Below are 144,179 nucleotides of genomic sequence, written 5' to 3'. Positions count from 1 at the left end.
TCTCTCTGATGGCTTCAGGGGTGACATAGAAAACAACTGAGCTTGAAGGGTCAATCACAACCCTCTGAGTGGCGTCGTAGCAGTCAGCACATAGGTGGATTAGGTCAGGGAACTGGTTGACCTGAGGGAGCTTGAAGATAGGGAGGAAAGAATCCCAAATGCCCAATACATCTGTTCCAGTCTCATGTTTAATCTTCAATTCGTTTAACAAGTGGATGTGGTACTTGCTGTGCATTAGCATTTCTTCTGATATTTGATAATCCAGGTCTGCTAATGGTTGCCATTCCAATTCTCTCTAAGGGGCATTTAATGGAGCAATATTCAAGGCTACAGGGGCTACTGGTGCATCCATGGTTACCTTAGAATTCTGTTTGTATGCACTGGTGTTACTATGCAGAGCAACACAAAGGAGTATTTCTTGGAAAGAGAGGTGATTTACTGAGGAACAGAGGATAAAATGGCAATGGCAGCAATTGAAATACTGCACAAAGCATGGATAGGGCAAATGCTTTGGCCTTAAAAACTCTCTTTACGGTGAATTGGTGCAGCTTGGGTTCTCAGTTCACGAATGCGCGAACTAACTGTATGTTTTGTGAAAACTCGGGTAGACAAGGCTCTGCAGGCGAATTTCGACTTAACAGTTGAAAATGGAGGCTTGCCACAGGGGATTTGCCGGTAAATTATAAGCTTGCCCACTCTTTTAATTTTGTTTTAGACAATTATGGACACAACCGAGTGCAAGGGAGGTAAATTTGATAAATACCTGGTGAATTGCTTGGCAAAGTTTGCAAATGCAGGTGGGAAGGAAGCGCCGGCGGTCTCCTGGTTGATTTCAGCTGGTTGGCTACGGATTTGGACGTAAAATGCATGCAGGGGGAGTAACAGTCCTTTTTGCAAAAGTAACGAAAAACATGAATTTTGGCCAAAATATAGACTTTTGGGTTATTTGGCGCTTTTTTTTGGATGACGTCAGCATGACGTCATTAGGTGGGGTCAAGGTCGGATGACGTCAGCATGACGTTCTCGAGGGACGTGGCGGCTTGAGAGTGGTCCACGGGGATGATGAGGTGGCGGGCAGGTCAGAGCAGTGGCGGACGAGGGCGCTGACGCGGCGGTGATGTAGCAGTGACGTTGGCAAGGCGGGTTCACAGAAACCGGAAACGGTAAGCGGTATAATATCGCACCGCTCTCTATACGGAAGCGGAATTGTCAGAGGGCGCTCCGATACGATTTGGGGGTGACGCGTGGCAGAGGCCTGATGTCAAATTTCGGAAAGTAACTTTCGGACGTCGGGCCCGGTCCGAAATGCATGAGAGCCGTCCGATGAAAAGGGCCAGATCCGACGGTCGACGGATCGTTAATGTGCCAGGTCAATACGGAAGGGGGCGGGAATAAAATAATATTTTTCTTTGGAGGATGCGCCCGGCGGGGACTTTAGGACTTTCGGCGATTTGTATGGTTTTCAATGTATTTTTTAATGCAAATGCGCTTTTGCGCCAAACTTTGGATAAAGCCGAAATGTGGGTTTTTCATGTATTTTTGCAAATGAGCGGGTTAGGGGTGAAAATGGGTTTATTTACAAGGTTCTTTAGCAAATGAAGGGGTTAATGGTTTAGATAACTTCTGAAGGGGGAAAAGGGGTAGGGTTTGGGTTCTTAAACTGACCAGATGTCAATTTAATCCCTGACTGTGAACATATGGCTATAATGCCAGGGGGAAGGGATATTTATAGAATGCTTGGGGTTTATACACCATAGTGTTTATAATAATAGGGAAAGGGCAACATAGGGGATTTAGATAATAAGAAGTTAGGGGTTAATATGAATGGAAGAGGTGAATGAGGATTGATATCACTAAGTTTATATGAAAAGAACTTAGCTTAGGGAGTAGATCAAAATGAAAAGAATTTTACACAAGAAATGTGGCTTTTAAAGAAACAAGAACCACCATAAAACCTTAAATTCTTTCATGAACACAACTGATGAAGGGATGTTAGTAATGAATGTGAAAGGGGAGGAAAGGGAGTTAGTCATGCTCCTTTGCTTTGCTGCAACATGATGGAGAAGAGGAGCTTCTCTATCCACTGATGTTTCCTTTATGTTAGACCAACAAGATTCAGTTGAAATGAGTGACATTTCTGCAACCCCATCTACCTACCCATCTACTTTTCTAGCATTTTTTTGTTTCTTCATGGAGGGTGCACTTAGACTTGCAGACCCTTATTTGCCTTTTCTTTTCTTTTGGCTTTTTCTTTTGACTTTCTATCTAAGGCTACCCTTATTGCTTCCAAGGTCCCAGATTAAGCAGTTGGGAACCTTACTTTCTCTACCTAGCTACTGGTCTGCCAAGATTAAGCAGTTTGGACAGACTTCTTTCTCTATTATACAACAGAAAATTGAAACATGGCATGATCCAGATTAGGCTTTTGGACCATCCATCCAAAATTGAGTCAACATCAAGCTTTTGTACACACCTTGTCTTCTCATGGAAATATGGGATCTTTGAATCACCAAAGCAGAGCATATTTGGAACTTTTATTTTCCAATCATGAAATATGAAACCTATTGGTATAGGTAGCTAACAAGCTATACTACATGCTGTTAGATTTTTAAACCACTTTCTTACCTCTCCACCTAAGCTCTGGGAAAAAGGCCTCAACTTTACATCATTCTCATCTACTATGAAGATCAAAGAAATCATTCATTTTATCTATGTGTTGTTTTGCATTGATAGCACCAGTGCTGTCAAATTGAGGCATTTTGGTTTGATAATATTGGGGCATTTCATGCAACTGGGTAGGTAAAACCAGGGGGCATAACGAGCAACCTTGTTGGGTTGAAAAATGTGTGGTCTTAAGGGAGGTGTAGATATAGGATTTGTGGGAATAGGTTGGGTTACTGTTTGTGATACTATTGGATGAGTAGTAGAAATTATAGAAGAGGTAGGGCCAATTGATGTAGGATGAAAAAATTTGGAAGAGTGAGATGGTGCTGCATTAGTTAGAGCAAAAAGTTCAACAGATTGCTGAATATAGGCTTGGCGTACAACTTGATCAAGTGACGATACAAGATCCTACAATTTTTCAAAGTCTTGGAGGGCTTGTTGATCCAAATCAGGTTCAAAAAATGATCTTACATGTTTATAAGGCTGAAGAATGGATTCATCAATTACTGTTTGATAAAAAAAACTTTCAGATTTGGTCTTGAATAGACTGTGTTCAAATGGTAAGTAAAACTGAATATCTTGTACGGTATCGAGGTTTTCAGGAAGGGAATTTGCCCAATAAAGGGGGCTATTATTTCCATGACTTTTAGCTAAATTTCTTTTCCTTATTAACTTTTGAGGATCATCTAAAATTTCTGGTGGTTCTAGATTAGGATGAGATCTGGTGTGAATTATTTTTGGAGCCGGATTTTAAAAGTGAAGAACAAACTCTAATCCTTTATTTCTAAATTTTTTATCATTATTCTTCTTGAAATAAAGTTTTATAAACTAGGGAAGTTAACCTTATGAAAATGAAATGAAGGATTGTTTTAATTCCCCAGTGGAGTCGCCAGAATCTTAGCACTCTGTAATTTTCCGAGGTTGCAGAAGAAAATAAAAAAGGTAAACACAAACCACTTTGGAAGTTGGAATCTGGCCCTACCATCTTCAGAGAGGGCTCTCTCTATGAGATTTAACTTTGTTGTGTTAGATCTTAGGCTAGTTATGAATGTTCAAAGTTTGGTTTTAAATTGATTGGTTGGTTAAGTGCCTGAACCTTCCATTGGGCTATGGAGTCTACAGTTTAAAATGGGTTTGTTTCAACTTTTAGAAAGGAGTCTAACAGGGAAAGGTAGCTAGAATAATTGGATCCTTTATATTAAAATGAAGTTAAAGAGAACTTTAAGAATTCCTTAACATGATATCAGAAGAAAACATTGAAATTATCTACAACCAGAAGTAGAGTGTATTTTTCAACAAATTTTGTTCATCAATTTTCTGTAAAATAATTCATATTAAGAAAAAATAAGTATGGAAACAAAGAAATAACACATTAACAATGAGAGAAGCACATCACCAAATAGCCTAACACATGAATCCTGTGAAGAATTTCCTTTTTATTATTGATCAACGCATCAAATGAAAAGAGTACAATAGCATTCTGGAATGCAAAAATCCACGCAACAATCAACCCTTGATACTTCTAAAAGAGAAGTATTATAAGATATTTACAAAAAATCCTGTCAAAACTGACTAGGATGTATTTAGGAATTCCTAAACTGAATCTCTCTAACTTATTACAAATATTTAGGAAAACTTGAGTTGTCTGAAGTTTTGGCACTAAATTCATGGGATTGCTAACTGTCTGGCCCTTTGAATCCTGCTGTGTTGTTGACGTTGAGATGTACAACCAAATCCTTTTCTTACTCAAGTAATTCACATAATTTTTCCCAGTGTTGCTCACTAGGGATAATTATCTTCAGTAACTTTATGTAAACCTCGTCCACTTCAGTGTATTTAGCAAAATTCGGTTTAGAGATAAAGATATGCCTAATCTTGTACTGAATGTCCAGGTCACATGCCAATGCTTCTAAGAAATTTTTTTTTTTTTCATGCTGACTCTTCCACCTGTAACTTTGGAACTCTCTTTAGTCTTGGTCATCAATTTCTCACTGTAATTGGACCATGTACTGAGCTTATCATTTATTACTAATAAATTAGGAAGTCCCTTTCTGTAGAGGGCTTTCAGCGTGTTGAAGAATCTATGTACGCCAATGTCCAGAATCTGACACTTTTCTTCAAGTTGCCTCATCAAATTTCTCTTAGTCCACACCTTTTTGACCTCTAGTATAGTGTCTATTCTATCTTCAATCTCCAACTCTTCTAATTCTTTCTTGTTTTTAGAGTTGAGGAACTTGATGAGCTCAGTAGCTTCACTTGGTTTGTCACCCAACTGTTTTTTGAATTCTTCAATGGCTTCATTAGATATTTCAATCAGTTCATTTTGCTCAAATATAATTTGTATAGAAGGCCCAATATCTATCATATCTTCATTTATCCGTTTCCAAATATTTTCTTTGACTTGGGCCAAGGTATTACCCATGGCAGTGTATTTTTCCGTCTACTGCAGTCTCTGGGACAATGTATGGGATTTATGCATCTCTATCATGAGAGAATTCTCATATCTATTGCTCTGCTCCTGTAGGAATTTCACATCTTGTCTTAATTTCTTTATTTCTTCTCCATGTATAGCCATGTTTTCCAGCGATTGAGCCAACTTAATTGGATCATCTATAGTTGAAGAAGGAGGTAGTGCAGAGGAAGATGTTTTTGTTGTAGGGATATCTATTTGAAGTAGGGATGAAGTTGGCACTGCATCAAGAGGAAACACTGCTAGTTGAGAACTATTCTCCTTCTCTTTGATCAACTTGTCCATCTCTTCTTCCATCTCCTTGATCTGTGCACTTTTCTCCACCAATAGCTTCAACATTTCTTCCTTCTATAATTCTGTCTCTCCTAACTCCTTTGCTTGGGGATCTTTAGTCCTAGGCAACTTCAATTATGTCTTGAGGGATGCTATGTCAACATTCTTCTTCTTAATAATTTATTCCATGGAATTTGAATTACTAGGATCAAAACCTGCTTTGATCACCATTTTCTCCAAATATTTAATTCTCTTGTCTTTAGCAAGAGAGGAAACTTTCTCCAGTTTAAGTTGTGATTGGACATTAATCAAAGAAAGTTGTAGTTTTGAAGTAGTGAGGGCAGTTTGTGTGAAGGTTGAGTAGACCATTTCTCCTGTTTGCCTATGCATGTCGATCCGATCCAAAGGATGAACATCCTTTTCCTAAAACTCAAAGGTAGTCTGCTTGAAGTCAGTTTTTGATTTTGGTTGTGGAACCTGTGCCTGTAGGAATTCCATATGCATTCTCCTTTTCTCTGTATCATAGGTTGAAATGAGCCTGTGCTAGATTGAGGAAGACTGCTTCCTGAATTGAGCATAGATGTTTTCATGAATGGATTCATTCCTCTCTTTAATTTCTTTATATGTTTGGAAAATATCCAGTTTCCCATGTTCTGTGAATGTCTCTGGTGTATGAGGTGTTGTAGCTGGAGTCTCTTTAGTAGTCGAGGATGATGGAGAATCAGTGGTATCGTTGTCAAACTTCAAAGTTTGAAGTCCAGAGAGCACAATGGTACCCTGTGTTTCCTCTAGTAGTGGGAAGCCTATCTTAGAGCCTGTTTTAATCTTCTTTGTATAGATCTTGAATTATTTGGCTGAGACTTTTGTGACCGAAGGAGAGGCCCCCTCTCTCCGTCTCTTCTCCATCTTTTCTCTGGGTATAGGAGTATTTGAGAAAATCCTGGAAAGCACCTGCTCTTCGGCCTCTTGTAATGTGTTCTCTAATTAGTTTTGTTGGTTCATGTACTTCTTTATTTCTGGTCTTTGGTTATGCACATAGGCAATTTCCTTCTGTTCCAATCTTAGCTTAGAAATTACCCCAAAGGGGTCATAAGACCATGTAAAGCTAAGAGGGAAATTCATTTGTTTTAGTAGGAGGTCTGCTTCCTCTCCTGCTGCTCTACTGTTACAGATAAAAGGTCTTATCTGTGTCTTAATTCTAAATTGAGACTTCTTCTTAGCTACCACAAAATGGATGTTGTTTGAGTGGATTATTTTCCTGATGTACTCCAAGGAAAATATCCTCATTGGAAGGTACTTGGGTAGATTATATGGTGGAAACTCGGAGCCATAAACTCTGATCTCTGTAAATGATTGGTATAGATACCAATCTCCTACCTTCATCTGTTCACTGAGATGAAATACTTTCTGAATATCCTCACTAATTCTTGGAACCTATTGGCCACTCAACAAACAAGTTGATGGATATACATACTGATTTATAAAGTCTTTAAAATTGTATTCCTGTGATTGTTTTCTGATCATGGAGGTCCAGAAAATAATGGACTGAGGCTCTCCTTGTTGATTGAGCTTTTGCACTACAAAGGGAAACCTTAATATCAGGAAGAAAATGAACATGTACATAATAATGGAAGAATGTCTAAACATTCATTCAGTTAAAAGCTGAAGGAATTATTCATGAATTACATCTGCAAGGAAGTGACCATAGTCAAAGGTGACCGATAATCCTTCTTCTGTAGAAATGGTGGATATAAAGCCTAGAATAGGCTCATCTACCCATTCATCTTAAAAGTAACCAAGTAGGCATGACAAGACATAGATAATATATCTAGTTATTTGAGGGAAAATAGAAGAGAATAAGGGGGATTTTTCTTGGGGAGTTGAGAATATTCTAGCAGGAAGACCTCAAAAATCCTGTGTTATGAAACCAGCTCAAGAAAAGATAGAAAAGAGAGATCAACGCCTTAGAATTCAGCCTCTTCGAGGGGGCAACCTCCTTTACATTATATAAATGAACAATTCTTGGATGATACAAATGACAAAACCTCCTTTCTATATATAGGAGTCTAAGGAGTCACAATATAATCCAGCCGACCTAACAATAATAATATAAAGCCACAAAAATAACAATAGAGGGATTCTATGGGGCACAGAAATAACAATATGGGGGTAATAGGGGCACAACAATATAAATAAGGGGTATAACTACAATAGTAATGGGGTAATCACTAGTATTATAGGGACCCAACATGCCCCTCTCCTTCAAAAAAGTGTTGTCCTCAACGCTTGAGTAGTTCTGGATACTTCTGCATAAAATTCTCATCCTCCCATGTGGAATCTTCAGCGGATAAGTTCTTCCACTTGATAAGATACTCTGAAATTGATCGATTTCGTAGCTGTCGAGTTCTTGTTTCTGTGACTGCTTCCGGTTCCAATATAATTTTTCCTTCCTCGTCAAGTTCTGGCAATATTGTTTGAATTGGGAGCTTGTCGCCTATAACCTTCTTTAAACATGAAACATGGAAAACTGGGTGCAATCGAGAAGCTGCAGGAAGCTCCAATTTGTATGCCATAGTACCAATCTTTTCCAACACCTTGTACGGACCATAATACTTTGGTGATAATTTATTATCCTTCTTAGCTTGCTTTAGGGACATTTGCTTATATGGTTGTAGCCGTAGGAATACCCAATCACCTACATCAAAACTTCTTTCACTGCGATGTTGATCTGCCTGTTGTTTCATTCTATTTTGTGCCAACACGAGGTTATCCTTTAAGAGTTGGAGGACTTGTTGTTGATGTTCGATGTGATGTTCCACTGCCTGAACCTTAGAATTTTCTCTTAAATATGATGTGATGGATGGTGGTTGATACCCATAAAGTGCCATAAATGGGGTCATTTTTGTTGTTGTATGGAAGGAAGTGTTATACCACCATTCAGCCAGAGGCAACCATTTGACCCATTGTGTCTGTTTATCAGATACAAAGCAACGAAGATATCCTTCCAAACATTTGTTTACTATCTCAGTTTGCCCATCAGATTGAGGATGATAAGATGAGCTATGAGCTAACTGAGTACCAAGACAAGAAAATAATTCTGTCCAAAAATTTCCAGTGAAAATGGGATCTCTGTCACTTACAATAATCTTTGGGTTTCCATGTAGCTTTTGAACTGTTTCCATAAATGCAGTAGAAACTGTACTGGCTTTAAATGGATGTGATAATGCACAAAAGTGTGCATACTTGGTAAGTCTGTCAACTACCACCATGATGACACTCTTTCCCTCAGACTTGGGTAAACCTGTGATAAAATCCATTGAAACCTCCTCCCAACGTTGGCTTGGAATGGATAAAGGTTGTAATAGACCCGGTGTCTTAATTGTTTCAACTTTATTTTGTTGGCAAACCAAACATTCCGCCACAAACTTTTGAATATCTGATTTAAGGCCATCCCAAAAAAATTCCTTCTTAACCCTGTGGTAAGTTTTTAAAAATCCTGAGTGCCCTCCTAAGGGAGAAGTGTGCAATTCCATAAGAATCTTTTGTTTTAGCTGGGAATTCTTACAGAGGTATAAGCGATCTTTGTACCATAACGAATCATTTTTCCAGCTAAATGTATCAGAAGTACTGGAATCTTGTTGTAGCTTTCGAATAAGTGCCCACACTTCTTCGTCATTCTTCCATTCCTCCCTTGCTTCGTTTATCCAATCTGGTTGGATAATAGAAATGGCACACAACAATGCTTCCACATCCTCATCCTTTCTTGAGAGTGCATCTGCCACCACATTTTGCTTCCCTTTTTTGTAGATGATTTCAAAGTCATAACCCAACATCTTTGTGACCCACTTTTGTTGCTCTTCAGAGGATAATCTTTGTTCTAAAAAGTATTTAAGGCTATCATGATCCGTTTTTACCTTGAAGTGTCTTCCCATTAGGTAGGGTCGCCATTTCTTAAGTGCATGGAGTATTGCCAACATTTCCTTCTCATAAATAGCTTTGCTTAAAAACTTTCCCTTGATTGGACGACTTTCAAAAGCAATGGGTCTTTCATCTTGCATTAGAACAGCACCAATTCCATTTCCTGAAGCATCACATTCCACAATAAAGGTTTTTGTGAAGTCCGGTGTAGCTAAGACCGGTGCTTGGCACATTGCCTCTTTAAGATGTTCAAAGGCCTTTGTTGCTTCCGGAGTCCATGAAAATGAATCTTTCTTCAATAATGTTGTTAGAGGTGCTGCTATTCTCCCATAATTCTTAACAAACTTGCGATAATACCCTGTCAACCCAAGAAATCCTCGCAGATGCTTTATGGATGTGGGGATTTTCCATTCCTTAATGGCTTTAATTTTGCTAGGGTCTACCTTAACTCCTTCATGAGATACAATATGACCCAAATATTCCACCTCCTGGACTCCAAAGAAACATTTGGATCTTTTTGCATATAATTGTTTCTCCTCCAATAGTTGTAGCACCTTGTCAACATGTTCAACATGATCCTTCCAAGACTTGCTGTAGATTAGTATATCATCAAAAAATACTAACACAAATTTTCTAAGGAATGGTTTGAAAATTGAATTCATCAAACCTTGAAATGTTGAAGGTGCATTGGTAAGGCCAAAAGGCATGACCAAAAATTCATAATGACCCTCATGAGTTCTAAATGCCGTTTTCGGAATGTCTTCAATCTTCATTCTGATTTGATGATATCCCGAACGAAGATCCAACTTGGTGAAGTAAATTGATCCATGCAATTCATCCAGTAATTCATCAATGACAGGAATGGGGAACTTATCTTTAATAGTGAGCTTGTTGAGCTCCCTATAATCTGGACACATGCGCCATGATCCATCCTTCTTGTGCACCAATACTACTGGAGCTGAGAAAGAACTTTGACTCGGTTGAATTATACCAGCCTCTAGCATTTCTGCAACCATACGTTCAATTTCACTTTTTTGGACATATGGATATCTGTACGGCCTGATGTTTGGAGGAACACTTCCTGGAATCAGATGAATAGCATGATCATGATCACGCATAGGTGGGAGACCTTTGGGAGTCTCAAATACCTTGGAATGATTGTCCAGGACTTTTTGGAGATCTGGAGAAATAGATGATTCCAATGTGGAAACATCTAGCGAACATAATTGTGCAATTACACCTCTTTGCTCCTTTTTTAGAAGCTTTGTCATGCCATTAGAGCTGATTATCTTTCCTGGTTTCCCTGCAATACCCCTTAATTCAACTTCCTTTCCTTCCACAGAAAATTTCATGAAAAGTTCTTGAAAATTAAAAGCTATTGTACCCAAGGATTGTAGCCATTGGACTCCTAGTACAACATCAGCACCTCCCATTGGAATGGAAAGCATTGGGCTAGTCAATACATATTCTCCCATGGATAGCTTGATATTATGGCACTTTCCAGAACAATTTATTGTTCCTCCATTTGCAATCATCACTTGACACTCTGGTGCTGGATATAGGAAGCAATTCAATTCTTTTGCTACCTACAATGAATAAAATTGTGGGTGCTTCCTGAATCAATCAACACTATTACCTTTTTCTTCTTGATTTGTCCTTCTATCTTGATGGTTTGAGGAGTGGTAATTCCCGCCAATGCATTACAAGATATGGTCGGATTTATTTGTTCTTCATCTAGGCTTTGTTCCTGGAATATATCCTCTTCTTTTGACCTTTCTTGCTCCTTTTCTTCTTCCTCTTCACAATCTATGTAGAATAATTTCTTCTCAGCACACTTATGACCTTTGTGTATTTGCTATCACAATTGTAACAAAGCCCTTTTGCTCTTTTTTCTTCCAATTGTTGTGGTGTCAACCTTGTAGGTTGTGGAAGACTATGGGCAACAACACTTCCGTCTTTATAGTTGTGAATGGTATGCTTCCTAGTTGCCATAATTTTGCTTTCCATTTTTCTTGCTAACCTGAATGCCTTCTCTAATGAATCAGGTTCCCAAAGGCGCACATCATGTTGGATATTATCCTTTAAAGACCCTATGAACACATCAATCCTATGCTCCTCTGGAATATCTTTTACCCTTATGTTCAATTTTTGGAACTCCTCAATGTGCTCCATTATTGAACCCTTTTGTTTGAGACTTATCAATTGGCTAAAAAAAGTGTTGCTTTTTGTATCCTCATAATGTGCTATCAATTCTTCCGTAAAAATTGCCCAAGTGATAAATTGTTTACGAGAACAAAGCCATTGATACCATACAAACTGATTTGGTTCCAAATATAAAGTTGCCATACGTACCTTTTGTGTGTTTTGCACATTATTGAGATCGAAGAATTGCTCCATCTGTAATATCCATGTGGCGGGATCCTTGCCATCAAACTTCCTCATATCGATTTTTGGAACATGGTGAGTCTTCGATCCAACATTAGAGTCTATGGAATCATGATTAACATTTCTTTTGTTCTCATCATGAGTTTCCTTTAGTACTCTTTCACCCTTAGTGACCATTTCTTGTAGCAACTTATTCATATTTATCTTCAATTCTTCCATCTTATCATCCATGCCATCAATTTTAGCTTCCATGCCATTCACCTTAGCTTCCATGCCCTTTATCTTAGATTCCACGCCATTTATCTTAGCATCTGTTAGCTTTTGTGAGCGTGACATTTGTTGCACTTGTTCTTGTAATTTTGATATATCATGTAGCATTTCTTCCTCTTCTTCATGAGTCATGCTAGAGCTTTCAGGTTCCTTACTAGGTGTTTGCATTTTCTTTCCTCGGGGCATCAGTTACCGATAATAATGCTTTACTATGCCCTTTGAATTCCTTCAAACCAAGCTTATGCAAAAATTAAAAAAAAAACTACACACCTTTTTTTTACTTTGTAGAAGCCTGATATTGAATCTGATGTATCTCTGTAATTTCGAATCATCCAGTTCTGAAATTGTGACCTGTAGTAGCCTTCTATGTCCTCTTTCCAATGCCACTAGTCTGATCCAAATTGGATTCTCCAAGAAAGAGTTATGCACAATCTCCCACAGTGACCTGATTATAGACTAGTTCAGTAGAGCGAACTTGTATGAAGTGCCACGTGTCACTGTTTCAACCTTTGACTCTGAAAAATATATAAAAGAAAAATACAGTCCATCCTCTTTTTGTACCTTCTTACGAAATTTCAATCCGATGCTCAGAAAGAAAGTTATGACGATTTTCCCCAGGTCACCTGTTTTGAATGTAATTCAGGAGTCTGCAAAAAGACCAACTTCCTCAGATCATATCTCCGACAATATCACGCGCAAAGCTCTGAAATTTGGACCCAAGGTTCAGCGCGATTTCTTCTCAAATGGGTTTTTTTTGCGACTTCTGAAACGTCACAGAAAAAAAGTTATAGCGAAAATTCCACGATGACCTGTTTGGAGCAGCGAAACCCTAGAATCCAAAGCTCTGATACCAAATGTTATGAAACCAGCTCAAGAAAAGATAGAAAAGAGAGATCAACGCCTTAGAATTCAGCCTCTTCGAGGGGGAAACCTCCTTTACATTACATAAATGAACAATTCTTGGATGATACAAATGACAAAACCTCCTTTCTATATATAGGAGTCTAAGGAGTCACAATATAATCCAGCCGACCTAACAATAATAATATAAAGCCACAAAAATAACAATAGAGGGATTCTATGGGGCACAGAAATAACAATATGGGGGTAATAGGGGCACAAAAATATAAATAAGGGGTATAACTACAATAGTAATGGGGTAATTACTAGTATTATAGGGACCCAACATGTACATAATAATGGAAGAATGTCTAAACATTCATTCAGTTAAAAGCTGAAGGAATTATTCATGAATTACATCTGCAAGGAAGTGACCATAGTCAAAGGTGACCGATAATCCTTCTTCTGTAGAAATGGTGGATATAAAGCCTAGAATAGGCTCATCTACCCATTCATCTTAAAAGTAACCAAGTAGGCATGACAAGACATAGATAATATATCTAGTTATTTGAGGGAAAATAGAAGAGAATAAGGGGGATTTTTCTTGGGGAGTTGAGAATATTCTAGCAGGAAGACCTCAAAAATCCTGGCTCTCCTGGGAAAGGTGAGCTTCTGATAGATTTCTTTAAGAGCTTCAAGGGAAAAGGGAGTTAGAGAGTCATTGTAGGGGACCTGCAACATTTGGTTTATACTTTCAGAGGTAATGGTGAAAAGGATTTCACCATTGGGGGAGATGATAACCCTCTTACTTGAGAGATAAGAGGCATGACACTTGAGGAAGAATTCAGGGAAATAGTAGGACAGGGGAAGACAAACAGGGGTAGTCTAGACTTCCAGAGGTTAATCTCGTCAGACTGGTTAAGGTAAGTGTCACGAAACTAGCAGTGTAATTTGAAAAGGTCAAATTCAAACTACGTTTCGACGATTTTATAATCTCTGTCATCTAGGGGGACGTGGTCTAAATCCACAAGGGGAGTGAGCATGGGGTTTACCATAGTGGTAGTTTTGGGGGCCATCATGGTAGCAAAATAAAATTACAGAGAATAACATATTGGATTTGCAGAGGGTCACTGTTAATTTCGCGGGAAAAATCTTGGAGGGAATTCCTCTGTGGGCAAGTAGAGAGCTTGGGAGTAGTGTAACATTAGGAAAACGAGAAAAGGATGTCATCACGGGAAAAAGAGAGGATTTATAGATTCATAACTGGAGTGGAACTATTCGAGGGTGTTTACTCAACGATGGGATGGAGGCAATGAGAGGTAACTTGGCAATGGAAAAGTGTAACAGTTGTCGACATGGCCGCAAGGGATAGGCAGAGGGAGGTGCAGGGCCGTTGGCAAGAAGTGATAGGAAGAAGGGGTACATGGTAGTAAGGGAGTGGAGGTGAAGCAGAAGTGGAGGGTGACATGAGTGGGAGTGTGCGTTATGGAGGCAGTGGGGAAAACTAATTTCGGAGGGGGGTCAGAGAAGTTTATGGTATTAGAGGTTGGGAGTCCGAAATCACGAGGGAACACCACGTAGCGGTGGGGAAACCACTTTTTGGACCCCCTCCCCCCCATTACTGTTAAAGAGAAACATAGCAGGGGGGTTCGAAAAGGCTTTAGAGTTGTCAGATAAAAACATAATTGCGATTGGACGTGGGGAGTTTTGCGGTGTTTAGTGCCAGTGGTCCCACATCATATCTTAGGCAGATATTTTTTGACAATAAGGTTCGATTTTGGACAAATGACCATATTTAACCATTTACATAATAAATCAAGTTTTCCTAAACTAATGTAACTTAAACCAATTAGGGTAAATTTAGATGTGCAAACCCTGAGTTATTTTGCTATCTTAAAGGACTAAAAACATCTACTCAAACAACTAAACTAGTTTACTAACTACATTAATCCACATTAAATTGTTGTATTAATTTATTCACCTATTCTACCTATCTAATCTTAGCCAAGATTACAGTGTTTGGCTAAGTTATTCACTCTAATCTAATTGACATAAATTGAAATTTTTAATGTGATTAAAATGTATGTTTCAAACAAAATGGTATTGTGGAATTTTAAACAAGTTGCACACAATTTCATGAATTTATTCTCTACAAAAACATTGTACTATCAGTGGCACTTCAACTGGCATCACTTTCACATTTATTCATTTTTTGTGGGATTCTTTTATCATTTCTTTTTCTTTTTCTATTTTTTCTATTTATCCCCTCTTTTCATTTTTTATTTTTATTTATAAATTTTTTTGGAAATCATTTGCAATATGCAATATTATTTATAATTTGAAATACTGAAAGAAATAATTCAATCATCATTTGATCCTATAAATTATAGGAACCAACACTTTCAAGTAATGCTTAGGCTCAACTTTGTGCTTCGACTGCTCATAACAATGTTTCAACTTTTAGATGGCATTCTCCAATGATCTACACTAATCGAACTCAATCCAGTCTCTGTATGCTATTGGAAGTCCACTGATGAATCTCTATACCTTGAACCTCTCCTCCTTGACATAAGGAAAATATCTCAACATCTCCAAGAACCTAATAGTATACTCATCATCTGTCATGGAACCCATCTGCAACTCATAAAAATCCTTAGCTCTATCATCATAGTACCTTTCTAACAAATACTTCTTCTTGAAGAGCCTCTCAAACTCATTCCAAGTCAAGTCATCCTCCCAAATACCTTTAACATTCTTCACATCCTCCCACCAGATATATTATTTCCCTTTAAGACTGAAAGTGGCTATATTTTCTTTCATGTTCTCTGTATAACCATGCTATCTGAAGAATTTCTTCAACCCAAGCAACCATGCCTCAACATCTTTTAACTTCTTCATCTCTACATTGAATGTAGGCGGCTTGACTTTCTTAAACTCCTTAGGAAAGTACTCACCCTTCCTGTAAGGATGATGATGGTGCTCACTACGGTAATGTCTCCTGGAAGAGGAACCAAAATGATGCCCATACATACCAGTCATCATGTCAAGTGTGTCTAATGATCTGAAACCTCTAACTATGTCCTCTCTATCCAACCTGTGTCTGGACCAAGACTTGCTACCATAGGCTCCATTGGTCTTTTCCTCATGCTTATGACTGATCCTCATCTATCCCTATTTATGCAACTCTGACAAGCTCTGAAGGATAACTACATTAACCTCTATTTTCTTTTCTTGATCCCTTGCAAGACTTTCCTAAGCCTCAACCAACCTGTCATTATCTGCCTTGCAACTTATAATTCCATCCCTCAAGCTCCTCAATGTATCTGCCATACCAGGAGAATGTTCATCTCCTTGTTGCCCAACTGATTTATAAGGAGAGTCACGAGAGCTATAGTCTACCATTTTTCTCGTCATCCTTGATTCTCTTCTTCCTGTAAGTATATCATGTCAAAAATCCAAATAGATACCTAAATACAATCCATAGCTTATTGTTGTTTAGGGGAGGCTTATCTGATCCCCAAGATCATTCCACATTAGAATGTGCATGTATAAACGTAAGAATAAATGGATATGTAACATTATCAACACAAAAACATCATGCAGGACCATACCAACACTATACCTTGATCCCATGCATGATGACAACGACCTTGACAACATCAAAATTTTCCCATAGAGAGTGCAAGTCACTATGATACCACCCTGTAATGACACCTCCCCTCATATCTACCCACTTTCACCATCTTACCTGGGGTATGCATGAGATGAGGGGTTACTATCACAAGACTCGACCTTCTAGTGACCTTAAGGAATTGGAATCGATGAAAACCAACAAAAAAAACTTTTGTACTTGCTACTGAACTCGTAGAAGCCTTCCCAATAATCCCCATGACCAATCCCTGGATCCCAATGATTTTTTAATGCATGAAACCCATGGAGTCTCCCTTGATATGGACAAGGGTGCATCTGGGAGGATCCAGATGCTCCCATAAACAAGCATGGACGCGACTGGGGACTTTCCTTCGCAGTTCTGTGCCTACGACTCCAATATCTTTGCCACTTTTCAAGCCATAATCCAGGTCACTGCCCATAAACCCATGCAGCTTTTGGAATCCATAATTCACATGAAAACAAGACTTGCAATCCAAAAACTGGCTCTAGTACTAGGTTTGACAATCCCCAATCAGGATTAACATTCTGTTAAACACTTAGCACTAATGCAATCTATAGGACATGAATACAAGACAAAACATAAATGATTGATAACGCATATGAGACTTGATAAGAAGGATCTCCACTCTCTTCCCTTAACTGTTTTGACATCAATTAGGTCTTGCATTCATTATCCTTTCAATTACAAGTAAATACATGAAATAACCATGACTATAACCAGTCATATAACCATTCTTATAACCAACATTAAACCATGTAAATAACAATGAGATAATAGCCTTTAAAGCCACATAATAACAAGTACAAAAGTGAGAGAACTTAACTTTTATTAAACACAGGAAAGAACCAACCAAGTTCGGGACTTCCACATACCACCTGGCCATAGACAAGGTTCAACCAAATATTTCGTTTACCCAGGTGCCCCCATACCATATTCCAAGCATGAATGTGGGATCTCATGGATAAACCAATCCAAAAAAAACCAAGGGAGTCTAACGGTTAAACCACCTCCACCCTCATCAAACTCCGATCTCACCAAAAATGACACCGAGATTACAAAACCAAACCGAATTTGGAATACCTTCGGACTCCATCACTATCCTTGAGGAATTTTTCGTCTCTTTGTCTCCCAGGCTTTTACCGCAATCCACATCGGATCACTAGGCCCTAAATCGATACCTCACCATTAGGCTTTACCACATGTCCCACCAAAACTGGTTAAGGGATTCCTAGGCCTTTGGGAATTTTTCTGAGACCACCTCCACCTCAGATTCTAAAACCATCTGGCAATTCAAGAGCCCAAAATCTAGAAATAATCCCATCACACCATGGATATATAGAAAAAGGAAAGGAAAGGCTGAAAATCACTGTCATAACCCGACAAGGCCATGCCACTGATAACTAGAGAACCAATTACCAACATGAAAATCCATGCATGTCAAAAACCACCTAGGAAATAATACATGTAATATGTTACCTGTGTAAGCCTCCTACTGCAGAAGGTATTCATCTTTCATGATCGACATTTTTACATGCCAAATATGTCATACTTTGCATGCTGCAACGTTCCATATTTGCTACAGAGGCCATAGAATTGCCCATGAGAGTGTGCTAGTCTAAGTGCCATTGCTATGTTCCATTTTTGATGAGTTTTTCAGTTAAGGGAGGGCCAAACAGCTTAATCTTGGTCTCCCTAGGTTTCAATTTCCTGTTGTAGAATATAGAGAATAATTATCTGTCCAAACAGCTTAATCTTGGCAGATTTGTAGATAGGTAGTGAAACAAAGGTGCTCAACAGCTTAATCTGAGCCCCTGGATGAAATAAGTGTAGATGTAGATAGGAGGGCAGTCAAAAGAAAAGAAGATAAACAGGGTCTACAATTTTAAGTGCACCCAAACCAAAAAGAAGAAAAAATGTTAGGCAAGTAGGCCGGGTAAGCAGTTTTGGTGGTTGCAGAATCATGGCTTGTGACCCATTTCATCTTTGCAAGTGTCATATCTATTCAGATCACAAGTGCAAGGCAATTTTCCCTTGGAGGACTTCAAGCGAGGCGTGACTAACTCCCCCTTCTTCTTATTCCCCAAATCATTCACTAACCTCCCCAAAGAGGTCAAGATCTGCTTGATCTCTCTTAAGTTTCATCATTTACCATATCATTGCCTAAGTAAAGATCTGCTTTGCTTAAAGATGCTTATATTTATTATACAAGTCATTCTCCCCCTTAATAGCCTAAGATTTACATACTTAGCGCTCTCTCATCACATTTCATATTAACTACTAACTTTATTATGTAACTCCCTATCTATCTCCCCTCCCCCTACTAAAACTATGTTAGTAGCTCCCCTATGTACTTGTCCCTTCCTCTGGTTAAAATATAACCATAAAAACCGCTTGGGAATTACTAAGTTTACTTGAAACATAGTAAGAACCCTCATTTTGCTCAATAAACCATCTTCCTAAGGTGTTTGGACTCCTTCCAAAACACAAAAACCCCCTTCAAATGCTATCAGACTCATTCTGATGCATCAAGAACCCTTCCAAAGCTTTAAATGGCATTTTCCGATCAAATTAACCCTCCTCCAATGAGTTTTCCTCTCCTCACAAGCGATATCATTGTCGGAGGTCGCAGCATTCATTCATCGGTCTGCCCCGTTATATATCTTCCTGATGTCACTTCGCCGATGCGATTTCGCGATCGGTAGTTGCAAGGTTTTTTTACCTATATACATTGCCCCCCTCTCATCTGCCGATGCGATATTGCTATCGCATCCGAAAGCATATCGCATCGCGATCCATTCATTTCCGCAATATTTCCCATTATCGCACAGCCACATACCTTATCGCCTTTCCCGATATCGGCGATCGCTCCCATCGCATCACATATGAAAAATCCATTACCCCTTGTCCCCACCGATTGCCGATCTCCGAGTTAATTCCCGCCGTACTACCACATCACCCTGCCACGTCACTACTGTACTGGGACCCCTCTGATGATGTCATGCTGACGCCATCACTAAAGGAAGGCGCGAAAGGCACAAATCACAGCAAAGAGAGTCCGGAATGAAAAACTGAGGCAGTTTTCGATGCGTGATTAGCGCTAAGCATCACTAAGAAAAAATGACCAAAATAGAAAGCTTCATATCGCTCGGCTACCAAGAGGCCCGAAAATTCACAGTTTTGATAGGATTTCTTCATTTATATTCGTATTCAAATCGGCCAGTGCTGGTAGCATTCCAGACGCCACAGAAATCATTTGTAGCAGCCATTCTTGCCTTGAAAGGGCAGAAAAGGGGCGATTTGACAGTTTCAAACATGTCGAGGGAGAGAAAATGGCCCGATTCAAGTGTCAAAGAGTATCAGAGGAAAGATGAAGCCTTGACTAAATCAAAGAGTATCAGATCGAAGCGGGCGAACATTAAAGGCCCCCAAGCAAAGTCAAAGAAAGCGGTAAAGCCATTTAAGGGCTCTCAGATCACAGTTAATGCACATCAAAGCCACTCAAGAGCAGGGGATCAAAGCCCAAAGCACAGTTATGGCTAAATGAACCACACAGAGCCATAAGGACAGATTTCGACTCATTTTTTGAGGCAGCTGCCCCAGCACAACACTTAGATATCTTCTTGCATTAATTCCACGACAAGATTAGGTTAAAGAACGCATTGCCTTCAGATCTGTTTAAGATCTGTTGTAATGGATATTTTTAGATATTTTCCCTATATAAACCACCCTAATTCATTGATTAAAGGTTTGGTTGGTTGATTTGCTCAACGAGAGACTCACTCTGTATACTTGGTGTTTCATTAATCAAAGACTGCTGAAAAACTTGGAGGATGGACTGCCTGCTGTGTTATTAATGTTTTAAAGAATGGATATGGAATTCTTGTGCTACAACATGACTCAATAAGAGCTTCTTACCTCTGTTTTCCGTTGATATATGCTCATATCATACATATGTTGCCAATCTAAATAGCAGATTAAAAGATTAGCTTAGAAATTGCTTGATTGCACTCTATGCTCAATTTCTGCTGTTTCTTTATGTTTTCCTCTGAATTGGTAATGAATATGAATTCCCTTTGGCTCATATTTCTCCTAATTCACCCATGTTTGACAGTTATCTAGGGATTCTTTACTGCTCCTAGATAGAGTTCATTCATCTTCCCTCTTTTAAGCTGAAAGAGAGATTCTTAATTGCCTCTCTTTCCTTAGCCTTCAATCCATCTCCATTTAGCTTGAAAGTTGTTTCATGTGTAGCTATCTTGCTCCATATTCCTCTTGTGACCAAGAAAATGCACCAGCAGTCCTACTCCATGACTCCATGCCCAATGGTTTGAACTTATCATACTATGCATTACCTCTCTACTTGAAAGCTTCATCCTTCCCACCAAAACTTAAACAAAACCCCTTGAACTCAATAACTAGCCTAAAATCATCATCAACAAAGCTAAATCATTAAGAGAGAGCCCTCTCTGATTGCAGGTGGGCTAGCACCTGCAGTCCAAAGATTGGTTTGTGGTTACCTCGGCCGTATCCCTTTAAGGAGCTTTAGGGACAACCTGAGTGACACCATAATGGTGACTCCACTGGGGAAGTTCTTGAGATAATTTCACAAATCAAGTTGGAAAGCTCCACTGGGGAAGAATCTGACCTTCAAAAGTTTCTTTCTAACCCACTTTTCTTAGAAAAATCCCCAAAAACAAGTTAGAAGCTGGCTCCTAAAAGGAATTCACGTTATACAAGGTCAAATCCAGACCCAAATCCACCAGCTGTTTTTGAAAATCCGAATTTAATCCCAAGAAACCTCAGGAAATTAGAGCGAAAAGAAGATTTTGCTGATTCTAGTCCTGAGATAGTTCGGCCAAGCTGTGTTCCAACCCCTATCAAAGTTTTATTTCGTTCAACCCCTAGTTCCCCTTGTTATTTATTCACCTCTCCAAGCACCTTTTCCACACCTTCATTCACTGTGCATATTACCACTGCTACTCCTGTTATCCCAGGTGTTCCAGTCATTCCATTTATCCCTGCTGCTCCACTTATACTTGTGAATATGGCGAATAGATATGCTCTGTTACAATTGCCTGCTAATCCAGGGGCTATGCCCCAGGATTATCAAACTAAAATCACATATTTTGATGGAACTGGTTCTTGCATAGCCCTTCAGCATACCAATAAGATGCAAGACTATTTTGAGAACTACGAGATAGATGATGATAGCATGAGAATGAAGATTTTTGTCCAAAGTTTGACAGGTGATGTCAGGACTTGGTTTAGAGCACTCACAGCCAATTCCATAGCAGACCCAGAAGCCTTGTACCAGTCATTTATTAACAGATGGGAGAAAAAGAAAGACCCCTTGCATATATTGTCTGAATAATACACCATCAAAAAGGCCCTCAAGAGTTTGTCTTGGACTATTGTGCAAGATTCAATAATGTTTATAATGCAATACCACAGAACTTAAGACCTCCACCTGATCTTGCTTTGTATAAATTCCCTGATGGATTTGATACTGACATGGATTATCAGTTAAGGGAAAGAGCCCCTCACATGCAAAATGTTGCTGTTAGCGTAGAGGAAAATCTAATTGCCAAAAGAAACAGAGCTAGAACTGAGAGAAGAACCACCTTTAAAGAGGAACCCTCAGCCTTAGATCAAAAGCTGGATGCTATTATCAGTGGCATGCACAGGCTGGGAGACAGAGTAGAGAGTGTTGAGAGGAAATCATCATGGGAGGGACAAAAACCTAATGCCATAAGGAACCCAAATTTCTGAAAAACTCAGAACAAAAATGCTGGTAGGTCTAGCCCAGACCATGATGTAAGGCCTCCTTTTCATGAAAATTATACTGAAGCATCTACATCTAGTGAGCAGACAGAAGACACTCACATGAACTTGGTGGATTTGAAGGCTGAGCAACAAATTTTCCTAACCCAAGCAGACCAAGATGAGCATGACTTTAATCAATTTCAAACTAAGTCTGGTGAGTCTTTTGACTTTAAACAAGGTTATGATTCAGCTGTTTATGAGGTCCACAAACAATATAAGCTGAGGAAAAGAACCATAGATGTGCCCGAAAAGGTTAAACCAAATGATACCAAGCAGCCGAAGAAGATCAAAGAAAAGGCTGCCCTCATAGAAACTGCCGATAAAACAATCCCAAATCCAAAAGAAATGACCATAGAGGATATCACAGATGTTCAGCCCTCTAAAAATCAGCCTTTTGTATCTTTTCCTTCAAAGGAAATTGTAAATAACACTCCTAAAAGCCTTCCCAAAACAGAAATACCGCAAGGTATCACGCACCATAACTCTGATAATCAAGAGGAAAACACAAAAATTACACTTGAAAAGGGGAAATCTGCTACTGCCAACACAAAGACTCCATTGGAGAAACCATTTAACTTAGAAGCAAAGATTGGTAAACTGAAGATATCCATCCCCCTCTCAGAACTTGCCAAGCATGATGTTTATAGGCAGCAAATAAAAAGATCGGTACAAATGACACAGGTTAAAGATGATGTAAATATTTTAGATGATACCCCAGAGCTGCTCTTTGGCCCAGAAGTCAATGGAAAAACATCCAATGGAGCAGTTTTGCCATTTTATATCAGTTTTCATATCCATGATAAAATTTTACATAACGCAATATTTGACTCAGGTGCATCACACAATCTTATGCCCAAAGCGGTAATGAAAAGACTAAATCTTGACATAACCAGGCCATACAAAGATTTATTCTCCTTTGACTCAAGTCAAGTCAAGTCTTTAGGCCTAATCAAAGACTTGTGTGTCTCCTTAGTCCAATATTCTAACAAGACAATCCTCATGGATGTGGTGGTTGCTGACATTCCACCAAAGTATGGCATGCTCCTATCAAGATCTTGGGGGGAAAAACTCCAAGGATCCCTCCAATTAGACCTCTCTTACGCCACTATATCTGTCTTTGGGCAACCAAAGAGACTGTATAGAGAAACACTCATGAAATATACGGTGAGTAGCGAGGATAAGCCACAAAACTTCCCCACCTACTCAATCCACACTAATATGGATTCATTTATTTTGTTTAATGATGATAGCTGCCCTTTAACTGATGTCAAGCCTTTGGCTCTAGAACAACAAGCTCACATCAATGAAGAATCAGTTGCACATACCCATGAGACGGTCACAACATTCAATACAACCAGCACACAAGAAGAACCTCGCCAAACACGAGACTCAGGTCCGCCCAATCCTAAAATGACTGAAACTCTTAATCCTAACCACAAGCAAGAAATCACATGGTATTTAGAGTTTGATGGCTCTGTCAACAAGTTAGGAGCAGGGGCTGGAATATGGATCCACAACACACATAACAATCATGCACAAGGTCATGCATATAGACTGAATTTCAAATGCACCAACAACATGGCCGAGTATGAGGCACTCCTCTTAGGCCTTAAGCTGCTCAAAGCTCTAGGAGCTGCAAAAGTGTCCATTCTAGGTGACTCTGATTTAATCATACAACAAATGAGAGGCAACTTTGTCACTAGCGACAATAGAATGAGGGCCTATAGGACTACTGCCACTAATATACTCAATGCATTCTCTGAATCCAATCTTGCCAAGATCTCAAGAGATCATAACATTCATGCACACAGCCTAGCCACTTTTTCTAGTACATGCAAACTTCCCTTTGAGCCAGATCACCATTTCACTGCAGAGATAAAACATAGGCCTGCTGTCCCAAATAACGTTAAAGATTGGCAGGTATTCGAAAATGATGCCCAGATTAACAATTTCCTCACTCTTGAGCATGAGTTCTCAAATATTAACATTGACATGGATGCTATGACGGATGAACAACGGCAAACAAATGAAAATCAGCAGGCTGTAACCGCTGTAACAGCCAAACAAATGATAAACCCAACTGGTTTTGACAATGCAAACATAGAAGAGTTGAAACAAATGCATTTGGAGGAAATAGCCAAAACAAAGGTCGAGATCACTGATCTAAAGGATAACTTCCTCCCTGCTGGCCTCACTCCGTTAGAAGATATTTTTGATGCAAACGATGTGCCCAAAAAACCAATAATGCAACCCTTAAACACCGCCATAGAAGAATACAACATTGGGACAGCAAAGAAGCCCAAAATGATCAAACTATCTCAATCCTTGCCACACGATCAAAAGCCCAAATATGTTGATTTGTTCAAAGAATTCCAAGGTGTATTTGCTTGGAGTTATGAGTACTTGAAGTCCTATGACACCTCAGTGATCTAACACACCATTCCCTTAAAACCAAATCAAAAACCCTTCAAACAGAAACTAAGGAGAATCAATCCTGTGCTTCTCCCTTTGATTGAAAAGGAAGTGAAAAGAATGTTTGAAGCAGGTATCATAGCACCCATCAGATTTTCTGAATGGGTATCCAATCTTGTTCCCACAAGAAAGAAGATAGGTGAGATTAGGCTATGTGTAGATCTAAGAAATTTAAACCAAGTCTCCCTAAAAGACCACTAATTCTTGCCAAAAATGGACCACATCCTACAAAGAGTAGTGGGTTCATCTAGAATCTCTTTTCTAGATGGCTTTTCAGGTTTCAATCAAATACTAGTTCACCCGGATGACCAAGACAAGACAGCCTTTACCACACCGTGGGGAACATTCAAGTATGTTAAAATGCCTTTTGGACTAAAGAATGCTGGTGCAACCTTTCAAAGGGCAATGGACATTGCATTTGCCAAGGAAATCCATGATTTCCTAGTTGTCTACCTTGATGACTTAACCCCCTTCTCCAAATCTGATCAAGAGCACCTTAAACACCTTAGGAAAATATTCATGACATGTAGGAAATATGGTATTTCCTTGAATCCAAAGAAGTCTCTCTTTGGCCTTGAAGAAGGCAAATTACTTGGCCATATCATCTCAAAAGATGGTATTAGAATAGATCCGGAAAGGATCCAAGCCATTTTACAAATCCTATATCCCAGAAACATAAAAGAATTGCAAGCATTCCTTGGAAAGATCAATTTCTTAAGGAGATTCATCCCAAACTTGGCTGAACTGATAAGAATGCTAAACAACGTGCTTAAGAAGGATGCCAAGGTAAAATGGTCTCTTGAAACCAAGCAAGCCTTTGAGAGTATCAAATCTGCCTTAACCCAAGCCCCTGTCCTTACAGTCCTCAATTTGATAAAGATTTTATCATTTTTCTTTTGCATCTGATCACACCATAGTTGCTATCCTTTTACAAAAGGATGATCAAGGAGCTGAAAAGCCAATTGCATTTTCAGTCGAGCCTTAAGAGATGCTCCTTTGAAGTACCAAATCATGGAGAAGAATGCCTATGCCCTTGTTAAAGCAATCAAAGATTTCCGAGTATACATTTTATATTCACATGTGATTGCCTATGTCCCAAATGCTGTTGTAAAAGACATATTAACCCAAGAGGGGTTAGAAGGCAAAAGAGGCAAGTGGATTGCTAACATCCTTGAGTATGACATAGAAATAAAACCAACCAAGCTCATAAAGGGACAAGGTTTAGCCAAATTGATGTCCGAAACAAACGTTCAAGCCTTAGACATTAACCAACTGGACAATGAACAGGAGCTGGTGACTCCACAGATCAGTGAAACCTTTTTGCAATCCCCATGGTATGCTGATATATGTTTTATATTGTTAAACCTGTGTGCTCCTCCAGGGTTGTCCAAAACCAAGAAAATATTTTTAAAAATGAAAGCTTCCAAGTTTTGTGTCTTAGATGGTGCATTATTTTGGATAAATCATGAAGGCATATTTCTTAATTGTTTAACCATGAATGAAACTAACAATGTCATGAAAGAATTCCATGCAAGGGACTATGGAGGACATCTATATTGTAAGTCCACTGCTGATAAAATTTTAAGGGCTGGTTTCTATTGGCCCTCTTTGTTTGCATATGTAAAGAAGTTTGCTACCTCATGCCACAAATGCCAAATCTTTGAGGGCAAAAGAAAGCTGCTGCCTTTACCCCTTAAGCCCATCTCAACCGAAAAGCCTTTTCAACAATGGGGTCTTGACTTCATTGGAGAAATCCATCCCTCTTCCTCAGGCCAACACAAATGGATTCTAATAGCCACCGACTATTTCACCAAGTGGATTGAGGCCATCCCATGTAGGCAAGGTAATGACACCACCATTATCCAATTCCTTGAATGCAACATCCTTTCTAGATTTGGCTGCCCTGAGAAGATCATCACTGACAACGTTGCTGCCTTCAAATCCAAAAGGATGGTCAATTTTTGCCATAAATTTCATATCACCTTAGGCCACTCTACAGCTTATTACCCTTAAGGTAATGGCTTAGCCGAGTCATCCAACAAGAGCCTGATTAATATTATCAAGAAGGTCTTAGAAGAAAACAAGAAGAACTGGCATAAAAATCTCACAAATGCCCTTTGGGCAGATAGACTTTCAACAAAGAGATCCATTGGGATGAGCCCTTATGAGCTAGTATATGGTATGGAGGCTAGATTTCCATCGTCCTTGGGTATTCCTATCATCAAGCTATTACAAGAGATCCAGGCGGAACCAAATGATATTCAACGAAGAATCAATCAGACCATTCATCTTCAGCAAACCAAAGAGCAAGTGTATGACAGAGCTCAAATTGTGCAAGAGAGGCTGAAGAAAGCATTTGACAAAAGGACCAAGGCTGAGGATTTCTGTGTTGGCGACAAAGTTCTAAGGTGGGACTCACGAAGAGAAGACAAGGGAAAGCATGCAAAATTTGACTTTCTATGGAAAGGCCCATTTGTTATCAGTGCTGTGCAAGGCAATAACACGTCTTTTCTCAAAACTATAGATGACAGCATAGTGGAAGACGACCCTTTAAATGGCCGAATGTTGAAACATTATCAAGATCCCTTTTAAGGGATGCAATGCCCCTGTGTATATATTTGTATATTAGTATTTGTATATATGTCAGCGCTTTCCTTTTTATGTTTGTATAAGCAATCCGATTGCTTGGAACGAAGCAGCGCTGTTATATCAAATCAAATTCAGTTAGAAGTGCTACAATCAAGCTTTCCACTTCAGTCAATAGTATCAAAACAGAGGAGCGTTTTTTAGGTTTCGTATCAGCACCCTTGGTCAAAGCAAAAACAAACGAAATACATCAGTTTTGATCCATGTTTTGAGACTATTTCAGAAGGCAGGTCTCAAGCAAAAATGTATGTAATATCAAGCACGCAGAAGAAAGCAGGCGACGCTATATAGTTCACAGTAATTCAGTTGAGGAGAGTGCTGTTCAGATCTCAAGATCCCGGTTTTTAGCAGCCAACGAAGAAGTGTTTCTAGTCCACAACAACAATAGAAGATCAAGGCAGTCTGACCTGCTGTTCTTGGCTTTTCACAAGGAAAAGCCATCCCCAAGTGGAGCCACTGTTAGCCTCCTGCTGCAGCAGGTATTCATCTTTCATGATCGACATTTTTACATGCCAAATATGTCATACTTTGCATGCTGCAACGTTCCATATTTGCTACAGAGGCTAGAGAATTTCCCATGAGAGTGTTCTAGTCTAAGTGTCACTGCTATGTTCCATTTTTGATGAGTTGATCCATTTTTGATGAGTTTTTCAGTTAAGGGAGGGCCAAGCAGCTTAATCTTGGTCTCCCTAGGTTTCAATTTCCTGTTGTAGAATATAGAGAATAATTATCTGTCCAAACAGCTTAATCTTGGTAGATTTGTAGATAGGTAGTGAAACAAAGGTGCTCAACAGCTTAATCTGAGCCCCTGGATGAAATAAGTGTAGATGTAGATAGGAGGGCAGTCAAAAGAAAAGAAGATAAACAGGGTCTACAAGTTTAAGTGCACCCAAACCAAAAAGAAGAAAAAATGTTAGGCAAGTAGGCCAGGTAGGTAGTTTTGGTGGTTGCAAAATCATGGCTTGTGACCCATTTCATCTTTGCAAGTGTCATATCTATTCAGATCACAAGCGCAAGGCAATTTTGCTTGGAGGAATTCAAGCGAGGCGTGACTAACTCCCCCTTCTTCTTATTCCCCAAATCATTCACTAACCTCCCCAAAGAGGTCAAGATCTGCTTGATGTCTCTTAAGTTTCGTCATTTACCATATCATTGCCTAAGTAAAGATCTACTTTGCTTAAAGATGCTTATATTTCTTATACAAGTCATTCTCCCCCTTAATAGCCTAAGATTTACATACTTAGCGCTCTCTCATCACATTTCATATTAACTACTAACTTTATTATGTAACTCCCTATCTATCTCCCCTCCCCCTACTAAAACTATGTTAGTAACTCCCCTATGTACTTGTCCCTTCCTCTAGTTAAAATATAACCATAAAAATTGCTTGGGAATTACTAAGTTTACTTGAAACATAGTAAGAACCCTCATTTTGCTCAAAAAACCATCTTCCTAAGGTGTTTGGACTCCTTCCAAAACACAAAAACCCCCTTCAAATGCTATCAGACTCATTCCGATGCATCAAGAACCCTTCCAAAGCTTTAAAAGGCCTTTTCTGATCACATTAACCCTCCTCCGATGAGTTTTCCTCTCCTCCGACATGATATCGTTGTCGGAGGTTGTAGCATTCATTCATCGTCTCGCCCCCTTATATATCTTCCCGATATCACTTCGCCAATGCGATTTCGCGATCGACAGTCGCAAGGTTATTTTACCTATATACATACGCCCCCCTCTCATCCGCCGATGCGATATTGCTATCGCATCCGAAAGCATATCGCATTGCGATCCATTCATTTCTGCAATATTTCCCATTATCGCACATCGGCATACCTTATCGCCTTTCCCGATATCGGCGATCGCTCCCATCGCATCACATATGAAAAAGCCGTTTCCCCCTGTCCCCGCCGATTGCCGATCTCCGAGTTAATTCCCGCCGTACTGCCACATCACCCTGCCACGTCACTACCGTATTGGGACCCCTCTGATGACGTCATACTGACGCCATCACTAAAGGAAGGCGCGAAAGGCGCAAATTGCAGCAAAGAGAGCCCATAATGAAAATTTGAGGCAGTTTTCGATGCGCGATTAGCGCTTAGCGTTAATCACGCATCGCTAAGAAAAAATGACCAAAATTGAAAGCTTCATAGTGCTCGGCTACCAAGAGGCCCGAAAGTTCATAGTTTTGACAGGATTTCTTCATTTATATTCGTATTCAAATCAGCCAGCACCGGTAGCATTCCAGAAGCCACGGAAATCATTTGCAGTAGCCATTCTTGCCTTGAAAGGGCAGAAAAGGGGCGATTTGACAGTTTCAAACACGTCGAGGGAGAGAAAATGGCCCGATTCAAGTGTCAAAGAGTATCAGAGGAAAGATGAAGCTTTGATTAAATCAAAGAGTATCAGATCGAAGTGGGCGAACATTAAAGGCCCCCAAGCAAAGTCAAAGAAAGCGGTAAAGCCATTTAAGGGCTCTCAGATCACAGTTAATGCACACCAAAGCCACTCAAGAGCAGGGGATCAAAGCCCAAAGCACAGTTATGGCTAAATGAACTGCACAGAGCCATAAGAATAGATTTCGACTCATTTTTTGAGGCGACTGTCCCAGCACAGCACTTAGACAGCTTCTTGCATTAGTTCCACGACAAGATTAGGTTAAAGAACTCATTTCCTTCAGATCTATGTAAGATCTGCTGCAATGGATATTTTTAGATATTTTCCCTATATAAACCATGCTAATTCATTGATTAAAGGGTTGGTTGGTTGATTTGCTCCACGAGAGACTCGCTCTGTATACTTGATGTTTTCATTAATCAAAGACTGCTGAAAAGCTTGGAGGATGGACTACCTGCTGTGTTATTAATGTTTTAAAGAATGAATATGGAATTCTTGTGCTGCAACATGACTCAATAAGTGATTTCTACCTCTGTTTTCCATTGATATATGCTCATATCATACATATGTTGCCAATCTAAATAGCAGATTAAAAGATTAGCTTAGAAATTGCTTGATTGCACTCTATGCTCAATTTCTGCTGTTTCTTTATGTTTTCCTCTGAATTGGTAATGAATATGAATTCCCTTTGGCTCATATTTCTCCTAATTCACCCATGTTTGACAGTTATCTAGGGATTATTTATTGCTCCTAGATAGAGCTCATTCATCTTCCCTTTGTTAAGCTGAAAGAGAGATTCTTAATTGCCTCTCTTTCCTTAGCCTTCAATCCATCTCCATTTAGCTTGAAAGTTGTTTCATGTGTAGCTATCTTGCTCCATATTCCTCTTGTGACCAAGAAAATGCACCAGTAGTCCTACTCCATGACTCCATGCCCAATGGTTTGAACTTATCATAATATGCATTACCTCTCTACTTGAAAGCTTCATCCTTCCCACCAAAACCCCTTGAACTTAATAACTAGCCTAAAACATCATCAACAAAGCTAAATCATTAAGAGAGAGCCCTCTCTGATTGCAGGTGGGCTAGCACCTGCAGTCCAAAGATTGGTTTGTGGTTACCTCGGCCGTATCCCTTTAAGGAGCTTTAGGGACAACCTGAGTGATAACAACCTGCAAGTATTCCCATTTAAGTTTCTTGATCCTAATCTTCCTTTCTTTCTCTTTGCTTTCCTTTCTTTTCCTTGTCCTTCCTTTGCTTGCTTTTCCCTTCGGTTCTCCAAAGCTAGAATGCTCCAAGAGTGAGAGAGAGAGAATAATGAGAGAGCTCCAAAATTGAATTGACCAAAGGTTATAAATTGATCCTCATAAGCCTTTTTATCAATCAAGCCTCTATTTTCTTCATTTTCCATTATTTTTCTTCAATTTCCTCCTCACATGTAACCTGTGACCTTTCACCTTCTTTTTCTCCTATTTTCCTCTATTTTCATAAATAAATGTCCCAAAATACATTTTTTCCGTTTTAACTCCTTAGCAATTGCCTTTTTCAATTTCCCTTAGCCATAAACACATCAAGTGATACCCACTAGGATATATTTTCCCAACATTCAGCTTGGAATAAGTGTCCATTAATCGTTGTCTTATTTTTCCTTTATTAAATTTTATTACATGAACTTTTAACCATGGGCTATTACAACTTCGGCCCCTTGATCATTGAACGAGACTAGATGCTGGCAACTATGGCTGCCCACAAACTCCAGCACGACACCACAGTAAGCAGGGTAATGGATAAATAACGCTTAACCAAAACACTTCACTGCATCAACCAACACATCAACGAACTCAATGGGCTCCACTTCCAGGTGGTTAGAAGGAAAGTCAATGGCTTAGTGGATAGTCTATCTAATGAGGGTACACCTAGCAGTGATAGGTTACGATCCCTTGCATGGAGGGATCTCAGGGAAGGTCCCCACAATTGGGATTGTGAGGCTATAAATGCCAAGGAAAATGAAGTTCACACTCATCATTACTCTGTCACAGGACAAGAGATCTCACAGGCTCAACCGATACATTCTCTTTAAACCGTTATCATGAACTTCGCCCCTCGCATCAATTCCAATTATTAACCCATGAGACTTAAGATCCCTATCATGCCTCTGATCTTCGACCACCACCCGTCCAACTCGAGCACCATTCATATCCCCTGCACTGCTATGGAGGCAATGTACTTGTCTCTCACTAACATTAATGGAATTATTATCACCACCTTCCTCCTCGACATCCTCATCGCTCAGCTCACCTATGAATACCCCTGACCCGACGCTCCTGATCATCACTCTCACCGCATACGAGCCCCCTTAGTTAATTCCTTCCAAGCCTTTTCTCTTCACCTTGCCAACAATACCCCCATCACCTCACCCAAAAGTGTGCCCTCTTAGAAAATCTTTGCTCCCTCCCCCAGAGGACACAGAGGCATGAACAAGGATCGCTGGAATTAGGCCAACATACAGCTGCGAATGTGTGTTGAAGTAGTTGCAAGGCAACCCTCCCTCAACTACAATAGCTCTGTAACCCAAGAGGCCCAAGAGCGCATCCAAGAGGTAGAAAACCAAGCTAGGGAAATTCACCATCAAATCAACAATACGGATATTGATGCTCAATTCTCATGGATTCATGACCCTGGCTTCACCAAGGCTAGGGAAAATCTCTACAATTGAATAATAGAGCTCTCGTGGAAGTTAAAAACTATTATGGTTTTGGTTTTGCGGGAGAATAGTGAGTCCACTAAAACCTTGGAAGCCAAGTTGGACATGCTCAATGATAATTTCACAGTTTACATGGATTCAGTCTACCACAGATGCTTTGTCACCAAATACTCTCCAAATTATGGTTTTCTCAAGAGGAGAATGACAATAATGTAGGCAGGAGGAGACAGAATGTCGACCCTTAAGTGAGATATTGAGGACGCTTCAACCAGTCACCCTACATCCACGAATGCCCCTACTGGTGGTACTCTTGAGAAGCTGATCTTGCTGGAAGAAGACCCCTTGAGCTAATGGTATGATGAATGCTGACTCCTTTTGGTCTCGGCTTTGTTGCCTTTAGGCTAGTCTTTTTTGGTTTTGGCTACAATCTGTCAAAAAACATGTAGTTGATAAAGGTAAGGAGCACTAGGCTTAGACAACCACTGTTGTCAATTTTGTTACAGTCCATGGCCCTACCAAATTTATCACCCATTTTATCAAACGCCTATATGATCATATGATTTCTAAAATCATACAAACCAGGATGAATTATATGTCTTGTAAGGGTGGAAAGCCCAAAAAATCCATTTCTTTTTATGGTTGGGGCTGGAATTTGATCGACCATTCACACTTACAAATGATTGTACTCATCAATTTTGATAATATAATGCAATTCCTACTTACTTACAAAAAACAAAAAAAACCTTGTAAATTATATTGAAAACGAAATATTAAAACACAGTAATCAAGGCTTTACCTGCAATGGTGAATGACCTAGTGTGATACCCTGTGTACGCTCTGCAAGAAGAAAATTAAATTAGACAGTGGAAAGTTAAATGTAAAAACAAGCCAAATTGTGGCAAAATGAACCTGGGAGTTTACCTCAAGGCTCAGCCGACAAACTCATCAAGCATTTGTAGTGATGGACATAAAGGGATATTAAAGATTGCCTCCAGAACCATAACACACTCCTTGGAGGAAGATTTGGTAACCCTGGGAATTACATTTCCAAGAGGTTAAAATATAATAACATTAAGAGAATATGACTCGAAATATATACAAAACTCAAAAAAAATCTAGAAAAATTGAAATAAGAAGTCATGAATCATCATCGAGAAGGCCATGGCCTCTCTCTTGCAGAAAATATGAAGATGTTCGTTGGTGGAATGGTTGACATGCAACCGTGGAAAAAGAGAAAAGTGATATTAAGGTTTAAAGCTTGGGATTATAGATCCATGCTGTCATCGAACAAATGTAAATGGGGTGGTGTCGGCGGGGTTTGGCAGGGTAGTTAACCTAACCCCTTGCCGATCAATCTACATCGTCCATCCTGAGATGAGATGTAGGGCGTAGAAGGTGCCAACCTGTCCAACCCCTACATGGATGGTAGGACCATCGATTGATGGGGCTGGATCATCAACAACTGAATTGAAGGATCCAAAAGCCTAGAAAACATTATAATGTTAACATACCCCTAGTTAAACCTTCATGAGCACTTGTTGCAATAAAATTTATGTAAAAAAATACGTCATCTAGAATGAGAGTTAGTGTATTAAAACATATATGTGCTCCATATGTCACGCCTAAGCAAGTGAGTTGTGAATAAAAATTTATGTAGTGGTTAAGGTGTGCGTCCAAAGGGTCTATAGGTGAATTCATATGCACTATCATGATTGAAATGTATATAAGTATTGTGGAAACAATTAAAATTATAAGAACCAAGTAGTGGAGGTGATTTAGACAATCAAATTCTTAATCAAATGCATGGTACACTTAGCCTATTCTAAGGGGAAAAGATAGGAGATCCTAATCTTATACAATAGCAAAAAGTAAGGGAGAAAGAGACTAAAAATTATTAAATGGAAATAGATGCAACCTTATTACAAGAAAAACATTTATTTGTCTTGGGAATAAATGAGAGAGTTTAGAAATTCAATAATTGAAACTGAAGATTAGGAAAGCAAATTCGTTTAAAAAAAAAACTCTAATCATGCCTATCTTTCAGTTATTAGTTACCACTAGTACAAAATAGCTAATTAGTTACTAAAGAAATGACTAAAATTTGCATATAAACGATAATTTTTCAGTGAGTGACCAATAGTAGCTAATTTACAATATCTTATAATGCGACTAACTTTTAGTCATATTTAGCTTGGTTATTAATTGGTTGTCTAAATTTGATCATTTAGTAATATATTTAGTCATAAATGTTGTCATTAATTGCCACAATTAATGACAAAATACACAACAAAATGTACTACTACATGATCACCTGAGAAAACCAATTAATGACCAAAGAAATATGACTAAAATGTTGGTTGCATTATAATATACTGTAAATTAGCTACTAATAGTCATATATATATATATATATATATATATATTCAAATTTTAGTCATCGTTTGAAACCAATTAATGACCAAATAAATATGACTAAATTTTGGTCATGTTATAAGATACTGTAAATTAGCTACTAATAGTCGTATATATGCAAAATTTAGTCATCATTTGTAATCACAAATTTATCATTTACTGTAGTCATTTATCTTTTTTTAGTAGTTTCATGTTCATCATACAAACGACTAATTTAGTAGTTTATATTCATTTCATTTACTTTCTTTAATAATAATTATAAATGACTAATTTAGTCGTTGTATATTCATTTTATTTGTGTTCATCATTAGTGAATATAAAATACTAATTTAGTAGTTTTAGATTGATTTTATATGTTCATTATTTTTTTTTTCTAAATAAGACTGAGCTATTATATTAAAGCAAGAACAAAAATTACATCAGCAGTATTACAACAGAGCTGAGGCTCCATAAAACCTGTTGTAGGATAGACAGTAGACTCAGGAGTATGCATTTCCAGGATTACAAAAGATCAAAACCAGAGCGACATTCATGAAGCCGACACATGGACTGAAGTACATGGGGACTGAAACAACAGAAACACATGGAGTCTGAAACAACTGTAGATAACCGAAACTGTGACAGAGAATGACAGAGATACATAGTGACAAAGTGCAGACACAAATAAGATAGCATAAGGAGCAGATAGAGAGAAAATTCCTTGCTGAGAAACCTGCAGCGCGAGCTGGGCGTACTATTCATCATCAGTGGTTTGCGGGTCGTCCTCCTTCTTGCAACGGGGAGGCTGGTGGATGGCCTTGCCAGCGTTGCACTGCACAGGTTCGCTCGGGCCTGCTCCAGGATCTGGGGAGAGGCTGTCTTGAATAGGGCGTAGAATGTCAATGGCGGGAAGTTGCATGTCAACTGTGGGTGCTATCCCAGGAATCCGCGGAGGGCTGGCGCGAGGAGCTTCATCTTCACCCCAAGGATTGCTGCAGTGCTCCACCGAAACTGTGACAAAGAAGGTGGAATTGGACAAAGTGCATGGAATGCGGTATCTTACCATTGGGTGCTCAGAGTGCCCGCATTCCATTCGCTCTTGAAAATCCGCCGCTCTTCCTCTGCCCGGAGGCCTTCCCCTGGTTCTTCTGCGCTCAGAAGAAACTTCAATTGAGGAGGAGGGAGAAGGGGCATTCCTCTGAGACGGGGCTCTGCCACTGTAACTACCACGCCGACTGATTCCTCTTTGGCGTTCTCGCTGCATGATGGTAATGTGCGGGTGGCAAGTATGCTCACGCGAATTGTCGCTCTGAACCAGACTCCCAATCCTCAAACGAGACTGCGGGTAGCAGGTATGCAACACCGCCAAGCTCCCAAACTCTTGACCAGACTGCGGGTATGCCCCCAAATTGCCCAAATCTATGGCCTCTAAACCATCACAGTTGCTCTCAGAACCAGAATGGGAGCCGAAACAGTGAGCCTCCGCCACCTCCTTCAAGACCAGAGCAGGAACAAACGAGAAATGCAGGAGAATGTCCGAGAACCTCTGGCTTTGAAGCGCCATGTTCCGGTTCTCAAGGCAAGCAGTAAATGTCGAGGGGATGCTTCTGCTGAGAGCCATGTCCCTTCTCCTTAAATGCTGCATGCTGTAATGATGTGGGCGAGTCCTCCTTGTGTACGTGGCTTGTCCGGGCGGACACATGCCCTGCTGACAAGCCATGAGCCATTTATAACTAACAACCACCCGCATCCGGGGTATATGTTCATTATTAATCAACATAAATTAATTAGTATTATTTTGTGACTAAATTTTAGAAAAAATGTCATACAATGTGCATGTTCATATATGAAAACACAAAATTACATATGTTAATTACAACACTAAATAATATCAAGTACAACTATAAATAAATTCAACCACATAAATTATATTATATGAAATTTCAAGTATTACATTATGAGTTTCTAGCTTAATATTGGTTGGACTAGAATTTACAAATGAAATAGTGTTTAGTCACTTAAAAACATTATCATTGTGTTTCCTAGGCATTGTATATGAATTCACCAACTCTAAAGGCTTGACCATTAGTCTGTATGTGTGTGTCTCATGCAGGATATTGGCTTTAAGGGTATCACTAGACTAGTTCTCTTCTTTCTCTCTTTTTCTATTTGTCGCTCCAGTGTTATTATTATCCTCTTTCTTCAATTCTTGCTTTGATATCGTGTGCAAGAAGGGTCATACTCCTATTATCTTTTATATTTTATAGCTCCAATGACTGCAATCAAACATAATAAAGATCAACAAATCACATATCTCAATCACAATGTCTATCATTACCAACTCTTACAAGGAAAAAACCCATATTAAATAAGTAATAGTTTTGAAGTCAAATACTGAATGTGACTAACCTAATAGCATCCAATTACCGAAAGCTACCAACTCTTACAAGGGAAAAAGCACATATTAAATAAGTAATAGTTTTGAAGTCAAATACCGAATGTGACTACTAGATGGCATCCAATTACCAAATTTTTTGGATAGCTTGGATGAAAGCCACATGAATGGAATTTATTTCCACTAGAGCTTAGTTCATGTACATATTTACCACCTTTTCCCTAATGAAAATACCACACCCTAACATAATTCTCACTTACAATTGCAAAATATTCTCCACTTGTATCTCAGAAAACCGAGTGTACATGCTTTGTATGCCTATGAAATAATAAATATATTAAAGACACTAATAATTTCCAAGACTTTCTTTATCTAAATCTGATAAATGTTCACAGCCACTAAAGATATTTCCAGAAAATATTTAAAAAATTAGAAGATATGGGCATCACATGTGGAAACTGCAGATACCTTAAGTAAACAAATTTAAGCAAAACTAAGAGAATCAACAAACTTTGAATCTTCATCCAATATTACTTAGAATTTTAGTGTGCATAACAAAAGACGAATGTGAATGTCAGATAACACAGAACATACCTATAAATAATGCAAATTGTACCTCCACTTGGGAAGATGAATTTCTCCTCTTCTTTCCTCAATCAATGTTGATTTGGTTTTCCATTATTGATCCATTCATTGACCGATCTATAATTCTAAGTGATGAATGCACCCTCTAGATTCAATATAACTTTACACATATGCACACAATAAGTGTTTTGATACATCACCCCCACGCTAATTAGTTACTATACAAGTGGGAGAGATGGTTTAGTGTCAAACCAAGCTGGTCCTGATGTTAGAGTAATGCATGACTCAATATTGAATGGTTGGAAAAAACAATTTGTATGATTTCAATATTTTTCTTACACTCACCTTCATTGTGTACACTACAAAGTAAATATTTGAGTTTTCAAGTGCTCAACTGAACTAAGCCTGTAGTTTCAAGTGATAATATTCAACACTAAAATATGTGTACATGAAATTTCAAAAAGAAAATAAACACTAAAAGGTAGTAGAGATACACTCCTATAACTACATGTCTTTGAATGGAATGTATGGAATCCAATTCATTTTCATTTCCTTCATTAGTACTACTGTCTCACCTTCTATTTGAACATACTTAATTCCAATTTTATATGAGGGTGGAAATGGGGATGTAACCTATTCAGAGATATGTCATGCTTTCTTTGAATTTTTTTTTCTAATTTTACACCCCCTTCCAATGTATATGACCAAATGTACCCACTTGATTTTCTTATTTCATATTCATTTACATCCTGAAAAATATCAATTTCAAAAACCAAGACAACCCCAATATCTCTAGATCCTAACTGTTGGAAATAATAATGAGAGGGGCGGTGAATCAATATTATCAGATCAAGAATTTTTCTTTTTCATAATCAGATTTATATACGCTGTACTTTAGAGAGGGGAAGTAGCGTGTACACGCAATTGTCTTTAAGGCAACCAATGTTTATGCAGTAAACTTGTGATTCAGTTAATTCATCATATGTTGATCTTTAATTAGTGCATCAGTACTTCATCAATCATTAAACAGTAACCATGTGCAGTATAAACATAATAAACCATTACACATAAGCAACACACATGGACACCAAGATTTAAGGTGGAAACCCAATGTGGGTGAAAACCACCTGCTGCTATCATCTCTATCTTCTTTTAATAATAAGAAAATCTGTTTACAATCTGGTATTGGTGCAGACTCATACGAGTATGCAGGATTCTACCTACAGAAGGTTACAAACTTCTCTTTTTCTCCAGCTTCTACTGGAAGCGAGCTACAACCCTATAGCTCTTGTACTAGCCAATATGTTTACTAGTACGTAGGTTCCAGCCTGGAGAAAAATCCACTCTTCTACCAGGGACCAGGTTTCATGAATTTTTAGACTGGATGCTCCTGGCACATATCAAGACATATGAAGACCTTGACTCATCAATAACCCATCAGAAATTTAGAAACTCAAACTTCATCAACCAACATGCAGTTAATATAAAACAATCAGATCACTGTCATTAGAACACTGTGCTGAACCCAGAAACCTGTATCAACATTCAGAACCAACTAAAACCTCAAAAATTCATGTGTCAGACTATATACGCTACTTCAATGAAGAAAACCTGCGTGTATACGCTACTTCCTTCAGCCCAACCTGCGTATACCTCTAAAGATTCTGAATCATAAAATCTCTGAATCACAAACTGTACCAACTAGCAGTGTACTGAACATCTACTGTCAACTTACAGAACTTTACATAGGTAGGCAACAAAAAACACTTCTTCTCACTTATACAATCAATCAAATATCAACCTCCTTATGCATTTAGATTTACATTCAGATCTAAGAAGACTTCATTGACAGACAACAGTAAAATAGCAGCAGCAATAAATCAGCAATACTGATTTGATAGATCAGTCATCTCTGAACATCAAGCCTTTCTTTTGTATATGCTACTTGAAAGAATAGAACCTGCGTGTATACGCTCTTTTGCCGAGACAAACCTGCGTACAAATCTGCAAATATTGACTCAGAACTTTGCTGCAATTCTAGACTTCAGACAAACCCAGATCATGATAGATAATGAATAAAACAGACGCAAAACATCAGATCTAGCCTCAACTGATATCAGATCATTGAAGAATAAGTCATTTCAGGTCTCATGACCCTGATCGAATATTCAACTCAAGGTGCACATAAATATTTCAGATCTAGTCCCAAACATAACCCTGCAACATAAAATATACTTCAGATAGAAGTATTCCTTAGAATCTTATTCACTTGCACACCTGGCCTTATGATCCTCTCTTCTTTATATAGTTTTTGGCCTTTCTCAATACCATGGACCGAATCCACTTAGGACCAATACCTTGGATCAAATACCACAGATCAAATACCTCAGACTAAATACCTAGGGTCAATATCATGGTCCAAAGATACCTTGGACCAAATAATTCAGACCAAAACCATGGTTTTCAACATGTACGCGCTTTGCCTTCTGTGGGAGTGCGTGTGTACGTTATACGCCTTTTCTGTTCTGAGTACCTGCGTGTATATGCTGCTTGGACTAAGTGAACCTGCATGTATCTCTTAAACTTCTCTTATGTCATCTTCTTCCTTCAACTTCTTTATTCTAATCAATATACCTTAGTTCCATCTTCCTATTCTTCTGTACCATTGCCCTGTAACCTCTAAATATACCTTTTGTATTGTGAGTTTCCTTTTACCAAAACTAAATTGACCTGTGAGTGAGTTGCCATCAAGGAAAACACTTGTATCATAATGCCAACAATCTCCCCCTTTGGACTTGATGGCAACCATGATGGTGTTGATTTCTGCAAGCTGTAGAAACTGTTAGAGATAACAAGCAACACCAAAATTCTCTCCCCCTTTGACATCAAGGGAAAAGGGAAAACTAGGATACTCTTCATATCTAAACAATTGAATATGATCATGCTCCCCCTAGGCACATGCTAAATTCTCTAATTAAACTCCCTCTTTGTGCATGTTCTGATATCATTGTACATGTTGTGATGCACTAACCATCCATGCTCCCCCTGAGCACATGCAGAGTCTGCAAAAATATTTTCCAAAAGAATAACATGACTCTATAACTCAACTATGTGAGTTTGACCTTCCTATCACCAATGACTCATACATACATCAATCTCCCAATCAAGTGGGGATATACCAAATTTGACTCATCCACCCAACCAAGTGGGGATATACCAATTGTTTATACATGACAGAAATACAATAAATATTACATCATCCATCCCATGCAAAGTGGGGATACAAATTACATCATTTTTCCAATAGGACTCATTCAAATGTATGAGAAGTCATATCACACCCTAGAATTTTACATGACTTAAGCAACAAATGGTATAAATATTTGTAGTCATAGCTGGACTCAGCAACCATAATGCCAACAATGCAAAATGTGTGTGAAGGCTAATGCTCCCCCTGAACCATTGCTACTTGTGCATTGTTAACAAGTCATTAATCAAGGCATCTTTTTCAGTCAGATAAAAATTAATGAACAAAGCATATCGTTAGACTGTAATCATCAACATCAGACAGAACACCCATATCAGAGTCTAACCCACTGTTTTTCCTATCAGAAAAAAATATACGCTTCTTTAGCCACAGAAACCCGCGTGTATACGTGACTATACTTCATGAAACCCGTATATAATAACCTTCCTCTGAAAAACTAGATATAACAACAGGATGTTGCAGCAAATACTCCCGGCTTTTGTATGAGATATTCAAATGTTTCTCCGGGTAGTGGTTTAGTGAATATATCAACAACCTGTTCTTTGGAGGGGACATACTCCAATTTGAACTTTTGTTCAAGCACTTGTTCTTGTAGAAAATGGTACTTGATGGGTATGTGATTGGTCTTGGAGTGCATGACTGGATTCTTTGAAATACTGATGGCACTTGTATTATCACATAGAATGGAGATGGGTGGAGTACATGTGATCTGAATGTCTTGCAAATTTTGCATCATCCAAAGTAGTTGTGTGCAGCAAGATAAAGAAGCCACATATTCTGCTTCAGTTGTAGATAAAGCAATTGAACTTTGTTTCTTGCTGAACCAAGACACTAACTTGGAACCCATATAGAATGCACCACCACTAGTTCTTTTTCTATCATCAACACTTCCTACTCAATCTGAATCTGTATATGCATGAAGAGTAAGATCTGCATCTCTAGGATACCATAGTCCAAAGTCCTGAGTTCCTTGAATATATTTGAAAATTATTTTGACTACTTGAAGGTGTGATTCCTTTGGATTTGATTGGAATCTTCCAACTATTCCTATTGCATGCATGATGTCAGGTTAGGTACCTGTTAGATAAAGCAGACTGCCAATCATGGATCTGTAAGTTGGTTGATGTAATATTGCTGATTCATCATTTGAGCTGAGACTGCATCCTGTTACCATTGGAGTACATATAGGTTTAGAATCTTTCATTTTGTACTTTCTCAAGATCTGCTTGAGATATTTGGTTTGTGAGAGAAAACTACCATCTTTAGTTTGCTGAACTTGTAGACCAAGAAAATAGGTAAGTTCACCAATCAAGGACATTTCAAATTCTTTCTGCATTATTGAAGCAAAATTCTAACTTAGGGATTCTTCATTGCTACCAAAAATGATATCATCAACATAAACAATAATAATTATCAATTTATCATTTTCAGTCCTTGTATATAAATTGCTATCTACAAAACCTTTTGTAAAACCTTGTTGGTGTAGATATTTGTCAAGGCGGTAATACCAAGCCATTGGAGCTTGTTTCAGACCATAGAGAGCCTTTTTGAGTCTGCATACAAGTTTTGCATCATTTCCAAGAATGAATCCTTTTGGTTGTTCAATATAAACTTCTTCTTCTAAATATCCATTAAGGAAGGCTGATTTTACATCCATTTGGTATACTTTGAATTTCTGAAAAATGGAAAGAGCAAGAAACATTCTTATGGCTTCAAGTATGGCAACAGGTGCAAAAGTTTCTTCAAAATCTATACCTTCTTGTTGATCATACCCTTTACAAACAAGTCTGGCCTTGTTTCTAATGACTTCTCCATTTTCATTTAGCTTGTCCATGAATATCCATTTAGTTCCTACACTATTTTTATCATGAGGTCTAGGAACTAATTCCCAAGTGTCATTCTTTTCAATTTTCTCATGTTCTTCATCCATGGCCTTGACCCAAAATTCATCTTTGCATGCTTCATTTACATTTTGAGGTTCGGTAGAGGATAACAATGCTAGATAGCTTGAGGTCCCTATAATAGTTCTTCTTGTCTATACACCAGCCTCCCTTTCTCCTAAAATTTGAGTTTTTGTATGATTTTTATAAACATACCTGGACGGAGTCTTTTCTTCTACTATTATATCTTCTTCTGGTGCTTCATTGGTTTCTTCTTCAATATAATTTTGATTTGATGTGGGAAAGTAATCCCCATCTTCCCCATTGTCATAATCTTCAGTTGATTTTATCTGTTTTGGATTTCTGCATGCTTCATCAACTACAACATCAATGCTTTCAACAATTTTCCCAAGTCTTTTATTATAACATTTATATCTTTTACTTCTGGAAGAATAACAAAGAAGAATCCTTTCATCTGCTCTAGGTTCAAACTTACCAAGTTTTTCATCAGTCCTTTTGATAAAACATTTTCTTCCAAAAACTTTAAAGTATTTTACAATAGGAGTCTTACAATACCAAAGTTCATGTGGAGTTTAAGTGCTATTTACCCGAACATTTGCTTTGTTGAGAATAGTCACGGCAGCGAATGCAACTTCACCCCAGAAGGTTGCAGGAGTTCCAGATTCATCTTGCATGGCTCGAGCTACTTATTGAATTGTTCTGTTCATCCTTTCTACTACACCATTTTGTTGAGGTGTTCTTGCATTGGATAATTCCCTTTTTATTCCATGTTGTTCACAAAAGTCAAAGAATTCATCTGATATAAATTCCCCTCCTCGATCAAATCTGAGGCATTTGATTTTTCGATCTGATTCATTTTCAACCAAAGCTTTGAAGGCTTGGAACTTTTCAAATGCTTCATCTTTATGCTTTAGAATACCTATCCAACACATTCTGGAAAAATCATCAATGAACAAAATAAAGTATTCTTCTCCACGAGGTGACTTTTTCCTTGTTGGCCCACATAAATCAGTATGGACAAGTTCAAGAGGCTTACTAGTTGACCCTTCTTTTTCCATGAAGTGAACTCTGGTTTTCTTACTGATTTGACATGGTTTGCATATTGTATTTTATGGGATGCTGATATCTGGAAGATCACGAACAACCTTGAGTCTGCATTCTTTTCTTATTCGAGAAAAGCTTAGATGTCCAAATCTTCTATGCCACAGCCAGTTTTCGTCATTTTTTCATATATAGCATTATTGTTGTCCTCATTTGAGTATGTATAAGCTGTTTGGAGTTCTTGTACCTTTGATCATGGTCTCTCCTGTATCAAGCTCACGAAAAACACATCCATTTGATCAAAACAACACTTCATTTCCTTGATCACACATTTGACTTACACTCAACAGGTTATGCTTTAAACCATATACATACATAACATTTCCAGCTTTAACCCTTTGTTTCAAGAAAACAAAACCTTTACCTTTTATGATAGCTAGAGAGTCATTTCCAAATGAGACATTCTTTTTCTTTTCTAAGGCATTATATGAGTGAAGTTTATCTTTGTCACATGTCATATGTTCGGAGCATCCACAGTCGATGTACCATTGATTTTCTTGTCCTTATGCATACAAGGATATACCACATCTTTCTGTTTGAGATTCTTTCCTTCTCCATATCTTGGGATTTAATGGCGTTTTCTCCTTTTGAGGTGTTTGCCGAAATTTGCTCCTGCATTCAGATTTTTCATGACCAAAGTTGTTACAAATTGAGCATTCTATTTCATTTTCAAGAGGAGAAACGTTATTATAGGAACTTCTCTTGATCCCTGTTACATTCCTTTGATTTCATGCTTCTCTAGTCATGATGGTTTTGTAAGCAACGCATTGAGTAGCTTTGTGCCCAAAATTATGACATGAAAAACATTTCCCATTAAAGAAGTTTCTGCGACTATCGAATCTATTTACCTGTTGATTGTAGTTTCTATTGATATTCATCTTTGGAGAAAATTGAGTATGATTTTCCTGAGGTTGGTTGTGGCTTCTATTGATATTCATCCTTGGAGAAAATTGAGTATGATTTACCTGGTGATCAGCTTTATGCCTTTTCTGATGATTGTCATATTTTTCACTGGTCTTTGTTGCATCAAGATAGCTTTTGGTGGAGGTTCATGACTTCTGTGATTGAGATGCTTCTTCAGTGTATCCAAGATCTGTCCTTATTAGAGGAGAATGCTAAACTTTGATAATTTAATTTAAAGTTTCTGTTCCTTTAGCAAATCTAAGATTGAGAGATTTTGTTTTCTCAAGATCTTTTCTTAGACCCACAATTTCACATTCTAGTTTTTCATTGTGTTTTTCTTTTTCAGCAAGTTGGTATGTCAAGGTATCTATGATCATATTCTTTTCTTCTAAATAGATTTTGAGTTTAGAGATTTCTTCATGAAAGTTTTCCTCTTCTAAAGCATCCCAAAAATCATCATTGTCATAAGCCATGAGAAGTCTATAATCATCACTATTAGATAAACCATCACTATCCTCTTCTAAACTATCCCAAAAATCATTGCTATCATAAGCCATGAGAAGTCTGTAATCTTGACCAGTTTCATCTTCATCACTATTAGATAAACCATCGCTATCTTCATGAGTATAGTAACTCCTTCTATTCACAACTTGTTTCCTATTCCCTTTTGCATATTCCTTTCCTTTTTCATATTTATCTTTATGAGGACATCTGGCAGCATAATGACCAACTCTACCACAAGCAAAGCATTTGAAAGGTAGCTTACCTCTGAACCTTCCAGAACCCCGTTGAAGCTTCTTGACAAAATTTACCTCATCTTCTTCTTCTGAAATGTGTCTTGATTCATTGTGTTCTTCCTTTTATTTTCCTTTTGCTGAAGCTTTAAATGCGGCTTCTCTCATATCTGATGGACCTCCTTTTCTCATCTCAAAAGTAGTTAGGATTCCGTGAAGCTGTGTCATAGTGATATTCTACAGATCCTATTTTTCTTCTATGGCAGACACTTTTGATTCAAATTTAGTAGAAAAGGATCTCAAGTTTTCTCAACTAAGGTAACTTCCTTTATTTTTTCACCCAAATTCTTCATACAATTAACAACCTCATCTATACGTAAGAAGTAACTAGCTATACTATCATCACTATGCATCTTAAGAGTTTCATACTGAATTTTGAGAGTTTGAAGCTTACCACGTTTTACCTGAGAGTCTCCTTCGTAGCTCTGAACGATTTTGTCCCATATCTCTTTGGCTGATTTGAGCTGCATGACTTTGACAAACTCTGATTGTGATAAACTTCCCAATAAAGTATTGACAACTTTGGCATTGATTTCATATTGCTTTTTACCTGCCATGTCTGTAGGAATTGTTGTTGGAAATTTATATCCTCCTTCCATAATTTCCCAGACATCTGTTCCAAGAGATTGTAGATAGGCTGTGGTTCTTATTTTCCAATAAACAAAGTTTCTCCGATCAAAGATTCACGGTCTGATGGATCCCATGCTTTTGTGATTATTCATCTTGATGGATCTTCCTTCAAGCGATCAAGCTTCTTTTGAAGGACCTGCTCTGATACCAATTGTTGGAAATAATACTGAGAGGGGGGGTGAATCAGTATTATCAGATCAAGAATTTTTCTTTTTCATAATCATATTTATATACGCTACTTGAGAGAGGGGAACTAGCGTGTACATGCAACTGTCTTTAAGGCAACTAATTTTTATGCAGTAAACTTATGATTCAGTTAATTCATCATATATTGATCTTTAATCAATGCATGAATACTTCATCAATCATTGAACAATAACCATGTGTAGTATAAACATAATAAACCATTACGTATAAGCAACACACATGAACACCAAGATTTAAGGGGGAGCCCAATGTTGGTGAAAACCACCCGCTGCTATCGTCTCTGTCTTCTTTTAATAATAAGAAAATATGTTTACAATCTTGCATTGGTGTAGACTCATACCAGTACGTAGGCTTCTACCTGCAGAAGGTTACATCCTTCTCTCATTCTCTAGCTTCTACTGGAAGGGAGCTGCAACCCCATAGCTCTTGTACTAGCCAATATGTTTACTAGTATGTAGGTGCTAGCCTAGAGAAAACTCCACTCTTCCACCAGGGACCACGTTTCATGAATTTTAAGATCGGATGCTCCTAGAACATATCAAGACATATGAAAACCTTGACTCATCAATAACCCATTAGAAATTTAGAAACTCAAACTTCATCAACCAACATGCAGTTAATCTGAAACAATCAGATCCTTGTCATTATAACACTTTTCTGAACCCAGAAACCTGTATCAACATTCAGAACCAACTAAAACCTCAAAAATTCATGTGTGAGACTATATACGCTACTTCAATGAAGAAAACCTGCGTGTATATGCTACTTCCTTCAGCCCAACCTACGTATACCTCTAAAGATTCTGAATCATAAAATCTCTGAATCACAAACTGTACCAACTAGCAGTGTACTGAACATCTACTGTCAACTTACAGAACTTTACATAGGTAGGCAACAGAAAACACTTCTTCTCACTTATATAATCAATCAAATATCAACCTCCTTATGCATTCAGATTTACATTCAGATCTAAGAAGACTTCATTGACAGACAACAGTAAAATAGCAGTAGCAATAAATCAGCAATACTGATCTGATAGATCAGTCATCTCTGAACATCAAGCCTTTCTTTTGTATACGCTACTTGAAATAATAGAACCTGCGTGTATATGCTCTTTTGCCGAGACGAACCTGCGTACATATCTGCAAATATTGACTTAGAACTTTGCTGCAATTCCAGACTTCAGACAAACCCAAATCATGATAGATAATGAATAAAATAGACTCAAAACATCAGATCTAGCCTCAACCAATATCAAATCATTCAAGAATAAGTCATTTCAGGTCTCATGATCCTAATCCAATATTGAACTCAAGGTGCACATAAATATTTCAGATCTAGTCCCAAACATAACCCTGCAACATAAAATATACTTCAGATAGAAATATTCCTTAGAATCTTATTCACTTGCACACTTGGTGTTATGGGAAAATTTAGTGTTTCTTCAAACGACTAACCCCGAGACCTAGTAGCTAGTCTAGAACAACAACTAAAGTAATCCAATTGCTTTTCCTATAGCTAACAGATAAAAGAAAGAGGAACAAAAGAACCAACCTATATCTCTTGCTCGATCCCTCTTCCCTTTGACTTCTTTCATTGCTCCCTTCCGTACTTAACTCGCTTGGAAGGTACCTGCACACAAGCTGAGACAAAAAACCATCAAAGCATACATATCGATCTGTTAACTAAACATATTATTGAATCGAAAGTACAATATACATCATATAAACACATGAATGGGAAAAAAACATATAACTCTTTATTGATAAAGGAAAGATTACAACCCTTGAAGCCATGTTTGATTCAGTGTCCCCCTTTCAGTTTCAAACCCTTCTCTCCTCATGAAGCAACAATTTGACATGATAACATTACTCTCTTGCAAGTCTCACTCAAACAACATTTCCTTAACTTAAGAAGTTCCAACCTCCCCAAGCCTTTGAATGCTTGGTCCATTTATAGCTGAATGGAGGAGGTTAAGCCTTTAATGGCCCTCATGAATGCTTTGCCAAAATTGGGAAGTGGTTCCATGGAGGAAGGGATAATGGATTAAGGTTCATTCATCTCCTTCCTCACCCAAAAGAGAGCCCAATCCATCCGAAAACTTCAAGAAGCATCCATTGGATGAGGAATCTAATGGATTCATTTCAAAAATTTTATGAATCTCGCTCAGCGTAGGCAGAACAAAGGCTAGGTGCGATGCATAGCACCCAGACAGTGTAGTTACTGCAATGCATTGCAGCCAGATAGAAGGCCACCTACGCTGATCTCTTTAGGGGAATTTTTTGAATGAATGGTGTCGTGAAACTCTTGAGAGGCAAGCATGATGTAGGTTAACTTCATTAGGGAATGAAAACAACTGAATTAGGGGTTGATGGACCCTAATAATACGGATCTGGAAGTCAGGGTTGATGTGCCCAAATTTTCCTGTAACAGTTTCCCCCTAAAGCATGAAGTTGAAAATAAACATGTTGAGTGAGATGCTTTACCACTTGGAGAGAAGGTTTCGAAGTGGAAGGTGATCTGCATCAGTTATAATACAAATATCATGATACTTTGATTTTTCTCATGAACTAGCTAAGGGAAGGCATACCCATGCTCACCTTATAAACTTTCATTACATGTACAAATATAGTTGTCTAAAGATATAGACCCATGAATGGATGACCATGAATGTAAGGGCATTGTACATTTGATATAGTACTCCTGAAAAATATATCGCAGCTCGGATGGATGAAACTAGATCCGGGGTCTTCAATCTCGTCCAATCATTCACTGCAGTACAAGTCTAACCATGTGAATAGATGATCTAAAGTCGAACATGGAAAGACATCGTTTGATTACCAGCCAATGATGTAAGCCATTAACAGATGTGAGACGAATCACCAATAATGATAATGACCCTCAAGGTACTGTAGTACATTTCGCATGGTGCGAATAAATTATTTGAATTCGAACGCCAAACAAAGTCTTTCAGTCGAAGGCTAGTGATGTCAACCTATCGCCGGAAGTGAGAAACCTGTCATTGATGTATGCAAGCCTCATGGTACTGAAGGTGTGTTTCTAAATCAAATTCTTGGGTGATGTGCTGATGTCGACAAGAAGCGACTCGTCGCTGGAGGGCCTTGATGTATCCCTCATCAACAACATGAAACGAGGTAAATGATTTTTGAGATGAAACATTGACTGGCGACACAAGGTTCAGGAATGGCGAGCATGAAAATGAAGGTTTATTGTATTGCAAAGGATGAAGTTTTGAACTGAATGACTTCTCTTGAACATATCAGCGACATTGAAGTGAATTGGTAGCATTGACCCAAAACAAAATGATCGATGGTATGATAGACCAACGGTGTCATAACCATCAAGCTGAATGACCCAACCCACATAGTCATGGTGATGAAGTGAAAGTTTCATGTTCAAGAGTGACCTACTACCATAAAGTGTTCCTAGTTTTTTCCCATTTTCCCCAGTCATTTCTGACCAGTACCTCTTTATTTTTTATCAATCTTGAGGAGGATAACATATGCTTGTTGTATAATTCCACCCTTCGGGTGAATCCATTGCTATTTGATGCTTTAACGAGTCGAGCGAAGATGAAACTCGGTCTTGTCTAGATGGAAAAGTTTGTCACTATTTAATGTTTTTAATGAGTTTAACGACAAAGATAACTTGGTCCTTTTCACATTTAAAGAGTCTAAAAAGGGACTAAAAGAAAACTCCACAAGTTCTTTTTTGTACATTTGTCTCTCAAGCCCAAAAAAGCATAAAACAATACAAGAGAGAACCTATTGATCATTTTCGATCAACGAGTACCTTTTTCGTAGTTAATCTATCTCAGCCCGAAGAAGGGGTAAAACTATACTGAGTAGATATTGATTCTAATCCATTAACGAGCTAGAAACGACAAGTGCTCGAAAATCTTTTCATGTTTAGAGAGTCTGAAAAGAGCTTAAAGAGGACTCCAAGGGGGTTCCTTTTTCGTTTTTAACAAAGCTCAAAAAAGCGATAAAAGTTTGCTTTGTGGTCAAATATGTTCAATTTACATGTAAGCACATCATAACTACTTGCCAGTTGTTAATCCTGCTCAAGATACCATCAAAATATTAAACAATACATGTTCATGGATTAAATAAATAAAAAACCAATGTTTACTCGATTAATGTGCAAGAAATAAACATAAAAACTAGTTCTTACCATTCATTTTCACCATCTCGTTTTTACCTTCTGAACTCTGGAGAAGTCTTTCCTGAAGTTCACCAGTTGATTGCAGAGGATTGAAGGGATCATTCCTTGTGCTATTTGGACCAGGTAGAAACTAACTCGATTCTCTTTCATTTCATTTATCTCCTATTTTAGTCAAGAACATTTGAGGGTTTTGAGGTCCCTAGTGATAGAGGGAAAAGTTCCCCTAGGGCTTTTTGGGTTGAAACCCTAGCAGATTGAAAGTTATCTATTCAAAGAAACATGCATTCACATATGTTATAGACATTTTTGTGCCTTACAGCATTGAGCATGAAATGTCCATAATCTAAGGGATCCAAAGTCCCTAAACATGTTGTTCCTACCCCTAGAGGAACAAGGCTAACTAACCACAGCAATTCACAGAAGTTCTCCACCTGAAACCACTCAAAAACAAGTCAATTCAGGATCATGTCAACTACTCCACTGAGCATCTGCGCTGAATGTCAACTGCTACACTGGTTACCTGCTTTGAATGTCAACTCCAACACTAGCTACCTGCGCTGAGCGAGTTTGGACAAGTGGTAGGCTCATTCCTCAATGTGTCAATGCTCAGGAAGCTTCCAAAATGACACTTACCTCAGGGAATTCGACTGGTGATGAGTAAGAGGTTCCAAATCTCCAAGTGGACTCAAGAACTGAGAGAGGGAGAGGACACTAGTCAGATCTCAAGCTGACTCATCCTCTCTCCAAACATCTATATATGGATCTCACCTCCATGAGATCTAAAGGTTGGAATTTTGTGAATGTAAAGAATTGCTGTTGGTTTGAGACCGGAAACATTGGGTGCTTAATGCTTTGAAGGGAGCTGAAGAAGGAATTCCATTCTGTTGGGAAGGAGATGCTGGATTGGAGCCCTCTGGGTTGTATCTCTTCCTGAACCTTGTTATCAATCAATAAAGCTACCTTGGTTTTCTCCTATATACTGGTGTATTTGTATGATTGCATTAGTGTATTTGATTTACTTCTAATCCTGAATCATTTATGAATATGTATATTTGCCTTTGTGTTGTGTTCTTCTCTTGTCGCAAGTAGCTGTCCTCTTGTCACAGGTAGCTGTTCTCTTGTGATCTCGTGGGAATCAAGTAGTTGTTCTCTTGAGCAAGCGAGGAGGCAAGTAGCTGTGAACACCCAAAGAGGAGAGGATCTAGATCGAGGGACAAACGGAAGACAACGGTAAGTCCATTGATCTCCCCTCTTTCATATTTCATAAAGGAAAGAACTAGAATAGCTGTATCTGTTTGTTGCTAAGGCACTGTCACTCCTTAGGTGGATAGGATCGTCCTGCATAGGAATTTTTCCCCACAAAAAATTGGCGACTCCGCTGGGGAAGAACTTGTTTATTCATTTCATTTGAGTTTCTATCATTTGTTTGCATCATAGACTCAACAGCATCGAACTGCTTCTGCAAAGTAGACTGTTGCTGCCTTGATCCTTCACTGGATTTTGGCTATGATCTAACAATGGACTCACAAATGATATGATGATCCTTTGTGATAGTCTTTAGTACCCTCTAAAAGCATCCCTTTGTTTATACCTTGCTTGTGTTTCTGATTTGGCCTGAAACAGTTGATTTTTGAGCATTTTATGACCCAGAACCTAGGGGAAACGAGAGTTTCTCCTTCAGCGCAAACACTGTGAAGGCAGTCTGCATTTCAACGCAGGTCCCGTGAAGGCTACCTGCGCTGAATGTCAACTCCATAGTGTTGGACTTGCGTTGAACCAGTTTAGCCTTGTGCAGCTGGGGTTCTCTGTCCTCTGTTGCCCTGTTTTGATCTCTGTTTTTTGCAGCCTTTAACCAGCATAGGTACCAGTCTGATAACTCCTTTTCTTTGCTTAGATTCCGCCTCCTTTTGTACAAAAAGACTGTGAGTGTTTTTATGTGTTTGTGGCGTCATTTACAGTTTTCCTTTGCATGAGTAAAGTAGTCATCCTGTAGCCTTTGATTCAGATCTGATTGATTGTGATCTTAGAAGAGAGTTCATTGGCTGTTTGCAGATTGATTATAGATTTACTTTTGCTTATTGGTTTGAATTTATCTCTTTTAAGTGTCAAAATAAGTCTTTATTTTGAAATTAGCAAAGTGATTGTAATCTCTTCTACCCTTGTTGTTTTCGAAAGAGTGAACTTGTTTGTATTGATTATTTAAAAGCAAATTCAAAGTTGTACAAAAAGCTTTCTTTATAGGCATCTATACTAAGAAAGTGGAAAACAAACACCTGCATTGTGCATTTGCATTTGATAAGTTTGCATGATTGATTTAGGAAAGAGTGCATTAGAGTGTGCTGATTGCTCTTTGAGAAAAGATAGTTTCTTTTCCCTTGGTAGCTAGGATTTTCAAAGTTGAAAAGATTATAAAGCTTGCTTATCATCTTTAGACTACATTTAGGAATTTGTATCATACATCTCGTGGTGAACCTTGAAAGGCAAACTTTAAAAAGATCAACCTAAAATAAACTGAATGAACCTAACAACGCTTTGTAACATAACGCACAACATAGAGGTCTAGGCTAGAGACGTGTTCTGGCGTCGTTAAGCCTAGTGACTGTCGATCTCGTGGAAGGTGGGTGATTCCTCCTGAGGGACGATAGCGCTAGTACAGATTGTGCTCCCACGTACCATCGCGTATATATTGGGAGACCCCTATAGGCATATATCCTTTATCCTTAGGAAGCCATGTCGGCCGCCCTACTGATCGCAATGCAGTGAACACAGCATTCACGAAGATTGACCGCCCGTACCCTAAAAAGTATTCTGCGGTTTTGCGAAAAGTTTGGCACACCCTCTGCCTAGAACTCCTGAGCAGTTTCTTTTGGCCTTTTTCAGACTCTATAATAGAAAAAGTCCATCCGAGCATTTGTCACTTCGGGCTCGTTAAAACATTGAAGGAGACTAGAGTCATCTTTAGCTTTTTCTCGACTCTTTAAAAGTGAAAAAGCAAGTTGTGTCTAAAGCGTCGTTAACAATTTATTTTAAACGGAATAATCACCCTTTAATCCTGCGTTGGTCTTTAGGTTGAAAAGATGGATCACACCAACCAAGGAGTTCCCCTTGGTGGAAATCCTAGTCCCTTCTCCTCTTGGGGAGATGTTGGTGCGCCCCACATGGCCACATTGTCGCTTCCAAGACTGACAATTGGCCTACCAGTCTGGCTCTTTTCAACCAATGTCGTTCAGAACACCACCATTCCTGAACAGTCGAGTCAACAGTTAGATCAAACAAGAGTTGCCTCTCAGCCTTCTACTTCATCTCCCTCTCCTCCTTCCTCTTCGCTTGACGGAACTGGTAAATCAAAAAACTGAGTTCCTAAGGAGAAGAAGGAGAAGAAGAAGAAAGAGAAGAAGAAGAAGGAGCCTAAGGCGACTGGGGGCAAATAAGTGTCATCTGACAAAAATCCACACACAGCACTCGCAAGGCATAAATCGCCATGCGTCATATGCAAGGGAGACCACTTCCATAGAGATTGTCCCTGTATCCCTCGGATACTAAGAGACTGGTCCCCCCGTTTGCACGATTCGGTAGCATCGACCTCTGATAGCCATGTCAATTGCTCACCGTCAAATAGTGGGAGTGAAGCCCCAGGACAGAGCGGGAAAGCTAAATTTCCCTGCAGACTGTGTGAAGGCGATCACGCCATCCACCGTTGTCCCTTCTTAGATGAGGCAAAAAGAGTTCTGGAAGATCGCCCGATTTTACGAGCGCATCTCCCTCCTGGATATCAAAGACTCCTGCCAAGTCCCTCACAAGTTGAGAACCCGGCTGACCCACCCAGGTGGTCAGCCGAAGCACCTGTCATTGAAGATGAACCATCTGAATCCATACCTGACGAAAGTCTAAAGGTTGAAACGACAGTTGACCCGGTTTTTCCTTCAGAGGATCTATCTTCGAATGACACCATCACAGAAGAGAATCAAGACGACACCGTCCAGATTCTCTTCATCAACACTGACTCTGATGATCAAGGGGGCAATGCCACCGTTCCTTTATCACAGGAAGGAAGTTCATCAGAGCGCTATCCGACCGTATACTCGGTCCCACCACCAAGCAACCTGGTTGTGTCCTTTGACTGGAACCAACTAGGCAGACCCCGCTTGCCAGCCAGCATACCATTCAGAATTATTGTCCAAATATACAGGATGGTAATGGCTGGCACAGTTATTGATGAAGGGGCATCTGTGAGTATCCTTTCCTCTATTGCTTGGAAAGCGCTTGGTTCGCCTGCGCTTTTGCCTGAAATGAGAAATCTATCAGGATTTGATAAGGGAACCAGTCGACTTTAGGGATCCTCCCCAATGTGCCAATAACATTGAAAGGGAAGACCGTTCAAATGAACGTGATGGTCATTCAAGGACCCTTGGATTATAACCTACTCCTTGGATGAGACTATATATATTGCATGGGAGCCATCGTCTCCTCACTCTTTAGAGTAATGTGTTTTCCGCATGGAGGAAGAGTGGTCAAGCTCGTAGACCAACTTTCATTTCCCGGATCACGCATCACAAATAGTCATGAACCATCCCTAAATGGTCCATTCACTCAAGAAGTGTCTCAACCCACGGTCCGTCCTCCTGATGAGCGCGAGTAATCCGGGAGGATATGACAAGAACCCAGGGGGCATGCGTCCTGGTCTGCTTCGGCAGGAGAACTTTGGGTATAGGGTAGGTTTCCGCGGGAGAATATGACTAGTCCGTACCCCGTCCGTAGAGGAAGAGGGGTTGTTCTAGAATAAGATTCTTTTGTCAAAGTTATGTGAGGCGGACGGAAACCGTCGCTCACCTTTGTCTATTTCGGTAGACATTGCCGGGGAAGTGTTTTGTTTGAAAGATTAACGAGACAATCTTTGGGTAACCTGAAAGAGGTAAACCTCTCTCGTTAAAACAAAAGTTTTGGCGGAAGAGAAGTAGAGGTAACCTTGAAATTCTGTCTTATGCCTGGGGGCATGCAATCCTTTTGGAGTGTAAGCAAGGGGCGGCTATTTATTTTTTAAATTTTTAGGACCTCTAACCCTTTAAACTCGTAGGATTAGTCGTTTCCAAACTTGCATAAAGAAAGGATGCAGAGCAAAGCGTGGTGAGATGAAGCTCCATAAAAAATAGCGATCTCCAATGAGACACTCTTATCATATGACTGGTATAAACGAGCAGTTTTAGCATAAAGTTCATGCTCGTTAAAAAATAAACGCAAGATCCGAGCAGTTTTAGCAGCATAGTTCATGCTCGTTAAAAAATAAACATAAGCTTGAGCAGTGTTTTGGCGCATTCAAGCTCTTTAAAAAATGAACCCATTACCGGTAAAATAACCATTGTGTACGTAACCTTATCAGCCATAAAAGCCTTGGTCGTGTTTGCACCGTCACCTCCACTTTTCATTTGGCCGATCGTTCACCTCCATATGATTGTTTACCCATTTTGAGGAACAACTACGAAGAGTGATTTCACCTAGCCATCCTTGTGACACTGCCGTGATTGGAAAATTCCAACCCGTACCTAGAATCAGCTGCTATCCCTGTTTATCACTTGTTCCTCAAAAGACGAGTCTTCTTTAAGCTCTTTTCAACTGACTCGTAAAATATGAAAAGATTGCTGAGTTTTGGCCTTCCAGCTCGTTAAAGCGACCGGAAGAGCTATCCCTTCTCTAGATTTTAATCTTTTTGGACCTGAGGGATTATTGCACAAAAAGATCGAGCGCTTGTTTTGTTCGGCTCGTTAAAGCTATCGAAAACTCATCCCTTCTGTATTGTTTTATACTTTTTCGGACTTAAGGGATTAGATGACGAAAAAGGAATTTTGGAGTTGACTTTATGTATCTTTTCAGACTCTCTAAAAATGAAAAGAACCGAGTTATCCTTGTCATTAGACTCGTTAAAATCATTAAATAGCGACAAACTTGTCTTTAGACGAGAACGAGTTTCCCTATCGCTAGGCTCGTTAAAACATAGCGATGGGCTTGCCCGAAGGGCAGGTTATAGAACAAGCATATGTTATCCTCCTCAAGCTTGACAAAAATAAAGAGGTACTGGTCAGCAATGACTGGGGAAAAATTGGGAGAAAACTAAAGAGAACTTTGATGGTAGCAGGTCGCTCTTGAACATGACACTTTTCCTCCGTACCACAATTGGGTTGGGTTGTCTCATTCACCGGTCACATCACCATGGTCTCGCCATACCATCCATATTTGGGGTAATGCTACCAATCCATCGCATCAGTGTCGCCATATGTTCAAGAGAAGTCGTTCAGAAAGAGTCAGTCGGGTCCCATCCACTGCCATACATTATCCTTCATCCATTCATGACCGCCACCCTGAATCATATGTCACAGATCGTTTTCACCTCCATTAAAATCATTAGCTCTGTTCCGTGTCACTGATGTGGGATTCATCAAGGCCCTCCTTTGACGGATCGCTTCTTGTCGACATCAGCTCATTATCCAAGAAGTTGATCTAGGAACAACCCCTTCAGTACTTTGAAGCTTGCATGCCTCAATGGCAAGTTTCTCACTTCCGACGACAGGTATACATCAATGACCTTCGACCAAAAGATTTTGCGTGGTGTTCGATGCCAAGTCCTTTATTCACACCACGTGAATTGTACTGCAGTACCTTGAGGGTCATTATCATTATCGGTGATTCCTCTCATGCTTGTTAACGGTTTACATCATTGACCGGTAATCAAGCGATGTCTTTCCATGTTCGACTTCAGCGCAATTCTCACATGGATCGACTTGTACTTAGAGTGAAGATCGAACGAGTTTGAAGACCCCGGATCTAGTTTCATCCATCCGGGCTGCGATATATATTCAGGAAAAATAAAGACATTTTAGATGTACATCATTGCAGCAGATGATCATCCTACTCAAAGGATGATAATTTCGGCAAAATTATCAGTCTACCATCAGACGATCGTCTGTTCTATGTACAAAAATGAATTTATAAAGCTGAGCATGGGAATGCCCGCCTCAGCTAGATCATGAAAGCAGTATGAATCATAATGTATTGTATTGTATCTTATTACAGGTCTCCTCCGAGCAAATGGATGAACTTCGGACCCTCCTGGTTAAAGCATTTCACCCGATAAACGGCCTCATACTTTAGGGGGCAACTGTTATAGACATTTTCGTGCCTTACAACATTGAGCATGAAATGTCCATAATCTAAGGGATCCAAAGTCCCTAAACATGTTGTTCCTACCCCTAGAGGAACAAGGCTAACTAACCACAGCAATTCACAGAAGTTCTCCACCTGAAACCACTCAAAAACAATTTAATTCAGGATCATGTCAACTGCTCCACTGAGCATCTGCGCTGAATGTCAACTGCTACACTGGCTACCTGCATTGAATGTCAACTCCAACACTAGCTACCTGCGCTGAGCGAGTTTGGACAAGTGGCAGGCTCATTCCTCAATGTGTCAATGCTCAGGAAGCTTCCAAAATGACACTTACCTCAGGGAATTCGACTGGTGATGAGTAAGAGGTTCCAAATCTCCAAGTGGAAGCAAGAACCTCCAAGTGGACTCAAGAACTGAGAGAGGGAGAGGACACTAGTCAGATCTCAAGCTGACTCATCCTCTCTCCAAACATCTATATATGGATCTCACCTCCATGAGATCTAAAGGCTGGAATTTTGTGAATGTAAAGAATTGTTGTTGGTTTGAGACCGGAAACATTGGGTGCTTAATGCTTTGAAGGGAGCTGAAGAAGGAATTCCATTCTGCTAGGAAGGAGATGCTGGATTGGAGCCCTCTGGGTTGTATCTCTTCCTGAACCTTGTTATCAATCAATAAAGCTACCTTGGTTTTCTCCTATATACTGGTGTATTTGTATGATTGCATTAGTGTATTTGATTTACTTCTAATCTTGAATCATTTATGAATATGTATATTTGCCTTTGTGTTGTGTTCTTCTCTTGTCGCAAGTAGCTGTCCTCTTGTCACAGGTAGCTGTTCTCTTGTGATCTCGTGGGAATCAAGTAGCTGTTCTCTTGAGCAAGCGAGGAGGCAAGTAGCTGTGAACACCCAAAGAGGAGAGGATCTAGATCGAGGGACAAACAGAAGACAACAGTAAGTCCATTGATCTCCCCTCTTTCATATTTCATAAAGGAAAGAACCATAATAGCTGTATCTGTTTGTTGCTAAGGCACTGTCACTCCTTAGGTGGATAGGATCGTCCTGCATAGGCATTTTTCCCCACAACAACATAGCCATTATAAGAAAATTCTATGAAAAGGGTACGTACCTTTGGTCCTACGTTTGAGAAGGCCCTTAGGGTCCAAACCCTTCTTGGAGTTCCCTTCTTCTCTTTTGTCCTGCAAAACAAACAATTCAAAGAACACAACAATACATGGACAAAAACTTATAAAGAAACCATCTTTATGTTATAAAGAAGGGTAGTTAGTTATGAAATCCAAACAACAATTTACATATGAATTCTAAACATGAATATCATTAACATAAAGAAGATTCATTTCGGGAACCAAGACATGTGTTTCTTTTATTATAGACAAATAAAGTACATAAAAAGGAATGTTTTCACCTGAGTCACCTTCAGCAGGCTCCAAGCAAAGCTTCCTTCCGGATCCGTTCCAGCCTCAAGCCTCTAACAAACTCCTTCCATGACTCTCTCCATGATGTCATAAATGGTGGATGAACATCAACACACAAGGAAACAAAGGTTTCCTGTACAAAATGGGGGAAGTGCAGAAGGCATAAGGGACTTCAGACCTGGTCAAGGGAAGAATCTCAACATAATAACCTTTCTCTCTCTTGTCTCCTCCTTTAGGCCTTCCCTTTGAGGTATTTTTATACCATCTCCAAAGTAGTTTTTTAGTTAGGAGTTGGTTGGGAACAGTTGGGCCACGGGCACTAACAGGTGATCAGCAGGTAAAACCCGCGATCTTCGCCCAAAAATAAGGAGTCTTATATTTTTTTAAGTGTTTTAATACATACACGCGGGTTGGCTATACACATACCCGCGTATACACGCATTTAACTCAGGGCAATGTCGCGTATAAGGGATAAAACACTGTTTTTTAAATTTTAGGACCAGGTCTGGAAGGAGGGGTTGCCCTAGGCCATGAGTACAACATCACAAACCATAAGAGTGAGATTCGGAGCTATAACAGATGCTCCCTAATATAAGAGGTCATAAGGGGTACATGATGGCCAAAATATATTATGCGAGTACATGGAAAGGAAGTCTGTCAAAAACCGAGGAGGACTTCACCAGAATTCAGCCTGCCAAGCCACCAAAGGAGATCAGAAAGAAACACTGTCTGAGGCGGGCATACCCATGCTCAGAAAAAGTAAAGCATGTCCGCATATCAAGTACAAGCGGATACACTAAGTATACAAGTATAAATGATTGAAAGATACATAATGGATCATCTGATCATAATGAACAAGTACATGTCTGAATATCACATATAAGACTGTCAATGATGCTGAAAGATGCAACGGATCACTGATATCAAAGACTGATCCCAAAAGGTACCAACTGAACATGATGGAGTAGGATGGTACTACACTGCAAAATCAGGTGCCAGCATATAGAATGTCGCCATGACTGACTGCAACATATAAAGTGGGGTGGTATCAACTAGCAGCAACGGGAGCAACTGTCAAGTGAACCAATGAATGCTGATACAACCTGAGGTCTTCACCGACTGCCGTGGTACATTTCTACACCATGGGAATAAATGATCTGAAGTCGACCATGTGAGAAATCGTTTGATTACCAGTCATTGATGTATACCGTTAACAAATGCGAGACTACTCACCGAGAATGATAATGAGCATCAAGGTACCCAGTACAATCTAACAAGTGTGAATAGATGAGCTGGAGTCGAACACCTATAAGAATCTATCGATCAGGAGATAATGATGGTTTCCCACTGTCGATAGCGAAGGATCTGCCACTAATGACTGCAAACCCCAAGGTACTGCCAAATGGACTCTAGATCTTTGCCCGAGAGCAATGAGTCGGAGTTGATAGGGAAAGATTTGCTAGAAGGAAGGAATTAAGGCATCCTTCAGCAATCTAGCGTGAGTGTAACCCGTAGGCCAATAATGTGGAAGGAATTGGATGAAAAAGATGTAGTAACCCAACCGAAGTATGTTTCCGACGTAGACAAGATGTGGCTAGCGCACGATAGAAACCCTCTGAACCAACCAATAATGAAAGCTAACACAGAGGCGAGGTATCCACCAATAGGGTCAAATGGAAACCAAGGTACTGCACGAATCCCAATGTGTGATAATGTAAGCTGATGTCGAACACAAGGGAAACCACTCAGTTAAAGACCCATGATACTGATCGATGCTGAGCACAAGGTGACCTATCAATAATGAGAATAGGGCCAGGGTGCGGCTCTAGGCCTGTCCTAAGAGCAATATGTCGTCGTCCATAAGGACAAGACCCGCCAGCAAGAAGTCAATGGGGACCTTCTCAAACCGGCACGAGTAAAGGACCAATATAACTGATGTGATAATAGACATGACACTGACAACCAGGGATGGCCGACTGAAAAAATGAGTCAAGAGACACTGCAGAAAGGCCGACTCAGGCTAACTTTCCTTGAACAAAAGCACGACTCAATGTGACTATGTGGCAGCATATGATGACTCTGTATAAGTTCGCCATGCAGGAGGCACGAATGAACCCTCCATATGATTGGAAGAGATAACCAATCAGGGGAGAACTAACTCAATAACAAGGTTATGGCGTACCTAAGTCAAACTAAATCCCACCCATGCAGAGGAGACTTTGTTTTGAGTGCTTTGTTCAAGGGCGACACGACTGACTCTAGCTGCCAACAATAAATGGAAATAATGTCCCATTCCTGCTCTTTTTGGAATATTTAATTTTTTTTTTCTTTTTCTGTTAAGCTGGAAAAAGAATAAAAGAATGCTATGGTACAGTGGAAAGAACGAGTGTCGGTGAAACATATGATCTAGTTCCTGGGAAAGGAACGTTCCTATGCTCAATGCAGGGAGGTGAAAACTGGTCAGTGACACTCAAAGGTATGTTCCTTCCACGGGTCAAGGTGTGTCAAGCTGCAGAAGTCAAAGGTATGAAAGGTTGATTTTGCAGACGTCATGGTCAAAAGTTGGCTTAAACACGAGTCCAAGTGAAGCCGGCTCTAGGCCAAAAGGTGCAAGTGGTCAACATGAAAATGCAGTACTACAACTCAACACAAAGGAGCCTCTAGGGTATAAGGCCAGAACAAAGCAGAGAAGCTAAGAAGAATGAGTCTTCAACGCACAAGTCATGGCGGGACTACAGAGGACTCCCGAGCCTAGGGATGAAAAATCAGCATGAGTGCCAAGCGACAACAAGGTACTAACTAGGGCACCCATGATAAGGTAGGCTCTACCACACAAGTCATGATACTTCTAAGCAATGAGAAGGTTCCGCACCATCACTTGGTGGGGTCGATCCTAAGGCCAAAATGGGAAAGGAAACTGATAAGTGCACAATGCAGGCGGAAAAACCTAACCTATATGCCAGTTTCGAGAACCAATACCTATCAAAACGGACCAACAATAAACTTCCAATGGAGAAATATTCCAAGTTCTATAAACATAAATAGGAACACTAGACGAGAAGTTAATGCATCCCACATATAAACTTCATATAAAATCTTTGTGTTATAGAATACAAAACTTGAAAATGCGTACCTCATATATACAATATGGTACAGGGGACCATGCAGCCTTACGGCTTATGCATAATAGTTCTTCTGGACAAACCTTTGCAGGGATAGGACCAAGGACTCCTTTGGTAGTCATAACTCATGGCTTCAAAGAGTTCCTCTTGTGAAGGCAAAGCAAGATCTGAGAAATCATGAGAACTACAAGGATTAAAAGAGGGAATTAAAGGGTCCCATGTCCCTATAGGAAGAATCTCTCGGTCAACTGCCGGGACCAAGTCCCAAGAAGGAGAATAATAGGTCAAAGGATCCTTCTTAGAAGCGATTGAACATTTAGGATTCAATGCCACATAATTGACCCGTGGCGGGGTAGATTCTACTTGAACACTTGGAACAAACCAAGGGGCATTCTGTAGTAAAGTCGAATTAGGGTGGTGATTATCAGATGCAAGCTGATCAATAGTGACAATATTCCTGTTATGAGGAAAGCACATTACTCGAAAGAGTGAAGACACCACAGCATTCATATCATAGACATAATCATGCCCAAGTAGCATATTAAAGTCTAAAGGGCTATCAACCACCATCATATCGATTAAGACAGTCTTCCCACCTAAAGTGATAGGCAATTGAGGAAGAACACCCATAGATTCACTAGGTCTTCTATCATAGGTTAACAACTGACTCTGAGCTGTCAACAACTTTGGGGAACCCAAAGCTTTCCAAGTCAAAGAGGATATAATACTTGCAGAGGATCCTTCATCCACCATACATCGATAGACATTTGTGGAATTAACCCTGACCTTTATTTGGAAAGGTGCAACGGAAGGAAGACGATGCTCAACAAGGCTATCCCAATCAAAGGAAACACTCTTAGAACTTGGAGGGGGAATATTTGAAGAAACCGGAATGCCCCCTATACCAGAAGACTCTCTACTAGAGATCAAACAGACTCTTTTGTTAGGCACTTCACCCCCCAAAAGAGGAGTGTAATCGGCCAATGATTGCACTGGGTCTACCACATTATCAACCAATGGTTGGTGGGATTGATGAGAAACCATATCAGATCTAGGAGTAGAAGTACTTTTAGACTCGGACCATATCCTTTGAACCTCTGGAATACCAGGGCATAAATGAGTAATATGGTCTCCCTTGCATATCTTACAAGGGAACTTAGGTTTATAACTTTTACGTCCAGGTTTCTTATCAACGTCCATTCCACCAACATGACTAGCAGTGGTTTGCAGAGATACCTGAACATGACTTGCAGAGGTTGGTGACTCTTTGCTAATATGACTCGCAATGACTAGACTTGTGCCCCCAGCATGACTTGCAGCGGCTGAAGACTTATCTTCAACATGACTCACAGAGGTTGATGATGAAGGGCTAGTGTGACTCGCAGTGACTAGACGTGTGCCCCCAGCCTGACTAGCAGTGGCTGAAGGCTCATCTCCAACATGACTTGCAGAGGTTGAAGATGAAGTGCTAGGGTGACTCGCAGTGACTAGACTTGTGCCCCCAGCATGACATGCAGTGGTTGAAGGCTCATCTTTAACATGACTAGCAGAGGTTGATGATGAAAGGATAGAATTATTCTTCTTCTTTGACTTCCTTTTTCTCCTCTTTTTAGATATCTTGTTACAAGAAGGAGGCGAAGAAGGAATCCCAGATTTCTCTTTGAAAGAAGATGAACAATTAGCACCCATGTGATGCCCTTGAAATAAAGCATTCAACTGAGAGGCTTCAAGAGCATTTGGGATATTCGGAGTGGACCACAGCTAAACGGGTAGTCCAACATTCAACCCAGGAATATTCAAAGTGGCCATCAAGGGAGTACCAACGTTTCCAAAGAAAGGAAAACCACAAGGATCCCCTTTTGGGAGGGCACCTTGGTTGGTTTCCACAGGAATATTGGCCACATCTAACTGATCCAAAGACCCTTCCCCTACGGGAATATAGAAATAACTTTTCAAGGAATATGGATAAGCAATCAAAACCTTTGCCCTTGAGGAAGCAACTCCACAACTTCTGAGAGAACAACCAAAAGCCTTTCAAGATCGGTAGAGTGTTAAGCCGGTCACTCATAACACAAAGTCCAAACGTGACTAGACAAAAATACCTAAAGCCAACTCTATAAAAGGAATAAAGAGCACACACTATAAAGTCCCTAAAGATAACAGCCAGTCAAACAACTTCCAAGTATTTCCGCTCCAGGTGATGTGGACCGGACACCAAAATACAAGAAACTCTAGTCAGGGGCCTTTCGAAGATAGTCTGGGATAATGACGGCCCAGTCTTATTAGCGAAGGTAACACTGGAAGTTACGCTGACCTCCTAACAACAGCCTGCGCCGGTGCAAGCCCCCAAGCTTCGCAAGGGTGCCCTCCAGTAGTACCGTTGAAAGTGATGCAACGTCGACCTTAGGTGCCACGGGATTCCCCTCCGCAACCACCTGTGTAGATCCCTAGGAGTAGCAACTATGGATACCAACTCGTCACAGAAGCTAGGCGAAACAGTCGTGAGGTAAGTTCAGACAAGTAGGAGAGGGGGTATCTCTCTTCCCTGTCTTCACAGACCCTCGTGCTTAACTCCCAGATCCGGAGCTTTCCTGGTCTTCCTAACGCTATTGGATTTTCTCTCGTTATTCAGACTCCTATGTTTGACGTTTATATGGCCTTGGAGAGTTAACTCTCCACTCGCCTAATCCAAGGCCCTAAAATCCCAATCTTGTTGGTGAAACTGACTAAAACAAAAGTTCTAGTGAATTTTAGTTAGCGCTTGATTTTATTAGGCTGTTCTTTAAGTCACAAGGTAACGGAAGTGAAACTAGTGGTGTTTTTTGACGCAAAAGAAATTAATAAAAACTTAACTACATGCACATGCACTTTTTCGTTTTTTGATGAAGAGAAATTTATATAGGGTTCAGAGGAACTTCTAATAAAACAAAATTTTCTTTTCTTTTCGTTAATTTACGCTTCACACTCACAAAAGCTAACAAAGCTATGTATGCCTAAAAGGATATGCAAATCTATCCTAATGCAACAAATATATGCGGATGCAAGATTTAAAGCTACTCTAAAAACAAAAAATGAAAGTTGCTTGCTTATCAATCTTTATCTTGCCACTTAAAATGTCTAGATGGAATATGAGATGCTACAATTCATTTCGTCTAAACACTAAAAACAAGTTCTAAGACAAACATAAAGCACTTTCACTTCACTAAAAGGAAACCAAATGAAAAGCAAGTTCAAGAAAGCAAAACTAAGATTTTCAAAAGATTTTCTTCAAAGCAACAAACAAAAAAGTCTTTTAAAAAAAAATTCTCTCAACAACACTGAAACTTGTGATTGAAGAATAGGCAATTAAACACTTTTGCGAATCGACACCACACAGCGGATGAAAACTCAACAAAAATAAATGTGTTTGCAATCACTCTTAACAATCAAAAGCAGCAATGAAAGCTTTGGCAATGAAAACCAAAAAGATCAAAAAGACAAATTCCAAGAAAGTGTCAATCAACAACTTTCATGAAACAAAGAAGTGGATGGTCACAAAAAGCGGTTTTTTCAAGCAAACAAAAAAGTCACCAAAAGGCAAGATTAACACAAAAATTGTGATGAATCTTCCTACCCTGATGAAACAGAGCAGCCAAGATTCTTAGCAAGAAATCTTGCGTGCTTTAGCAAAAAACGATGACGCTTGCAATCAACAAAAAAAACAAGACCAATACTCCTTATAATCAGAGAGAATTCAGAACAAGATGCTCGCTGTAAAACAAATGACTGATACTGGAAAATGACTGTTTCAGACTGACTCAAACCACCAGACAAACCTTCAAAGACTAAAAATATTTATAAATATTGAAAATTACAATGTATACGCGAATGTATCTGAGGAAACCTGCATATACGCGGGTTCAGTCAAAGAAACAAGCGTATATATGCCTCTGTATCTAAGAAAAACAGCGTATATGAAAAGCTTCAAGAAAAATAAAAAAACAAACTGAAGAAACTGGCAAAGCTTAAAGTTCAAGAACAGACCAGACAGTAACAACAAGCAGACAAGGCAGCTGATCCCTGATTGGCTTGAAAAACACCCAAACTAGGAACAAAAAGAGTGTTGTCCCCAGTGGAGTCACCAATTCTGATAGAGGGAAAAGTTCCCCTAGGGCTTTTTGGGTTGAAACTCTAGCAGACTGAAAGTTATCTATTCAAAGAAACATGCATTCACACAGCCATTATGCTATTATAAGCAAATTCTATGATAAGGGTACGTACCTTTGGTCCTACGTTTGAGAAGGCCCTTAGGGTCCAAACCCTTCTTGGAGTTCCCTTCTTCTCTTTTGTCCTGCAAAACAAACAATTCAAAGAACACAACAGTACATGGACAAAAACTTATAAAGAAACCATCTTTATGTTACAAAGAAAGGTAGTTAGTTATGAAATCCAAACAACCATTTACATATGAATTCTAAACATGAATATCATTAACATAAAGAAGATTCATTTCGAGAACCAAGACATGTGTTTCTTTTGTTACAGACAAATAAAGTACATAAAAAGGAATGTTTTCACCTGAGTCACCTTCAGCAGGCTCCAAGCAAAGCTTCCTTCCAGATCCGTTCCAGCCTCAAGCCTCTAGCAAACTCCTTCCATGACTCTCTCTCCATGATGTCATAAATGGTGGATGAACATCAACACATAAGGAAACAAAGGTTTCCTGTACAAAATGGGGGAAGTGCAGAAGGCATAAGGGACTTCAGACCTGGTCAAGGGAAGAATCTCAGCATAATAACCTTTCTCTCTCTTCTCTCCTCCTTTAGGCCTTCCCTTTGAGGTCTTTTTATACCATCTCCAAAGTACTTTTTTAGTTAGGAGTTGGTTGGCAATAGTTGGGCCACGGGCACTAACAGGTGATCAGCAGGTAAAACCCGCGATCTCCGCCTGAAAATAAGGAGTCTTATATTTTTTTAAGTGTTTTAATACATACACGCGGGTTGGCTATACACATACCTGCGTATACACATGTTTAACTCAGGGCAATGTCGCGTATAAGGGATAAAACACTGTTTTTTAAATTTTAGGACCAGGTCTGGAAGGAGGGGTTGCCCTAGGCCATGAGTACAACATCACAAACCATAAGAGTGAGATTCAGAGCTATAACACCTAGGGTTTCTTTTTCTAATACAGGAATCTAAAATGGTACTCATATGGAGAGAATGATAGCATGAGGAACAAGATGTCATAGCCTTCAGTAATCAGGGAACAGTCGAGGCCCTAAGAAATTGTGGACTACTCAAGTATTTTAAGCTATCCAACTTGCGGCAGCAGATGGATCTTTTACGGTTTCTTATTGAATCATGGGATCCGACCGATCAAACTTTTCACATTTGGGACAAAGAAATCCCTTTTACCATTGATGATATATACTTTCTAACTGGACTGTCGAGGTGAGGTGCCCCCATTTCACTGACAGGTGTTGCCCATGGAGGTAGACCGGTTAAATATTATGTGCGACAGTTCTGTAGGCAAGGTGCCAAACCTAGCATAGACGGAAATATATTTATCAAGGATGTTAGTGATTTACCCCTAAGGACGATCCCTTTTACCATTGCCAAATTGGCTGGCAGTTCCGCGCTTCATTTGGCCACCAAATCATACATGTAGTATGCCTTAGAATGTTTAGAGCCAAAAGTATTCAACTGGTGCGGGGCTATCTTTGCATCTGTGAAAAAGAAATTGACCAAGGTGAAAAAAGGAAATCTCAAAAATTTCGGCTATGGATCCATCGTGATCTCTTTCAGCTTGGAGATAATACCTCTCTTGCAACCACAACTCATTTCATTGGGTGCATCTAGACCAAGAGACCCACGGATACGGAGGTGGACAGATCTAATGGCTAGACATGGTGCCCATTCTACGATTGTTTTTACCTCTATATTCTTTGAATGGTTCAAATGACAGAATATGAACTTCGTAGAATATCCATATTCAGGAATGGATTTCCGTGGTGATCCAGATTTACCACTACCAACTGGAGCAGTGTGAGGTGCTATTGGTAAACTGTTTGACCAAGTGTTTTTAATTTTTAAAGTTTTTGCAGTTTTTGTGTTTTTGATTAACTCCAAGACTAAACAAAATCAATGTTTTTATGTACACAGATATCGGACCTGTTCGACCTATGGGAGACCCACGAGATGTAGTCGGACCAACATAAAGATCTGTAGGGAGAGCGATTCTCCGAGACTTGGATTTGGCCAAGACTCTGGCTGAATTGCAAAATCACATAGAGGGTTTAACTCTAGGTATTCCAGATATCCGGATCAAGGAGCTACCTATGCAATTGCAACGCCACACCATTAGTGTGTCGGGTTGTTGGATGAGACTCTTACGCATGATAGCACAGGCAGTGACCTGCTATCATGAGCACCACTAGCTTATTAAGATCATTTCTGCATACATTTAGTTTTTGGGTTAGACAATTTTTGTCTTGGACACAAACTGCTTGTAAAAACATTTTACAATTTACTTTCGGGGTTTTATTATGGTTGAGTGATGCAATCCTATTCAATTGATGATGTTAATTGAAAATATTTACTTTACATGTGTTGTAAATGTCTATTTAACACATAATTTTCAAGAGAGTCGGTTAATGTGTTGAGACTTCTGGAAATATGTTGATATTGAATAAACTCGAAATACCTTTCCAAAATACGAACTCTAAGGAACATACGATGAATTGCTGGGTTTCAGATAGTATAAATGCCAGTAACTTGTAGCACAAGGAGCTGTGAGTCCAGCCTAATGATAATTCGGTGAATGCCAAGTGAAATGGCATCAGAGAGAATTTCAATCAACGTGCTATACTCCACGATATTGTTTGTTGATCGACCAATACAAATCCCTCTAAAACTCATTAACTCGCCACTCGGAGCGAAAATGGCCCATGTTGCAGAAGATAGGTTCTGCGTGCTATGACTAGCACCATCGACATAACCAACACATGGTTCTGAAAAGTTCGACACCTACAATAAATGCAAAGTGGATTACTTAACTATGGCCTGTGGTACTGTTGAAGCCCCGAAAATCGGGTCGACAACAAGGGGGATACCCACCCGGTCCGGACCTTGGTTGGCAGCTCCTTATCCGTTTGGTATAGCGGGTCCGACTGGGGATAATGGGACCGGTTTCCCAATCTAAGGGTGTGTGTGTGCAGAGTTGAATTATGTTGATCTAAAAGTTCTGATCTAAGCTACTTTAATCTAATTCTATGTTATTGTAATCTAATGAAAACAGCACATCTAATCTATGCTAACTCAGGGTGTATTTCTTCTATTATGCGATCTAAAGAGATTTCAAACAATAACTGGTAATAAAGATCATTCAGCTATCATAAGAATGGAAATCAATTAAGATGAACCACTTTGCATAAAAAGTTAGGCAAAACAGTTGTGAACAGCATATCGCATAATAAGTTATTCATATATCAAACATAAATAAATGACTCCACCGTACAAAAGTGCCAAATGGTAATTCACACATTCATGCAATAACATATAAACAACTAAAAACTGTATATCACTTCAAGAATATAAACAGAAATGGCCAAGAGATAAAAGTACCATTTATGACTAGTCATGCTCATAAGCTTCAATCAAAAATGATTTATCTCTACTTGTTCTAACATCTACTAAGAGTACAGAAGTGCAACATCAGTAGCAGACATCAAATGCAAACATTAATAAACCTCGATCCATCCATTCATCAAAACCTCCTCTGAGGGTGCAGAAGTGCATGTTCTGAGGACAAGTTTTTGACAAATTTCTGGACCCTTATCCAAACGCATGAGAAGGGTTAAAATACTACTTCCTAATTCTAATAATAGTTAATTTACTAAATTTAGGATGCGGTTTTCAAATGACCGTCCTTTTTCTAATCTAATTTTAAAGAAAAAACAACATTCTAAATAAAATTACTTCTGAATCTGATCCTTAAAGCTGCATGCATTCATCATGGGTTTGAGAAGAGTCGGCTGGCTGACTTCTGCTTTGAGCTGGGCTGAGAGAACAAAATCTATGAGAGCTGGCACTACTTTCTCGGCCGCATTTATGATACATTTCACAGTCATCTGCTGACTATGCGGCTTCACTAAGTATGCCCAGTAACACTCCCAATTTAACCTGTCTAGTGCTTGGACCGCTTTTTCCTTTTCCTGTGCCTTTAGCTTCCATTCTGCTTGTTCTGCCTCCCTGATTTGATCGTCCCACTTGTTGAAGAGCAATGCTGAGCCCACTTCTTGTGTTACCTGTGTATTGCTCACAAGTGTTTTTGGGGCCTGTCCTTCAAGATTGATCAGTTCGTTGAAGGTTTCCCATTCTTTGTCTAATTCTGTTGTGACGGGTGGTGCTTCAATGATGAGAGGGGGAACATCTCTTGACGGGGAGGCGATAACTTGCTGCTGTGGAAATTCCATTGACTGAGCGGTGTCCTTAGCTGATTCTTCGCCTTTATCTTGGTCGTTTACGGATTTCTTAGAATGCTCAGGCATCTCTTGTCCACTCTTAGATTTAGATCTAACAACACTTGAATTCTCACTAAGGCTAATGCTTGGAGTAGGTTCTGTGGCAGGTAGTTGCAGCTTTTCTAGAGGAACAGTGGCTAGTCTTCTTTCCCTGTATACCATGAATTTTTGGAGGTCATCTGGAGACAATCGCGATTGAGCTTCCCGCAAAATTTCTTGGAGTGAGCTTTTATTCTGAAATAAATCATCAAATAAATCCTTCTTTCCAACGAATATCTTTATCTTGACGTTCGTTGTGAAATCTTGGGCAACTTCATTTGGGTCAAATGGCCTTGCCGGGAATTTAAATAATTGTAGACACGTCATATTCTCCACTTCGGTGAACGCGTGACCCACATCAAACAATGAAAAGGCCCCACAAGCTACAAGAAACTGGGGCCATATGGCCTTCTTTTTGTCTTTTAGGTCTTTGGTTAGGCCGCGTTCTGAACAGGTTTGATATGCAATTTCTCGAGCCAGCAGTTTGTCAGGAATATATAAAGGTAGGACATGAGGAGGGACGGTGCTTCCAAATACTCTAATATAGGTGAACCATTCTTCCCCGAACCATCTTGCGATGGGGATGATATCTATCTGTGCCTCAGGTGAGCACCTCGGGGGCTCTTTATCATACATCATTCTAGACATGGGTAAGATGAGCCCATGACAAATTTGGTAGAAATGCGGAATGAATTGAGAATCCCATAATATCTTATGATAAACATGGATGGGTAATGGGTCCTGAGTTGTCCATTTCCAACCCATAGAGGGAAATTTAGACACATAACAAATAGAATCCATAACATATGCGGATAGGTAAAAAGGAGGATAGATCCTTTAAGACATGGATCTCTTAGACCAGTATTTGATAATAGCTATGAACAGGTTATCAGAAAAGATCTTGGCCCAATCTATAATAACGGCATTTGTGGCAGCATCAATCAATGGTAACCATTCAGATGAAAACTTATTGATATCTAGCATCCCAAATAATCTACAAAGCATGGCCGCAGCAAAACAATACGGAGAGGTGAGGGAACTAGTGCTGTACATACCGTTTTTATCCTTTTTGAGCGGTTCATCTTTTCTAGACCAATCTTTAGTGGTCTCTGATAGGTTCGGGTTCTCTGCCACAAATTTTTTAATGAATTGTGCATTATAAGTCGCCTGCGATTCAGGAAGATGATACATGAGCTTTAAGTCATGTGCAGCGAATGACCTGATGAGCCCATGTCCTTAAATCTTGAATTGTCTATCGTTCATTTCTGCATTGTCAAGTATCCACTTGATCATATCCGTATATGGGAGAATTTTAGGCCTTGCTGCTATCCGATGAAGGAATGAGCACGCCAGTTCTTCTAAGGATGCTTCGGAAGAGCCCTGTGAATCTGCGACAGCGGTAACCTTCATTATTCTGGGGTTTTCTTCTTCAAGCAGTCTGTACATTCTTTCCCACGTCGATATTCCCGCGTCTCTGTTACAAGCTGTGTCTGTATATAAAGGTGCCATCTCCTTCACCTCAGAGCCCTGAGCCTTACTTTTCTTTCCCATCTCTTCCTGCGTATGGCTTTGTATCGCCTTTCTTTCTTCGTTCCTACAGCTCACAAATGGAAATGATTGATCAAGAAAGGTGATGGGAGAGTCTTAAATGCAGCAGATATATCAAATATGCCACCTTACGTGAAGTAATTCTTTGCAAAAGCACGCGTCTACATTTAATAGATGACAACTAATTCCTTTATTATCATTAAAAGCGCATGATCTTAAGTCAGATTATGGTAAGTGGATTTTCTTGAATAACGTGCCTGAAAGTTTTGTGATGGTGTGATTTTGCGATTTGGTTCGCAATCGTCGCAGATCGCGACATCACATTATCGCACCATCGCGTTCTCGCATTATCGCACCATCGTGTTATCGCAATATCGCACAATCGCATTATCGCAATATCACACACATCGCAGACCGCAGAAGTTTTATGCTTGCCATATCTTTGTTAGCCCATTCCTACGATATGCGATCCTGCGATCGGGGTTATCGCAGATCGGAAAATCTTGAAGGCTTTCCTATTGGCATTACTTTATTGCGATGCGATATATCGCTTAGTACGAGAATCTTGCACATACCAGGATTATACCCAAATGGAGGAGTTTTTCTGTCTTTTTATGATGCGACTTTTAAAGATTTTTTCTTATCATAAACTTAGGTTTTAAAGTATTCAAAAAGATCTTCCTAAGCTTACGATGGTAACCTTATTTCGAAGAAAGGAAACTCTAGCTTTTCCTAAAGTTTTAACTAAGGGTCCCCATTCATTTAGTATTTTGGACAACACTTAAATGAAAAAAGGGGGGGGTTGTTGCTGGCCACAACAATTGGCGATTCACTTGGGAGAACCAGTTATCTCTATTTTTCTATTGACCTTTTCAAATTTCCAAAACGATTTTTTTTTTTGGAAAATTAAACTTTATTATAAAAAGATAAAGTGCATTATACCCTAAATTGTCAACGACATTTCGTTCCAACTTCTTTCTACTTTAATTATTTGCTTCCTCAGCTGGTCCTTGCATTTACATCAGCCATTACTTGGTCTTGCAAAAATTAAAATAAGGTCTTCCCTGTGTACCAGTTTTTTTTTTTTTTTAATATGCTCATTTGTCGCAGGTAGAGTCTCTACTGCCAACAAGCGTTCATAGCCTCGACAGGGTTACCTATTACCCAGTGATGATCCTTTATCCTGCTTAAGGTGATCTACAACTTTTCAAAGAAAAACCCATATTGACACTTTTTCCTTTTTTATTCTCAAAGAACAATGTCTTGGTTTGGTAGCCAAATTATGACACAGTCATTCACTTGATTTACACTTTTGCTGAACAAGCTGGCTCGTGATGAGACCCCTTGTCTTTTGATTTCAATAATCTTGAGTCATTGCCCTGTTTTGATGGACAGTGTTTGGCAAAGTCAGCAAAGTTTATAATATCTGTGATCATGATAAGCCGGCTCGTGATGAGACCTCTTATTCTTTGAGATATAGTGTTTCTTGGATTGTCTCTCTGAATGCTGCGATTTTCTTTAACAGGGAGGATATCATCGCTTTCCTTAAGAAAGCTCTGGACGACAATAATAGAGTTTTTTGGACATGGCTGATCTACAGGGAATCCTCATTTCGTTATTGATACCTTTCATTGTACTGATATAAAACAATTTCTTCACTAAGATTGCTTTCGTCAAATTTTTTTGGAAGTTGAAACTAGTATCATATCTGGTTTAAAGTTTTTTAACTGTATCTATTAATAATAAAGATTAAGTTTCCAAAAGATTTGCTATTTATACGAGTAGAAGTTCAAAATCTGATAGAGAAATGGTGTCTTTAGTAAATGTCAAATGCTGTTAACCACATGCAAATTTTATTAGGGAGGGGAAAATTTAAAGAAATGAGAGGTAACTTTTCCCTTGGATTATGTACATGATACGGATAAGTTCTTCTCTTATTTTTCCTATCAATATTTAAAAACTAAATTATCCACTTAACAACCTAGCTAAACTACCCCTACTCCTATTCTAACTATAAACAGAAAAATTAACTAGGTAAAATGATATTTCCAGTGGAACCATCTTTTCATTTTTATTCCTACATGTATGTACCTTTTAAACATTAGTGTTAAGAATAAAACTTTTCTTGGACTGTGAACATTGGACGTAGGATTAGAAAGTGTAACTTCAGTTGGAATTCCGCCTGAAATTTCTTTCTTATGAAATCTTTTGTCCAATTGGATACCTATTGGATCCTAAAAATCGGGATGAATTTCTGTTATGGATTGGTGATCATGTAATAGGAAAGATGACAAGCCAGATTGCGAATATGATTTTTTAGTTTTGATGGCCTGTAATCTACTATGCGTAAAAGTTAAGCTTTTAGCAATTTCTTGTAAAAGGAAAGTTTCCACATATAAATCACTAAATAAATTAATGAAGAATAGATGGAAATTTTTGGAAAGAGATTTATCAATTAACGCGAATTGCTGGCAAGTTTCCAAAAATATTTTTTTTTGTTGATGATGTTTTGGATGACACAGAAGTTTCTTCTGAAAGGCTGATATTGATTGATTGTGGAATTGAAAAAGTTCTGTATTTCCTTGACACAATTTAGTTTTCCAAAATGGTAATACATCTTTCGAATGTTCTTTGATAAGGTGCTCAATATACCATAGTAATATATTGAAAGTCTGAAAATTTAAAACACAATCCGATTTTGTACAAAATGAGTGCAAGCGAAAAAGAATGCAATGATTATCTGTACAGCTAATGTTACAACACAACTGGGACTGACATGAAATATCTTCTTCTTCACAAGAACTGGCCAGAATTATGGGATCTGAGTAACTTTGAATTATGTCTTATGAATCAGAAAACAAGTTATGATTGGGAACAGGCATAGGGGTTTGCTCATGATACGAATCATAGATCGAGATATTATTTTGGATAGTAAAATCATGCAAATGATCTGTCACTCTGGAATGAGGATCGACTGATATGATTCTTGGATTGGAATATCTCTCATTATCTGAGCTCTGTTGAGTTACTTGAGATAAATCAATATCACCATCATCATCATAGTAACTATCATAAATGATTTTACTGGTCTCTCTAGATTTTTCTTTTTCATCCAATATTTTCAGAAAAGGAAGGTCAAGTCGTTCTTGTTTATTAATGACCAAAGGATGTTCTATAGCTGCCTCTTTATTTTGAAAACCTAATGGTGATTTATTTGAATAATCCTCGGTACTTTTTGAGATATCATTAATACTGAGGGGGAAAAAATTATCATCACTAAATACATCAGGATAAAGAGAAAAATGCGATTCCGAAACAATGTATTTGAAAATATCATCGTGAAAAAATTCTTGTTCATCACATTCACCGTAGACATCGGGCTTTAGATCATACCTTTGCGTGTTTGTATTTTCCGAAAGAGAATTAATTTGCTGTTCTAACCTGGGCGTTTGACTTGCGATGATATTATCGAACCTTGTCTCCAAGTTGTCTTCTGGTTCCAAGGCAGGCTCTCTTTCAACATCTTCGCTTTTATCTTCTTGCGTTAGAGCAGGCAGGTTTCCTAAGCTTTGGGAATTTTCTTCATCATGAGTGATTCACACATTTAAATTGGAATTTTCATTCCTATTAGAAGAAAATAAAACAAGACTCGAACTAATTTCTGATGGATCAGACATAGGAGGTAGGGAATGTTCAGAATAATCTGAAGATTCTTCATTCATGAGTTCATTTTCAAGATCATATTTCAGACAATCAAGATGAAATCACATATTAAAATCCCTAACAGATTCATCTTCTTTTCGTAGATATTCAATCTCATCATATACCTGATCATAATCATAGCAATCAAATTTACAGATGAAAGCTTTGACAAATTGGACCCAGCTGTGAATTGAGGCAACTGGGAGGGTTCTACACCATTTTCTAGCTTCCGCCGTGAATGTAAGAGTAAAAATTCTGCATAAAACGCCTTCATCAATTCTTTGAACATTCGAACTTGAAACTCTTTGAATAAATTGAAGAGCATGATTAAAAGCATAAGAATTATTCTTACCATTGAATTTTACCTGAGATAAGAGTCTTACCACTTCAGGTGGAGTGTTGGAATAGGCACGAACATGGATGCAACTCCAAATTGGAAGTTTGTGAGCAGCCATCCTAATTCAAATGATTACGATTTCAAACCATTCCAACAGACACTATGTTCAGGCCCTCCTTCTAGCGCCAAATATGCTGAAGCCCCGAAAATCGGGTCAACAACAAGGGGGATACCCACCCGGTCCAGACCTTGGTTGGCAACTCCTTATCCGTTTGGTATAGCGGGTCCGACTGGGGATAATGGGACCAGTTTCCCAATCTAAGGGTGTGTGTGTGCAGAGTTGGATTATGCTGATCTAAAAGTTCTGATCTAAGCTACTTTAATCTAATTCTATGCTATTGTAATCTAATGAAAACATCACATCTAATCTATGCTAACCCGAGGTGTATTTCTTCTATTATGTGATCTAAAGATATTTCAAACAATAACTGGTAATAAAGATCATTCAGCTATCATAAGAATGGAAATAAATTAAGATGAACCACTTTGCATAAAAAGTTAGGCAAAACAGTTGTGAACAACATATCGCATAATAAGTTATTCATATATCAAACATAAATAAATGACTCCACCGTACAAAAGTTCCAAATGGTAATTCACACATTCATGCAATAACACATAAACAACTAAAAACTGTATATCACTTCAAGAATATAAGCAGAAATGGCCAAGAGATAAAAGTACAATTTATGACTAGTCCTACTCATAAGCTTCAAGCAAAAATGATTTATCTCTACTTGTTCTAACATCTACTAAGAGTACAGAAGTGCAACATCAGTAGCAGACATCAAATGCAAACATTAATAAACCTCGATCCATCCATTCATCAAAACCTCCTCTGAGGGTGCAGAAGTGCATGTTCTGAGGACAAGTTTTTGACAAATTTCTGGACCCTTCTCCAAATGCATGAGAAGGGTTAAAATACTACTTCCTAATTCTAATAATAGTTAATTTACAAAATTTAGGATGCGGTTTTCAAATGACCATCCTTTTTCTAATCTAATTTTAAAGAAAAAACAACATTCTAAATAAAATTACTTCTGAATCTGATCCTTAAAGCTGCATGCATTCATCATGGGTTTGAGGAGAGTCGGCTGGCTGACTTCTGCTTTGAGCTAGGCTGAGAAAATAGAATCTATGAGAGCTGGCACTACTTTCTCGGCCGCATTTATGATACATTTCACAGTCATCTGCTGACTATGTGGCTTCACTAAGTATGCCCAGTAACACTCCCAATTTAACCTGTCTAGTGCTTGGACCGCTTTTTCCTTTTCCTGTGCCTTCAGCTTCCATTTTGCTTGTTCTGCCTCCCTAATTTGATCGTCACACTCGTTGAAGAGCAACACCGAGCCCACTTCTTGTGCTACCTATGTATTCCTCACAGGTGTTTTTGGGGCCTGTCCTTCAAGATTGATTAGTTCGTTGAAGGTTTCCCATTCTTTGTCTAATTCTGTTGTGATGGGTGGTGCTTCAACAATGAGAGGGGGAACATCTCTTGACGGGGAGGCGATAACTTGCTGCTGTGGAAATTCCATTGACTGAGCGGTGTCCTTAGCTGATTCTTCGCCTTTATCTTGGTCGTTTATGGATTTCTTAGAATGCTCAGGCATCTCTTGTCCACTCTTAGATTTAGATCCAGCAGCGCTTGAATTCTCACTAAGGCTAATGCTTGGAGTAGGTTCTCTGGCAGGTAGTTGCAGCTTTTCTAGAGGAACAGTGGCTAGTCTTCTTTCCCTGTATACCATGAATTTTTGGAGGTCATCTGGAGACAATCGCGATTGAGCTTCCCGCAAAATTTCTTGGAGTGAGCTTTTATTCTGAAATAAATTGTCAAATAAATCCTTCTTTCCAACGAATATCTTTATCTTGACGTTCGTTGTGAAATCTTGGGCAACTTCATTTGGGTCAAATGGCCTTGTCGGGAATTTAAATAATTGTAGACATGTCATATTCTCCACTTCGGTGAACGCGTGACCCACATCGAACAATTAAAAGTCCCCACAAGCTACAGGAAACTGGGGCCATATGGCCTTCTTTTTGTCTTTTAGGTCTTTGGTTAGGCTGCCTTCTGAACAGGTTTGATATGCAATTTCGCGAGCCAGAAGTTTGTCAGAAATATATAAAGGTAGGACATGAGGAGGGACGGTGCTTCCAAATACTCTAATATAGGTAAACCATTCTTCCCCGAACCATCTTGCGATGGGGATGATATCTATCTGTGCCTCAGGTGAGCACCTCGGGGGCTCTTTATCATACATCATTCTATACATGGGTAAGATGAGCCCATGACAAATTTGGTAGAAATGCGGAATGAACTGAGAATCCCATAATATCTTATGATAAACATGGATGGGTAATGGGTTCTGAGTTGTCCATTTCCAACCCATAGAGGGAAATTTAGACACATAACAAATAGAATCCATAACATATGCGGATAGGTAAAAAGGAGGATAGATCCTTTGAGACATGGATCTCTTAGACTGGTATTTGATAATAGCTGTGAACAGGTTATCAGAAAAGATCTTGGCCCAATCTATAATAACGGCATTTGTGGCAGCATCAATCAATGGTAACCATTCAGACGAAAACTTATTGATATCTGGCATCCCAAATAATCTACAAAGCATGGCCGCAGCAAAACAATACGGAGAGGTGAGGGAACCAGTGCTGTGCATACCGTTTTTATCCTTTTTGAGTGGTTCATCTTTTCTGGACCAATATTTAGTGGTCTCTGATAGGTTCGGGTTCTATGCCACAAATTTTTTAATGAATTGTGCATTGTAAGTCGCCTGCGGTTCAGGAAGATGATACATGAGCTTTAAGTCCTATGCAGCGAATGACCCGATGAGCCCATGTCCTTGAATCTTGAACTGTCTGTCGTTCATTTCTGCATTGTCAAGTATCCACTTGATCATATCCGTATATAGGAGAATTTTAGGCCTTGCTGCTATCCGATGAAGGAATGAGCACGCCAGTTCTTCTAAGGATGCTTCGGAAGAGCCCTGTGAATCTGCGACAGTGGTAACCTTCATTATTCTGGGGTTTTCTTCTTCAAGCAGTCTGTACATGCTTTCCCACGTCGATATTCCCGCTTCTCTATTACAAGCTGTGTCTGTATATAAAGGTGCCATCTCCTTCACCTCAGAGCCCTGAGCCTTACTTTTCTTTCCCATCTCTTCCTGCTTATGGCTTTGTATCGCCTTTCGTTCTTCGTTCCTGCAGCTCACAAATGGAAATGATTGATCAAGAAAGGTGATGGGAGAGTCTTAAATGCAGCAGATATATCAAATATGCCACCTTACATGAAGTAATTCTTTGCAAAAGCACGCATCTACATTTAGTAGATGACAACTAATTCTTTTATTATCATTAAAAGCGCATGATCTTAAGTCAGATTATGGTAAGTGGCTTTTCTTGAATAACGCGCCCGAACGTTTCGTGATGGGGTGATTTTTTGATTTGGTTCGCAATCGTCACAGATCACGACATCGCATTATCGCACCATCACGCTCTCGCATTATCGCACCATCGCGTTATCGCAATATCGCACAATCGCGTTATCGCAATATCGCACACATCGCAGATCGTAGAAGTTTTATGCTTGCCATATTTTTGTTAGCCCATTCCTGCGATATGCGATCTTGCGATCGGGGTTATCGCAGATCGGAAAATCTTGAAGGCTTTCCCATTGGCATTACTTTATTGCGATGCGATATATCGCTTAGTACGAGAATCTTGCACATACCAGGATTATACCCAAATGGAGGAGTTTTTCTGTCTTTTTATGATGCGACTTTTAAAGATTTTTTCTTATCATAAACTTAGGTTTTAAAGTATTCAAAAAGATCTTCCTAAGCTTATGATGGTAACCTTATTTCGAAGAAAGGAAACTCTAGCTTTTCCTAAAGTTTTAACTAAGGGTCCCCATTCATTTAGTATTTTGGACAACACTTAAATGAAAAAAGGGGGGGGGGGGGGGGTTGTTGCTAGCCACAACAGGTACATCAAACATGGCAACCACGTGGTTGAAGTAAAATAACGCAGCCATTTCGCCGTTGTTGTTTAATGTAGGCATCGCCTCAACCCATTTGGTAAAATAGTCAACGATGACTATAATATACCCATGCCCCTCGGTCGAGGTGGGGTTACATGTCATGAAATCTATGCCCCATTTTGCGAATGGTACAACAACAACTACTGGATGCAAAGTTGCAGGTGGTATTCGAGTTTTCCAATCAAATATTTGACATGCATGACAACTTCTGACAACAATTATGCAATCTTTGAATATTGTTGGCCAAAAGTATCCAGCACAGAGAATTCTTTTTGTTGTTGCATATCCGGATAGATGTCCACCACAAGCACCTGAATGACAATCATTCAAAGCTTTCTTGGCCTCCTCATGAGTGAGGCACCTATGTAAAATCATATCAATACCACGGGGATAAAGTGTGTCACCAATGATCAAATAATTTTTGGCTTTGTATTTGATACGTCGCTGTTTAACCAAATTATTGACGAATGTGCTAGATGTAAATCTTTTCGTTCATGGATGGATTTTCTGGCTACAATCAAATCAATATCTGCCCAGAGGATCTGTCAAAAACTGCATTTATTTGTCCCTGGGGCACATTTGCGTATAGAAAGCTACCTTTTGGTTTGAAGAATGCAGGGGCTACATTTTAGAGGGAAATGAATTATGCCTTCCATGACATTAATAACATTGTACAACCATTTCTTGATGATTTACCTACTCATTCACAAAAGAGGACTGATCACCCGCATCATCTTAGAGCAATATACTTATGGTGCTGACACTACAAAATAAGACTCAATCTGCACACGTGTGTGTTTTGTGTTGGCTCTGGTTGATTGCTTGGATTCATAGTCTCAAAATATGGAATTCGACTTGATCCAACTAAGGTTCAAGCAATACTTGACTTGCCTCCACCTTCAAATTTATTAGAGTTACAGAAAATTCATGGGAAATCAAACTTTCTGAAGAGGTTCATTCCAAACTATGCTGAGTTGGCTAAAGGTTTTACACATTTGTTGAAGAAAGAGGTACCCTTCCATTGGTATCAGGTTGCGCAAGCTTCCTTTAGTGCTCTTAAAGATTCCTTGATTAGAGCATCATTAATGTATGCCCCAAACTATCAACAAGACTATTACCTGTATCTCGCTGTTGCAAATACAACCATTAGAATGGTTTTAGTCCAAGAAGTAGATGGAATAGAACATCCTGTGTAGTATTTGAGTTGTAATCTCAATGATATAGAAATAAAATATTCTTATGTGGAAAAGTTAGCTTTGGCAGCCGCTCAAGCTGTGCAGAGGTTTCGTCACTATATTATGTTGCATAAAACTACAATTATCTCTGATTGCAACCCTATGACATACATTTTGTCACGTCAATTGCTGGGGGGAAGTATTCGAAGTGGATAGTTATATTGTATGAATTTGATTTGGAATTCGTTAAATCTAAATCAAAGAAATCTCTCGTATTTTTCGCACTACTTTTCGATCTTCCCTCATCCTCCAACGATTCAACATCAGAAACATCAATCGTGGATGAGTCTCTATTTCTCATTTCGTCAAGTGATTCATGGTATGGATATATACTGATCTATCTCCAAACCCAAGCTTTCTGACCCGATACCTCTCACTCAGGATAATTGTCTTTTGGACATGCTTTATTTACACCCTGGTAATCAACACACACTCGGATTGTCCCTTGCCTTTTCATCAGGGGAACAATATTTGATACCCAATCGATAAGAGGTACAGGGTAAATGAAGCCAACATGCAAAAGTTTTTCAACCTTTGTCTTAATGGTAGAAGCTTTCTTTTGATGTACAGGTTGAACCCGCTATCGTACTAGTTTGACATCAGGGTACACTTTGATTTGATGTTCAACAATACTCGAATCAATGCTTGAAATCTCCTCATAAGACCATGCAAATACATCTCTAAATTCATGAAACAGAGCACGGTAAATATCGAGTTCCAAAGGAGAACAAGATTTTCTGACATGAAAGTTTTCTACAACGTTAGGCTTGGTCGAAATGTCTATAGAAATGGTTTCTTCTATGTTAGACAAATTATGCTTAGAATCTACCGAATATATTCTAACAGAATTCAAAAAGAAATCTTCAATTGAAGGGTGTACTAGTTCATTTGAATAATCCTCCCTGGAATTTGGAGGAAGGGAACGATGATGATAATCCTCCCAAGGTTCTTCCCCTATCATCATTGATTGGATGATTTCCTCATATGTAGAATATATACAACCAAAAGGATCGGAAGACGTACCGTATTCAAGTGAACTATTTACCCATACAATTGGCAAATGTGGATCTGGAAATGCTACACAAGCAATAAAAATTGATTGCTATGCGATTTCAATGGGACTTAGCGGCATAACCTCAACAAAACTCTCATCTTCAACACTATTGGTGATCCTCTTTAAATCGGATGAAGTAGAGGATAACATATTACATGTCTCGACTCTCGCAACTTCCAAAGTTCCAGATGGTGGAGGAAGTGTGAAAGTACCCATTAAGGAGGGATCTTTGAAAATACCTACACCAACAGATAGAAGTGAAAGCGGGGGTCCGTTAACAAATGGAATGCTTCCCATAACTTGAGAACTAGAGGCAAAAAATGAGGTTTGGTCGATAACTGTTATTCCAACTTTATGAGGAAATGAAATCATACGGAAGTACATGGAAACAATAGTAGCCATAGCATAAACCCATGGTCATCCAAGTATTGTAATCAAGGAGTCTGTCAACCACCTTAATCTCAACAGTTACTGTTTTTCCCCCTAGTTCTACTTGCAGGCTATTCAAAATCCCACATGAAGTATAAGTTCTTCCATCAAAAGCCTTCAATGTGGTTGGTGATCTTGACAACGTAGGTGACCCCAGTGTTTTCCAGCAGCTCATTGACATAATACAGGTAGAAGCTCCCTCATCTATGATTGTTCGATGAATATTTTTGTTGAGAGCTTTAACCTGAATTAGAAAAGCTAATTGAGTTGGTAACTGTGGTGTATATCCTGAGTGATTAAAAACCACAAGATTAGAATCCACTGGATCTACTCCACCTATTGCTGACAGTAAAGCCTGCTTCTGGGAGGGGCAATTTTGTAATACCTCAAGCATTGACATAGCAGAAGGAGACTGAGAAAGATCTTCTACTATGTTATAATTTTGAGCAGCTCGAGCTCAAGGGTTAAATGTTGATTTGTGCACAACTCCCTTAGTTGGCTTTATTGTTAACTCTGGTGCAATGGGCAGTGGAATATTTTCTGATGCGGTCAAAGTCAAAGAACCAGTTTGATCAGTGGCTTGATTATTTGACGACGATGGCGGATTACCATAATCTTTTCTACGTGTCTGAACCATAATTTCATCCTTAGGTTTTGCGATGGATAACATCAATACTGGTGTTATACTCCTATTGTTATAGACATTTTTGTGCCTTACAACATTAAACATGAAATGTCCATAATCTAAGGGATCCAAAGTCCCCTAAACATGTTGTTCCTACCCCTAGAGGAACAAGGCTAACAAACCACAGCAATTCACAGAAGTTCTCCACCAAAAACTGCTCAAAAACAAGTCAATTCAGGATCATTTCAGTGGCTACACTAGCTGTTTGTGCTGAATGTCAAAGCCAACACTGGCTACCTGCGCTGAATGTCAAAGGCAACACTGGCTACCTGCGCTGAGCGAGAGTGGACATGTGGCAAGTTCATTTCTCAAGGTGTCAGAACCCAAGAAGCTTCCAAAATGACACTTGCCTCAGGGAATTCGACTGGTGATGAGTAAGAGGTTCCAAATCTCCAAGTGGAAGCAAGAACCTCCAAGTGGAATCAAGAACTGACAGAGGGAGAGGACACTAGTCAGATCTCAAGCTGACTCATCCTCTCTCCAAACATCTATATATGGATCTCTCCTCCATGAGATCTAGAGGTTGGAATTTTATTATTGCAAAGAATTGTTGTTGGTTTGAGATTGGAATCATTGGGTGCTTAATGCTTTGAAGGGGGTGAAGATAGGAATTCCATTTTCTGGGAAGGAGATGCTGGATTGGAGCCCTCTGGGTTGTATCTTTTCCTGAACCTTATTATTCATCAATAAAGCTATCTTGGTTTCTCCTATATACTGATGTATTTTTGATGTATGATTGCATTAGTGTATTTGGTTCATTTCTAATCCTGAACTAGTTATGAATGTGAATATCTGTCTTTGTGTAGTGTTCTTCTCTTGTCGCAAGTAGCTGTTCTCTTGTCGCAAGTAGCTGTTCTCTTGTGATCTTGCAGGAATCTGTTGAAGCTGGGCTAGCGAGAAGGCAAGTAGCTGTTCTCTTGTGATCTCGTATGAACCCGTTGAAGCTGGGCGAGCAAGAAGGCAAGTAGCTGTGAACACCCAAAGAGAAGAGAGACCAGATCGAGGGACAAACGGAAGACACCGGTTAGTCCATCCATCTCTCTTCATTCTTAATTCATAAAGGAAGAATACTAGAATAGCTGTCTCTGTTTGTTGCTAAGGCACTGTCACACCTTAGGTGGATAGGATCGTCCTGCATAGGCATTTTTCCCCACAACAAATTGGCGACTCCACTGGGGAGATCTGTTTAGTCATTTTATTTGTGTTTCTATCATTGTTTGTTTCATAGACTTGACAACAACAATCGAACTGCATCTGCTTTTCCCGGATGCAAAGTAGACAGTTGCTGCTTTGATCCAATCACTGGACTTATCTATGATATGAACTATGGGCTCACAAATGATTTGATGATCCTTTGTGATAGATCTTAGTACTCCCTCAAAGAATCCCTTTGATTACACCTTGCTTGTTGCTTTTATTTGGCCTGAAACAGTGAATTACATAGCAATATGTGACCCAGAACCAGTGAGAAACGAGAGTTTCTCCTTCAGCGCAGACCCAGTGAAGGGATTCTGCATTTCAACGTAGGTCCCGTGAAGGCTACCTGCGCTGAATGTAAAAAACCCTGTGTTGAGGTTGCGCTGAACCAGTTTGTCGTAATGCAACTGGGGTTCTCTGCTCTGTTTTGCCTTGTTTTGATCTCTGATTTTTGCAGCCTGTAACCAGCATAGGTACCAGTCTGATAACTCCTTTTCTCTGCTTAAATTCCGCCTCCTTTTGTACAAAAAGACTGTGAGTGTTTTTATGTGTTTGTGGCGTCATTTACAGTTTTCCTTTGCATGAGTGAAGTAATCATCCTGTAGCCCTTGATTCAGATCTGTTGATTGTGATCTTAGGAGAGAGTTCATTGGCTGTTTACAGTTGGTTATACATTCATTCTTGCTTTTGGTTTGAGTTTGTCTCTTTTAGAGTGTCGAAACAAAAGTTTATTTCAAAAATCCTTAAGTGTTGTAATCTCTTCTACCCTTTCTGATTTCGAAAAAGTAAACTTGTTTGTATTTGTCATTTAAAAGCAAATTCAAAATTGTACAAAAAGCTTTCTTTTGTAGGCATCAATACTAAGAAAGCGGAAAACAAACACCTGCATTGTGCATTTGCATCTTGATAGTTTGCATGTTTGATTTAGGAAAAGTGCATTAGAGTGTGCTGATTGCTCTTTGAGAAAAGATGGTGTCTTTCTTTTCCCTTAGTAGCTAGGACTTTCAAAGTTGAAAAGATAAAAAGCTTGCTTATCATCTTTAGACTGCATTTAGGAATTTGTATCATACATTTCATGGTGAACCTTGAAAGGCAAACTTTAAAAAGATCAACCTAAAATAAATTGAATGAACTTAACAACGCTTTGCAACATAACGCACAACATAGAGGTCTAGGCTAGAGACGTGTTCCGGCGTCGTAAAGCCTGGTGACTGTCGATCTCGTGGATGGTGGGTGATTCCTCCTGAGGGACAATAGCGCCAGTACGGATTGTGCTCCCACGTACCGTCACATATATATTGGGAGACCCCTGTAGGCATAAAACCTTTATCCTTAGGAAGCCGTGTCGGCCGCCCTACTGATCGCAATGCACTGAACACAGCATTCAGGAAGATCGACCGCCCGTACCCTAAAAAGTATTCTGCGGTTTTGCGAAAAGTTTGGCACACCCTTTGCCTAGAACTCCAAAGCAGTTCCTTTTGGCCTTTTTCAGACTCTATAACGGAAAAAGTCCATCTGAGCATTTGTCACTTCGGGCTCGTTAAAACATCGAAGGAGACTAGAGTCATCTTTAGCTTTTTCTCGACTCTTTAAAAGTGAAAAAGCAAGTTGTGTCTAAGCGTCGTTAAAAATTTATTTTAAACGGAACAATCACCCTTTATTCCTGTGTTGATCTTTAGGTTGAAAAAATGGAGCACACCAACCAAGGAATTCCCCTTGGTGGAAATCCTAGTCCCTTCTCCTCTTGGGGAGATGTTGGTGCGCCCCACATGGCCACATTGTCGCTTCCAGGACTGACAATTGGCTTGCCGGTCTGGCTCTTTTCAACCAATGTCGTTCAGAACACCACTATTCCTGAACAGTCGAGTCAACAGTTAGATCAGACCAAAGTTGCCAACCAGCCTTCTACTTCATCTAACTCTTCCTCCCCTCCTTCCTCTTCGCTTGACGGAACTGGTAAAACAAAAAACCAAGTTCCTAAGGAGAAGAAGGAAAAGAAGAAGAAAGAGAAGAAGAAGAAGGAGCCAAAAACGACTGGGGGCAAACAAGTGTCGTCTGAAAAAAATCCACACACAGCACTGACAAGGCCTAAATCGCCATGTGTCATATGCAAGGGAGACCACTTCCACAGAGATTGTCCCTGCATCCCTCGGATATTAAGGGACTGGTCTCCCCGTTTGCACAATTCGGTAGCATCAACCTCTGATAGCCATGTTGACTGCTTACCGTCAACTAGTGAAAGTGAAGCCACAGGACAGAGAGGGAAAGCTAGATTTCCCTGCAAACTGTGTGAAGGCGACCAGGCCATCCACCGTTGTCCCTTCTTAGACGAGGCGAAAAGAGTTTTGGAAGATCGCCCGATTTTACGAGAGCAACTTCCTCCTGGATATCAAAAACTCCTGCCAAGTCCTTCACTAGTTGAGAACCCGGCTGGCCCGCCCAGGTGGTCAGCCGAAGCACCTATCATTGAAGATGAACCATATGGATCCATGCCTGACGAAAGTCAAAAGGTTGAGACGGCAGTTGACCCGGTTTTACCTTCAGAGGCTCTATCTTCGAATGATACCATCACAGAGGAGAATAAAGACGACACTGTCCAAATTCTCTTCATCAACACAGACTCCGACGAACAAGGGGGCAATTTGCCCATTCCTTTGTCATAGGAAGGAACTTCATCAGAGTCATACCCAGCCGTCTACTCGGTCCCACCACCAAGCAACCTAGTTGTCTCGTTCGACTGGAACCAACTAGGTAGACCCCGGTTGCCAGCAAACATGCCATTCAGAATTATCGTTCAAATATACAGAATGGTAATGGCTGGAACTATCATTGATGAGGGGGCATCTGTGAGTATCCTTTCCTCTATTGCTTGGAAAGCACTTGGTTCGCCAGTGCTTTTGCCTGAAATGAGAAATCTATCAGGCTTTGATAAAGGAACCAGTCGACCTTTAGGGATCCTCCCCAATGTGCCCATAACATTGAAAGGGAAGACCGTTCAAATGAATGTGATGGTCGTTCAAGGACCCTTGGATTATAACCTACTCCTTGGACGAGACTATATATATTGCATGGGAGCCATCGTCTCTTCACTCTTTAGAGTAATGTGTTTTCCGCATGAAGGAAGAGTGGTCAAGCTCATGGACCAACTTTCATTTCCCGGATCATGCATCGCAAATAGTCATGTACCATCCCTAAATGGTCTCTTCACGCAAGAAGTGTCTCAACCCATGGTCCGTCCTCCTGATGAGCGCGAGTAATCCTGGAGGATATGACTGGACCCCAGGGGGCATGCGTCCTGGTCTGCTTCGGCAGGAAAACTTTGGGTATAGGGTAAGTTTCCGCGGGAGAATATGACTAGTCCGTACCCCGTCCGTGGTTGGAAGAGGGGTTGTTCTAGAATAAGATTCTTCTGTCAAAGCTATGTGAGAGGGCGGGCATCGTCACTCACCTTTGTTTATCTCGGTAGACACCGCCGAAGAAGTGTTTTGTTGAAAGAATAACAAGACAATCTTTGGGTAGCCTAAAAGAGGTAGGCCTCTCCCGGTAAAACAAATGTTTTATCTGCAAATTGAGGGGTAACCTTGAAATCGTACTTTATGCTTGGGGGCATGCAAACCTTTTGGAGTGCAAGCAAGGGGCGGCTATTTATTTTTTTAAATTTTTAGGTCCTTCCCTTTAAACCTGTAGGTCTAACCCTTTAAACTCGTAGGATTAGTTGTTTCCGAAATTGCGTAACGAAAGGATGCGGGGCATAGCTTTGTAAGATGAAGCTCCATAAAAAATAGAATCTTAATGAGACGTTCTTATCATATGACTGGGTAATCGAGCAGTTTTAGCACACAGTTCATGCTCGTTAAAAAATAAACGCAAGATCCGAGCAGTTTTAGCGCATAGTTCATGCTCGTTAAAAAATAAACATAAGATCGAGCAAATGTTTCCACCTGCGTTTAAGCTCGTTAAAAAATGAACTATCCCAGTAAATAACCACTGTGAATGTAATATCATCAGCCATTAAAGCCTTGGTTGTGTTTGCACCGTCACCTCCACTTTTCATTTGGCCGATCGTTCACCTCCATATGATTGTTTACCCATTTTGAGTAACAGCTGCGAAGAGTGATTACACCTAGCCATCCTTGTGACATTGCCGTGATTGGAAAATTCCAACCTGTACCTGGAATCAGCTGCTAACCCTGTTTATCACTCGTTCCTCAAAAGACGAGTCTTCTTTAAGCTCTTTTCAACTGACTCGTAAAATATGAAAAGATTGCCGAGTCCTTGGCCTTCCAGCTCGTTAAAGGGACAGGAAGTGCTATCCCTCCTCTAGATTTTAATCTTTTTGGACATGAGGGATTATTGCACAAAAAGATCGAGCGCTTGTTTTGTTCGGCTCGTTAAAACTATCGAAAACTCATCCCTTCTGTATTGTTTTATACTTTTTCGGACCTAAGGGATTAGATGACGAAAAAGGACTTTTGGAGTTAACTTTATGTACCTTTTCAGACTCTCTAAAAATGAAAAGGACCGAGTTATCCTTGTCGTTAGACTCGTTAAAATCATTAAATAGCGACAAACTTGTCTTTAGACGAGAACGAGTTTCACTATCGCTAGGCTCGTTAAAACATAGCGATGGGCTTGCCCGAAGGGCAGGTTATAGAACAAGCATATGTTATCTTCCTCAAGCTTGACAAAAATAAAGAGGTACTGGTCAGCAATGACTGGGGAAAATTGGGAGAAACTAAGGAAAACTTTGATGGTAGCAAGTCGCTCTTGAACATGACACTTTTCCTCCGTACCACAATCGGGTTGGGTTGTTTCATTCACCAGTCACATCCATGGTCTCGCCATACCATCCATATTTGGGGTAATGCTACCGATCCATCGCATCAGTGTCACCACAAGTTCAAGAGAAGTCGTTCAGAAAAGTCAACCGTGTCCCATCCACTGCCATACATTATCCTTCATCCTTTCATGACCGCCACCCTGAATCATATGTCACAGATCGTTTTCACCTCCATTAAAATCATTAGCTCCGTTCTGTGTCACTGATGTGGGATTCATTAAGGCCCTCCTTTGACAGATCGCTTCTTGTCGACATCAGCTCATTATCCAGGAAGTTGATCTAGGAACAACCCCTTCAGTACTTTGAAGCTTGCATGCCTCAATGGCAAGTTTCTCACTTCTGGCGACAGGTATACATCAATGACCTTCGACCGAAAGATTTTGCGTGGTGTTCGACGCCAAGTCCTTTATTCACACCACGTGAATTGTACTACAGTACCTTGAGGGTCATTTTAATTATCGGTGACTCCTCTCGCGCTTGTTAACGGTTTACCTCATTGACCGGTAATCAAGCGATGTCTTTCCATGTTCGACTTCAGAACAATTCTCACATGGATCAACTTGTACTTAGAGTGAAGATCGAACGAGTTTGAAGACCCCGAATCTAGTTTCATCCATCCGGGCTGCGATATATATTGAGGAAAGATAAAGACATTGACATGTACATCATTGCAGCAGATAATCATCCTACTCAAAGGATGATAATTTCATCAAAATTATCAGTCTACCATCAGACGATTGTCTGTTCTATGTACATAAAAATGAATTTATAAAGCTGAGCATGGGAATGCCCGCCTCAGCCAGATCATGAAAGCAATATGAAAAATAATGTATTGTATTGTATCTTATTACAGGTCTCCTCCCAGCATTGGATGAACTTCGGATCCCCCTGATAAAGCATTTCACCCGATAAACAGCCTCATACTTTAGGGGGCAACTGTTATAGACATTTTTGTGCCTTACAGCATTAAACATGAAATGTCCATAATCTAAGGGATCCAAAGTCCCCTAAACATGTTGTTCCTACCCCTAGAGGAACAAACCTAACAAACCACAGCAATTCACAGAAGTTCTCCACCAGAAACTGCTCAAAAACAAGTCAATTCAGGATCATTTCAGTGGCTACACTAGCTGTTTGCGCTGAATGTCAAAGCCATCACTGGCTACCTGCGCTGAATGTCAAAGGCAACACTGGCTACCTGCGCTGAGCGAGAGTGGACATGTGGCAAGTTCATTTCTCAAGGTGTCAGAACCCAGGAAGCTTCCAAAATGACACTTGCCTCAGGGAATTCGACTGGTGATGAGTAACAGGTTCCAAATCTCCAAGTGGAAGCAAGAACCTCCAAGTGGAATCAAGAACTGACAGAGGGAGAGGACACTAGTCAGATCTCAAGCTGACTCATCCTCTCTCCAAACATCTATCTATGGATCTCTCCTCCATGAGATCTAGAGGCTGGAATTTTATTATTGCAAAGAATTGCTGTTGGTTTGAGATTGGAATCATTGGGTGCTTAATGCTTTGAAGGGGGTGAAGATAGGAATTCCATTTGCTGGGAAGGAGATGCTGGATTGGAGCCCTCTGGGTTGTATCTCTTCCTGAACCTTGTTATTCATCAATAAAGCTATCTTGGTTTCTCCTATATACTGATGTATTTTTGATGTATGATTGCATTAGTGTATTTGGTTCATTTCTAATCCTGAACTAGTTATGAATGTGAATATCTGTCTTTGTGTAGTGTTCTTCTCTTGTCGCAAGTAGCTGTTCTCTTGTCACAAGTAGCTTTTCTCTTGTGATCTTGCAGGAATCTGTTGAAGCTGGGCTAGCGAGAAGGCAAGTAGCTGTTCTCTTGTGATCTCATATGAACCCGTTGAAGCTGGGCGAGCAAGAAGGCAAGTAGCTGTGAACACCCAAAGAGAAGAGAGACGAGATCGAGGGACAAACGAAAGACACTGGTTAGTCCATCCATCTCTCTTTATTCTTGATTCATAAAGGAAGAATACTAGAATAGCTGTCTCTGTTTGTTGCTAAGGCACTGTCACACCTTAGGTGGATAGGATCGTCCTGCATAGGCATTTTTCCCCACAACACCTATACCAATAGGTGTCATATTTCATGATTTACTTGTTGAGCTCTGTAATATGTTCATTCCTTTCATTTTTGCAAAGGTTTTCCATATTATCAAAAATTCAAAAAATGTAAAAAATGTAAAAAGGGTATACCGTAAAAGAAAAATCAAAGGGTGAAAATAAATAAAATGGTCAAAAAAGTGAAATAAATGAACCCCAAACAGAAATAGACCAGGAAAGTGTGCAAGTCCAAAATGCCACTACTTTTTTATTTTCTGTAATAAGCATTGTGTGTAGCTTGTTAACTTATGCCACAATTGATGAATGGCCAAACAACTTAATCTTGGCTAGCTCATATTTGAATTTCCTGTTTTAGAAATAGAGAATAAAATCTGACCAAACTATGTAATCTTGGTAGATAAGTAGATAGGTAGAGTAAATAAAAAGGAGCTCAACAATTTAATCTGAGCCCTTGGAAGTAATAAGTGCAGACTTAGGTAGGCTCACTATGCAAAGAAAAGAAAAGTTAATAAGGGTTTTCCAGTCTAAGTGCACCCAAATAAAGAAGAAAAAATGCTAGGCCAAAGTAGGCAGGGTAGGTAGATGGTGTTGCAGAATGATACTTGTGATAGATTATGTCTCTAAATGTGTTAATATTTATCTCTATCACAAGTGCAAGGTGGACATTATACCTGATGCAGCTCAAGCAAGACAAGGTTGAATAACTAACTCCCTTCATACTTTTCCCTAATCATTCACTAATTCCCCCAAAAGTATTAAGATCTGTGCTTAATATCACCCATCAAATCATTCATTTCATTTCATGAAGTTTCTCTTAAGTAAATCCCTACTTTACTTAGGAAAACGCACAATCTCACCCATAAACCCTTTTTTCCCTTTCAAAGCCTAAGTTTAAATGTAAATTTAACTTAGCACTTTCGTTTCAAACTCATGTTAATTGCTAACACGTATTATATAAATCCTGAAACATTTTAAACCTTTCCCATATCATATAACTATATAAAAACCCACAGGTTTTATATATTCTCGCCCCGGTTGAAATACAACCATAGCATTTTTTAACAGGAATTAACAGATTTATTATAAATTCGTTAATAACCAAAGTTCCCTGCTGCGTGACAAAGGGATTAATTAACCCCAGGCTAATTAATAACCATAACCCCAAGTATTACATAATCCCGCCATTTTAACATGGAATTAATAAGTTTATTCGAGACTTATTAAGAACCTTTCCCTGCCACAATAACGAGGTTAATTAACCATTTGGGTTAATTAATAACTACCCCTGACCCAATCAAAATAACCTCGAAACTATTAAATCATTTATAAATACGTCGGGCCCACAACAGTTAAACCCCCGCCATGTCCTCTACCCATCCGCCGTCCGATCTCTGCCTCACCATCCGATGGTCAACGGTGATTTCACGACCCACCTTGTGACCGCGCTTTAACTCACGATCGCCAAGCGGTTTTCTGCCTGTACAAAAGCCACGCGTCATCTATTTAATGTGCTCGCCCACCCCCTGTCCAAAACCACTCAGCTCTAAAAGCGGTGCGAGTAAACTGCTTCCTGCTTTCTGCTTACGTCATCCACCCTCCGCTGACACCATTCACCTGATAAACCCCGCCAAACTTCATTTTGTTAAAATAAACGGGAAAAACATGTTTCTCATTGTTATACACTACGCCCCGAGCTTTCATACAGAAAAACGACCGACGCCAACAGTCTAGTTTCAAACCGGCACCCGACTAGAAGAACTACGGAACGAGCTCGCAGCCGGCCATTCAACCCGCCATTATAGAATTTCCTCTTTGACACAGCCACATAAAGATCTACTGCGCGGTTACCTTGGGTAAAAGGAGAATTTTGGGCAATTAACCATAGTAAGGTAAACAAAGATGAACAGAGGTAAACATGGTCAAAGTGTATCAGATCAAGGTTAAAGAGTATCAGTTGAAACAGGGCAGCTAGCACTGAGTGACCGAAGAAAGACAGCGACAAGCCAAATCATAGGGCCTGCCTCCGGCACATTCAACAAAAACAGGACCAACACAACATCAGTTTATCTTTTCTTCTATTTTCGAGACTAGCTGTTTCTATTTTCTTGTAAAACTATTTTTAGTCATCCTAGATATTATCTCACTCTATTAGGAGATATTTGTTATACAATTTTGAGCATAAATACGCCCTCAATTGGAGTATTGAAGAGGGGATTCCTAGACTTTGCTGTAATATTTATTTTTTGGAATAAAGAGCTGTTGGAATCAAATGTTGCATGGCTTACTGGGTGAAGAATTGAAGTAGAGGATTTGTCACAGATTTCTTGAATCAACCACCAGATCAATAAGTCCTCTATATCTTGTGTTTTAAAGTTTTTCTTGTTTATTATATCATCTGTGTTTCACAATCTGAATGATAAAGAAAAGGTTTAATTTCAGAATATGCTTGATTGCACTCTGTTTTCAGTCATTATTATTCTCTGTGTTTTCTTCAGAATTAGGATAAGCAGTGAAATCTTAATTGCTCCTATTTCCTAATTCTTTCATGTTGATTATTTGCTAAAGAATACTTAACTGCTCCTTATCAGTAATCATCCAATTTCCCTCTTTAAATAGGTTGAAGGATTCTTAACTTCCCTCCACCCCATTTGAGCCCATTCCATCTGTTTCAAGTCTTTATTAGTTCCCTGTTTGACTACCTTACTCTGTGAAGCCATCCTCTGTTAAGAAACCAAATCCAGAAAGCTATCTTCCTTGACTCCATTAGCCCAATGGCCTGAACTACTCTATCTTACCTTTCTGCTCTATTGAATCTCACCACCCAAACTCAAACAAAACTCCTAAACTTCATAACTAGCCTAATACCTTTCAAAAAAAAGCTAAATCATAAAGAGAGAGCCCTCTCTGGATACAGATAGACTAGATTTTGTATCTAAAAGATTGGTTTGTGGTTACCTTATCCTCCTTTCCCATTCTTACAACTTCTAGGAAAACCTGAGTGATAACACCAGGGATGTGGAAGCATTTTCAGTTGCAACCATATTGGTATCCGAGTTCCGAAATGGATCCGTCAACATTGCAGACGTAATAGAAGATTTTAACAGTTTAGAAACTTCCGAGCGGTGAGGACAATCCCTTGTAAAATGCTCGTCATTACATATTAGACATGGATAATGAGGTTTATTTCCTAGATTAGAGGAATCAAATGATTTCTCTTGAGGAGGGTTTTCATTTTTCTTTTTATTTTTCCCTTTCTTCTTGCTTCCTGGTTGCTTTGGATTCTTACCTTTGTCAGATGACATGACATTAATCTTGGAAGTAGGAACCTCAGATGCATTTACAGTTTGATTCGTGGCAAGTGATTGACCATATGGTTGACTTGCCATTTGCGTGCTCAAGGAACCAATCACACTTTCTCTGGCATGAGAGTCCCTATTCGATGATGGAGGTGGAATGGATTTATTTAGGCACGGTGCATGTGGAATTTTTTCATAGAGCGTGCCAGATTGTGTATAAATCAAACCCAAGTATTGGGCACGAGCAATCACTTGCTCTTCTGTAAAAACTCCACCTTTAGCCACATCCTCAGTGATAGATGGCAATAAGGACTTAATGAACCACTCAACAAGAAGCTGATCAGGATCATAGGTTTTAACCATTCAACGATGATGACACCACTCATGAATATGATCCGATATGTGAGTAGAAGTCGTTTGTTTAAATTTGGTCAAAAGTTCTGTTCCAGTTTCATATTTGATGGGTAACCGAAAGCGGGTCAAAAAGGTAGTGGCTAAATGGGTGAAATTATTGAAAGAATCTCTCAGCAATTCAACATACCACTTAGCAGCTGAACTGATGAGAGTTATTTGGAAAAGACAGAGTCTTACCGAATCATCATTCAAGGAGTTGGAAGAACACCATAAATGATAAGTCATAACGTGATTTGACGGGTCTTCTCCAGGATTTCCACTAAACTTTGGAATATTGGAAGGCAACTTATGAGGAATTACCGGCCACCAAGGTGCATAAAAAATTGGATCATTGGTAAGCCAGTTTAAATCCGGTAATTCTAGAGTTGCCACAAATGGCAACTGCCGATTCAAATTAGGTTGAGCATATCTGGGATAAGATGGAATTGCCTGTGCCATAGGCCTTTGCATACCCGCATAAGGCGGATATCCTTGATAGGGTGGTGGGACATATCCGGTATATGGATTAAAACTAGGTTGACCTTGCATTTGTCCGTAACTGGGTTGGGCTTGATACATAGGACCCTAATATGCTTGATATTGTCCTTGCCCAGGTTGAGCTTGGAAAGCAGGCCCATACTGAGGTTGGACATTCTGAAAAGGAGGCTGTGGATACTACGGCTACCAAGGTTGTTGGGGTATCGGTTGTGAAGTTTGATATTGTCCCCCAATGCCAGTTTGACCAGGCTGAGAATAAACTAAACCTGTAGCAACTTGAGTCACTCCAGATAATGGCACACTAACCTGAGGTATTTGTACCCCAGAAACAAGCAGTTGTTGTATAACAGCCTGAGAAGTTTGGGTTTGATGACTCAAAACTTGTGGTTGTGAGGTAGCGGAACTAACTTGCACAGGTTGAGATACAACAGGTTGAGCTTGTATCTGTGGTTCCATAGTTACGATAGGTTGGGTCGAAATAATTGGCTCAGTTTGCATAGGTTGTGTTGGATACACAAGCCTTGGTTGTGGTGGCATAGTTGGCTGCCACTGACAGACTCTCATTTCAGACTGACCTGGATACGATGGGACATAACCATAGGGTTATCCTCTTTGATAAGGAGGATGCTGTGAATAGGCATACTGGTGACCATATGGTGGTAGTCCAATGTTAAGAGGATATATAGGTATTTTTTCATCGAATTGCCCAATTTGATACTAATAAGCATGATCAAACTGTTGTCCTTGATAAGAAGAACCAGGTAAAATTCCTGATGATGACATGGGTGATGACCATGGCAAAGAAGAAACCCCTGAGTGGATTCCAGACATAGACTGGTAACTAGCCGGGACGGACAACTGTCCATATAAATGTGACTCAGGTGTGGTAGTAAACATCGAAGAAGTAGTAGCAAAGGATTCTACCACAACTGCATCAGATGAAACAATCTGGGATGTTTGCGGTTGTTCTGCCATGGTTAACTGACCCAAAAGTTGACCTAATGAATCAAGTGGGATCTTAGAGGCAACAACAGAATGAGGAAGAGACTCAGAATAAAGATATAAACCAGGTCCAAAATGATGTGGAGTCCCGAGGGTAGAATCTTCTTCAGCTTCTTCCTCTATAGCAATTAATCCAAGTGGAAGGATTTCACCGTCAGGTCCGAAAATACTTCTGGTGTTAAAGATGGAGTTTCAGGAACTACAGATGATTGAGGTATTTCTGTGACAACTTCGGAATTTTCAAGGTCAAAGCTCAGATGTTCTGATAAAAGAACTTTAGTTTCAAGGGAAGGTTCGTGAACAACTTCAGGTTCAGAAATATCTTCGGTTTCAACTGCTATGGGTTCTAGATCAAATTCGAATTAAATAGGTTCAAGTTCTAAAGTAATTTCTGGTTGATTAACTTCAAATTGTGGATCAACTTCAGGTACCTTTTCACTTGTTTCCATTATATTGGCCTCAGGTAGTTGAGTAACTTCTTCTTGTGTAACAGATGTACCAGAAATAGTTGGAGTAACTTGAGGTTCTGTACTAGCCATGATAGGCGGTTCTGGTAATTCAGATGAAGTAACAAACTCAATTTGACAAGTCTGCCTTGACCGGATTGGTGTCACTTCCGATGGCAAGGGTGGTTTGCTCGTAACTCTCCTCGAACGATGGAGTGGAGGTTGATCTTCCTCCAGAATTGCTGATTGTTCTTATCAACCTAAACTCAACTAAGGAATAGGGATGTTATTCACGGTCAATTAACTTTTATGACACTAGAACATAACTTTGCTTTTTCATTTTTAAAGGTTCGAGAAAAAACAAAATATGACTCTAGTCGCTTTCGATGTTTAATGAGATTGAAAGGACAAGCACTTAGATGAACCTTTTCTTTTAGGAGTCGAATATTAGGTCCTTATAATACTAGTGATTACCCCATTACTATTGTAGTTGTATCCCTTTAATATTGTTGTGCCCTATTACCCCCATATTGTTATTACTGTGCCCCATAGAATCCCTCTATTGTTATTTTTTGTGGCTTTATATTATTATTGATAGGTCGACTGGGTTATATTGTGACTCCTTAGACTCCTATATATAGAAAGGAGGGTTTGTCATTTGAATCATCAAGGAATCATTCATTTGTGTAATGTAAAGGAGGTTGCCCCCTCAAAGCGCCTGAATTCTAAGGCATTGATCTATCTTTTCTATATTTTTGTGAGCTGGTTTCATAACATTTGGTATCAGAGCTTTGGATTCTAGGGTTTCGCTACTCCAAACAGGTCATCGTGGCATTTTAGCTATAAATTTTATTCAGTGACGTTTCAGAAGCTAAAAAAAACCCATTTGAGACAAGATATGATCTGAGGAAGTTGGTCTTTTTGCAGACTCCTGAATTACATTCCAAACAGGTGACCTGGGAAAAATCGTCATAACTTTCTCTTTGGGCATCAGATTGAAAATTCATAAGAAGGTATAAAAAGAAGATGGACTGTAGTTTCTTGTATATATTTTTCAAAGCCAAAGGTCGAAACAGGGACACGTGGCAAGTCGTACAAGTTCGCTCTACTGAACTAGTCTATAATCAGGTCACTGTGGGAGATTTGGCATAACTCTTCTTTGGAGAATCCAATTGGGATCAGACTAGTGGCATTGGAAAGAGGACACAAAGGGCTATTGCAGGTTGTAATTTTAGAACTGGATGATCTGAAATTACAGAGATACATCAGAGGCAATATCGAGCTCCTACAAAGTGAAAAAATGTGTGTAGATTTTTTTAAATTTTTGCTTAAGCTTGGTTTGAAAAAATATTTTGAATGAATTCAAAGGGCATAGTAGAGCATTATTATCAGTGAATGATTCCTCGAGGAAAGAAATTGAAAACACCTAGTAAGCAACCTGAAAGTTCTAGCATGACTCATGAAGAAGAGGAAGAAATGCTACATGATATATCAAAATTACAAGACTAAGTGAAACAAATTTCACTCTCACAAAAGCCAACAAAAGCTAAGATAAATGGCGTGGAATCTAAGATAAAGGGTGTGGAAGCTAAGATTGATGATTTGAAGATAGATTTGAAGGCAGATTTGAAAAATTGTCTACAAGAAATACTTACTAATGGTGAAGGGGTAGTAAAGGAAACTCATGATGCGAACAAAAGAAATGTTGTTAAAGAGAGATTCCATACAGGTTGGCAGAGTGTTATGCTAGTGGAAAATGGTTCACAGGTTTTTCCACTAGCATAACAAAAGAAATGTTAATCATGATTTCATAGACTCTAATGTTGGATCGAAGACCCACCATATTCCAAAAATCGATATGAGGAAGTTTGATGGCAAGGATCCCGCGACATGGATATTACAGATGGAGCAATTTTTCGATCTCAATAATGTGGAAAACACAGAAAAGGTACGTTTTGAAACTTTATATTTGGAACCAAATCAGTTTGTATGGTATCAATGGCTTTTCTCTCGTAAACAAATTATCACTTGGGCAATTTTTACGTAAGAATTGGCAGCACATTATGAGGATACAAAAAGCAACAATTTTTTTAGCCAATTGATAAGTCTCAAACAAAAGGGTTCAATAATGGAGCACATTGAGGAGTTCCAAAAATTGAACATAAGGGTAAAAAATATTCCAAAGGAGCATAGAATTGATGTGTTCATAGGGACTTTAAAGGATAATATCCAACATGATGTTCACCTTTGGGAACCTGATTCATTAGAAAAGGCATTCAGGTTAGCAAGAAAAATGGAAAGCAAAATTATGGCAACCAGGAAGCATACCACTCACAACTATAAAGATGGAAGTTTTGTTGCCCCTAGTCTTCCACAACCTATAAGGTTGACACCACAACAATTGGAAGAAAAAAGAGCAAAAGGGATTTGTTACAGTTGTGATAGCAAATACACTAAAGGTCATAAGTGTGCTGAGAAGAAATTATTCTACATAGATTGTGAAGAGGAAGAGGAAAAGGAGCAAGAAAGGTCAAAAGAAGAGGATATACTCTAGGAACAAAGTCTAGATAAAGAAGAAATGAATCTGACCATATCTTGTAATGCATTGGCTGGAATTACCACTCCTCAAACCATCAAGATAGAAGGACAAATCAAGAAGAAAAAAGTAATAGTGTTGATTGATTCAAGAAGTACCCACAATTTTATTCATTGTAAAGTAGCAAAAGAATTGAATTGCTTCCTATATCCAGCACCAGAGTGTCAAGTGATGGTTACAAATGGAGGAACAATAAATTTCTCTGGAAAGTTCCATAATATCAAGCTATCCATGGGAGAATATGTATTGACTAGCCCAATGCTTTCCATTCCAATGGGAGGTGCTGATGTTGTACTAGGAGTCTAATGGATACAATCCTTGGGTACAATAGCTTTTAATTTTCAAGAACCTTTCATGAAATTTTATGCGGAAGGAAAGGAAGTTGAATTAAGGGGTATTGCAGGGAAACTGGGAAAGATAATCAGCTCTAACGGTATGACAAAGCTTCTAAAAAAGGAACAAAGAGGTGTAATTGCACAATTATGTTCGCTAGATGTTTCCACATCGAAATCATCTATTTCTCCAGATCTCCAAAAAGTCTTGGACAATCATTCCAAGGGATTTGAGACTCCCAAAGGTCTCCCACCTATTCATGATCATGATCATGCTATTCATCTGATTCTAGGAAGTGTTCCTCCAAACATCAGGCCGTACAGATATCCCTATGCCCAAAAGAGTGAAATTGAATGTATGGTTGCAGAAATGCTAGAGGTTGGTATAATTCAACCTAGTCAAAGTTCTTTCTCTACTCCAGTAGTATTGGTGCATAAGAAGGATGGATCATGGCACATGTGTCTGGATTATAGGGAGCTCAACAAGATCACTATTAAAGATAAGTTTCCCATTCCTGTCATTGATGAATTACTGGATGAATTGCATGGATCAATTTACTTCACCAAGTTGGATCTTCATTCAGGATATCATCAAATCAGAATGAAGATTGAAGACATTCCGAAAACAACATTTAGAACTCATGAGGGTCATTATGAATTTTTGGTCATGCCTTTTGGCCTTACCAATGCACCTTCTACATTTCAAGGTTTGATGAATTCCATTTTCAAACCCTTCCTTAGAAAGTTTGTGTTAGTATTTTTTGATGATATACAGCAAGTCGTGGAAGGATCATGTTGAACATATTGACAGGGTACTACAACTATTGGAGGAGAACTAATTATATGCAAAAAAATCCAAATGTTTCTTTGGAGTACAAGAGGTGGAATATCTGGGTCATATTGTATCTCATGAAGGAGTTAAGGTAGACCCTAGCAAAATTAAAGCCATTAAGGAATGGAAAATCCCCACATCCATAAAGCATCTGCGAGGATTTCTCAGGTTGACAGGGTATTATCACAAGTTTGTTAAGAATTATGGGAGAATAGCAGCACCTCTAACAACATTATTGAAGAAAGATGCATTTTCATGGACTCTAGAAGCAACAAAGGCCTTCGAACATCTTAAAGAGGCAATGTGCCAAGCACCAGTCTTAGCTACACCGGACTTCACAAAAACCTTTTTTGTGGAATGTGATGATTCAGGAAATGGAATTGGTGCTGTTTTAAAGCAATATTAAAGACCCATTGCTTTTGAAAGTCGTCCAATCAAGGGAAAGTTTTTACACAAAGATATTTATGAGAAAGAAATGTTGGCAATACTACATGCACTTAAGAAATGGCGACCCTACCTAATGGGAAGACACTTCAAGGTAAAAATGGATCATGATAGCCATAAATACTTTTTAGAACAAAGATTATCATCTAAAGAGCAACAAAAGTGGGTCACAAAGATGTTGGGTTATGACTTTGAAATCATCTACAAAAAAGGGAAGCAAAATGTGGTGGCAGATGCACTCTCAAGAAAGGACGAGGATGTGGAAGCATTTTTGTGCGCCATTTCTATTATCCAACCAGATTGGATAAACGAAGCAAGGGAGGAATGGAAGAATGATGAAGAAGTGTGGGCACTTATTCAAAAGCTACAACAAGATTCCAGTACATCTGATACATTTAGCTGGAAAAATGATTTGTTATGGTACAAAGATCGCTTATACCTCTGTAAGAATTCCCAACTCAAACAAAAGATTCTTATGGAATTTCACACTTCTCCCTTAGGAGGGCACTCAGGATTTTTAAAAACTTACCAAAGGGTTAAGAAGGAATTTTTTTGGGATGGCCTTAAATTAGATATTCAAATTTTTTTGGCGGAATGTTTGGTTTGCCAACAAAATAAAGTTGAAACAATTAAGACCCCGGGTCTATTACAACCTTTATCCATTCCAAGCCAACGTTGGGAGGAGGTTTCGATGGATTTTATTACAGGTTTACCCAAGGTTGAGGGAAAGAGTGTCATCATGGTGGTAGTTGACAGACTTACCAAGTATGCACACTTTTGTGCATTATCACATTCATTTAAGGCTAGTACAGTTTTGTACTACATCTATGGAAACAATTCAAAGCTACACGGAAACCCAAAGATTATTGTAAGTGACAGAGATCCCATTTTCACTGGAAATTTTTGGACAGAATTATTTTCTTGTCTCGGTACTCAGTTAGCTCATAGCTCATCTTATCATCCTCAATCTGATGGGAAAATTGAGATAGTAAACAAATGTTTGGAAGGATATCTTCATTGCTTTGTATCTGATAAACAAACACAATGGGTCAAATGGTTGCCTCTGGCTGAATGGTGGTATAACACTTCCTTCCATACAGCAACAAAAATGACCCCATTTATGGCACTTTAAGGATATCAGCCACCATCCATCACATCATATTTAAGAGAAAATTCTAAGTTTCAAGTACTGGAAAATCACATCGAGCATCAACAACAAGTCCTCCAACTCTTAAAGGATAACCTCGTCTTGGCGCAGAATAGAATGAAACAACAGGCAGATCAATATTGCAGTGAAAGAAGTTTTGATGTAGGTGATTGGGTATTCCTACGGCTACAACCATATAAACAAATGTCCCTCAAGCAAGCTAAGAAGGATAATAAATTATCACCAAAGTATTATGGTCTGTACAAGGTGTTGCAAAAGATTGGTATGATGGCATACAAATTGGAGCTTCCTGCAGCTTCTCGAGTGCACCTAGTTTTCCATGTTTCATGTTTAAGGAAGGTTATAAGCGACAAGCTCCTAGTACAAACAATATAGCCAAAACTTGATGAGGAAGGAAAAATTATATTGGAACCGGAAGCAGTCACAGAAAGAAGAACTCAACAACTACAAAATCGATCAATTTCGGAGTATCTCATCAAGTCGAAGAACTTATCGGCTGAAGATTCCACATGGGAGGATGAGAATTTTATACAGAAGCAGCTAGAACTACTCAAGCGTTGAGGACAACACGTTTTTGGAGGAGAGGGGCATGTTAGGTCCCTATAATACTAGTGATTACCCCATTACTATTGTAGTTGTATCCCTTATTAATATTGTTGTGCCCCTATTGCCCCCATATTGTTATTACTGTGCCCCATAGAATCCCTCTATTGTTATTTTTTGTGGCTTTATATTATTATTGATAGGTCGGCTGGGTTATTGTGACTCCTTAGACTCCTATATATAGAAAGGAGGTTTTGTCATTTGAATCATCAAGGAATCATTCATTTGTGTAATGTAAAGGAGGTTGCCCCCTCGAAGAGGCTGAATTCTAAGGCGTTGATCTATCTTTTCTATCTTTTTGTGAACTGGTTTCATAACATCGAAAAGGAACGAAAGTGACTACTTTGGAGATACTAAACAAGAGGGTTTACCAAACTAATCACAAAACTACAATATACACCTTGGTGGTAAATGAAAGAGAAATTTCCAAGGATTTACCGTACGACAGTTAGTCTTCCCGAATGTTGTGTTTGGTGCATTGTCATTGGTAAGGCGGTAGACTTGGCTTCCTAGGGATAAAGGATTTCAACCTATTGGAATCTCCCACTATATAATCGACGGTACTGATAGTGGGAATTACTCCCCTAGGGCTTTTTGGGTTGAAACCCTAGCAGACTGAAAGTTATCTATTCAAAGAAACATACATTCATACAACCATTATGCTATAGTAAGCAAATTCTATGATAAGGGTACGTACCTTTGGTCCTACGTTTGAGAAGGCCTTTAGGGTCCAAACCCTTCTTGGAGTTCCCTTCTTCTCTTTTGTCCTGCAAAACAACCAATTCAAAGAACACAACAGCACATGGACAAAACTTATAAAGAAACCATCTTCATGTAATAAAGAAAGGTAGTTAGTTATGAAATCCAAACAACCATTTACATATGAATTCTAAACATGACTATCATTAACATAAAGAAGATTCATTTCGAGAACCAAGACATGTGTTTCTTTTATTATAGACAAATAAAGTACATAAAAAGGAATATTTTCACCTGAATCACCTTCAGCAGGCTCCAAGCAAAGCTTCCTTCTGGATCCGTTCCAGCCTCAAGCCTCTAGCAAAACTCCTTCCATGACTCTCTCCATGATGTCATAAATGGTGGATGAACATCAACACACAAGGAAACAAAGGTTTCCTGTACAAAATGGGGGAAGTGCAGAAGGCACAAGGGACTTTAGACCTGGTCAAGGGAAAAATCTCAGCATAATAACCTTTCTCTCTATTCTCTCCTCCCTTAGGCCTTCCCTTTGAGGTATTTTTATACCATCTCCAAAGTAGTTTTTTAGTTAGGAGTTGGTTGGTAATAGTTGGTCCACGGGCACTAACAGGTGATCAGCAGGTAAAACCCGCGATCTTCGCCTGAAAATGAGGAGTTTTATATTTTTTTAAGTGTTTTAATACATACACATGGGTTGGCTATACACATACCCACGTATACACGCGTTTAACTCAGGGCAATGTCGCGTATAAGGGATAAAACACTGTTTTTTAAATTTTAGGACCAGGTCTGGAAGGAGGGGTTGCCCTAGGCCATGAGTACAACATCACAAACCATAAGAGTGAGATTTGGAGCTATAACAGGTACAGGGAGCCCAAGTCCGTACTAGTACTTATTGAATTAGAGACGAGGAATCACCCAACCTCAATGAAAACAACAGCCACTAGGTTTTAAGATGTTGGAACACGTCTCTAGCCTAGACACCTCTAGATGTTTGTGTTAAGTTCCAATGCGTTATTAGGTTAATTGATGTAAATTTTAGGTTGATCTTGCTTAAGATTTGCCTTTGAGGGTTCACCACGAGATGTTTTCCGAAATTCCTAAGAATGCAACTAGAATGAGAAGCACTCTTTCCATTTGTTTTCAACAATGAAAATCCTAGCTATGAGGGATAGAGCATACATGTAATTTTTAGATCAAACAACAAAGAGAACAAACTAATGCAATTCCCTAAACCATTCCTTTTGAACACATAAACTCAAACTCTAGAATGCAATTGCATGTATTGCTTTTCTTTTAGTTTTTCTTAATGTGAATGATGCACTAAGAAACTAATGCACAAATGATTCAAAAAATATTTTCACAAAAAATGTCAATTTATGAAAATTTATTTTAAAGGGAAAGGAAGACTAAACGATACTTTCAACTTTAAAGAAACGAATATTTTTGACACTTTAAACGAAAATATTAATCAAATGCACAAATAGATCAATCGATTATTTTATGAAGGAAGACTTTACGACACTTCGTCTTTTGACAAAACAATCGACCGAACCTACTTTTCGATAATGGATTGCAAGTGATAAAAAAAATACATAAAAAACATTCAACAATCTAGTCTAAATCGGGTTGAAACAAGGAAACAAAAACTATTTTAAGAGACAAGACCTTATCTATATCCAACAGGCAATTCAAACAACTAAAAATTGACTAAAGGCTCCAGCTCCTAGATGGGAAAACTGATCCTAAAGGGATCAACGCAGGCCAGAGTTAGGGATAGTGCGATGCATCTAACTGAGTCTATGCAGAAGGTGCAATGCAATGCACTGTGTTAGTTACAAAGGTGCGCTGATTACAGAATGACAATTTTATGCTCAAAACTGACTCAATTTTCAGTAAATTGAACTTGAACTCGATGAAACACAAAAGGTATGGTATGTCAAAGTGTTTTAAGAGACTGATAAGATACTATAAAGGATAGGATTGCTCCCCAACGGAGTCGCCATTTTTTTATGGGCAAATTTAGTGTTTCTTCAAACGACTAACCCCTAGACCTAGTAGCTAGTCTAGAACAACAACTAAAGTAATACCATTGCTTTTCCTATAGCTAACGGATAAAAGAAATAGGAAAAAAAGAACCAACCTATATCTCTTGCTCGATCCCTCTTCCCTTTGACTGCTTTCATCTTTCCATTTTGTACTTAACTTGCTTGGAAGGTACCTGCACACAAGCCGAGACAGAAAACCATCAAAGCATACATATCGATATGTTAACTAAACATATTATAGAATTGAAAGTATAATATACATCATATAAACACATGAATGGGAAAAAGCATAGAATATTTATTGATAAATGAAAGATTACAACCCTTGAAGCCATGTTCGATTCAGTGTCTTCCTTCCAGTTTCAAACCCTTCTCTCCTCATGAAGCAACAATTTGACATGATAACATTACTCGCAAGTCTCACTTAAACAACATTTCTTTAACTTGAGATGTTCCAACCTCCCCAAGCCTTGGAATGATTGGTCCATTTATAGTTGAATGGAGGAGGTTAAGCCATTAATGGCCCTCATGAATGCTTTTCCAAAATTGGGAAGTGGTTCCATGGAGGAAGGGATAATGTATTAAGGTTCATTCATCTCCTTCCTCACCCAAAAGCGAGCCCAATCCATCTGGAAACTTCCAGAAGCATCCATTGGATGAGGAATCCAATGGATTCATTTCAAAAATTTGATGAATCCTGCTCAGTGTAGGCAAAACAAAGGCTAGGTGCGATGCATAGCACCCAGATAGTGCAGTTACTACAATGCATTGTATCCAGATAGAAGGCCACATGCGCTGATCTCTTTAGGGGCATTTTTTGGATGAATGGTGTCATGACACTCTTGAGAGGCAAGGATGATGTAGGTTAACTTCATTAGGGAATGAAAACAACTAAATTAGGGGTTGATGGACCCTAATAATACGGATTTGGAATTCGGGGTTGATGTGCCCAAATTTTCCTGTAACAGCTGGCCTTATGATCCTCTCTTCTTTATATAGTTTTTGGCCTTTCTCAATACCATGGACCAAATCCACTTAGGACCAATACCTTGGATCAAATACCACAGAACGAATACCTTTGACTAAATACCTAGGGTCAATATCATGGTCCAAAGATACCTTGGACCAAATACTTCGGACCAAAACCATGGTTTTCAACATGTACATGCTTTGCCTTATGTGGGAGTGCGTGTGGTCATTATACACCTTTTCTATTCTGAGTACCTGCGTGTATACACTGCCTGGAATAAGTGAACCTACGTGTATCTCTTAAACTTCTCTTACGTCATCTTCTTCCTTCAACTTCTTTATTTTGATCAATAGACCTTAGTTCCATCTTCCTGTTCTTCTGTACCATTTCCCTGTAACCTCTGAATATAACTGTTGTACTGTGAGTTGCGTTTTACCAAAACTGAATTGACCTGTGAGTGAGTTTCCATCAAGGAAAACACTTGTATCATAATGCCAACACTAACACTCATCCATATTTTCCACAAACCATAGGAATTAATACTCTCTTACAATCAACCCACTAGTCTTTATATATGTTTTTTCTTCTTTCCATTCTTGATGCACATAAAGTGATCTTCTATTAGTTGGTAAACAAGCATGCATATTTAGAGACCAACATTATCTGGTAAATGATTTTTCATTTCTAATGATAGTATTCTTTTGACAAAAGGTAAAATTCATACCTTGTCAGCCTCGGGGGAAAGGGCTACAACATGATACACTTTTCCATCAATTTGTGTTGTGCATACTGCACCAAATTGTTCATCCATATGCCACAAAGGGTGAAGATGTGGCTATGCTTCTCTAAATGGAAAAACCCTATTGAAAACCACTTTACAATTTTTTAAAACTTTTTGTTGTTCAACTACAAGAAATTACAAGACATCCACTTCATGCAACTGTTTGTTTGAGAAAAAATTATGGTGAATTTTCTCAATCACCTATGTTTGAATTGAAGGGTATATGCATTAGAAATGCGACAATATAATGTCAACTCAGGAAATATCTCTAAATTTTGTGTCATGAACACAATGTGTGTTATATTTTAATTTTTAGCATCTCACCACTAAAGAAGATGTTAGTGTTCCATCCTCTGGCTTCTCATCAATGTATACTTCTAACAATGACAACCCTAGAAATCCAAATTGGCACCTACCATAGAGAAAATGCATATATCTATACATGGGAGTCTCTCAGTTTTAGGAATAGTAACATATCTTTAACCACCACTTTTGAAAGAAAAAAATTTACAATTATAAGGTCTTGATTGGACAATAAAAAGGAATTGAAATGAACTTACCTTTCGACCACAATTAAATTATATCTATGATGAGGCCAAACCCTTACAGAATCATTGATAATTACTACTCCATATTCCATTCCAAAAACACCATCTAGATCTTTACTTTTAGGTAGCCTATCATCTCCATCCAGATTAGCCTCATCACCCTTCAAAGTAAAACGTCGTGTAAATAAAGTTCTTGTGGGATCAAGTACTTTGGCCATCTCTATGGCATAAACTTGATTTCCCATTGTATAAACATGTTTTTCATACTTTCTTGCCTGGAACATAAATTATCAAGGAATGAATTAGATGAAAGAAAGAATAGATTCATCTATTAGCATGCATAGAAGTTTCCAATTCCACATTGTAAATTGAGTGTTTCCTGTAAGAACTATAGTTTGCAAAGATATTAATAGTTCAATCCAAATTATAGTAACCTTGTTCAAAATATTTCAAATGTTAGGCCACAATTTAGTCCACATTCCGATATAAGGAAAGCAAAAAATATGATGTTGAGGTTTCTCTTGGCCTTGCTCCCCCTTCTTCCTTAGAATTTCGTCATGGAGATGGTCTATTTAAATAAATTGTTGGAAAAGAAATTCATGAATTAACAACATTTATATACTCATATTACCATGAATCAGTTCATTTACTTCACATCCCTCATTTCCTAGGAATTGCTAGAATTATAACAAGATGGTTTATATTTAATGAAACCTTAGATAAATTTAGAAGTGTCTGGTCATGGTCCAAAACGAGGAAAAGTTTCTTGGCACTATACATATTATTTTTTTCGTCAATTCTTTGTGTTGTTCTTGCTGGATTACAACTCATTTCTCTTCACTTAGCCCTTCGAAGAGATGATCCACATCAACCCAAGGTAAAATGATTTTTTGTGAAGTGGTATTTTCATTTGAAAAACTATATGAGGGTATAACCATGCTAGAATCCTTTGAAAGTGTTATGTCTTGTGTAATATCTTCCTTTGGAAATTTAGAAGATTAAATGAATTCTTGATCCATGTCAATGGGGTTAGTTTCTCTAATTGATTTCCCAACAAAAATTTGTGATGATAGAACTCATAATGTTTTCATGTTAGAATTTTTTAGCATTTCAGCAATTCTTGCAAGCTTTTCCATGAAATTTTGTTCAATATTAGGCAAATAAGGAACCTGTTACAAATTTGGACCCAAATTTGTAGTTGTTGGTCCTAAAGCCATACGTATCTCCCTACTCACTAGGATAAAATGTTTATCTGTCCCACTCAAGTTCACATTATCATTACCTGAATTCATGTGAAGAATATAATAGGGATCATGAGGTTTCATCTGGAGCTTCCCAGAGTCTCCAACCTGCCCTACCAACAAATAACATGAATGAATAATTCATCCAAGGGAATATTGGAGAAAAATATAATATATAGTTAAACAATGAAACAAGTTACATTTGAAATGGCTTGGAATTGAAGTCACAAGTTTCTCTTCCAACACAAAGAAACAATCATCCTGTTAGCCTCACTCTCATAATAAAACAATTATAAATCCAAAATTATAATTAAATAAATCAAATCTTAAGAATTAGGAGTTAGTTCCTCAAACTAGGGAGTTTAATTAGGATGAGAGATTCTCTCCAACTAGTTCTCCTAGCTTAGTGTTTTGTTGAGAAAATTTCTCAACCATAGTGTCCAAGATAGACGTACTATCTTGAGACCAACTTCCTCATGTATTTATTTGTACTATTATCATTCTTTGTACATTGGATTGATTAATAATCAGAATGTGAGGAATGTTGTAAGGCTGAGGCCTTTTCCGCCATGTTTGTTATTTATTTTATGAGTGTGAGTGTGTATTGTTTGTTTATTAGTTTTCATCATTTGGTATCAAAGCAACGTTGAGAGAATTGGTTAGCTTGTCAGTTTTTGATCTTGGAGATTGGAGAATGGATTGCAGCTGATCTTTCTTCGAGAGGAAGACACATCAAGAAACTGCAAAGTGAGGGTTTGTGCGAGTTAACAGCCCATCTGAATATCTGTTTTGGGAAGTTTTAGTGTTCTTGGATAAACTCCTAACCCTCTAGACTAGTAGCTTAATCTAGAAACAACAGTACAAAGAATTCTCTACCTTTTCTATAAACAATAGATAAAATAAGAGAACAGAGAACCTACTTGTAGCTTCTGCTTGTTCCTTATCTCCCATGACCGATTCTGTTGCTCCTTCTTGTACTTAAGCCACTTGAGAAGTACCTGCACATAGATAGAAAAAGGAACCCATCAAAGCATATGATAATGATATATTGATTAAACATAGCATGGAATCAAGTACATGATAAGCATATGAAAGCATAAAAAGACAGTACAAGCATATGGAGAAAGATTTGAACACTTTATTAGTGAAACGAAGAGTTACAACCCAATTTACCTGATTCAACATCACTCCTCCAGTTCAATCCCATCCTCTCCTCACAACAAGCAAGACACTTTGACATCATTACAATACTTGCAATCAACTCAAATCTCATACCAACAACATCTCCCTACCATTCAATAATTTCCAGCCCCTGATCACTTAGATGAGTGGTACTTTATAGTTGAATGAAGGAAGTTATGCCATGAATGGTGATAATGAATGCCCTCCTAAATATAGAATTCAGTTCCATGGAAGAAGGGATAAGGGGATTGACGTTCCTTAACTCCCTTCCTCATCCAAATGTGAACTCAAAGGAGTGGATAGCCTTGAGAAACTTCTAGAGGCATCCAATGGATAAGGAATCTTTCAAACCCTCACGGAAATTCACTCAAATTCGCCCAGCGCAGGCCAAAGAGGGACCAAGTGCACTGCATAGCACCTTGACAGTGTATGGTTTGCATTGCAGTGCACCCTAATGAAGGCCTACCTACACTGATCTTCTTAGAGGTAGTTTCTGGATGTTTTTAGTGATGGAACTTCTTGGGAAGTGAGGCATTATGATGTTTAACTTCTTTAGGGCATGTAACAACTGCATTAGGGGTTGATGGGCCCTAATAGTATCGATCTGTAAGTTGGGGTTGATGTGCCCAAATGGATCTGTAACAGTTGCCCCCTAAAGCATGAAGTCATAAATATATATGTCGAGTGAAATGCTTTATCACGAGGAGAGGAGGTTTCGAAATGGAAGGTGACCTGCATCAATTACAATACATATATCATGATAATTTTATTTTTCTCATGAACTAGCTGAGGGAAGGCATATCGATGCTCAACTTATAAACTTTCATTACATGTACAAATATAGTCATCTACAGATATAGACCCATGAATGGATGACCATTAATGTAAGGCCATTGTACATTTGATTTGGTACTCCGAAAAATATCGCAGCCTGGATGGATGAAACTGGATCCGGGGTCTTCAATTTCATTCAATATTTCGCTCAAGTACAAGTCTAACCATGTGAATAGATGTTCTAAAGTCGAACATGGGAAGACATCGCCTGATTAACAGCCAATGATGTAAGCCGTTAACAGATGCGAGAGGAATCACCGATAATGATAATGACCCTCAAGGTACTACAGTACATTCTGTATGCTATGAATAAATGATTTGATGTCGAACACCATACAAAGTCTTTTAGTCGAAGGCCAGTTATGTCAACCTATCGCCGGAAGCGAACCCTTCCATTGATGTATGCAAGCTTCAAGGTACTGAAGGGGTGTTTCTAAGTCAACTTCTTGGATGATGTGCTGATGTCGACAAGAAGCGACTCGTCGCGGGAGGGCCTTGATGTATCCCACATCAATGACACAAAATGAGGTAAATGATTTTGGAGATGAGAATCAACTGACAACACAAGGTCTAGGAATGGAAGTGATGAAAATGAAGGTTTATGGTATTGCAAAGGATGAAGTTTTGTACTGAATGACTTCTCTTGAACATGTCGACGACTCTAAGATGAATTGGTAGCATTGACCCACAACAAAGTAATGGATGGTATGATAGACCAACGATGTGATAACCATCAAGCTGAATGACCCAACCCACATAGTCACGGTGATGAGGTGAAAGTGTCATGTTCAAGAGAGACTTTCTACCATAAAGTTTTCTCGACTTTTTCCATTTTCCTCAGTCATTGCTGACCAATACCTCTTTATTTTTATCAAGCTTGAAGAGGATAACATATGCTTGTTTTATAATTTCACCCTTCGGGCAAATCCATCGCTATTTGATGCTTTAATGAGTCTACAAAGGTGAAACTCGACCTTGTCTAGATGGACAAGTTTGTCGCTATTTGATGTTTTTAACGAGTTTAATGACAAAGACAACTCAGTCCTTTTCATGTTTAGAGAGTTTGAAAAGGGACGAAATGGAAAATCCACAAGTTATTTTTCGTAAAATAATCTCTCAAGTCCGAAAAAGCGTAAAATAATACAAGAGAGATATCGTTTCCAATCCTTTAACGAGCTGGAATAGACAAGCGCTCAACAATATTTTCATATTTATAGAGTCTAAAAAGAGTTTAAGTAGGACACCGTTTTGAGGAGCGAGTGATGTCTAGGGTAGCAACTGGTTCCAGTGATGTTGGAACTTCTCAAAACATGTTGATTTATGTGAAGAGGCTGGCTAATAAGACCACTCATTGTAACTGTTCCTCAAAAAAGGTAAAACAACCAAGTGAAAGCGTATGATTGGCCAAAGAGATGGTGGTGATGGAATGAAACAACTAAGGCTCATCTGATAGTAAAGGCTGATAGAATGGCAATCACAAGGGTTAGAATGGAATTGGGTTCATTTTTACACAAGCTTGAACAATAGAGAACTATGCTTGGATTCGGTTTCATGTTTACACAAGCTTGAAACGAACAAAATATGCTTGGATTTAGTTTCATTTTTACACAAGCTTGAAATGAAAAACTATGCTTGAGATTGGTTTACATGCCCCCAGCATGATGAAAGGGAGAGTCTCTTGTAACCAGTTGGAAGTCGCTGCAGTGAAGTAGGACGGTTATCCAACACTTTTTGGCTTCGTCCACATAGGGACAAAGGTGAATGAGATGATTCCTTTCACATAACCTACAGGGAAACTTAACTTTACCACTAGGTGCATGCCCCCCAAGCTTCATTACATTCACCTAAGTAGACTACTCGTGGCTATTAAGTGGATGGAATGAAGGTTCATATATGAGATCAAGTGAAAGACTCGACTAGGACTTTGCTCCAGGGGTCCTCGTTTCATTTTTTAATGAGCTTGACACAAGACAAGGAACTATTCTCATATTCCTTGTTTCATTGTTTAACGAGGTTGACACAAGACAAGGAATTATCCTCATGGGCCTATTTCATTTTTTAACGAGGTTGACATAGTAAAATAACTATCCTCATATCCTTGGTTTCATTTTTTAATGAGGTTGACACAAGACAAGGAACTATCCTTGAATTCCTTTGATCACAACTCATAAGTGGTCATGAAGGAGAGATATGGTTCCAATTCCCCCAGTACATGATGTACAACATCACTAAATTGATCGTCAGTTGATGTAGGTTGGGAACAAGTTGCCACATAATTAACCCGTGGCGGGGATGATACCATTGGTACAAAAGGAGCATTAGGGAAGATGGTTGACTAGAAGCCATATTTTGGACCGGGAAATGAAAGTTGGTCAACGATGACAATTTTGCCTTCATGCAGGAAACAAATCACTCGAAAGCGTGTTGAAACAATAGCTCCCATGCAATAAACATAGTCACACCCAAGAAGTAAATTATAATATAATGGGCCTGGGACTACCATCACTTTCAGATAAATGATTTTTCCTCCCAAAGTAATAGGTAACTGAGGGAGGACCCCTAATGGTCGACTGGTTAATCTGTTAAAAGCCAACAGATTCTAGGTAACAGGCACAAGCGGCGACGAACCAAGTGCTTGCCAATAAGTTGAGGAAAGGATACTTAAAGATGCACCTTCAGCTATTATAGTGCCTAATACAATCATATTACAAATTTTTACTATGATATGGAAAGGCACATAAGAGGGAAGACAGAATCCTGCCAGTTGGTTCCAATCAAAGGAAGTGACTAGACTACTTGGAGGGGGTACTGTAGAAATGGGTGAATTAACCCCTTGAGTTATGAGAACTGGAGGATTTTCCTCATGTCTTGATGTAACAGGAGGAATGCCCCCAAGCTCATTAGAATCTGAAGAAAAAAAAAGAACTTGAGTGGCATCATATTCACTTTCTTCGGGAAAGGTATGATTTGTTGTAGGTGAAATCGGGTCAACTGTTACCTCGACCTATTGATTTGGGTTGAGTATAGACTCAGAGGATTCACTTTCAGAGAGAGTGGTTTTGACCGATGGTTGATTTGAGTTAGTCAATTCATTAACTAGTGAAGGATTAAGGGATAGTCTCTTGTAACCAGATGGAAGTCGATGCGATGAAGCAGGACTGTTATCCAACACTTTTTTGGCTTCATCCAGATAGAGACAAAGGTGAATGGGGTGATTCCCTTCACATAACCTACATGGAAACTTAACTCTACCTTTATTTCCATGAACTTTACTACCACTAGTTGATGGTGTGTCACCAACATGATCTCCGGAAGTTGATGACATAGGATGATGTGAATGGGAAGACCATTCTTCTAAGATCTAAGGAATATCAGGAAAATTTCGAAGAAGATGGTCTCCCGCACAAAGTTTGCATGGATGTCTAACTTTGTGAGGTTTGATGGACAGTTTCTCATCATATGTTGCACTCACAACGATGGTTGCTTGGTTGCCCCTTTGCTGAATTTCCTTCTTCTTCGTCTTCCTCCCTTTCTTCTTCTTCTTAACCACCTGGTTACTAGTACCAATACTTTCACCAAGCGAAGAGGAAGAAGGGGAGGAAGAAATAACCGAGGAAGAAGGAAAAGGGTCAACTTTGAGATCAACTAGAGGTTGATTTTGTCCAGTTGGAGGTGTACTTGATTGTTGAGAAATCATGACATTTTGAACCAAGGAGGTTGAAAAAAACCATATTGGCAAGCCAATGGTAAATCTCGGAAGGGATAATGTAGGCAGATATGGAGCACAAATATTTCCAAAAGAAGGAAGAGGACTAGGATTCCCATCAAAAGGAATTCCTTGATCGGTGGACTCTGAATTTGTCACCATATGTTTCAACCTAAGATCAACTAAGGAGCGAGCGAGGAGGATGTTATCCACGGTCAATTAATTTTATTTTAATCAAAGTAACATAACAAAACAAAAGAGGGATAATTTAGGAAAAAAGGTTTACCAAGCAACTGTGAACTGCAGAATACCTCCTAGCAAACCAAGAAGTACGGGCAGGCAATCCCCCCGAATGCTGTGTTCGGTGTATCATAGTTTACAAGGCAGCCAACTCAGTTACTTAAGGATGGATAGTAGCCTAGATTTGTCCTCCCATATATACCCGAAGGTAAGTGGAGGCCCAGTCCGTTAAGCATTGTCTAATGCAAAACCGCACAGTTAGAGCATTCTCATATACTTTACGTACTGTAACACTGCAATATATACCTAAAGGTACGTGGACGAGCTACGATATACTCACGTACTAGAATGAGGTATCACACTCAGGATGTATTGTAGACAAGTTAGCGACAACTGCTTGGTTTAACGACGCTGAAACATGTCTCTAGCCTAGAACCACTAAATGTTTTCGTTAATGACAATGCTCCATTAGGTATATTGATGTTTATTTTAAGTTTATCTTAGGAATTTGTCTTTCAAGTTCACCACGTGATGTATTTTGAAATTCCTAGGAATGAAACTATCATGATAAGCATTCTTTCCATTTAGTTTTAACAATGAAAATCCTATCTACTTAGGGATAGAGCAATCAGATTTCTTCTAATCAAAGAGGAAAGAGCAAAATCTAAATGAAAATTCCCTACACTATTCCTTTTAGCACACACAAACTCTTTTCAATGCAAGATGCATGTATTTCTTTTCAATTTCCCTTAATGTGAATGATTCAAAAAGGAAAACTAATGCACAAACGATCAACAAACTCTTTTCATAAAAATGACGATTTTGCGACAATTTCTTTTCAAGGAAAGGAAGACTCTACGACACTTTCGTTTTCAAAGAAATGAGGAATTATGACACTTTCAATGAAAAGGCTAAACATATGCACATATCAATTAATCGATCTTTCATGAATTAAGATTTGACGACAATTCAACTTTCGAAGGAAAAGACGATTTTACGACACTTTCTTTCGCTAAAGATCAATTGAGTAAAACTAACTTTCGACTATAGATTGAAAATGAAAAAGTAAATACATAAGAAACATTTATCAATCCTAGTCTAAGTAGGGCCAAATTAAGGAGATGAAAAATTATTTTCAGAGACAAAACATAATTGACATTCAACAACTCATTCAAACAAGAGAAAATTGGCAAAAACTTTTAGTTCCTAAATGGGAAATTGACCCTCAAGGGATCAACGCAGGCAACAGTTAGAGATAGTGCATTGAATCGCATTGGATCTATGCAGGAAGTGAACTGCAGCGCACTGTGTCCTTCATTGGACAGTGCTTGTGATAGTAAGCCATTTTGAAGGAAATTTTGACACAGTTTCGACACAATTTTCAATGAAAGGATACTAGAATTGAAGCAATGAAAAGAAGTACAGTATGCAGAAATGTCTTAAGAGGCTGATGAGCTACTAATATGGATGATCGTTCCTCATCAGAGTCACCAATTTGTTTTGGGAAGTTTTAGTGTTCTTGGATAAACGCCTAACCCTCTAGACTAGTTGCTTAATCTAGAAACAACAGTACAAAGCATTCTCTACCTTTTCTATAAACAATAGATAAAACAAGAGAACAGAGAACCTACTTGTAGCTTCCACTTTTTCCTTATCTCCCTTGACCAATTCTGTTGCTCCTTCCGTACTTAAGCCTATTGAGAAGTACCTGCACACATATAGAAACAAGAACCCATCAAAGCATATGATAATGATCTATTGATTAAACATAGCATGGAATCAAGTACATGATAAGCATATGAAAGCATAAAAAGACAATACAAGCATATGGAAAAAGCTTTGAACACTTTATTAGTGAAAGGAAGAGTTACAACCCAATTTCCCTGATTCAGCATCACTCCTCCAGTTCAATCCCATCCTCTCCTCACAACAAGAAAGACACTTTGACATCATTACAATACTTGCAATCAACTAAAATCTCATATCAACAACATCTCCCTACCATTCAATAATTTCCAGCCCCTGATCACTTAGATGAGTGGTCTTTTTATAGGTGAATGAAGGAAGTTATGCCATGAATGGTGATAATGAATGCCCTCCTAAATTTAGAATTCAGTTCCGTGGAAGAAAAGATAAGGGGATTGATGTTCCTTAACTCCCTTCCTCATACAAATGCGAACTCAAAGGAGTGGATAGCCTTGAGAAAATTCTAGAGGCATCCAATGGATAAGGAATCTTTCAAACCCTCACAGAAATTCACTCAAATTATCCCAACGCAGGCTAAAGAGGGACCAAGTGCGTTGCATAGCACCCTGAAAATGTATGGTTTGCATTGCAGCACACCCTAATGAAGGCCTACCTGTGCTGATCTTCTTAGAGGCAGTTTCTAGACGTTTTCAGTGATGGAACTTCTTGGGAAGTGAGGCATTTTAATGTTTAACTTCTTTAGGGGATGTAAAAACTGCATTAGGGGTTGATGGGCCCTAATAGTATCGATCTATAAGTTGGGGTTGATGTTCCCAAATGGATCTGTAACAATATCAAACCCACACTTCTTTTTGATTTCCTGATAGCACTGCGCATTGCCTTAACTGGGCGACCATGAATGCCCTAATAAAATAAATTTCATGGCATTGTGAATTGCGATAATCACTCTAGTTAGAGGGTTCTGAGAAAAGCTCCGACGGCACAGACTGCACAGCACTGGATCCATTCACAGGCTGGACCAAAACACCTGTGTCGCAACAGCGTTGCAGGGTACTAGAGTAGCACAATGGAATCTCCTCAGGGGAGGGCGTCAGAGCCCTCCCCCTCGCAGCACGGTCCTGAGCAGGCATTTGTCTTTGGATCTGTCGATAAGGAGGTATTGAAAAAAGAGAACAGGCAACAGCACGGAAACAAGGAGATAGGTGGTCGGAAGGACAATGCCAGAGACACACAAGATAGAGAGGAAAAACCAAAAGAAGTTCCGAAAGTCTCCTCAACAACATGCAAGCCTATAGCTAAAGAACGGCCCCGAATAGAGCTGCCGAGACACAAGATTGACAGGTGAATCGAATACATGAGGGATCATGCCCTTATTGGGAAGTTTATAGGGTTTTGGCCGACAGAAAAAGCCTTATACGGATGGATTGCGGCGAAGTGGAAACCCAAAGGAGATGTTACTCTGCAGCTAGGGCTGAAAGGCTTCTTCACAACAATTTTCTTCTGTCTTGAGGACAAATGTAGAATTTTGGGAGTAGGGCCCTATTTTTTTAACTCAGCGGGTCTGTATTTGAGGGAATGGATACCAAGATTTAACCCAAATAAGGAAGATCTCACTTGGGCACCAGTCTGGATCAGAATGTACTCACTTCCAGATGAATATTGGGACGAGGACATTCTCAAAGATATAGGAAATGGACTGGGGGAGTACATCAGGGCTGCAGAAGAAACAAAAATGCGCAGATACACTTCTTATGCTCGCATCTGCGTCTTCATGCGCCTGAACGAAGCCTTGCCAGAATCGGTAAGTCTCTCTCACCGTGACGAAGAATGGATTCAACCTCTGGACTATGAGCATGTACCCTTTCGTTGCAGGAAATGCCATGCTCTTGGGCATCTATTCCGGGACTGTCCTCTGAATACCAAAGCCAATACTCCTGACCCCTCTGAAACCCTAACCCAGGACGGCTTCACCAAAGCCCCTAGCCGAAAGCGAGCGCACAAGAAACCCTCAAATGGGAATAAACCCCAGCAAAATAATACCCATGGCCCAGCTACTAAGAACAGTTTTGAAATTCTTGCTCAGACCTCTGATGATCAACCCCCGATCTCCAAGACTAGCCCTGCTCCTCCTTCTTCCTCCTCCCATCCCCCTCCTTCAGCTTCCCCCTCCAAACTCCAAACCCCCATTATCATTCCAGCAAACCTCAAAGAAGGACAGAAAGAGTCGGCAGGGAAATACAAGGATATGGAAGTCGATGGAAAGCTAGACCCCCCTCAAAGCTCAGAGATTAATATGGAAGGAAGCAGCCAAGTGCAACAGATGGAAGAAGAACCAGAAAGCATAGATCTGAATGGCCTAGACATTCTAGAACTAGAACTAGCATGCAAAAAGAAAGCATACGACAGTATACCAGAGACTCAACTCAACAAGCTGGAAGTGGTCATTTCAAGGGCCTATCAACAGCAACAATTAGGTATACAGCCAGGAAGCCAATGGGATGGAAGCCTTCCCCCAAAAGACACCAAAAAGAGAGGAAGAAGAACGGATCTTCAGTGAACGATCGAGATTGGGAAAATCCTGGTAGACTCAGGCAGGTATGCTAAATTGACAAAGTACTATAAACCCTCTATTAATAGTTGAACCATGAAGCTAGTATCATGGAACCTAAGAGGGCTCAATAGCCCTGGAAAACTCAGAATGTTAAAAAACATGATTAAAATGGAAAAGCCGCAACTATGCTTTCTCCAGGAAACCAAATGTAACAGCTCTACATTAGGCAGCATACTCTCCAAAGCATGGCCAGGTTGTCGATCGGTAGCGGTAGATGCCTCTGGAGCTTCAGGAGGGCTTGCTATTGCATGGAACACACAAGCGTTAACTCTTTCAGATTTTCACGCTTCTCATCACCTCATCCAGGCAGCCTTCCACATTCTAGGCACGAATATTCATGGAAACCTATCAAATGTATATTTCCCGCAGGATACAGGAAGCAAAATTGCGCTTCTCGACACCATAGAAGCTTTGAACAACAACAGGAGGCACCCGCTCTGGATTATTGGAGGGGATTTTAACATGATTACCAAGCTAGAGGAGAAGATTGGGGGGAGAAACAGAATGGAACAAGAAAATGCCCACTTCAAGGACTTCATTCAGAATACCTCTCTCATAGATATGCCTTTTTGTAATGGCACTTTTACATGGAGCAATCGCAGGGCAGGTAAGCATCAAATTGCATCCAAACTGGATCGCTTCCTCATATCAGATAACACGGTTCATCTCGGAGGAGACATATTAGCCGCTATACTTTCGCATACAGGTTCGGATCACTGGCCGATTGCCCTTCAATGGCAAAGACCAGGCGACTTGACCAGGAGACCCTTCCGCTTCGAAGAGTTCTGGCTCTCGCATCCCACGTTTAAAGACTTTGTCAAAACTACATGGACTTCCTTTATCCCACCAGAAGGGTCCAAGATGTATCAGTTCCAACAGAAGCTCAGGTTTTTAAAAAATCACCTAAAGCGTTGGAATAGGGAGACCTTTGGAAACATCTTTAAAGTGCAACAAGACCTAAAGCAGGAACTGACAGAACTCCAAAAAACGATAACCACAGAGGGGCACACTGAGGTTACTCTGGAACAGGAACAACGCATCCACAGCCAATTTGAGGAAAGGAGGAAGCAGGAGGAAATATATTGGAAGCAAAAATCCAGAATCAGATGGCTGAAGGAAGGAGAGCGAAATACCAAATTCTTCCACAGAACCACTGTTCAAAGAAGAATGCACAACAACATCCGTTTCATTCAAAAGCAAGGGGGGAAAAAGTAGAAAAGCATGAGGAAATTGAGGAGGAATTCCTTAATCACTTCAATCATGTCCATCAAGAGCCTGAAGGAGACAGGCGACCTGCAATTGAAAGAATAACCAACAATGTGCCAAAGCTCATCACGGAGGAACATAATGAGCTTCTCCTTCGCCCTATTCTGTCTCAGGAGGTGGATGAGGCAATGTCCCAGCTTAAGGAAGGAAAAGCCCCTGGCCCGGATGGATTCACCACTACGTTCTTTCACACCTTCTGGGAGATGATAAAACTGGAGGTCTGGCAAATTGTAGAAGAATCAAGAGCTCTCCATTGGCTGCTTCCCTCTCTCAATTCTACCTTCATTGCCCTTATCCCTAAAGAGGAGGATTCAATCACCCCTGACAAATATAGGCCGATTGCTCTCTGCAACGTCATTTACAAAGTCATATCTAAAGTTATTGCAAACCGGTTAAAGCCCCTCTTGCCTCTGCTCATCTCTCCGGAACAGTCGGGGTACGTGGAAGGGAGACAGATCATGGATGGAATTCTCCTCACACACGAGATAATACACTCCCTCAAGCAATCAAAGCAGGCAGGTATGATTCTCAAGCTGGATCTCTCTAAGGCTTTTGATAAACTCAGCTGGACTTACATTCAGCAAATGCTAATGGCCTTTGGATTTTGTTCTATGTGGATCCGCTGGATCATGAGTCTAATTACTTCCACACACTTCTCCATCCTTGTGAACGGAATCCCCTCCCGCCCCTTCAAACCATCCCGAGGAATCAGGCAAGGGGACCCCCTATCCCCCTTCCTCTTTGTTCTAATGGCTGAAGGTCTAGGTCGTCACATCAAACACGCCCTCCACTCTCATCAGCTCAAAGGCCTCTCTGTTCACAACACCCCTGCAACCTCTCATCAGCAGTTTGTTGATGACACCATGCTATTTGGCTACCCATCTGTCCAGGAAGCCTCCTGCTTCAAAACCCTGCTCAATGATTTCTCTGAAGCTTCAGGCACCAGTGTCAATTGTTCCAAATCGCAGATCTTTTTCTTTCACACTCCTCCATCTGTCAAGACAGCGGTTGCTCGTATCCTGGGATTTCCCACTGCTACCCTCCCCTCCAAATACCTTGGAGCCCCCCTCACTGCTTCAGCCATAAAGCATTCCTCTTGGCGAACTCTCATTGAGAAGCTCGAATCCCGTCTTAACCTTTGGACGTACAGAACTTTGAATTTGGCCAGTCGTGTGGTGCTCATTAAGTCAGTCCTTCAGGCAATGCCTCTTTATCTGTTCTCAATCCTTGCAGCGCCGAAATGGGTATTAAAAAGAATCAGGAATCTTCAGCGTGGCTTCCTATGGGGCAGCTCGGCAACTAACCGTAAATGGGCTCTTGTAAAATGGACCACCGTCTGCATGCCCAAAGATAAAGGGGGCATTGGGCTGAGAGACCCAGAGCATAGCAACTCCATTATGAGCGCCAAAATTTGGTGGCAGTGGGTCACTAACCCAGAAAAACCTTGGGTCAAAATCTGGACAGCCAAATATGCCAATAACAGACCTCAGGAAGAGCTCATCAGGTTCACTCCTAATGACAAAGGCTCGCTAATCTGGAATGCTGCCAAACAACACTTCCAGTTAATTCAGCAGCACAGTTTCTGGGAAGTGAGGGACGGCAGAACGACAAGATTCTGGACAGATGCATGGAACCAGATGCCAAAGCTCACTCGCGTTCTTCATCCATCTCCGGAATTCAATAGGCAGGAGCAGCAGCAAGAAAAGATCCGACAGTTTTGGATGCAGGAAACAGAGCACGGATTCAGGAAATGGAAACAGGGTAATCAGCTAATCAATAACACAAACCTTCGGGATGCTGAGGAGCTGGAGAAGGAGTTACGGAAAAGAAGCATTAGACATGACGAAGGCAGTGACATCCTTAGATGGGGATACCAACCAAAAGGTACCTTCACCACATCAGAGGCTTACAAGATCGTATGCAATATCACTACCCCTTCTGATCCAATCTGGAGCAAAATCTGGGGTCTTGGATCCTGGCCCAAAGTCTCTTATTTCCTATGGTTGGTAGGACATAAAAGAATCCTCACTTGGGACAAACTAAGGAGAAGAAACTTTCATGGTCCATCCATTTGTCATAACTGCAATCAAAATGAGGAAACTCTCCAACACCTCCTGGACACCTGCCCCCTAGCCAATCAGCTATGGGAAAAGGTGAGCTTTAGATGTCAAAAAAGATGTAGAATGGAGAACGACATAACCAACTCCTTAAGACACTGGCCACAGAATCCTTATAAAAGCGAGCTTCTCAACTGTTTGTGGAACATAATCCCAGGGCTCATCCTCTGGAGCATCTGGAAGGAAAGGAACAAACGCATATTCAAAAACCAGCGCTCTTCGATCGAAGATATATGGAATAGGCTTTGTGGGAATCTCAAAGAAACGCTGATGCTCCGATCCTGGACACAGGAGGATCTTCCTTCTCTAAACAATGAGAAAGGCATTCTAGACAACTGGCAACTGCATCTGCCTCAGGGACTACACAAGAACGGCCCTTCCAAAAGCAGCATCATAAACAAGGGCACTTGGACCGCTCCCCCTAAGCATTCTTATAAGCTCAATTTCGATGGTGCCTCCAAAGGCAATCCTGGAATGGCCGGCTTTGGAGGAATTCTGAGGAATCATGAAGGCACTCCCCTACATATATACTTTGGAAACATAGGGTGGGATACCAACAACTCAGCTGAGCTAGAGGGACTTTGGCAAGGGCTCCTTCTTGCTTGGAATCTCAACCTTCAACCCCTAATCGTGGAAGGAGACTCCCAGATCCTTATAAACATGGCCATGCGCCTCCAGAATGGCTCTCAAGCAAGGAAAATCGCCGCCAGTTGGAGGCTCGAAGCAAGGCTGGAGGCCATCGAACAAGCGCTCCGTAGCAACAGGGCCATTTCCTTCAATCATATAAAAAGGGAAGGCAACAAGGTCGCTGACCTCCTGGCCAACGTAGGGGTGGAAAATGAGAATACCCTTCTCACAGGAAACACGACTATTATACCAAATAATGTCCAGGCACAGGAATGCACTAGCCTGGTCCAAAGCAATGCTACTTCCCTGGATGCGGATGACACGACGTGTGGTAATGAGGAGCCACATGCTAGCTATGTGCTGCCTCAAGCTTAAGGCAGGCAGTTAATACGAGGATCGCCGCCAAGGAATAAAGGTATGGGTGAACAACAGAAGCAATTCAATGCTCTGTCCGGGTTACTGGTGCGACTGCAGCGAGCAGTTATGGCGAACAGGACTCGAGGAGGTGATGAAGAGGTTAAAAAAGGTGGCAGGTCGGCTCGCCATGCGCTGGTTCACGCTCAGTATTTGGTTTTCGGAGTTCAGGCTCTTGCCTGGTCTATGGTTCTCCGGGCAACAGCTCTTGCCATCCCCCTGTCTGTTGGGTGCCGTCTCAAGTCTGAAAGGCTGGTTGGGTGCCGTCTCAAGTCTGTTGGGTGCCGTCTCAAGTCTGAAAAGCCATCCTATTCCGCATTGTTCCATACCCCCGGTGCTCTTGCAAAGATGGTTAGGCCTCGACAGCGCTTGCTCAGCCGTCGAGGTTCTGCCCGGGGAGGGTCTTCACGTCCTCCAGTCGAAGAATCCCAATCCCACTGTTGTCGTTGCCATTGCCATCGAATTGCTGAGGCCAACCCCCTCCAAACAAGCCAATTCATGGACTCCAGTAGCCCAGATTCTGATCCGGCACGTATGCCTACCTTCGGTTCTGCCATTTTCACCTTTAGTAGCTCTCTGGACAAACCTCGTATCAATGCCCACGTTTCGGTTCTCTTCCTTGAGGAATCTCAGGATGATGGCGATGGTCATCACAGCAAGGGGAAGCACCCGGGCGGGAGTTCAGAGGACGTCAAGGAGATGCCAGCGGATGCTCCAGAGCATGTTTCTAACCTTCCTCAGACTCAGGAGGTGTCGACATCCAAGGGGGACAATGTCAACATGGATTCCTTTCCTACTGCAGAGGAAATGGAGAAGTATGGCTGGTGCAGGGTGGTCGAGGAGGAGCCGGACGAATAGTCGTCCATCTGTTCAACATCACATCCTCCAGCGCTGCTCAGGTCTTGTTTTGGTTTTCTGTTTATGTCATGTTGGCTTAACGTCTGTTCTGGCTATGTCTGTACTGCCTGAAAGGGATATTGATGAAGGTCTTTTGATGCCCCTGCGCGGGATGTCTAGTTTGATCTGGTTGCACTTTTGTGGTTTAGGGCCTCTGCGTGGGTTGTTTTGCTCAGGCGTGGAGCCCCTGCGAGGGCTACTCTTTTTTATTACTCCCATTCCAAAGTGCCACAGTTTGGCCTCTGGTAAAATGACTCTGTGAATGTAACTGTCTTTCTTGTTCCTGTAAATAATAGAATAGTTTTAACGAGAAAAAAAAATATAATCACTCCAGTTAATTTCTTTGTGTTCAATAAACAAAATAAATATCGAGAATTAAACCGATCTGGACAGTTCAATGCCTGCCCCCTACATCCTTCGTTGAATTTCAATTTTATTTTTTTTTCAGGGCGCCATGTTTTTAAAGCCTTGAGTGAGGTTAACTTCTTGTGAAGCAATGAGTCTATTGAGGTGCATTTCTTCATCCATGAGCCTTGTGGTCTGCTTGTGATACCACCATGCTCTCTTTTGAGTATTAGAGTAATAGTTCTGGCAGCAATAATATTTGGTATTTGGCTGTTCGTTGTTGCAAGGATTTGGCATGCTGCAAGTACAAGTGTTTCCATTGTGAGACCTACGTCGACATGTTATCTCCTTCTTGCAAAGTTCACATATCGTCATGCCTTGAGATCTCTTTCAACACCTGAGATGTTACACCGTTCAGGCTTGCGAGATTACTGATTTGATCTATTTATCCCCAAAAAACAAATACTCGCATGCTCAACCAAGGTCTATTGACATGCCATTTCTTAGATACCTCAACATACAATCTCACAAATCCCTTCTCCACTGCCGCAATAGAGTGGAGTGTGTTTTCTGGCGTTGAATTTTCTCAATCCTCTTCACTTCCAGTTTTGAACCCAGGCTTTTGTTCCTTTAGTTGCATAGATCAAATCCACCTGGCCATTGTAAATGGTTACACTTACACCTTGAGATAAGAGCACATTCACTTGATATATTGTATCCTTCATGAAGTCATTTTGCAGCTTTGTAAAAATGATATCTCCATGACCATCCCATTGTACACTCTTTGGGATAATATTCAATTTTTTTTACAGTTCACACCATTCATGAATGCTGCAAAGTCAAGCGGTTGTGATTTTGATCCTCCAGAGTTCTTCTTGGTGGACAACAACTCTGGTGGCATTGTTCTCATCAGCAACATCTAGTCGTGAAACATCGTTGAGGAGAGGTCCCCATGAACGCACATACTCAACAACGTGGATGTTCAACAAACGACGACACTTGGAGGCAGTGTGAGCCATGGGCAGCATGAACCTTGGAGGCTTCCTTAGACAGAAAGCAACATTGTGAGAGAAGGCTGCAGTGGACAACAAGCACACAATGAGGGAGGAAGAAAAATATACACAAACTAAAGTTGAAGACAACAAAAAATACACACAAATTGAAGTTGCAGTCAAACCAAAATGCCTTCATTGTCAAAGAACCAGTCATCTGGAAGATCAATGTTTTGATCTCCATCCTTGTCACCATTATGTCAAGTCAAATCATTCATCAACGCAATGCAGCAAACAACAAAAATCAACCAGATTGAAGATCAATTATTCATGGATTGATCCATGGGAATGGTCATCCATGGTCAAAATATTGTATAAGTTTTACAATCAAATTCACTGACACATGTTGCAGCCAACAATAAAAATGTAGATGGTACTCTCGTGTAGTTGAACGAGAGAGTACACTCCTACACCTGAAGAGGGGGTAGTTCAGAAATAATTTGAAGAAAATTGTCTCTCCTTTCAGCTGAAAAAGGGGGGAAAATGTCAATGAAATTGATAGTGGTTTTCAGACTGAAAATCTCAACAACATCAGCAAACCAGCCAGTGGGCATCAAACCACAAGAGCTACAGTGAGCAGTTTTCGACGTCATCAATGAGTGGGCATTCTCAATATTTTATCAGTGGACAAACGATGCTGATTGCAAGCAAAGGAAAACTGGATCCTTTTTCAGCTTGGCACGTGATGGAGTTGTCAAGTGACATTCAGAGATGAATCAGACATGCAACTGACTCATGGTCTCTTCATATTGCAGTTTCTTCATCATCCAGCTTTGATGGTTTTTCAGGCAAATATTTTTTGAGGATCAACATGAGAACTTGGAAGAGGGTTCCTTGTTCTTATTTTGGATTTATCATTGAGGGGGGGAATGTTAGCCTCACTCTCATAATAAAACAATTATAAATCCAAAATTATAATTAAATAGATCAAATCTTGAGAATTAGGAGTTAGTTCCTCAAACTAGGGAATTTAGTTAGGATGAGATATTCTCTCCAACTAGTTCTCCTAGATTAGTGTTTTGTTGAGAGAATTTCTCAACCATAGTGTCCAAGATAGACATACTATCTTGAGACCAACTTCCTCATGTATTTATTTGTACCATTATCATTCTTTGTACATTGGATTGATTAATAATGAGAATGTGAAGAATGCTGTAAAGCTGACGCCTTTTCCGCCATGTCTGTTTTTTGTATATGTCTGCTATTTATTTTATGAGTGTGAGTGTGTATTATTTGTTTATTAGTTTTCATCAGATCCAAATTCCAAGTCATATTTTCAAACACCACCAATTAATCCAATACAAAACACCAAAGCCACATGCCTTGGGTGACTTACTTAAACCCACATATACAGAATGAAATGAAAACAAAATAAAATAAAAGTATATTTTCAGCTATTACATCTCTCAAATAGTCATTATGCACAAGATACAAATCAATTAACTCTATTGAATCACTTAAGTACTTTTTTGATAGAATCATTTAGTTTTTTGTCTTTTGTTTCTAGTTTCAATAATGACATTTTGTGTGTGTAGAAAAAATACTATTATTATAACTTCTCAAATTAGTGGACCTTGATAGGGCTCCATTTTTGTCTATTTCCATTTCTGATCACTGATCCTAGTTAGTACGTGCTGGAATGATGGTATTCTGTTCAAGCCAACCACCAGATCCAAATGTCACAACTTGAAAGCCGCTAGAAAAAATATGGTGATTAGTATGATTCCTAAGTTGTTTAGAATTATGGGAATCTTGCATAAGATCATCATCTAACTTGTACTTCCTATCAAGAAATCTTCCTACAACATGTTCCTTGTGATAACATTAGAATCAACAGGAAAAGGGTTTCAAAAAACTTTCACCTAGGATCTCTATTCCTTGGTAGGATTTTTTGAGAAGACCCAGTCATTAGATTTATTAACTTCCTTGTCTCAAATGCACCCTTACTAGTATGGAGAATTGGTACTTCTTGCTCCTCTGAAGGATTGTTTTGAATATTTAGCCCCACAACATTGGATTCAATATATGGGTTCAATTTTGGAATTCTAGAATCTATTGTTCATTCATGCATTGATCAAACTAAGTATACAAACACAAAGTTCAGAGATACAAAATATTTTGCAGAACAAAAACATTGGCAAGGAGCATATATTTTCACTTAAGTTCAAGCTTTATTTAACTCTTATATCTTATAATGGCTTCAATATTATCTAATTTCATATGGTATATTAAGATCCTTCCTGATACAAAACAATTAGAGCACCTAAAATTCCATAGTTCCAACTATATATTGAAACAAGGACAACTTCAGAAGAAGAACAAGTACACCAAAAGATTATTTTATTTATAACATTCAATGACCCATCTAATTAAAAAATGGCTAATTAGTATATCTGGAGCAATGATTGCACCATACTCAGAACTGTCTTTGCTTCTAATTGCAATTGGAGAATCATGTATACTAGATTGCTTGATTTTGGTGGCTCTTGCTCGAACAATATCCTGAGATGAGTTCGACATGATGGTCATATGAGGCTGGAAGCTACTTGGTGTAATTTTACTTAAATCATGAAAACAACAGAGCATAAATGTCATTTTTTATCAATTTTTATTGAATCTTCTACATACAACAAATGTTCTCACAATTGTAACACAAGCAAGTTCCATCAGTATGAATTATCAAATGTTGCAGGCCAAATTGCAAGGAAAATTGCATTCATTTTAGGCAAAAGAAGAATATGACATTAAGGTCCATGCCATGACAAATTATATAGACAAGGTTGTTGATTCAATACTTACCATGTGTTTCAGAGCCATAGTGATGGCTTTGAGAGTGTCCTCCTAAAGCTAGTGCTCTCTTGAGATGACATTGAATTCACTACCTCTTAAGGTTGCAAGGTGGCATTGACAAACTTGGTTGATTGCTTTACTATACTTTTAAAGAGAGATCTCATTTCATCTATACATTTCTATATCATCTTGCTACCAAATGAAATGGAAATTTTCATGATGTGAATGTCATTGCCATGTAGTTTGGTATTATGCAAACTAGACCTATCACCAGTAAGGTTTTCATACCAAACTCTTTCTCTTTCTATGCTTGGTTCCATGATCGTCTTCTCAAACTATTTACAATAGAAGCTTCAGTTGTACATCATGTAAAGTTAGGGGCTCCAAGTCTACACCTATTAGATAAAGCTATCTTTTCGGGCATTGTGGTCCTTAAATTTGAAGGTGCTCCACCTGAAAAAGTAGGTATTAAAGAAGGTTGCAAAGGATTTGTTTTCACTTTGAGAGAAATTCCTTGTGGCATTACTATATTTCTATATGACATGATGCTATCTTTGCTCACAGAAGAAGGTTCTGGAGGTGATGTGAAGGAAAATCCCCTTTGTAGACAGAGGCTATCCCTCAAGCCTAATGGGTGGGTCTAGCAACAAGCCAAACAATCTAATGCACACTTTCCTAGCTTATGTTTGAACAATGCATAAACAAGGATAGACCTACCCTGTTATGATGCTAATCGCTCGATCCTTAGAGATGGATTTGAATCTTTCGCTCCAGGCCTCGCTCCTTGGTTGTTATTCATGTCTAGATACCCGCAAGGAAGATCAAAGTACTGTGCAAGATACAAGAGCACATATAACATACATCAAACATAAACTATTTAACATATCAAGGAAAATTAAAGTAATAGCATAAACATTTACAAAATTATGGGAAGTGAACATTAGATGTGTATATTAAGAAAATAAAAAGGGAAGCATACAACCTACACCATGATGTTGGAGCCCTCCTTTTGGTGGATGTCCAAGTCCAAGAAAAGACTCTTCAATCACTCCTTCTCCAAGCTAGAATGGGTAGCTTGTAAGAATAATCTCAACATAGGGATGCAACAATCAATGACCAACCATTTGGGGATATGTTGTGGCCACCAAAAACCCCCCTCTTTGTTTGGTATTAGAAATAACACCAAGCAAATGGGGACCCTTAATAAAAAATCCAAAAAAACATTTTATGAAAATTTTTGTATTCAACTCCTTAAAACTGTATCGCATCGCGAGAAGAGAATAAAACATTTTCTTATGAGCATAATAAACTGCGAAGAAGCGACGCGAAATTCATCGCATCGCATACATTATGAAGTGCTCTTAAATGAAAAATCTTAATAAATCTCTGACGGTCGATATGCGACGTCGCATATCGCAACATCACGTAAGTAGCACACAATGATTGAATGACTAAGCGCGATCTGCGATGCCGCGATGCTTCGATCTGCGATGAATGCGATTTGCGATAAATGTGATCATGAATTTCTACGATGACACATCTTGACGACGCGATCCGCGATGCGAGTCGCAGAAATCACCCATCGCAAATTTTTCTCGACGCGGTATTCAAGGAAAGCTGTCCGTAAACCAAAATTGGGCGCGCACCTTAAAAGAAATTAATGAATGTATGCCAAAGTATTCAAGAAGGACAGTTTTGTGTTTTTCAAAGAGTTTGTTTGCTATGGGTGTCATGATTTTATACATTCATAAGAGCTTAAAGCTTTCATGTCAATCTTTATTATCATTACTCTTTTCCTTTGCGTAAACTGTAAGACAGGAAATAACATGAAGCAATGTGTAGGAAACATCTAAGGAAAAGGGGAAAGCGTCAATGGTCAGAGAGCAGAGAAGAGATGCCTTCATAAACGAATGCCGCATGCAACAGGACCACATATTCCAAAGTATCACTCAACAAATGCTGATGTCAATAGGCCATCCAATGCTTAGAGTCAAAAGCGCACAAAAGCAGCATGTTTACAAAAGATCCTGAAGCTTATGCCCAGTAAAGGAAAAAGGCGCTAAAGAAGGAAAACGCACCAGAAAAGCCCGGAACAAAGAACGGAGGCAGTTTTCGATGCGCGATTAGCGCCTAGCGCTAATTGCGCATCGCTAAGAAAATTGTTCAGAGAGAAAAGTCCCTAACTTGTTCAGTCATTCGCAAGGCCGAAAACCGAAATAGCAAAAGCAGAATCAGTTTGAGAGAAATTTGGGTTATTACCAAGTATACACGCAGTGAATACACCCAGCCAGAGGAAGATTCTCGAAAATATCTTCTAGTTTACCAGAAAGTGGTGCCAACGCTTGTTATTTCTATTTTCGTAGCTCAAACGAAAGCAGAAGACGACCAGCTGACTCTTCCCAGGCGAATGTTGCATGCTTGCAGCACTAAGGAGCAAATACAGAAATGGTTAGGAATTAGATTCAATTTTTAGAAATAGTTTTGCTTTAGCAGAAGGGCGGTCATTTAAAACCGTATCCTGAATTTATGTAAGTAAGTTAATTAGTTAGCAGTATTTAAACTCTTCTCAGGCATTTGGAGAAGGGTCCAGAAATTTGTCAAAAAACTTGTCCTCAGAACATGCACTTTTGCACCCTCGGAGGGGGTTTTGATGAATGGATGGATCAAGGTTTATTAATGTTTGTATTTGATATCTGCTACTGATGTTGCACTTCTGTACTCTTAGTAGATGTTAGAGCAAGGAGAGATAAATCTTTGTTGCTTGAAGCTTATGAGTGGAACCAGTCATAAATGGTACTTTTATCTCTTGACCGTTTCTGTTTATATTCTTAAAGTGATATATAGTTTTTAGTTGTTTATATGTTACTGCATGATGTGTGAGTTACCATTTGGCACTTTTGTACGGTGGAGTCATTTATTTATGTTTGATATATGAATAACTTATTATGCGATATGCTGTTCACAACTGTTTTGCCTAACTTTTTATGGAAAGTGGTTTATCTTAATTTATTTCTATTCTTATGATAGCTGAATGATCTTTATTACTAGTTATTGTTTGAAATCTCTTTAGATCGCATAATAGAAGAAATACACCCCGGGTTAGCGTAGATTAGATGTGTTGTTTCTCATTAGATTACAATAACATAGAGTTAGTTTAAAAGTTTGAATTAAATTAGCTTTAAGTACTATTAGATCAACATCATCCAACTCTGCACACACACACACCCTTAAATTAGGAAACTGGTCCCATTATCCCCAGTCGGACCCGCTATACCAAACGGATAAGGAGCTGCCAACCAAGGTCCGGACCGGGTGGGTATCCCCCTTGTTGTCGACCCGATTTTTGAGGCTTCAACATATTTGGCGCTAGAAGGAGGGCCCGAACTATGAATGGCACCTAAATCAAAATCTGAATACCATTCTGAGAGTAAATCACCCTCATCAACTCCCCCGACTTCCCCAGTACGTTTAAATCCAGAGTCAGAAGTCGCTCGAGTATTAACCGCTTCTACATACCCTAATATTTCAGACCAGTCTACCATTGAACCCCCTGAAGTTCAAACTCTGATTCGCAAACTCCAGGGATTTTCTATTTCTACACAGAGGTCTGATAAATCTCAAAGCAGCGTGACTTCGCAGTACAATCCTGCTCATCCCCTAACCAGATTAAAGAGTGAAAAATTTGGCATCTAGCCAACTGAATTCCCTCTCCCCACCAGGAAAAGAGCAAGGAAAGCACCACAAGAGTCTGACAGTGAGACTCTCACATCTACATCGTCCATTTGAACTCCCTCACTGCGAAGTCAGCCACCCACATCTTCATTCCAAACCACCCATCCATCTTCCACAACCCGTCTTCTTCAATCATCTAAGATCATAATATCTTCATCTTCCCAGCCTCAGGGATCATCCTCTGCACTTTCATTTACTAGCAGCTCAACGATGGCCCATTCTCCATGGAACAATCCTGGGGCAGTTTTAATGCCTCCACCCGTGAGCCAAATAGCGGCCCATCCTGAGAAATTGCTACCCAAATTCAATCCAGAAGCAGGCATGTTAGCTGAAGAGCACATTAACAATTTCATGCTTTCTGTCAATCTCAACGGAGTTACCAACGAGGATGCTGTTGTCCGGTTTTTTACCTATACAATGCAAGGAACAACTGGGTCATGGTACTTTTCATTACCCTCCGGGTCTATCACAAGTTGGGACATTTTTCAAAGTCAATTCCTTACTAAGTTTGGTGATGACAGATCAATGGAAACGTTAATCAATGACCTATCCAATCTTAAAGCCGAGGCTAGAGAACCCATCAAAGATTTCAATTTACAGTTCAATAAGATCCTCAACAAAATTCCCACTGCTTCCCAACCCAGCGAAGAAGTACGATGTGAATGGTATATTATGGCCTTACCATCAAACTTAGCAATCTTCGTGGATAGGGCAAATAAAACAACCTTAGTTGAAAACCTGACAGAGGCGATAGCAGTAGAGAAACGCGTAGTAGCCCTGGAAAAGAGATCTGCGATAGAGGAACGCAAATCTAAAAAAATCACCTTCAAGGAAGACTCCAAGAAGAAACAAACGAAAGACCCTTTCGATTTGGAAGGATTGCAAAAAGTTTTAAAGACCATGTCCAATGAGATGATTGACATAAAAAAACAAGTAGCAGAAACTTCTTCAAAAAAGCCCTACAGAGCTTTTAAAAGAGGCCCTTCAATGGATGTGAAACCACCCAACGCTATCTCAAATGTCGAATCCGAAGAAGAGGAAGAAGAAGAGAGTACCACTGAAGGGCAGACCGATGACGAAGAAGTTGTGGAACTACAAGGAATGTGGGATTTCATCCTCCCACAAGAAGAAGATCAAGAAGCATTTCGGTTAGCACACGAAGCAAAAATCAACTTGATCCTCCCCAAACTACCCCTAAGTAGAAGGGCGCAAGCCCTGCAGCAAAAGATAAAGTCGCAACAAAGAAAATGACCGCTAAAGCGACTCAATCTAGCCCAGTCCAACCAGATCAAACAACTCCATCAAGAACACTGATAGTGTCGGATGAAATGGAATACAATATTATTGATGACATGAAAAAGACTAGGGCTAATATCACTCTTTATGAATTGAGCACATTGAAACATCAACAGAAGATAATGATGAAAGAATTACATGCTGTGCCTACTACGTCTTTGCCTATAGCTGTAGCTTCCCACAACATGGGAAGACCTCCAACCAACACGATCAATAAGATTGATCCAAATGACATCGCCTTGATTGGAGGAAGATCAAGGTCTCACACTCCCCCTTTTCTTCTCACTTATGAAATTTTCAATGAAAATGTGCACAATTGTTTGGTAGATTCTGGTGCTTCAATGAATATTTTACCCAGATCAATATGTGCCAAGTTGAATGTTCAACCACAAAAATCCGCAGTGCGCATAGTTCAGCTTGATCGATCTCAAGTCGAAGTGATTAGTGAACTTAATCAAGTAACCATAAGATTGTCGTCCAACCCAAAGGTATGTCAGGTTATTGACATTCTAGTAGCTGATATCCCAGAATTCTATGGCTTGATTCTTAGCAGGGATTGGTCTGAAAAACTCCATGGATACTTCTCAACCGACTGGTCGCACATGTGGTTACCCTACAATGGTAAACCGAATCAAATGAAGGTTGAATGAGAGTTACACCAGAAGTACATAGTAACGGAATTGGAGGGAGAAAATGAAGCAATAGCATATAACAGCAGTATCATAGGCAATTACTTGGTAGATTCTTTCCTCGGCAATTTCAATGCTCATACATCACCTTACTTAGAAAATTCAGTTTTGTCCCAAGTCGAAAAATTTTCCCAAACTGATAATTCAAAGTGTGTTAATTTTGTAGATAAACCTGTAAATACATCTTTGTTTTGGAAATTATATTTTGATGGCTCTAAATCTAACGAAGGAGCAGGAGCAGGATGCGTTCTTATTAGTCCATAAGGAAATAAGACCATGCTTACGTGCAGACTTGAATTCGATTGCACAAACAATACAGGGGAATATGAGGCCTTGGTGCAAGGCCTATACAAAGCAATCGGGTTGAACGTCAAGTATCTTCAAGTCTTCAGAGACTCTGAGATTGTCGTCAAACAGGTACCTAACACCATACATTGCCTATCAGGTCATTTGAAACACTATCAATCTTTAGTACAAGATGTGACTGAGCATTTCATAGCATTCAATATTTCGTCAATCCCAAGACTCCAAAACGCGAGCGCAGACCTTTTAGCTAACGTAGCCTCTAGACTTATTCCCTCCGAATATTTTAGTCTAGATAGATTCTCAATAGAATTAATCTTTAGACCGTCCATCCCTGACAACATTACAAATTGGAGAGTATTCAATGACGATCCTGATATTGTAAATTTCCTCACTTCTGAAGGATCCTACTCCAATCAAATAATTGACGAAGACCATCACGATCGACAAATACAACAAGATAGCACTGATAATGCTATACCTAAATCGGTGGTTAAGTTGGAAGACTTATAAGATTTGAAAAGTCGGTTTAAAAGGTCTACCAATTCTAAGCTCTACAGTTCAACTCTAAACTACGAATTAGTAAACCTAGGAACCGATGATAAACCACAAAATGTTAATCTAGGCCACGACCTAGCCCCTGAAGAAAAACTAGCGTATATTCATCTTTTGAGACAATACAAAAATGTTTGTGCCTAGAATTACGATGAGATGAAGACATACGACACTTCTGTCATTCAACATACTATCCCTATGATTGACAACGAAAATCCTGTCCAACAGAAACTCAGAAAAATCCACCCCAATTTAGAAAATCAGATAAAAATTGAGCTAAATAAGTTATTGAAAGCCAGAATAATTTTCCCCGTCAGACAATCCAAATGGGTCTCCAATATGGTACCCGTTAGAAAGAAAAACGGAGATATTAGAATCTGCATCGATTTTCAGAATCTCAATAAAGCCTGTCAAAAAGACAATTTTCCCCTCCCACTTATGGAGCAGATATTACAGGTAGTAGCAGGCTCAGAACTAATGTCTTTTTTGGATGGATTTTCAGGATACAATCAAGTGCTGGTACATCCCGATGATCAGTTAAAAACCACATTCCGAACTAAATGGGGCACATACGCATATCGGAAGATGCCATTTGGTTTGATCAATGCCGACGCTACATTTCAGAGAGCCATGGACATCGCATTCAAGGGTTTAGTCAATAAATCTGTAGTAATTTATTTGGATGATATAACAGTGCACTCCAAGAAGCGAAGCGACCATCTCAAAGACTTGAAACAAATCTTTCAACGATGTTTAAGGTATGGGATTTCACTTAACCCAAAGAAATATTTTTTCGCATTAAGTGAAGGAAAACTTCTAGGATTCATAGTGTCAAAATCTGGTATTCACATTGAGCCTGACAGAATCAAAGAAATTTCTGAAATATCCCTACCTCATAATAAAAAAGCCATGCAATCTTTCCTTGGTCAAATCAATTTTGTGAAGAGATTTGTCCCAGATTTTTCACGAATTGTTTCTCCTTTGCAAACCATGATTAAAAAGAATTCAAATTTTAAATGGGGTCAAGATGAGCATTGTCACACTCCAAACATGACATAAAAGAATTTTTTTTATTTATTTAACATCTATTAACCATTCCATTTTTACTTTTACCTACATCACCAGATATCCTACGCAATAATATATAGGATAATGCATCTTTAATTAATCATACGAAACACCTACACAATATATATATATAATGCCTGTTTTAAACAACCATACGAATCACCGAATGGGTGCATAATACACAGAGGTAATGACATTGGTTATATCTATGTTTATAAGATACGCACAATACACAGTCTAGGTTTATGTAGTGGTTATGAAGTCTACCAAATGCAATCCACGTCATGTTATAAGTACAAAGGTCAGCTCACTCTGCCATTCATTACCCTTTTAAAGTCTCCACTCCCGAGATACCTCGAGCTTGCAGTTCACTGTCTGGTTCTGGCGTGGTTGATGCATCTTCGTCTATTTGTTTTGTTCAACATCCGGATGGCACTAGCCCATGTGACACACGGTGCTTTACAGCCTGGCCGCTGGGCTAGGCAGCTTCGCGCCAAAGCTATTTGGTGGATCACCGGCTATCCGACGGTGGAGATCGTCCTTCTGCAGATCAATGGCTCTCACGATGCCACGAAACGGTAACTATGGTCTCTGTTATATATAGATGAGTTCCGTCTTCGGCGCTTGTTTTATTTCATTTTCACATTCTTCAGTGTATTGGCAGAGCGCGGCTCCTTAATGCTCTTCTATGGTTACACAGGTCTTCGACCTCCCACCGACGTGAAGGTAATCGTTCTACCATGCATATCCTCTGTTTGTATGTTCAGGTATTGTTAATTCCCTTCTGGACTCATGTTACAGTTCTCTGAGATTTTTCTACAGCTGAGGTTTGATTACAGTTCCATGTTGTCCCATGCTTCTCTGCACAGGTTAATAAGATTCGGGTGTTTATTTACACAGGTGGGTGTTACCACTTCCTCTGGACAGGCGGAGATACTCCTCACGGAATCGGGGTTATCCCTTGTATCTAATCGACAATCTCTGGTAAGTCTCGGAGGCTTAGCTCCCGTTTTCAGTTTTCGTCTCGGGCCTGTACTGAGAGGTTATTCCCTTGACAGGGACGGCGGGTTTGCTCAATTCCGCCCTAAGGCTTGCTAGCCTTAGTTTCTATTTCAATACTCTATAGACTGTTTCCTTTCTTTTGTAAGGTATTTGTTGGTTCTCCAGAACGCAGCCATGACTTCATTTTGAGTTATAATTTCTTGACCCGTAAGGGTTTGACTCGATGGTTTCTATTGTATAAATATACAAGTGATAAATGATTTCAGTTTTGAGTTATACTATGTCTTTGTATTACTGAGAGCATTCGCTCTTCCACATATTTAATTTGATGGCTATTCCAAGTTGAATGCATCTGTGTATTTATATTCGGGTTCTCTGTTCCGATTTGGTTTCTTTTGCTTGATAAATGACATGGGTTTTGTGTTATCCGGCTCGATGCCTCAGCCAGCCAAGCGTGAGCCATGGCTCGGCATGAGGGGTTTCATCGCAGCGGATGCCTGCTGCCAACCGGCCAAAGGGTTACATGTTATTCGCGGTTACCATGGCCGGCCTCAGCTTTCATTCTTTTCTCTCATCAATATATTTAATGTATTTAATGGCAAGAATAAGCACTGGCAATGTATGTATAGGTTATCATTTCTAGATGCGTTTCTCTCTCAGATATTTCAATGAACATGTTAATGTAATGTCTCAGAGGGTTATTCTGTCTTCGACGATTTAGCAAGAAATAATGCAATTTCTGTATTTAGCCTTGTTAATACTGCTAGCCCGTTATCTCTTTCTTTTTTATTCGGCCGCGGGCCTCTCTCGTAATGATGTTGGGAATATACATGAATACTCAGGGTTTATTTCTTTGTAATACTTACAGAATATTTGTGCCTTTCGGCCGACTACAGTTTGTAAGATTATGTTCCAGGGTTTTACCCTATTTAAGTTGCAATGACTTATGTGCTTCGTTGCCTTTGCTATACAGTTAATATATTTCTAACTGCATGTGTCACTACTCCGCTCTTGAGTAGATTCACTCACGTTTTCCTCCTTCCTGTATCATATACACAGGGTTTTGCTATAACGCTATTTATACATATGTCTGCATGTGTTATTATTTCCAGTTTCTTGGAATAAACTCGTTTGGTTTCCTCATTCTTGTTCGTATATACAGAGTTCTGTCCCAGTAGATAATTACACAGTAAATACAAACTTTAAAGGAATACTGATAAGGGTTTCATGAGAGTGCTGTAGTCGCAGACTCTACCATTTAATTTACACAGTAATCCGTGCCTACTCTCTAAGGCTGGATTTGTTGTCCGTAATGTACATAAAACATCCTATTATTTTCTCGACATTATTCCATAATAGAAGCAGTTAACATTCAGCTTATTTTCACTTTTCTCTGTACAGAACAATAATAAACATTTCAACTTTTAACAGTTACATAAGCAAGAAGCCATACCTGCTTCTGTGCCAAACCTCTTTATAATGCTTGTCAATCCTCCCGTCCGTAGGAAGTCTTCTCTGAGCTTCCACCCCCAAGCACTTGCAGGTCCTACTCGACCGCAATATCACTGGACTTTGCCAGTCAACGCTATCTGATCCTAACCAGACGTAGCGTGCACAGGAAAATTTCCTTTTCCATTTCTGCTATCTGATCCTAACCAGCATAGCTTTCATTTTCCTTCTGCCATCTGATCCTAACCAGACTTGGCATCTTTCCCCTTTTCCTTGGGGTTTCAACTACCTCCAGGTAGTTAGGGTAACTGATTTCCCAGTTACTAACTATGATTAATCATAACTCAATTCCACATGGTACCAACACAAATGTCTTTTTATTAATAAAAACATTAACAACAGAATTACACATTTTTAAATAAAGTCTTTGTATCATAATTACTTCACTAGTTACCAGCATTTACTTTTCACAAGGGGTGTTACATCTCCCCCTCCTGAAAGTCGACATCGTCCCGATGTTGCTGCTCATTTAAAAACAGTCTGGGATAAGTATCCCTCATCATTTGTTCATCTTCCCAGGTGGCCTCTTCAGGCCCAAAGTGCTGCCACTGCACTTTAACCTGGCTGATGACCTTTCTCCGCAGCTCTACTCTTCTCTGATCTAATATGTTCACTGGTTCGACCAGGAACTCTCCTTCCGGTTCCACCTGAAACACATAACAATTAAATCAGTTGTTTTACTAGTCTTTCATTTCAGTTTACATTTGATGACAGACTTTCCTTACCTGAATGTCCTGCCAACTTATAATATGCTTAGGGTCGTACACATATTTCTTTAAAACAGATACATGGAAGACATTGTGAACCCGTATATGGCTGGGTAGGGCGAGCTGATAAGCTACCGGCCCTACTCGTGCCAGAATTTGGAATGGTCCACAAAAGCGTGGTGCCAGTTTGGCACATGCATTCCATTGAAGGGTACTCTTTCTAGCTCGAATTCTGATGTATACATGTTCACCAACTTGATATTCTTTAAATGTTCTCTTTCGGTCTGCAAAGTTTTTCTGCCTATCTTGTGCCATCTTTAGATTAGCTCGGACCCTTTTTACCATGACCTCCATTTCTTCCAGCATTTCAGGTCCTAACAAGAGTTTGTCTTCCGGTCCACCCCAACTGGAGGGTGTGCGGCACTTCCGGCCATATAGTACTTCGAATGGGCTCATCTTCAAGGATGAGTGGTAGCCGTTATTATAGGCGAATTCCACTAGATGTAGATATTCCTCCCACCGTGCAGGTTGCTGCATCACATAAGACCTCAACATATCCTCCAGTACTTGATTCACCCGCTCCGTCTGTCCGTCAGTTTGCGGATGGTATGCGGTGCTGAAACTCAATTGAGTTCCTAAACCTTCAAATAAGGTTCTCCAAAAAGCTGAGGTAAACTTAACATCCCGGTCAGATATTATTACTTTCGGCAACCCATGAAGTTTAAATATATTTTGCATGAAAATGTTTGCGATTTGAGCTGCACGATAAGTTGATTGAACCGGTATAAAGTGGGCTGACTTGCTGAGTTTGTCCACCACTACCATTATTGAATCATTACTCCTTTTAGATTTCGGCAATCCGGTGATAAAGTCCATGGTTATGGTCTCCCATTTCCATTCTGGTATGGGTATTGGTTGTAGCAGTCCCGCAGGATGCTGATGCTCAGCTTTCACTTGCTGACATTCCAAGCAGCGCGCCAGATATTCTACCACATCTTTCTTCATGCCTGGCCAGTAATACTCCTTCCTTAGTGAGGTGATTAATTTCTGGTACCCAGGATGCCCTGCATAGGGGCTTCTATGATTTTCATCCAGAATCTTTTCCTTAATACTGCTCTGATTGGGTATGTAAATTTTCTTCTGAAAACACAACATACCGGCTGCATTCAAGGTGTAACCTTGTTGTATTGAACGGGCATCTGAATTTTGCACCAAATGTCTCTTTTGCATATAAATCTGATCTTGTGTCGCAGCCTCCTCAATTTCCTGGTTAAGAGTGGACCATCCTTGGCTAATGCCAATCTCATAAATGCAATGCACTTTTCGACTTAGTGCATCAGCAACTCTGTTCTCTTTACCCTTTAGGTGCTTAATTTCGAAATCGAAATTTCCTAGAAAGTCCACCCATCTTGCCTGTCTTGCGTTTAAGGTAGGTTGACTAAAGTAACTAGTCAGACTGTGGTGATCTGTCATCAACAAAAATTTCCTCCCTATTAAGTAATGACGCCACATCTTCAAGGCATGGATCACAGCTGTTAATTCCAGATCATAGGCAGAATATTTCTGCTCATGTTCTTTTAACTTTCTGGATTCATAAGCAATCACCTTGCCTTCCTGCATTAGTACTCCACCCACGCCCTCTTTGCTGGCATCTGTACAAACTACATATTCCTTTTCGGGATCTGCCACACACAACACAGGAGCTGTAGTAAGTAGATGCTTGAGCTGTTCAAAGCTCCGTTGACAGTCTGCTGTCCATCTAAATGCTTTTCCCTTCTTTTGCAAGGAGGTAATAGGATAGGCAACTCTAGAAAAACCCTCTACGAACCGCCGGTAGTACCCAGCCAATCCCATAAAAGATCGAATGTCTGCTACATCCTTGGGTGTGGGCCACTCCATTATAGTTTTAATCTTTTCGGGGTCCACAGCTATACCTTCTTTTGTAATAATGTGACCCAAATACTGGATCTGCTCTTTATAGAAATCACATTTGCTGAATTTTCCATACAGCTGGTGCTCCCGTAAAGTCTGTAACACTATCCTCAAATGTTCCTCATGCTCTTTCCTATTCCGGGAATAGATAAGTATGTCATCAATAAAGATTAATACAAATTTGTCTAAGTATTGATGGAATACACTGTTCATTAAACACATAAATGTTGCAGGCGCATTAGTCAACCCAAAAGGCAGTACCACAAACTCGTAATGTCCATAACGAGTACGAAAAGCAGTTTTGGCTATGTCCTCGTCCTTTATCCTGATTTGGTGGTATCCTGACCTCAAATCGATTTTTGAGAAGATGGTCGCCCCCTTCACTTGATCAAACAGCTCATCAATGCGGGGTAAGGGATATTTGTTTTTGACTGTTAGTTTATTCAGCTGTCTATAGTCTATGCACATTCGCAGAGTCCCATCTTTCTTCCTCACAAACAGCACAGGTGCTCCCCAAGGAGAGACACTGGGACGGATGTACTTCTTCTCTAGCAGCTCTTGCAGCTGCATCTTTAACTCAGTCAACTCTGGCACACTCATCCGATAGGGTGCCCGGGATACTGGGGCTGCTCCGGGTATCAGCTCAATAGTGAAATCCAAATCCCTTCTGGGTGGCAGCCCCGGAATCTCCTCAGGAAATACATCTGCAAATTCTTGCACTACAGGTATATCCTTAACAGTTGCAGCCTTATCCACTGAATCTGCAAACCCCACTTGCACTGCATAAATCTGGCACTTGTTCCGGATACATTTAACCAGCTGAGAGGCTGTGATGGGACGAATCTGTACTGGTTTCTGGATGCCTTGGATTTCCTTTCCCATACCCAGCTCATCTCTATACGAAACTGTTTTTGTTTTGCAATTAATTATAGACCACCGTCTTTCCAACCAGTCCATTCCTATCAGCACGTCATAGGAACCAAGAGGGAGTACATTTAACTCAGTTGTTATGATTTGGCCAGCTAACTTTAATGGACAATTGCTGACTTTGGTTAAAACTCTTCTTTTGGTCCCGGTGGCCAGCTGTACTAGCCAAGGGCTTTTAAATTTAGTGGTTTGCAAACCACAGCTTTCTACCACTTTAGGACTTATATAGCTTAAAGTAGCTCCTGGGTCTACTAAAACAGAAACAGCTCGGTCAAAGATCTTACCTTCAAACTCAATCATAGTTGGCTGGTAATCAGCTTGCCGATCTTCCAGTGCTGCATTTATTCTGGGCATGGATCGGGCCACATCTCCTACTGTT

General features: G+C 39.5%; 1 pseudogene; it reads right to left on the bottom strand.

The window, feature by feature from the left end:
* Window positions 1-35,676: 35,676 nt before the first annotated feature.
* Window positions 35,677-110,376, bottom strand: LOC149163120 (RNA polymerase II C-terminal domain phosphatase-like 3; annotated as a pseudogene).
* Between the last annotated feature and the right edge of the window lie 33,803 nt (window positions 110,377-144,179).

The sequence above is a fragment of the Pinus tabuliformis genome, chromosome 5_2 (assembly GCF_031772625.1).
Source record: "Pinus tabuliformis cultivar Carrire ecotype Pingquan chromosome 5_2, CPIR1, whole genome shotgun sequence".
NCBI lineage: Eukaryota > Viridiplantae > Streptophyta > Pinopsida > Pinales > Pinaceae > Pinus > Pinus tabuliformis.
Note: the sequence above shows the minus strand (reverse complement) of the source record. Positions and strands in the feature narration are given on the sequence as shown.